At 40.8% G+C, this 144,179-nt stretch overlaps 1 protein-coding gene across 2 annotated transcripts; it reads right to left on the bottom strand.

Moving 5' to 3' along the window:
• Positions 1-44,528: 44,528 nt before the first annotated feature.
• EPM2A (EPM2A glucan phosphatase, laforin) lies at positions 44,529-118,886 on the bottom strand. Of its 2 annotated transcripts, XM_053663457.1 has the most exons (4): positions 118,403-118,872; positions 90,125-90,299; positions 54,170-54,411; positions 44,529-47,015 (listed from the first exon to the last, which is right to left on the bottom strand). In XM_053663457.1, exons 1-4 carry the CDS (start codon positions 118,701-118,703, stop codon positions 46,738-46,740), a joined length of 996 nt encoding a protein of 331 aa, XP_053519432.1. In that variant the 5' UTR covers positions 118,704-118,872; the 3' UTR covers positions 44,529-46,737. The 2 variants fall into 2 exon arrangements, with proteins under 2 accessions (XP_053519432.1, XP_053519433.1); XM_053663458.1 differs by lacking the exon at positions 54,170-54,411 and having other exon boundaries at positions 46,724-47,015; positions 118,403-118,886.
• Positions 118,887-144,179: the final 25,293 nt, after the last annotated feature.

Below are 144,179 nucleotides of genomic sequence, written 5' to 3' on the forward strand. Positions count from 1 at the left end.
GGATTGCCAAACATTTATTTTCTCATATTTTTCATGAAAATCATGGTGCATGCAGTTCACTAACATTGGACAGGAAATAAGTCATTGCTTCCTTGAAAAAAACAAAAGCAAAATAAGCAGCCATTAGAATTACACAGAACTCGGGGAAACTGTGTAAGAAAAAACAAGCTACAAAGCTGTGGGTCCAAGTTCAGGCACAAGGTGCACCTTACTTAAGCAGGAAGTCTAGCGGGCATCCTACATGAACATATAATAAATTGGAGTTTTCTGCTGCCTCATAAAAGCGATGGATTTAGTGCTTCTTAACAGCAGAAGCAGACATACCTGTGACAACCGCAGAGCCCTAACAGGACATTAGGTATCAATCAGGTCAAGAGGAAGGACCTTTCACTGGGCCGGCCCACTGGGAACAGGCCCTTGGACCCAGACTGTGTTGCTTCCTAGGGAAGAACAATAAATGCCTAGCAGCCTGGTTCCTCCCCATGGACTCCCAGCAAGGGCTTCACTATTTAATTTTTGCACCAAAACAATGGTCTCTGCAGTCACAAGTAAACTGACATACATCACTTGAAAGTGCTGGGCATATTCAATTGCCTTTATGATTATAAAGTTGAAAAATAGTGCACGAATCTTTGATTGAAATATCATCTTTGGCATTTTCCATTACTTCTGCATTCAATCATTCATCCATATTACCAATTCTAAAGCCTAACTATCTCTGGAATCCATTAGATTTTTTCTATCATCTCTTCACTGTCATTATGTTAGTATAATCCACCATTATATCTTAAGACCACTAATTTGTCTCCTTGCTTTCATTATTATACCCTCTTGTATGAGTTAGCAAAGGCTGCACCGAACTTTCAATGCCTTATAGCACAAATCATTTGTTTTTTTTCTCACTTGAGATGCCTGAGCTGGCTTACTGCTTTAAGCCTAAGGCTGTGGTGCAGGACCAGTGGTTAAATGAGCGGGTTCTGCTGATGACTGATGCAGAGGCAAGAAGCCAAGACAACCAGGCCAACACTCCTGGAGCCTCTGCTCTCATCACATCCACTAACATTCCATCGTCCAAAGCACGTCCCAGGGTCAGGCCTCACATCTAGCCAGTGAACAAATACACTCCCCCAATCAAGTGGGAGGGGTGTAAAGTCATTTGGTAAAAAGCGAGGCCCTATGATTCTGTTACAGAGGGAATAAAGGGAATGTGGATTGCGAAACAATATGCCATTTACCACATCATCATTATCTATTGTTATCATCTGTTCTCCAAGTCAGCGAGGTCTTCTAAGTAAACAAACTTAAGTAAGCTTCCTAGATTCTTCATTGGCTCCTTTACCATTACAATGAACATGCCCACGGAGCCCTGCAGAACTGAACCCTGGCTGGCTCCCGCCCCAACACAGGCAGCCCCTTTCCTCCTCCATGTCTGCGCTCCAGCCAAACTGACCCCCTGTGACGCCGGCCTCTCTCCTGTCTCAGAGATGCGCTCAAAGCCTTCGCTCTGCCTGAAACCACTCTCTCTCCCTTTTCCTTCATTTCAACTTATGTCTGGAGGTTGGAACTTTTTCAGGGAAATTTTTCCTGGCCAATTAAGACTGGATCAGTTCTTCTTATGTTTTAGTATATTTTACTTATTGTGTTATCAGTTCTCCTTATTAAATACTAATTCCTTCTAACTATCCCTCCTCACATTTATCCCAATAATAGTTCATTGATATTTAAGTAGTCCAATGAATGTTTTGCTACTAAAATGTAAGCTCCATGATTGTAGAAACATTGTTTAGTGTAGGGAGTGGGTTACATTCTTAGTGTCAGTATTTTCTGATAATAAACACTCAAAACACCCACACAGCACAAAAGAGACCACATAGTGAACCTCATTGGTTTGGGGGGGCCTGCGTGGCAGCCTTACAAACTCAGAGACCTAAGTAAGCACACAGGGTGGCCTGAATTTAAAACTTCCTAGCTATAAGTGGGTCATGACAAGTAGTGATGTCTTAGGCCTGTACCTTCCTTGACAAAGGTCACTTTTTATCTTAACTGAGCCTGTCTATTGTCTTTTTTGAATCTGCAATAACATGATGACACACCTGTGAAATGTTAGAGGAATCCTCTTTTTCCAAACCCTTCGGGGTGGAAAATCCCCTACCACAGCACCAGGCCACAGCAGCCCTCACTGTTACCTCGCTCCCCCGACACCACCTCCATGTGCTGTGAATGTCCCTTGTTAGCTCTCCGAGACCCACCGATGCGAAAGCAGCACTTGTTCCTTCATTTTACTCGTTAACCGGTTGAAAAGATCTTCCTGCTTCACTTTCTCTCTCATCTTAATGAATATCCTGTAATCTTCCTTACACTTCCTCCTTGATTGTAACATAAAATAAACTGCGAAACTGCCAGTTTCTGGAGCATTTTCTCAATTCTTTGAGATTTTGATTCCTGGAAATCGTTATGCGTTTGGCTCACATAAACTGGTAAAAAATTTTCTACAGGTTTGTCCTTACCTTACATTGACAATTCTATCACCAAAAAAGGATTTATTTGACAAAAAGAAGGGACTGCAAGTTGGTTGGTGCAGCCACAGCAAACCACATGCATGGAGCTAAGCAAGAGGCAGCAAGCCCTCTTTGAAGAGGGAGAAGGGAGTTGAGGGGAGGGGCTTCTGCTGCCCACACTGGGCGGGGAGCTGGTCCCACACGCCCTCCAGCTTCCTGTCTAGGTGAAGGTCTTTGTCATAATTTTTGACATACATTTTTTCCCTTTAACAATGTCCCTAGTCATCCTACCTGTTCAATACTATTATACTAAGATTGAACTGAGTTCATTAGGAACTCAGTTTGTTTACCCTTTAAGCATTCGAGAGAAAATAGCCTCAAGCATCTGCTCTCTAACTTCTATAAAAGTCCAAATAAGAAAGGTGCTACTGGTCCCTGTCATCATGGTGCTATCCATTAGGAACCAGGGTGTGCCCGGCTCCCTTGAACAGCCCTTGTATTTAACTCCTAACAGCCTTGAAGCTGTACATTGCTAGGTCTAATTCCAGAATACATTGATAGCAAGTGGACATTTTACCAAATATGTTGTGGAAGGGTGTGAAAGGAGATTCACATGGCAGCAACATCTACCCAAATCACAGCGTGATTGCCATTAATTTCTAGACTTTCTCCCCTAAAAGCTTGTCCCCTAAAGATACCTCATCTCTCTCTCACCCCTTGCCCTCTGCTGCCTTTGAAAGCCATCTTCGTTTTCCTGAGAGCTCAGTTCATCTCACACTCACACTCACTTGCTCTCCTCAGTAAGTCAAAAACCTGGTACATCGGCCTGCACTCCCCTGCTCTCGGGTCCCCACCCCCCACCCCGAAATGAGAATCAGACTATCACACAAAACAAGGCTTTTCCTGGAGGAAAATTTCACTGCTAAGAAAATATGGTTTCTCCACACTAGTATTTATTCTTCAAAGATCAATTTCAATGCCTCAGCCCTTAGGAAGCCTTCCTTGATTTATCTAAATGGACAGACTTACTTCTTCCTGTGCAGTGAGTTGAATAATGTACCCTGTAAAATTATATTAAGAATTTTTACTGTATAAACTACTCTAAGAACTAGAGACACCTATAGCTGATTTGGCACCTCCCTAAATATTACTTTCACTTCTCTCTTACTATTGTCATGAAAATTCTTCAAAAATAATGTAAAACCTTCTGAGAAAATTTATACAAAAGAAGGTCACGGCCCTTAGAAATGATGAAAGTGTGTGTGTTATGAGCCACAGACACTAAGTCTTTCCCCCACTCACTCAGTGCTTTAAGTGTTATCTATTAGAGTTTTTAACACCAATTTTATTTTAAATGCTATCTTTATTTTTAGTTTGAAATCTGCAAGCTTCCTTGTCACTGCAAAATAGTACAAAGCAAAATGACACTACTCTGAAGAACTAGAGTCCTAAAATTGCTTTTATGGTTAAAAGAAGGTATTTTACCTGCAGTGATATAACTCCATGTCAGAATCCCACTTACGTGCAGTTGCTCCAGACTCAAGTAATTGGAACAGTAGATTCATGAGCAGAACTTAGCTAAGAGCTTAAAGCAAGAGAATATTTTATTTTTCAAATTCACTGACTATAAATTGCCACACTTCCTAGTTTCTTGCCAAAAAATAAAATCCTAACATTATAAACACTGATATTATAAAATATTCCCAAGGAACAGATGATAGAAATCTATCTGTTATGGTAATAGAGCCAAGCATGGGAAAATTGCTATGGGAAATTGCACCTGGATTCCTTGTTCCAGATGGTGTCTTATGTGAGCAGCTGGCCCTTCCTGGCACAGACGTAGGGCAGACAGGGTCCTGCGGTCCCCAGAGAGAGTGTGCAGCTTGACAGTGTTGGGAAGTTTTTCTGGGTCACATGACCCTGTTCTCTGCTGCTACCTCATGTACCATACACATTAATATTCCCCCTCACTTGCCCTGACATGATCAACAACATACGGGTATAAGTTTATAGACTTCAAAATGAATCAGGGAGGCTTCTACCTACAATATATGTGAGTTCCCCTTTATTTGAACATTACAGAGCCCAATACAACAGAAATCTCTTAAAGTGGTGTATGCATTCATAGATTTCAATCCCCAAATCATAGAGCTCCCTCGATACTCAGTCAGCTCTACCGATTGCAATCCCATGTAAGTGAGGAGATTTCATGTGATTCTGCATGAGACAAAACAGTAACCCTGACAGGTAAATAAATATCACGACTGGTGTTTGCCCCAAGGATTTCTGCTGAACTATAGAGAACTCGATCTACTGATTTGTCAGTGGCTTAGTGCATGGGAGACAACAGAAAAATCCCAGGACCCGTTAAAGATGGGGACCCTGACAGGTAGCCATGCACAAAGTGGGGACCCTGACCACACTAAAGGGGAAAGTCAGGAAGTTTGCCTACATCAGTTTTGAAACTGATGAAGAGAAGAACACATAAATACACTAAGAACTTGAGACCTCAACCTGGTCTTCAACTGGGTTCTGGCCCAAAGTTTTGCTTTGTGGCTGAAAAACTTTAAGAATTGAATTTAAAGTAATTTTGAGTTGGATGTGTCACACAGAAAAGAATGAGATAAATAAATATAAATGCTTTTTGGTAGTGTCAACTTGAATTCTAACTGAAGATCTGACATAGACATAGACCCCAAAAATAAGCAGTTCACAGTACAAAATCCAAGTATGCACCAGAATGAGGCCCAATCAACCATAAACCACACAGACTAAAAATAATGTCACACACTGCAATTATCAAATAAAGAATGCAAATTTTTTATGTTTAACATGCTTAAATAAATTATAAAATAAGATACTCAGAAGCACAAGCAAAGAACAAAACATAATAGAGAATGACCAGATTTAATGGACTAAATAATATGATATTTAGATAATATATCTGAAATAAACCAATAAAATTACATCTGGATCAAAACAAAAATGAAAATTTAATAATCAAATTAAAATTTTAAGAGAGAATAAACAGAAAATTAAATGCATGTCCATAAAGAATAAGAAAACTGGAATGCAGCTATAGAGAAATTAGATGTAAAATATAAAAAATAGATTAAAACACTTGGAGGATAGAATAAAAAAAGGCTGTAAGAATACCTAACCAAGGATCAAAAAAAGATAAAGACTTATCAATAGACGACATTCAAAAATAAAACATCTGAGAATGTTGAGAAGTACTGAAATATCTTCAGATACAGGAGACTAACACAGCAGTAACAGAATGAATAAAAACACATTCAATCATAGACACATACTGGAGAGGCTGCATAATGACAAACAAAAACAAAATACATTTTGATAAAATCCACGAAGAAAAAGCCAATACCTGCAAATGGGATGACAATTGTAATGATCACTAACTTCACGTCATAAAGAAAGAAAACCAGAAAACTTCAGAAAAAGAGATGGAAAATCACCATCAATCCAGATTTCTATACCAAACAAACACTTCTTTCAGGAAAGAAATAGGAAACAATGGCACTTTAAGACAAAAGAAAAACTTAAATGACTTTGCCGCAAAAGACCTCTACTAAAGTAAATTCTAAGTAACGTATGTATCTCACACAGAAAAAGAGCGATCCCAGATGGAAGGTTTGTGACATGCAAAAGGAATAGTGTGAAAAAACACTGATACATTGCGAGTGAAAGTAAGTAACCACTGACTGCTAAAACTATGGAGCTTAATGTCTAGTTTACAGTGAAATATAGGCAAAACTAAAATATCCTCGAATAACTGTGTAAATTTCTACCTTGGCAACGGCTTTGGACATGGGCCCTGATAACTAATTCTTCTGGTCCAGTAAACATGCTCTCCAAAACACTGGTTAATTTAAATGTGCCTGATTTGGGGTGATTACTAAACAACAATTGAGGGAATATTAAAGACAGTAGTGAGATTAATTTTCACTTGAACACTTAGAATGCTTTACCTGTAATTCCAGAAATGGATTCTAGCTCCCTTTCAGATTGAACCTTCATTTCTGTCCTTCCCAACATCAAGGCTAGTGAATTCACAAAAGCACTGAAGACTCACCTGACATTGCTTAACACAGGGCAGGGAACAAAATGCCACTCATGGCTTCCACCCTCAGCTTTTCGCCCAGGGTGGAATCCTGGCGCTGTTCGTTGAAGGGCCCAACTGCGATCTCACAACCTCCTTAAGAGCTCTAACAGCCACCCCCAATCATCAAAGCTACCGCTGGGCCTGAGGCCTAACTGCCTTTCACAGCTTAAGGGCTGCCGACTTTATCCTATTTGGGAAATGATCTGTGATTGCTACTCCTTATTTCAGCTGCTACAGAAAGAAATACAATTTTTTTCTTTCTTCCTTTCTTTTTTTTTTTGTTTTGGTCCTGGAAATATTCCTTCACCTGTGGTTGCTGGCAAGGATAGAAATTCTACTGCGTAATAAAAATCCTGGCCTACAGGTTCACGCTGGCTTAGGCACACACAATCTATCTTTCCAGTACACACCATTTGTATTTTTTATAAATAATTTACAAGAATTACATTTTTGCATGTACAGTAAGGTCTCTCACACCGGTATATTGCTTCACAGTTATCAGAGCACAGGATGGCACTTTTTATCATGAAAACTAAGGGGATGGTATGACTTGGCAATTAGAGGGATGAACTTTGGAGCCAGAAATAGCTGAGTTCCTGTCCTTGTTCCATAACTGATTAGCTCCCTGACTGACTAAGGCCCTCTATTAGGTAAGATTCTCAAGAGAAAGAGAATACTGTGTGTGTGTGTGTGTGTGTGTGTGTGTGTGTGTATTTTTGCATCACATGGAACCACAAGCCTGTACCCAAGTCTGTACCTCTACCAGGCTGTCCAATCCTTTGGCATCTCTGGACCACACTAGGAGAAGAGTTGTCTTGGGCCACACATTAAATACATTGCAACATGTCATCACAACAAAAAGCTCATAATGTTTTAAGTAACTTCAGAATTTTGTGTTGGGCCATGTTCACAGCCATCCTGGACTACATGCGGCCCTCAGGCCACAGGGTGAGCACCCCTGCCACTAAACCTTGACTTAACTCTTTCATCTTTTTTTCTTTCCTCTCACCTTTTGAATGTATTCTTTTGTCTTCCAATAAGCAGCACCTTGACCTTTCTGATGTAAACAACTCAAACTTGTTATGCTTACCTAAAATAAAGGCACAGTGTAGCAAAGACAAGGGCTCTGTAATGGAAAAAATTAATGAAGTTACACAGTCACCTTTAGGTTTTTGCAGTCAAAGCATTTCTGTTTCAAAGCATTTTTGCATTTTAAAGCCTACATAATCTGTTTCCGGATTTTAGTCCTTTTTCATCTGCTGACACTTTGTGTACTACAATTAAAGCCACTCTATTAAAGTAACAAAATATTTTAACCTAGTTTTTACAATTTGGGTTTTTGTCCCAAGGCTGCGTTTTTAACAAACAATGCCTGTTGTCCATAGAATATATCAAAGCCCACCAAGGTTCCTTAGGACTCCAAAAGTGCACTTACTTGTCGAGGTCTCTTCGTGACAAATTGAAGAACACTCTTCCAGTTCCTCTGGTCGGGTGTGGGAGGAGGGTGACTATAACGATGGATTTTCATTTTTTCCTCGTTTGCTGTGCAAAGCCGGACGGTTCAAATTTGTTTCTGATGAGCAAAGATCTTGTAAAATGTACTTGACCCTGATGTGACAGATTTTCCTGAGCTCAGCAAATGAACAGGCTTCCAACTCCTCCTGCAGGCCTCCCATGGCTTTGAGGTTAATCAGGGAGCATGTAGAAAGCAGAAAGTATTTAGAGCGCTGGGACACACAGCACCAAGAAGCGGAGGAGAAGCACTTAAAAATATAAGATGAGACCAGTCAGGAAAAGAGAGGCAGCCCCTGCGGTTACTGGTGAGCAACCTCTGGCGTAGGAACCTCGGAAGGCTTCCTGGGAAACTGGGCGTAGCCTGCGGCCGACTCCCAGCGCTGGGTTCGCTCCTCCAGCCACATTCTCCCGGAAACAGCTGTCACCTGTGTGCGGAGCAAGCTGACTCTCCTCCCCGTAAAAATTCGAGGATACGCTGGGCGGAGTAAGTCAGATGGAATCGGTTGAGAACCATATAACTTCACTCACGTGTGGGATATGAATCTGAAAGCAACGAATGAACAAAGGAGAAAAAAATACAAAAACTCATATACTAACAGACAACAGTATAGCGATGAAGGGGTGGAGGGTTATAAATGGCAAAGGGGGTCAAATATACGGTGACAGAAGAAGGTTTAACTGGGTGGTGGGCACACGATGTAGTAATATACAGATGCTGTATCATAGAACTATACGCTTGAAACCTATAGAATTTCATTCACCAACGTAACCCCAATAAATTTACAAGAAAAAAAATAGGCATCCATATCACATAACTGCTTATGTCTCTGATTTTCAGTCCCTCTGAATATATTTGAAGTATTTACAATGATTTTAATTGAATTTGTTGTTCATGGTAATCATTCATGAAATTCTGGAGGTATATATATTTGCAAATGTTGCACACAGACACGTAAAAAAGCAAGACGAGCCCTGGCTGGTGTAGCTCAGTGGATTGAGCGCAGGCCTGTGAACCAGAGGATCATGGTTCAATTCCCAGTCAGGGCACATGCCTGGGTTGCAGGCCAGTTCCCTGCAGGGTATTTCCCAGCAGGGGAAGCACTAGACGCAACCATACATTGATGTTTCTCTCCCTCTCTCCTTCCCCTCTAAAGATAAATAAATAAAACCTTTAAAAAAAAAAAGCAAGACAAAAGACCATTCACTGACAGGGAATCATTTATGCCGAGGTTCTGTTCTCTCTAGTATTACAATGTGTTCACACAAAAATGGAAAATAATAGTAAAGCAAGTTGAACAGATCATCTGTGCATATTTCACTACGCAATAAAAGATGCAAACATCTTTTCATTACATCTTTTCATATTTTCTAAATATGCCAGCATCACGCCATTAGAACAGTGTGTTACTGAATCTTTAAAACCAGACGCGATGTGTTCTGGAAGTGAACACTCAGCCCATTCTCTGGCAGGAGGAGTTCCACAGAGCCCTGATTCAGCATCTCCCATGATAAGACCGTCTTCCCTCCTCCTGACACAGGAGTGTGCCTTTCCTGTGTGAGATTTACCTCCTCTTTTCAGGGAAGAGAGGCGATGTGGGTGGAGGTCAGAGTGACCTTCCTGCTTCTCTTATTTTCTCAACCTCCTTCAGTTTTAAGACACTCAATATACCAAGGTGCCATATTGGGGGTAACACTCCTGAACCCCATTGGAGCCATTGGCTGAACTGTAAGCACAACTGCATGGCTGCAGAAGGAAAAAATGATGGCAAAAAGGCACAAATCTCAAGATGCAAGGGTCACTGTAGATTCTGCTTTGCCAAAATTGCGATCCTAAATGTCATTGAAGAAAAAATAGCCTGTTAGGCTACATTATGGAATTTAGATTTGAAGGAGATGAAACTTAATAAGGTCCCCAACTGGTGATACTATAGGCATGGTAACGGTCTAGTGGACTGTTTCCTATCCGGATGAGCCTTGTGCGGCAGTGAAGTCCTGCAGCCACAGGTCCCAGGTCTCCCTGACCACGCCCCTCACCCCCACCCTCCAGTACACGTTTGCAGGGCTGATGAGCCTGTGCCTAAAATTCCATCACTGCAACTCTGCTCCTCTAAAAATAGATATGCCACGGAGGAGAGATAATGTGTGTTCGTTGTTGTCTAGTATACCTGTCTGTGCGCCAGGAGCTACCTGGAGCCGTGGGTGTTGTCCTCACTGTTGGAATGCAGAGGCAGGTGAAATGTGTGCAAATAGAGGTCATCAATGACTCATAGAATGTGTAAGTGAATCGACCCCTGTCGATCCTGGTGTAGATGAATTACCTCATTTCCGATCATCAGCAATCTACCGGGAATTCGTTGTGATGGGAAATAGAGAGGGGAGGTGGGCAGACAACACCTAGAGCCCAGGGGACTATCGAAAAGACCGACAACGGGCAGACCGTCGTGGGAAACCAACTGGCACCAGAGGCAGAGGACTTGGAAAATTAAATAAAGCCGGGGTTCACCCCAATTTCCGTTTCTTGACTGTGTGATTTGGGGCAAGTCCCTTAACATTCTGAGGACTCGGTTTCTATTACCAAAATAATAGAATTGAGAGAATGGAAGACAGCATAAGCCTATATGCAGCTAGTAAGTAACAGAGACTGAATCATAAGAATTTCAAATGGTATATAATGATTATTACCATTGTCTTCCATATCATCGGTGTTGCTATAGAAAAAAAATTACCTCCAAGAAAGAGAAACTTTTTTAAATAATGAGAGAAGGGGGAAAAGGAGAAATTTACTCCTTCATAATGTTGTCTGTGGATGACGCTCCTTTCTGACAATGCTTTCCCCCTGTTAAAAAAATGCTCTTTGAACAAGTAAACACCAAGTTGATAAAATATATTAATTAATCTCGACTTCATAAGAAGCAAATCCTTTCACCACAATTAATCTGAGACCGATTTACACAATAATTACACTAAGGTGACATTTGCCACTCTAGTCTCTGGCCACATAACTCAAATGCTTCAGACGTACAATTCATAAAGCAAGGATTAGCTCTGTGACCTGAGCAGTTGAGCCAAAAAAAAGGGAGAAGGCACAGGAAGAAGTACAATAGCAGTAGGAGGAGGCTTGACCCACTTTTGTCTGTGAGAGGCTGAGTCTCCAATCCCTGAGCAGCAGAAGCTCCTGAAGTTGGAAAGGCAATAGGAAGGTGGCCTTCTGCGGCATTCAAGTTTATTCACAGGCCCTTATCATGTCAAGTACTTAGACAAACAGGTGCGAGGATAGACCTTGGCCTTGGAAATCAGCCCAGAAGGCAACAGTGAGGTCAGCACTGAAATTCATCTACAGAGGATAATTTGCCTCAATTGTAACTCTGCTCAGAATATCATTTCTGTTCAGGATATATTCTACCAATTTAGAATCTTGTGATGTAATTCGCACTTTTCTAGGAACTGAAATCATCGGGGTTGTCTCAAAACACGTGAGTCATATAGCACTCATCATATAATAAACTGCATGTTATTTTTCCAGTTATTCAGGGGACATTCAAATCTCTGTTCTAAATCAGAGGTGGGCAAACTGTTTCTGCAAAGGACCAGGCAGCGAATATTTTAGACTGTGCGAGTCGTTTGACTCAACTCTGCCTTTGTGGCAGCCACGGACAACACATACATCAAAAGAGAGGGCTGTTTGCTTATAGAAATGGGGGGAGGGTAGAATTTGGGCCACATACTAGCTCTGCAAAACCCACATCAACATCCAAACCATGCCATACAGTTAAATGGCAATTTATTATCATTCTCTCTGGTTGGAAATGTTATCAAACAACTAACTGTGTGATTTTTCATCAATTTTGAGTAAGTCTAATAAGTCAGAGCTAAAAATGAATGCTCATTGTAGATGATCGATAACCGTTCGCAGAGTGAATAAAGGAATGTATCAAAAAGTAGCACATCAGCCCTGGTGCTACTATCACCAGGGCTGAGCCATACCAACCCTGGCTGGTGTAGCTCAGTGGATTGAGCGCCAGCCTGTGAACCAAAGGATCACCAGTTCAATTCCCAGTTAGGGCACATGCCTGGGTTGTGGGCCAGGTCCCCAGTAGGGGGCGTGCAAGAGGCAACCACACATTGACGTTTCTCTCCCTCTCTTTCTCTCTCCCCACCCCACTTTCTAAAAATAAGTAAATAAATCTTTTTTCTAAAAAAGTAGTGCTTCGATCATGCTATAGTTCCAGATACTACAAAGTTTTAGCACATCTGCCCCTATGTTACGCTGAGATTTTCTTTATTATTAGTGTGTTGATGTTTTCTTGGTTTGGGTTGTCACCATGAAACCGATTTAGGAAAGTGTACAAGGTACACAATTGCTTATCCAAAGCCTTAAGGACAGATGTTTTTGGAAATTTGGAGCTTTTTTTCTATTACAAGGTTTATATAACAGATATCTGGTATTACATGTCCCCACATCCCTCCAAGTCTGGGGCAGTGCCAAGTACTCAAACATAGTATTTCTCCAGGAAAACATACGGATATTCGCATTAACCAGGAGAAATAGAGATTGTACTAATTCACTGCGACCCAAGTATAATTTAGAGGACTCTGAGGATCTCCAAAACCTTTTCAGGGTCTTGATGAAGTCAAAATTATTTTCATAATTAAATAAAATACTAAGACATTTACCTTTTCCCTTTCATTCTCTTGTGAGTGTGTTGTGAAGTTTTCAAGGGGCCACATGACAGGAAATGCCCCAGGAGATTGACAGAAAAGCGGATATTAGAATCTGGCTGTCTTCTGTTAAGCTAGGCTATCAAGAGGTTTGCAAGAATATAAAACAATGACACTTTTCTTATTAACATTTTGGTTTGGGAAAACACAGTTGTTTTCATAAATACCATTTACGTTAACATGCAATGGATTCATTATTTTTAAAGAAACAAATGCTTTTTAACTTTCCATTTTAATCTAATGTGGTAACTATGGGTAGACACAACTCACATAAGCAAAAGACCACTGGAGTCCACATAATTTTTGAGAGCAAACAAATCTTGAGACTAAAATATTTGATAACTCCTATACAAGATTAGCATGTGTTGAGGTCAAATTTAGTGGCCAAATGAGTCTTGCAAAACTTTTGGGTTTTAGAACATTTGAATGTCACAATCAGAGCTGAAGGAGTTGATTTTGTAGGTGATTTGATGTTTATTCTAAAGCAAAGTCCCAGACCTTGGTGTCTTAGGCTTTGAGATCTTTCACTGGTTGTAAATTAAACTGTCCACAGCGTCCGGGCTGATAAATGAATTGCATGCAATGAGGCAGATGGGACCTGTGATTCTGGCCCAGGGCCATGCAGGAAAGTGAAATTCAAAAGAAACTAGAATTCTAGTGTTTTTTTAACATAAAGTTTCCTTGTTGCACTTCCTATTTTAAGCATTTTTAAAAAAAGGATACTTGGCAAATGAACATGGATACATCTGCTTGTTCTTGTCTGTGGGACACCCAGGCAGTTATGTGGACACAGGCAGCCACAGAAGGCCACTGCCCGCCCTTGAGAGATGCTGGCGACGTGCAAGTGCCCTCGAGGGCCTGGGTGGGGGCGTTGGCCAGGCAGCTCCGCCACCGACTCTCCTGGAACCCTCACTCCGCTCTAAAACCACGGGTTGAAAATTGGCTTTGTCAAAAATGCGTAGAAAGTTTTCATTTTTCTATTTTATTATATTTTATAAACGATCCCTTTGGACTTTATTTTCATCTATTAGTTACACAGATGCAGGCCAACTGCTGTCCCTTATGAACACCGATGTTATTTATGTTGCTGAAATTTATAAGAGGGGCACAATCCAGAAAACATTCCACTAAAAATATTCTGAAGGACGCAGGTCACGGGATGATGGCACTGCACGCGCATGCTCGGTGTAGCGGTCCTTCCTCCGTGTCGGGGGTGTGGGTAGGTGCTGGGTTAAGTCTGTTACAAGTGAAGTATTGGTCACAACAATGCAGCGTGCATCTCCATCCACTGCCTTATTTCAAAATTGAGCCATTTAGTACTTTTCTGATTACTAAAAACTTCATGGGCATTGTGGAAATTTTAGACAATATATAGAAAACCATAAACAATGTAATATGTCCTCAGGAATCTCACCACCTAGGGATAGGCAGGATTAGTGTTTATAGCTATAGATACTGGTATAGGTATAGATAGATATATGTAATAGATGTATATAGATCTAGATATAGGTATATAGGTATAGATACAGATATATTTACATGCATATCCATAAAAATATTTGCGAGTGTGTGTTCTCTAAACATACGTATGTAGATATACAAACAACAAAAGCAGAGTAATACACTATGTTCAATTTTGTCTCCTGCCTTATTTCATTAATGAGCACTTTTGTAGATTTGAATCTGATGTGGAACTTCTCATTTTACTAGCCTACGGCACTGGGATGAAGCAGGGGGAGAGGGCCACTGAGCCCCGCTCTGTGAGGGCGCACAAACAGTGGCTTTGACTGTGAATGGCAGCCGTGAAGCCGCAAGCCCTGGCAACTGTCGTATCTACTTCTCCCTCCCGCTCCCTGACTCTCATATCTTCTCTCATTTCTGTAATAACTGCTGGGTTACTGAATGCATGTGAACTACTTCCCAGCACTCGGACTGTTTGTGAGGACAATAATTGCCGAGAGACTAATTAAAGTTTCTATTCCAAACAGTGGCCCTAGATTTTCTGTGCACAGACCTGGCTGTTATTTACACACAGCAAATTCTAATGGAGTCTGAAATTACATGCTTCTCCAGGAACTTTTCCTATAGCTGGGGAGACATAATACAAATACAAAAGAAGGAATATCAGTGATGAATGTCATGCAAATTTAAAGACTTAAATAAATCATTAGAGCAGCAAACTCAGGTGAGCAAGAAACAGCCATATCCTTCTTTTCTAGATCAATGTAATTTGGCCCCAGACTGAAAGGATATTCGACTTAAGTCAGTGCCAGGGGCTGCCCTCCTTGCACTGATGCGGTGTCCAGGTCTGAGAAGGCCACCAGTCAGCCCCCCATCCACATTAGTTATCTGGAGACATGATTTTCCAGTTTGCATAATCCCTTCAGGACCAGGTGCTCTGCCGCTCTGAAGGCCCACTCAGGGCTCGGCAGTTTGGGAACAGGCTCGGTTCAGGCACCTAGGGCGCCACCTTCTCCGGCACTCCCCTCAGCTGTCCCCTGTGAGTGTGCCTCCAGCCCGGGGTTGTTGCCTTGGAACCTCTGCTTGGTCCCCATTCTCTGGCGGGTCTCATAGCTCTCTCTTACTTGGCCCTTTGCCGAGGACACTCCTCACTCTGCAGGCTCCTGTCAGAGACCTTCCCCTCTCTCCCCCACTGCTCCAGGCTACAAAATTAATCAACTCAATAGACTGGGTTTTTGCAAAAAGTAGGGGAGGCTGTTGATTTTAGGATTCTCTTACTTCCTTCCTTGGCAAAATTCCTGAGGGTCTGGGTACTCAAAATGAGAAAAAGAAAAGAGAAGGCAAGAATGGAAGAAACCATGCCAGCAAACATACCTGTAGGAGTTTAGAACTGGGAGTAATTGCTGAACTTTGAAGCTGTTTAGCAGGGTTCGTGAAAGAAAGAGCCCTAAATCTGAGGCCTGAAGGATGGATCGGTCTTGAACAAGTAGAGAAGAGGCGGGGCTTTCCAAGAAAGTGGAATTCAATGAGTAAGAAGGTAGAGAGGGGACAGTCACGCCCTAGTTAGGAAGTGTAAACACTAGTGAGTTGGGAGCTCACAGAACAGGGAGACACGTATTTGGAGACGCCATGGTCACATTGTAGATGGCACTGAATGCCAAATTACCGCTACTTTTAATTATTTGGAAGATAACAGAAAGCATTAAAGACTTTTTCAAGGACTGTGACATGAAAAATGTGGTCAGATAGAGAAATATGGACAAAGCCATCTTCAGGTGATTATTAGAGAAAACCTTCTCCAAGGAGCTATGTCTTGGGATTGCACCATAGAAGATAAGACCAAACCCACACATAAAACTGGTTTCACGGGGCGACTGACGAAGTTACACTGCACTAAGAGTACATGAAGTGTATGAAAGTTTTACTACTCACATAATGGAGCTTTCTGGGGAGAGCAAGGCAGATAGATACGCAAGCCAGTTCAAATGGCTGGAGCAAAGAGAGGTGCATGTAGCGTTGTTTATTCTTGTGGTTACAGGATGGAGGTGTGGTGACATCTCCATGCATGGGTTGGAGCGTGTGTGGTTTGAACTTCCCACCTGTCCCTGTGCCAAAGAAGTGGATCAGCTTTCTTACTGGCTTGCCCAGAGGAGCAGAGCTTGAAGCTGTGTATTTAAGAATCATGAATGGAACCAGACACTATTACAAGGTAATATTTCAGCTGAGACCAAGGGATGGGAGAGCCACAGGAAGAAATGGAGGAAGAGAACTCCAGATCCAGAGAATGAAGGAAAAAGCCCAAAGTTGGGAAAGGCCTTCAGTATTTGAAAGAAAGAAGCCACTGAGCTTAAACCATGGCAAATAAAGGAAGACATGGTTAGAGAGGCCAAAAGAAGCCAGATCTTACTAAACCATGGCCATGAGTCTGGATTCGGTAGAAAAGGCAATGAGAAATCATTTGAGGATACTGGCCATAGAGAAATGAGATCAGCATTTTACTGCAAGCTTGACAAAACACATCTGGATATGGTGAAAGAGGAAAACATAGACAAATCAGTGGAACAACACTAGCATTATTTTATTCATTTAGATATTGTGTACCCACATAAACCTAACCATCTTGCACCAAGAGGTTGAGTCTAAAGTTTGGGACGAGCTTTGAATTCCTGGAAAAATTTCCCCTCCCCACCCCACCCCACCCCACCCCAGCCTTCATCATGGTGAGCACAATACTCTATAGGTGCTGAATAAATCATTAAGCATGAGTATAGACAATAATTTTATTAAAATAAGTGATACATATAAGTAACAAAACACTTAACCACCATTTCTGTTATGTTCATGACAGAAGGCAGGGCTGCGATCCTCCTCACCCCCCACACCCCCCATGGCTACATTCCCCAGCTCCACTCTACCAAGGGTCGCCTGGGGAAGGAAGACTGGAAGTCGAAAGGAAGGTTCTGAAACTGGAAGACCATTAGCAATGCCCCTGCTGGAGGACATCATGTGCTGTTGCTTCTTTAACAGGAAACCCTGCGACAAAACTCACATCTCATTTTAGCTGATACAGTTAGCCTCTTAGTGATAGATTTGAGAAAATCGCCCATTTGTTTGCAAGAGCAATTGTTGTTCAGAACCACTACTGCTTTAAAAAGAATATAATGTAATATTTTCCTGTTCATTTAATTTTCCATTTGTATAAAACATTTGTGACCAGAACGATTTCTTCTAGGATGTTCAAAATGATTGCATTACATATTCCCTATTATCACAACATTGCTGCTGCACTTGCGACCTAGGCAGGTGACAGGAAGCCACTGAACACCAGTATTACATTCACCCATATCTATCTGGAAGTGGGCAGGCCAACCTCGGTCACAGGATGTGGCCACCCTGATGTGCGTCCCCTGGGGATATTGCAAATTGTGCCTTTGAAGGCAATTACTCTATTCAGAAAACATACTTGTGTGTCTGACTTAAAAACCTTTTTATGATTATGTCTCATGCTATATATCGAATTCAAACTTAACACCATACTATTTCAGAGTTTGTATTCTATAAAAATAAAACTAGTTCAGTGTCACATTAGTATCCGTGTATGTTCAACTCCTTTCTATCGTTATTACCAAGAATCTTCTTTTAGCTATGTTTCAAAATTGTCAGTCATTAAGAAGTTTCATGAGAAATTGACATGTCTTATGTGATATTTTATAACTCGACTTAGCAAATGAATCGAAGACCTAAGGTGTCCCAAGGTTGATACTTAGAATAAGCAGATAACTATGGAATGTGATTTTGGAGGGGCCGAGAAGTCTCTCTCTTCTTGCTGGTCACAGTGGTCTGCGTGGCCACCGTCTTGGGTGTGGTGAGAGGGGTTCCCGAGGCACGAAGTCTAAGGAGTCGCTCACTCTCAGAGCTGTGCAAGCTTCTCCTTAAATCGCACAGCCTGGGGACCTCAGGTACCTCACCCTCAACTCAGCCCTGACAGTCCATTGGGATGAAGCTCAGAAGGACCTAGTTACCATGCAAACACATTCTCGAACAGTGTATCACAGTCATTCATTAGTAACCACCAGATGAAACCAGTTTATTACATTAGAATCAACCCCACCGGAAGGGTACTTAGGAAATGGAACACTGAACAGGTGGACAACCAGCTCATATCTTTGTCTGCTGGTTTTCACACTCCTGAAAATTGGGGAATTGGCACTAGAAGAACTCTAAGCTTCTTCTGTCACTAACATTTCATTTGATTCCCCCTTGAAGAACTGTTTTGATCTAAAATAAAATCTCTAACCACCCCCCTGGACAGTTCCTGGACTGTTGGTGGCTGGTTGTCTTACTCAGGCGTGTGTCTGTACACGACTGGTCACCTTGAGTTTCCTCTACCTCCTCGTGCAGTTCTGAGCCCATCTCTCACCCACAGGGTGCCTTCAGCACTTTGTTCTGGGGAGAACAGGCATCTCGGCTGTCTGCTGAGTGCTGGCCACCTTGACCACCAGGCCAAACCCGTTCCTAAGCATTAAGCACTGAAGGTTATTGAAGATGAGCTGCTTTTATGTGTCCTGAGGGAAAGACAGCAAAATCCCATTACCAATACCCTAAACAACAAAGAACATTCCAAAGGTCCTGCAGGTCACCTTTCAAAATGCTATTTAATCTTTTATTTTTCACGAAGGTCAAAAGAAACTACTAAAATTTTACTCTTTCAAAAGCTGAGCTTCTCCAAGGTGTTTTAGACCAACATTTAGGCTGTTGCCTGGCAACCACCCTAAAGGCCAGAGTAGCCTCAGGCCCGAAGAAACCTTATATTAGGAATGTGCCTGGTGCCCCTGTTAGAGTGGTTCTGGTTCCATAGTCCTATCAAAGGGCACAGTCTTTGCTGCTTCGGAAACACAAAAGAGTGAGTTGACTTCGCCGAGGTTGAAACATGACTGGTACACGTTCCACCCACCCGTCATTTATGGGTTAACGCTGCCGCGGCACACGTGTAGCCTCTCACCGGCACCATCTTGTGGGTCCCCGAATCCGCAGGGCCTTGGGTGCGGCAGGAAAGGCTCAGCAGCTGCATAACAGCAGCCCCATCCCCACCCCCATGAGCTCTTCTTAAACACTGCGCTGACTCCCCACAGAGCTCACGATTTCACCGGATGGGTCTATACTTTTTCTCCACCAATCTATTTCTGAAACATTCTCTTAGAATCAATCCTCTTCCTTAAGAACTGAAATTGTTTCTAGATCACTTTCAAATACTAGTCCTCACTCTCCCATATCTTTTACTGTTTTAAATGTGTGTCAATTAACAGGAGCGACCGCAACAGACAAGCCCCCAACTGTGAATGACTTAAAACAGCAGAGGTTTACTTGTTGGTCAGGTCAAGGCCTGTGCAGGCTGGGGAGCCAGCTCTATCTTGCAGCTATACTATTGAAACATGTTGCCGAGACAGGATAAAGGAAAACGGTGGGAGCAGACGGCTCTAGCTACCTTAGTCTGCAAGTGGCACCGACAGATCTCTGCTCCTAGCTCATTTGCTCAGCACTAGCCACAAGGCCCTGATCTAAGTGCACATTAAATTTAGGGGGCACTGTGCCTGTCTCATCCTGTTTCTTCGGAACCAAGCACACTGACCAAAGGATGAGGCATGTTCCATCACACTGGCGTTGAGTCCAGAAGCCAGACCGTGCCCAGGAACAGCTGGGGCTTCTCTCTCTGCAGAGAGCCAAACGGTCACCTCCGTGGAGTCTGGCGGCTGGCCCTCCTCTGTCTTTATGCTGCTTCTGGAGTGTGCACCCTCCCCCAGCACAGCCTGGGCATTTACAAGACACGGTGGCATGCTGTTCGGCCATTCATCCTTGTTGTTGACCAGAAACATTTTATATCCGTATCTCCAGACTCGGAGCTCCAGAATTTGACAGCGTGAAGGAGGGATGTCATTTTGTGCTCATTAAGATCATGTTCATTAAACTTGTTACTATAGTTCCACATTTCGGATATTCCCCAGGGGCTGAAAGTGAGAGGGCAGCAAGGGAGCAGACTTCAGACTTCAACAGGCTGAAACTCGAGCTGTGATGTTTGACTCTCTGACGAGAAGCTGAGACTCTCAGAGACCTAGTGACTTATCTGTGTTGACACGACCTGTGAATGGCAAAGCCACAAGAAGAGCCCCAGGATTTGTGCCTTTGAATCCAGTACAAAGTGCTCTGTTAAGGGCAAGCCAAGAACTAGACTGCAATCTCTTCCACGCTTTCTCTTTTCAAATGTCAGAATACCAGCCTGCCATTGCAGGGTAGAAAACAGGAGAGGCCAGGCCACTCTGATAACGGCTCCTGTGGTGTTAGCACCAGGCAAATAATAGGCAGCAGCAAATGCATATTTAAATCATGCCAAAATTAGTGGTATGATAAGGACCATAGAGGCCTCTGATGGAATAATTGCTTCCCTGTGGGGTGTTTGAGCTCACACACAGACCCTAAATGAGTTCGCACTGGAGGTGTCTCCACAGCCGGTACAATGGAATTGCAGGGAAGGAGGCAGCCACTGGCATGGAGTTTTCAAAACCAAATGAGATCTGAATTGCTGAAGTGCTGTTCAGGAAAATGTACGCCCCTCAAAAAGCTTTAAAGCCTTATCTTTTAAGAAAGAAATGGCCAAATAACCGCCCCCCCCAGCATAGATTCTGTCCTGACTCCTGCAAGTTTGGTGTAGGCAACATTTACTTCTGTAACAACCTAGACAGGTATTTCAGAAATGCCCCTGCAAGCAGCTGTGCATTTTGCAAACATGTTCTGCTTTACGCTGGCACTAGAATGATTCCGTGATGGCATCTGGGTCGTCCATGACGCTGTGGGATGCACTCACAGAGGGGATAACAACTCAGGATGACAAAACCCCTGTGTGCTGCAGCAGAATTAGGTATCAGATTACAGAAAGCTCCCGATGAAACCAGAAAATTTGCATGAATGAAACCAGAATATTTGCATGATCGCCATGGAGATGGCAAATGCATTCCAGGAAACAGGTGGACTGGCTTTCATCTACAGCCTCAACACACTGCTCCTGCAGTCTGCTACAGCTTCTTGACCATTGTGGAAAGCAAGGCAGTCTCCTTCACCCCAATTTGCATGTGTATATTCGGGTGCATCATTTAAAAGCCCCATTTGATTTATGTAGTCCCTGGCCTACATGCAGTGGAAAAATTATTTACCCTGAATGTAGTTTTGCACGTACACAGCCGGATTTTAATAGTCTGATTTGAGATTAGATGGTGCTTGTAAAGTGGATTGGACAGAGAGTGTAATCCCCATATTTTAAAATGAGGAAACATGAGGTTCTGAGAAATGAGGTACCTTGTCCAGTATCCCACAGCTAGCGGGAAACAAAACTAATGTTCTCGGCAAAGGCTGACCTCTTGCTCCCTCTCCAAAGGCCACAAGGCCGGTCTTAGTCTCTGCCCCAGTGTTTACCAGTGGACTCCTTGTGTAAAATACTCCCAGGAGCGCACGTTGCGTTCAGAGCTCCCGATACCCTGACCCAGCCCAAGGGCATTGGAAAAAGGGGTGATGGGGGCTTCGGGCTCTGAGTCTGGAGTCCACGGGCACTTGGGAGCTGCTCCCACTTTCATAAAACATTTAATGTGGATTAACTTTCCTTGGGAAAGGGCCTGTGACTTTCAAAACTTCAAAGAGTGACAAACCACTAACCCGAAAGTAATAGGAAAATCCTGAAATAGTATTTCTCAATCTTTATAAGCCTTCTTCTCTTTCATGAACATAAAAATCCAATGCCCTTCTTTAAAGTTATTTAAAAGTCAAACTAAATTAAAAATCACACGCACAAAAATGGAATCATAAATGGAGCAAAGACTTGCTTTGTGTTTTAACTACACATGTCATCCCACCCTCCAAAGAGTCTGATGTACTGCTTTCCATCCTCCACCTCCCCCACCCCACACACAACTCCTGCCCTGGAACAGGGTCTCCCCGGGAGGACGGAAGCCACTGTCCGAGGCCCCCAAAGCAATGCTAGACCGGAAGTGGAAAGCTTAATCCCTGATAATTACAGATTTCTCGGGAACATTGCCTCGTTCTGTTCTCCTTCACCCTGCTGCCCAATTAATGAGTAACCAATTAATTAATGTATTGATTAGTGGGGAAAGGACTAGGGGTCTGATTTGAGGGACAAGAAATATCAGAAGCCACAGCAGTTTACCTTAATATATAGCACATCTAAAAGCACAGATTTGGCTGTTTAAAAACCAATAAAGAGAAATAAATAGTATTTTTAAAAAATAACTTTACTGAGCTATAATTGACATATAATAAACTGCACATATTTAAATTGTACAATTGAACTAGTTTTGATACATGTAAAGTCTAAGAAACCATCACCACAAGCAAGACAGTGATTGTATCCATCAACCTTCCTCAATCCCCTTTGCAATCTCCCCCTCACATTCCCTATCTGTTTTCTATTTGCATTTATTAGACATTTATGTAAATAAGTCAATTGTACATTATGTGCTTTTTGTGGCTGGCCTCATTTGCTAAATACCGTTTTTGTAAATTTTTTTATCTATTGATTTGAGAGTGGAAGCGAGAGAAACATCAATTTGTTGTTCCACTTATTTACACACCCACTGGTTGATTCCTGTATGTGCCCTGACCAGGTATTGAACTTACAACCTTAGTGTATAAGGATGATGCTCTAACTAACTGAGCTATCTGGCCAGGGCAGCATTATTATTTTGAATTGTTACATTGTGCATATCAATAGTTCATTCTTCCTATTGTTGAGCAGTATTCCATTGTACAGCTATCCCACAGTTTGTTTGTTCATTTACCTGTTGATGGATATTTGTATAATTTCTGCTTCTGAGCTATATTACAAAGCTGCTATGAATGTTTGTATAAAAATCTTTGACGGCCCTGGTTGGTATGGCTCAGTGGATTGAGCACAGGCCTGCAAACCAAACAGTTACCAGTTCAAGTCCCAGTCAGGGCACATGCCTGGGTTGAGGGCCAGGTGTTCAATAGGGGGCGTGTGAGAGGCAATCAATGTTTCTCTCCCTCCCCTCCCTCTGGGTGGGGGGTGGGTATAAATAAATATCCACCCCCCCAAAAAAAAACAAAGAATCTTTGCACATCTTTCCTTTCTCTTAGGTTGGGTAAATACCTAGGCTTGGACTGGCCGGATCATATGATGGGTGTATTTTAACATTTAACCTAGTAGTCTCTTCCTATTCAAAGTACTTTTCTTATAGACAGCATATAATTGGGTCTGACAATTATTGCCTTTTAATGGGACATTTAGACCATTTACAATTATAGTGATGATTTATGTGGTTAAGTTTAAGTCCAGCACCTTGCTATTTGCTTTTTTGTTTTGTTTTTACTTGCCACATTTGTTTCCCTTGTGGCTCTTTTTTTTCTGTCTTTTGTATTAACTGAATTGTATTTTCAGTAAACCTTTGTTAGTTTATTATCTATAACTCCCTGAGTTGTTATTTTAGTAGCTGTTTTAGGTTCATAATAAATATATTTAATATAACATTATTTAAGTTATATTGTACTACTTTGTATGTAATAGAATAACCTTATGATACTATACTCGGATTTCTCTCCTCTTGGTCTTTAAGCTTTGTATGTTTACATAATTATAAACCCCGGAAACCACTGTTATTATTTTTGTTTAAAAAGTCAATTGTGTTTTTAAATTTTTTAAATAAAAAGAAAAAGTTCTCATAAATGACCCATGCAGTTATTTTCAATACTCTTTATTCCTCTGGTTCGAGCCCTATTTCCATCTGGTATCACTGTCCTTCTGCTAAAAGACTCCCTTTCATACTTCACTAGTGTAAGTCAGCTACGTGGCTCTAATATATGTATTTTTGAGTTTTGTTCTGGCATACAAATAAGTTACTTGGAAACAGTTTTATCTTTTTGGATCTTGAATTTAACATATATTAAGCAGGACCGGTGTGGTGTTTGTGGGTGCAGGGGGGAAGGGGTATAAAGGGTATAATCAAAAAAACAACGAAATTTTAAAAATAAAAAATAAAAGTTTTATTGAATCATAAAAAATAAAATAAAATATATCAAGCAGGATCAGAGCAGCCTCTGGTCTAAGGCTAATTTTGCCTCACAACTGATGCAAAGTCCTTCTATGCACTTACCCAGTTTTCTATGAATTCTTAGGTTTTCCGATCCCGTTGGTAGGAACAGGCACAATTCCCACTCAGTGTGAATGCTGGGAACTTTCACGTCTATTATTTTTCTCTCTCTCCAGTTCTCACCGATGCAGTACTCTTTCCTACAAACTCTACCTGCTTTGGTCAGCGCAAGTCCTAGCTCTATCCCCTCACTCAGGGAGTGTGCTGGGTTTTGCCCACACTCCCCGAACTGGGCAGTCTGGGAACTCTTCTAAGGCAGCCATTGGGCTCGTGCCCCTTATTTCTCATCATTTAAGGTCATTGTCCTTCATTGTCTGATATACAGCATCTTAAAAACCATTTTCTCATATATTTTGCCTAGTGTTTTGCTTGTGTAATGTGGAATGGTGAACTTTTTTCCTGTTACACCATCTTCACAATCTTTTTCTTTAATGTTATAGTCTCTTTTTTACCAGAGAAATCTTATTCTTCCCGCTAGTTCTCTGAGCTACACTTGGGCTTGCCCTCAAGGAAGCAGCATGGGGGTGTGAGAGCAGGTGCCTGCCAAACACCGAAGCGTCTCTTCAGAACTGCGGGCGCTTTGGAATTGTATCATTAACTCTCTCTGTCACTGAGTCTAAGGCCCAGGCATCTGTTTTTTTGAACAGCATTAATGTGAAAGGAGAGAACAGTGAATGCTACTATATTTGCAGGTAAAATGATTTGGTAAATTAGATATGACACACAGTCGAAGAGCCGTGCCTATATTTAGATTTTCGGATAATGCGGAGACAATCAGGTGCCCCCTAAAATGATCTTACCTATTTATTCAACAGTCATTTCTAACCATCCTCACAACCCTAACCCAACCTCCAAACAGAAAATTTTAGAAATTAAGATAATACAAATAGTTCCAGATAGATCCACACCCTGGAGATGCTTACTGCTTAGTTTACCTAAATAAAACCTTCACGTGAACTCTAATGGTTCCTACTGCCAATATTCTAGAAAGAGTAATCAATAATCTATCCTTATCCCCTGTACCATAGCTCCCACCCTGGCTGCAACATGACCAAAACCTCTAGTTGCCAAATCCACTGAGTTTTGTTTTTTCCCCTATTTTATTTTACTTTTTAAATTGTTGTTCAAGTACAGTTTCCTGTCTTTTACTTTTGTAAATGACCTCATTCAAGTATTTGACACCCTTGAAAACTCTTATCTTCTTGACACATTCTTATTCCAATCACTTTTCTTCTGGTTCACTCTCATAATGTCTCACCTGGCCTATGACAATAGCCGTGTAATTGTGGAAGGCATGCAGTAATTTGTAATAAGTTAGCAGAATACAGAAACAGCCCAATCAGGGGTGCCCCATTCGAAAGAAACATTCCCATCTTAACGTGTTGTTCTCATGATTAAGGAGAAAAGTAAAGCAAGTCCGTGTTTCTTTTGTACTCGTTTTACTCCATAGAGAACTGCATGGCACACAGTTCAGAATATATGAATTACTGATATGCTTCAAAGTGTTACTCCTCATGCGGGGGAGAGAAGAGTGATTGCCTGTTGTTTACTCTCACACACCAACTTTATAATCCACAACAGAGGACCAGATATTGAGAAACGAGTTACACAAAAGTGAAAAGTATCCTCTGCCCAGGCTGCTGTGTTTACCCCCCTGCTGGGACCCATTAGTAAACAGCTGTTCCCTGACATCTGTGAGATGAGAATTCTTTCCGTGAAGCAGGCTGGGAAAAGAAGGGACTCAACTTTTTCAAACAGGTAAAGCCAGGACCAAAACATAATTTGTAAATCCTTGCAATGTCCCACATATTGAGTTCCCAATTCATACATTCTAAATGTCACTACCTAGCATCATTCTCACTTAATTCACCCTGGTATCATTCCCAATGGGAGGAAAAAACACGAGAATTTGAAGTGAAGGAAATTTTAATGAGGTATGAAACAGCAAAATATCTAAATCCTTAAAACAGATGCCATTTTTCTAAAACAAATTCATCCTATTCTCTATAATTCAATTTTTCAAGAGATTTAAAAATAAAAATTTAGCCCTGGCTGGTGTAGCTCAGTGGATTGAGTGTGGGCCTGTAAACCAGAGGATCAGGGTTCGATTCCCAGTCAGGGCACATGCCTGGGTTTCAGGCCAGTTCCCAGCAGGGAACACATGAGAGGCAACCATACACTGATATTTCTCTCCCTCTCTCCTTGCCTTCTCCTCTAAAGATAAATAAAAAAAATAAAAATAAAAATTTAATGTTGATGAAATCTCATACATAAAACTTCTGAATTTAAAAAAAGGTTTTACGTGCACAAATCAAAGAGCATTCTGTTTGAAAAACCACTTACAGATTTAGCTGTCATTTATTCTGTTGCAAAATGCATTAGAAGAATACTCTTCAACTGCTGACACTGAACACCCCAAATCGCAGGGTAAGTTTCTCTGCTGCACTGTAGTGAGTTACACAGACAACTGGATGCCTTAATCGTGCACCTCCATTGCCAAATACGGGATCCTAGAGCTAGACCTCAATGAGTTTACTGCTGACATGTTTATCTTCTGGGGAAAAAGTAATATCACGGTTAAGTATTCTTTAATATTGGAAAGAACCCAATAAAAACCATGATGAGTGCTATAGAAAAATAAATTAGTTTTACTTTACAGGCCTATTTATGCTTTATTTAACAAGAATGGACAAACCATGCATTTCATGAATTAATTCCTTAGAGAACAGAATTAAAATTCCTCGAGTGGAACATACTTAAACTTGAAGAATTGAGCTATTTTTGAGAAATGTTCCTCAGGAAACTTTCCGTGTTTGTTACTAATCCCAAAGTTATTTCAAAAGTGATTCAAATTTGGGAAAAGTGTTAAGAAAAAGTATTTAAGAAAATTTTTAAGTATCCAAGTTTGGGAAATACCATATTAATTGGCATTTATTTTGTTCCAGTTTTTCCTTTTGTATCATCAAAGTATAGAAACATTTCCATTTTGATGATTGAAAAAATCACCAACACTCTTCATTCACCAAACTCTTTTGGAGTTCTCATTGGCCTGCCAGGAATAGTGCAAGATGTTAAAGACTAAAAGATGACTAAACTATAGTTGGATTTATGTTTTATAGTCTATAAACTGAAACTCACAGTATCAAAAAAAAAACCAGACAGGTAAAAGACTCAAGACTCCACTGTGACAGATGAGTAAATTCTATCTTGATACAGAAACCAAGCTGTTACTTGAACAGGGAAACTTACTACAAGGAACTATTCAAAGTTAACTACTAAGAGGGATGAAAAGGTCTAGAGGTAACAGAAACAAAAGCTACTATCCCCAGGCCATGGAATAGTGCAAAATAAGGGAACTAATGTCTGGGAGAGAACCTTCTCCCCAGCCAAGACCATAATTGAGACTTCTTCAAAACGGGATGCTGTAACAGGAGCACAAAATCTGCTGGCGACAAAGACACTTGCCAGAAAGAATGGGACACTGCTGCTCTGCAGAAAGAGCCCAGGTTTGTGGAGCTGGTTCACAGAAGCAGCCCAGCATTGTGAGAGTGGATGGATTAGAGCTACTCGGAAGTGGCTGTTGTTGAGGAAAGCGCAGTCTAGGGTGCAACTGCACAAAGCATTTCATCATTTCACTTCTCATTTATGAATGTGCTAACCTCTGCAAAATAATGCAGGTGCTTTATGCATAGAACCCAGATTTTATAGGAGAAATGGAAGCTGAGTAATCCTGCTGCAGAGGAGACGTGGGGTGTCCAGGAGACGGGGCAGGAGGAAGTCTAAAGGGGCAACAGGACAGACTGCCTTCCTACAAGGTGTGTTGAAGGAGGCTCTGTCTAGGGCATGGCGCACAGTGTGTGACTGCCACCATTTCCAATGCCTCTGTAAATCTAACGTAGGGACTGCAAAACATAAGAAAAAGGAGGGAAGGATGATGGATGGCAGGTGCGGAGTTCAACTGAATTTCATGTGAAACTCGGGAAGGGTCTGAGTTGCACATACTGACTGATATCAGGCCAGAAGAGAATCAACTTGAACAAAGCGAAGACGACTTAATATCTGGGCTATTTAAGCAGTACAGGTACAATTTAAATCTTAAAAAGATAGAAGCGAGACAAGCAAACTAAAACTTAAGAAAAAAATAATCCCAATTTCCACTTTCAGTTCTGATATGTAAAGATCTTGGAAATTGCCACTGCCTTCTTAAAATAAGAAAAAAAAAGCTAAACAAACTAAAAATCAATGATCTGTATCAAAGAATTGAAGTCATGGGGCAGACTGGAATGCTGAAATGGGGAGATGGGAAAATACAGAAAATCCCAGTCAAGATGTGTTTGCCCAGAGCAGGTGCTGCCGGAGCCATGCACTGCAGAAGCACGTGGTACTTCTGACAGATGGCTGGAGTCTGAATGTGGCCCAGAATGAGGGTGCGAAACTCCTGCAGGCCACAGTCTTAGGGAAACCCTCACATATCTGTGGGTTTATTTCCAGAAATATCCCACGCTTCTCCTGGTGAAGAGCCAAGAAAGATCCCCTCGTGGTTCTGCCAGAAGGCAGGGAGAGTAATCATTGAAATATGCCCAGAATGTTCTCCATGACAAGATAAGAGACCTTACCAGATCCTCACACACCACCAGCCTTCCTGTTTCACCTACGGAGAGGAAAAACCTACAACCATCTGTGAAGTTCACAGCGCAAGAACACACACTCACTAAAAGATGCATATTTAATCATGGGATTACAGAACACTTCTCAGCCTCACCGAAATACCACATCAACAGGGCTTCACTATAAGGATAATGAGTTACAGTCATGGGACACATAACGATGTTTCCATCAATAATAGACAATATATACAATGGTGGTCTCCTAAACTTACAATGGAGCTGAAAAATTCCTAAGCCTACTGACATTACGGCCTGCCTAGAATTGTAGCTCAGTGTATCATGCACACGTTTGCGGTGATGCTGGTATAAACAAACCTATTGGGCAAGAAACGACTAAACTCAACTATGATGTTGAATGTACTGCCATCCTGGGTGGTTTAAACAACTCAAGATTTGTTATTCATTTTATAATATGAGCGTGAATGGTGAGTCTGTGAGTGCTGATGTAAGAGCAATTGAATTTTTGCAAACTCTAAATAAGGGGATGGTGCAGGGAATTTACTTGCCAGAGCAAATATTCAATATGGATGTAAACCTCCCTCTTCTGGAAATGGATGCCTGAAAAGACTTTCATCCTTAATTAAGGAGGCAAAGTCAATGCCAGTTTTCAAGGCTTTTAAGGACTGGATAACAGTCTTGCTTGGGGACAGACAATGTTCTACACTACAAATGAAACCATTTGTGATCTGGCACAGTGAAAACCCCAGGCTCCCCAAGAACAACAGTGAGCACACACTGCCAGTGTCCTACAGGCGCAAACAAATGTGAGCCAAATGAATATGTTAGGAGGGTCACACCCAGGGCTGTGGAAGTGACTGTGCCACTGAGGGGGTCCCGAGCCTCACTGGCTTCATGACAGATCTGTCTCTGCTCCCGAGTCCTCACTGTGGAAGGCAGCAGAATAAAGAAGGTGGCTCTGCCTAGAACGCGGTTCAGTTGAGTGACAGGAGACGGAGTGAGAGAGGCCTTCCTGCTGGCATCCACACCTCGTGTTGGCAGGGCCCCCTGAGGCGTCTGTCCTTGGCCATGGAGACCATGGAGACCATGGCACCTCTGGAACTCAGGCATCGCTTCTGGCCGTGAGCCCCCCAACCCTGTGATACTGCCAAATCCCCCTTCATAGACTCCTTTTCCTACACAAAAGAAACTATCTAGAAGAGAATCTGCTATTTCTACATTTAAAAGATTGTGTAACTTGACTGTGAAGGCCAGGAAGGCTGACCCTTTCCACTTGTGGGCGGTGCCAGTGACTGGACCCCCCCCCCCCCCACCTAGGACCGTCAGGCTCTTTTCTTATGTGCTTTTGAGACCTGCAGTCAAAGCACTTATTTTAATTTTTAGTATAATTTTACATGATTAATTCATGAACATCTGTCCCCCCAAAGACTAAAAATCCTGATACCAGGGACTGTGTCTGTTTTAGTTCACCAGTACTTATCGCCTGATATTCGGTAGGTGCCAAATAAATGTTACTTGATAAAAAATAAAAGCGCTTATTAAATGAATCAATTCTTCCTCTACATTTTTATTCTGTACTTACCTTTATTGCCATATTCAACACATTATATTTACATGTTCTATTTATATATCTACACCCCATTAGATTATAAGCTCCTAGGTCAATGTTATTTCTCAATTAATTAAAAATCACCACCAAGTATTCAACAGATGTCTGTTGAACTGATCTGGGCCCTGAACTGGGAGTTAGTATTTCTGCCATGTATCTCAGTTGGCTTCTTTGAAATCCAAATTTTTTAAATCTGCTGAGTGAAGCAGTCATTCTAGAAATGATCTCTTAGGATCCCTTCCAGTTAAAAGCTAAAAGTTTTATGATTCTAAATAAAATGACAAAGTTATATGATTCTAACTATGACAAAGACATTGTCATATTTCAAACCAACAATGTATATTAAGCAATTTAAATGAATAAAAAAGGCCTACAAGGTAAATTTGAGCTTTTGAAGAGAAATTCCATTAAAATATGTAGAATGAAAATTTGTTAACCATTTGATTTTCACCCAACAGAACTATAAAAAAATGGAATGTTTACTCACAGGAGCTAAATTAGATCATCATAAAGACTTTATGCTCTTTTGGGGGCCATGCACACAAATGCCTACAATGTGTGTGATTTTTAAAAAACTTGTTTTAAGAAATAATGCAGTTTATACTTGGAAATTTGGGAAATGTTGTTATGCCTGCTGGATAATATTACTGTGTACAAAGATTTGAACGTTTGCTTTAGGAATTTATTATCAGACTCAAAAGACATATACTTGACAGACCCAATATACTTGGGTATATTGGACCAGGCAAGACAATCCCCTTTAATAAACTTGGTTCTTGGTAAAGAATAAAACATATGTATATTTGACTGATTCGGCTTTAGCTTTCACCCTGCTCTTACAAATGTAAATTTTTAATTGAATCTACAAAATGCAATTACTGGAAAATCTAATCCAGACACAGAAAAATATCTTGAAATAATTTATTCAACATGAAATAATGTTTTACCCATGTGGAAAACTTTCCCCATTTAGTTTTATTAAAAATCTTCAAAATAAATCATTAATGACCTTTGATTTTATGAGAAATTACAGTATTTAGTGTCATTTGCTCCAGAGCCTGAGAATAATTTTTATAAGCCAGATAGTTCATCAAAGTTAAAGGAGTTCATCATCACCAAGCCCTGATTATATGAAATGTTAAAGGGACTTATCTAAGAAAAAGATCAAAACTATGCACAGTAAAATGACAACAAACTCACAACTATCAACAACTGAACCTAAAAAACAAAAACAAACTAAACAAACAACTAAAACAAGAACAGAATCACAGTAATGGAGATCACATGGAGGGTTATCAGTGAGAAGGAGGAAAGAAGAGTATGAGGGAAAATGAACAGGGAATGAGAAGCATAATTGTAGATACAAAATAGACAAGGGAAGGTTAAGAATAATAGTATAAGAAGCCAAAGGAATAGTGGGGAAGCCAAAGAAGTTATGTGGATGACCCACAGACATGAACTAAGGAGGGGGGTGGGGATGCTGGAGGGAAGGGGATGCAGGGTGGAGGGGATAAAGGAGATTAAAAATGGGACAACTATAATAGCATCATCAGTAAAATATACTTTAAAAAATTTTTAAAGATGTTCCAAAGAAACAAGAGAAAAAGAAGGTAATTTGAGAAAAATGAATAAAAGAGAATAGTTGTTTTGCTTCTCATATTCTCATGCAAAATATGTCCTTAATGAACAACATTATTCTGTTTGGAAAAATAGAATAAAGCGTATTACCTCCAATGCCTTTCAACCTCTCCCTCCAAGTGATCATTGAAGATTACGTATATATACACATATGTAGATGGCTTGTTAAATGGTCTCACTTTGAAAAACACTGATGAGGACCACTGGCCTCTAAAGATCACCTAGACCATCATAAAACCAGACATCTCTCTGCTTGAGGTTCTCATTTTCTGGAGATCTTTTTGGGGGGTAGGCAGGTCCTTTTTTGGTGTCTTCCCCCCTCTTGTTCGGAGGGAAGCACTAAGTACACCAAACTTTCATTATTCCATCATGTTGCCTCTGGAACTTAGCAGTCTTTGCCCACCCAGGAGGTAAGGCACAAGCAGGAGGGGAAATCAGATTGGGGAGAGGAGGAAAGATGGCTTGCACCTGAGTAGGGCAGTCCTGGGGACCAGAGTGAGGCTTCCTCAACATTCGTACTCTGGCTTATTGCATCACTGGGGTGAGAAGAAGGAATGGAGAATGGTAATCAATACCTAAAGGAACAGGATGGCAGAAATCAGTTATGCCAGAGACCGATTACATACTTTACAGATTGAAGTTGATCAAGATACAAAATAAACAGTACCGGGGACAGGCTGTAACTCCGGGTGGAGCAGGGAAGGGAGGGGGACATATATGAGGGGAAAACGTGAGATACATGAGGTTGAATTTAGCAGTAAAGCAGGTGGACAGACTGAAGACCATGGAGGAGGTGAAAATAACACTGGTCTGTGGCTGGTGCTGGAGGGAAGGTGACTACACAGCCGCTCTGACTGAGAGGGGGGCAGCACAGGGGCTACAGAGGGAGATACATCATCGTTCTTGCATCTTCAGCTGATATGGGACCTCCCATCGGGTCCTATGCTCAAGGTAATATAAATTAAGAGGGTGAGCAGATAAAAGAAAAAGTACATCAAAAATTACATTGGTATTTTAACGCACTTAGTATCATGTGGGGTCAGCACTTATTATCGTAACCCTTTGCAACTCCTCTCCTGTCCTTCACCTTTGTCGCTACCAGTTGCCTGGTGTCTGGGCACTCAGCCCACTGTTTCTGAGTGTGTGGGGAAGCCAAGACACAGGATTCAAAAATAGCTTTATATACATATTTACTGAAGCATGCATGCACAGGTATACACTGTCCGAAGCTAGTAATATCAGAAATACACTTAAGAAACGATTTCATTAATACCCTTTTCAAGTAGTTTTCTTTTGTAAAATGACTTTTGCTTTCTGAGTGCCCTCATATGAAAATCTCCCTCTTACCTCTTACATTTGTTTCGCACATATCACCTCGTACGCAGCTGAAGGTCTTGGTAAATGAAAGCAAATATTCATATTACCTATTTATTGGTCATGTCTCTTCTCCAATGGTACTAAAGAAGAAGAAAAACATAATCAACCCACTTTTTTAAACAGCAGACTACAAAAGTACTTCTTTGAGGGACCATTTAAGTTTCATGCATTTGAAAAGAGCCATACACAGTGAGAAGAAATAGATACAAGTGTGTCACGGAAAAGACAGTGAAAACAAGAACGGCTCTCAGAACGAGCATGTGATGCCGGCTCCCACCACGAGCTAAGTACCTCCACTGCAGGGTAGATGCCAAATATCTAATTAATGCAAATACACAACTGCTAACTGAATGGCAGCAAATTATGTCAAAGGGAAGAAATTAAACAGCAGTGATAAGAGGAAGAAAACTACTCAGGAGATTATTTGAGAAATGTGATCATATTCATAAGCATCTTTCGCTTGATTATACTTGGTTAAGAAATCCTCACAGAAAAGAGCTCTTGTCCCGTGAAACAGTGAAAGGAAATCCTTCCAATGGGCGGAAAAGGATGGTATACATCCAGAAGACCAGCTAATTAAGAAGATCCCAGCATGTCCATCATACTTGTCTTAAGTAGTGCTCTGACCCAATTAATCTGATCTGACTCTACGCTTGGATCAAAGTTAAAATAGAAAATAAATAAGTAACTGAGCAGGATTTGACCAATCTTCCTAATCTGGTATGCTCATAGAATTGTCAGCCAATACACTAGAACTAGGTCCAAGAATGATCAAATTTAAATTTCTTTTACTGACACCAGATTAAATTTTTGTCAGAGATGTTTTAAAGTGAAATCTTCATTTCACTTTAATCATTCTGAATAAAAATCCTTTATGGAAAGCACACGGGAAAAATAATGCCGAAATTAGGACAGTCACATGAACAGGAAATGATTTCAGGGGCCGACTCCTGTGGCAGAGATGGCTCTTCTCTCCTGCAGTCTGTGGCCCTCTTTCTCCATTAAAATTCTTCTACTGGGAAGCTATCCACAGCTCATGCCATTTGGCCCCAAATAAGTTATTCCAGAATTCCCTACATGCAGTACGAAACCCCCTAAATATCTACAGAAGGTTTACACTTAATTATTTAGGTTGTGCCTTGTCTTTATCTTTTCCAACACCACTTGGAAGTGGCCAGAGCCAATCAAGCATCCCATTTTCTCTGTGAGCACTGAAATAACACTTTTGTGCTCCCCCCAGTGCCCTTTGGCTGCCTTCGTAAATGCTAATTTGTAGCTGTTAATGTTCAAAGGAAGAGGGGAAATGGAAAGCTAACAGAAATCAATAATTAGAAGCATAGGTTATTAATTAGGAAAACTTTGAAAGGGACCTCAGAAGTCATAAGATCAAATCTCACATCCAGTAATTAATCCTCTTTAAAACATTTTTGGAGTTTTTTCAACTTCTGTTTTAAAACCATTTAGTGGCAGAAAGATCACTATCTCCAAAAGCAATCTGCTTTGCCATTTTCCAACTCTATTTAGAAAGTTCTTTCTTAAAGGAAGATGAATGCTACCACCCTATAACTCCTACCTGTGTGCAAGGTAATCGTCTTATTTATAAGTCAACCCTTCAAATAGTTAAAGAGTGCTATTCCTTTCCATAATCTTCTTCAAGCAAATCTTCCTCAGTTCTTCTTTATATATTTCAATACTTAATCTAATCCACAAGGCCACTGAGAGCACTAGAGGAGTGAAAGTCCAACCCCACACCTGGACGACAGTAAGTACCTGTGCAACTGTTCAAACAATAAAAGCACTAGTATGCAAATCTCTCCAGGTCTCCTTTTCTCATCTATACTTCATGAAAAATTAGAAATTCTCTTTGGAAAACAGTCTGACTTATAAAAGTCAATATCCTACTTCAAACTTGTTGACAGAAATCAATACAGTCTTTCAGTAGACTAGTGGTCAGATCCAAAGTTTTGCCCTGTACTTCGTGGGGTCAAGGCCTGAGCGGTCCAGTTTGTTTGTATATTTTCATGTGAGATAAATCACCCCATCATTTTGTTTGCCTTTTTAGCCGCAACAGCAAGTGGCTGGCTCATTTAAATGCCCTACATTATTTTCACTTGAATTATTGTTAAGCAGGCATTTTTTATAATTAAAAAAAAATCTTATTGATAATACTTCAGTTCTGAGTATTGGAAACATTTATTCCTGATTAAAATGTAGATTTCCTTTACCTTCTATTTCTGTCATTAAAATAATAAAATATTATGTATCATAGCTCAAAGAGTTCTCCTTTTTTATTTGGGAAAAAATAAACCACTGAGAAATAAAATACATTCTGTGCTAACAGGAAATGCTTTTGTGAAAATGATTCCTAGAGAAATAATATTGGCTAATGTTTCCATTTAAACTAGGAATTTGCTTAGAAACACTTTTAAATCACATTACAAAAGAGAAGTGTTTCATATCAATTGTTATTTATTATGCATATCAAAAATTATTTAAATACCAAAAATAAAAACAAATTTTCTCTAAAAAACTTCAGTTGCTGCTTGCCAGTGCCATATAGACAAGGCTCTTTCATCTAATTCGTTTCCATGTGTAATGATCTTCCAAAGAGTGTCACCAGCTTAATTTATTAGTCATCAGCTAATTTGCTAGTCATCAGCTTAATTTATTAAAATAATCAACTTAATATATTCAAATATTCACAATTTTTCTGTGTCCAGAATATGATTCTTTTAAAGCATGGAGTTAATTTTTTTATTACATTTGGAAAAAACAGTATACTATAAATAGGAAAAAGTTAAAACTTGCTGTTAACTTCAAGAGGAAATACTGCCCGTGTAATAATACTGACTATGGAGTCCACAGTTTGCTGTGGAACAGAGAATTCCACTCTTCAGAGACCCGAAATGCAACTAACAGGCCAGCAGGTTCGCCTGATCTTTTCGTTGTGAGTTTTATTTATGACTTTCTGAGGGCTGGGGCTGTTTATATGCCAAACAGAATATATGGAAGAACAGATGGTCATATCTGACTATTAACTGCACAGTTTATAAGTTATCAGAGGCTAAGCAAATTGTTGGATTAATAAATAAAAAAAGAAAACAAAAACACATTCCTCTACCTGTAAAGGTGTAGATGTACAGGAAACTTACGCTTATGACTTGAACTCTAGTTCATCCTTGTTTAACCATGACGATGCATATATCAATAGAATCAACACACAGCCGTGAAGACATTCTTCTGTGGGTTTGACCGAATCCTCTGATATTTGTGTCTCTGAGGTGAAGGATGGTATTAACGTTAGTATCCAAAAGATAGACTTTACCTTGAAATATATATGACATTTCATGACATTTCACCTTTTTGTGACCTTTACACAATAGTTTTCATAATGTCAGCTTCTAGATTGTGCAAAAGCCTCACCAAAGCAACATTTTGTATTTATTTATACCTCTGTTTATCCAAAAAGAATTAAATGTGACATGCTATGATGAATAAAGCAGTATAGCAATGTTAAAATAAAATTAAAAACAACTACAGAAGATGAGGCCATAGGGTAAAATAAAAGGGAGACCAAGGAGTAAAGTTAGTTTAAGAAATTAGTACTACATAATCTTAACTGTTACTGAGAAGAGTAAAACAATTATTTATAAGCATCACAGTTGCGTAAATTGTTTTTATTGCTCAGAATAATACCAGCTGTGCTTAACTCCTTAGCCGGAAAGTGGTTTCTGCAGGAGGCCACTCACTGAGAGAACACTGAGCAGTGTGATAGGAGCACCCACATTCTCGGTGCACACAGCAATGCAGTTCACAAGGCTGCTCTTGTCCAAAGGCCTCAGGATCAGCCTGCAATGGCAAACCAAAGGGAGACTTAACAAATGCAATTCTCAGGAAGAGATGGGGTTGAAAATGCAATATAGCATTTTATAAGATCCTGGCTTTCTGATGTTGATGTATGATATTTGTTACAATTAGATAGTACATGTATAAAGTTGTTAAAATGCCTAAAACAAACAAACAAAAAAAACAAACACAAAGAAAGCCTTTGGTAGTACTTTCATTAAATAAATTAATCATTAATTTACATGAAAAAAGTTCTCATGAAGTGTTTTCTTCACATTCTGTTAGATTAAAATATATATTAGATCTGAGCACAGGATCCAAAGAAATATTTGGCTTAAGTAATATCCGAGAACGTCAAGAACCTATGTTGCTAAGCACCATTTACCACCCTACTGACAGACGCTATAGTGCTGAGTGCAACGTTCAAGTTCTTTCATTTGGGGGGTGGTCTTCTTTTATTGTTGCTCAATTACAGTTGTCCCCATTTCCCCCCATTACTCTCCCCTGCCTCACCCACACCCATGTCTCACGTTCAACCCTCCCCCCATTGTCTTTGCCCATGGGTCCTTCCAGTTCTTTCCCCCTCTTCCCCCTTCTCCCACCCCTCTGGTTACTGTCACCTTGTTATTTATTTCCATGTCTCTAGTTATATTTTGCTCACTTGTTTTGTTGATTAGTTCTTTTATTTTTAAAGAGAAGTAATAATTAAAGTAAAAAATAAAGTCAAAAAAATAAAAAAGAAACATCAGAAGTTTTTTTAATAAAAAACTAAACAAATAGAACAAAGTCCAAATATATAAATAATCACAGTAAACAGAAATGGCTTAAGCCCCAGAAGCATGTGAGGTGCTGGGTAGATCTATGCATATTTGAACACCATTCTGTAAAATATCGGGGATGCTTAACTTGTTTGACCCCAATGGGTACGAAGTCTTCATTAAAATTTTCCAGAGCATGAATCCATTTATGGCTTTGTGTTTTTTAATTTTAACAAGGCAAAAATAAAGATTTTTGAAGAAAAAACATATTCTACTTTCTTCATCACATCTAGGCAAACTAAATTAGAAAAAGCTTTTGCAAAGCAAAGGAAAACATCAACAAAACAAAAAGACAACCTACTAACTGGAAGAAGATAGTTGCCAATAATACATCTGATAAGGGTTAATATCCAAAATGTATAAAGAACTCACACAACTCAACACCCAAAAACAAACAATCTAATTAATAAATGAGCAAAGGACCTGAACAGACACTTCTTCAAAGAAGACATACAGCTGGTCAAAAGACATATGAAAAGATGCTCAATGTCACTAATCATCTGCGAAAAGCAAATTAAAATCACAATGAGATGTAACCTCACACCTGTCAGAATGGCTATCATCAAAAATCATCTGAGAAATGCAAATTAAAATCACAATAACTTCACACCTGTAGGAATGGTTATCACCAATAAATCAACAAACAAGCAAGGATATGAAGAAAGGGGAACCTTCATTCGCCAGTTGCTGGGAATGCAGATTGGTGCAGCCATTATGGAAACAGTATGGAAGTTCCTCAAAAAATTAAAAATGGAACTGGTTTATGACCCAATGGTTCCACTTCTGGGTGTAGAGGCAAAGACATCCAAAACGCTAGTTCAAAAGAATATCTGTGCCCCTGTGTTCGATGCAGTGTTATTTACCACAGCCAAGACATGGAAGCAACCCGGGTATCCATCAATAAACCAGCAGATAAAAAAGGGGTGGTGCTGTTCGGCCATAACAAAGAATGAAATCTTACTATTTGTGACAGCATTGACAGGGGTAGAGGGTATTATTATAAGTGAAATAAGTCAATCAGAGAAAGACAAATAGCATATGATTTCACTTACACGTAGAATCTAATGAACAATGTAAGTGAACAAACAAAACTGAAACTGTCAAAGGAACAGAGAACAGACTGACAGCTGCCAGAGGAGAAGGGAGTTGGGGGACTGGGTGAAAAAGGTGAAGGGACTGAGAAGTACAAATTGATTCTTACAGAACAGTCACAGGGATATAAAGTACAGAATAGGGAATATAGTCAATAGTATTGTAATAACTATGTATGCAGCCAGGTGGGTACTGAAAATATCAGGGGAGGAATACCCTGTAAATTATATAATTGTTTAGCCACTATGCTATAGACCTGAAACTAATACAAAGTAATATTGATAGTAAACTATAATGGAAAATAAAATTTAAAAAACTAAATTGCATTCTGTGAGTTCTGAGTTGTCTCTCCCTAGGAATCGATGAAAGTCTTGCAGGTATGACAATGACAATTGTCTGTTTTGCACTGCTCTGGGTCCAGCTCTTTGTTCTTCACTGTCCAGCTTCTTCTGAGTTTCTGCTTTGCAGTCCGTACTGTTCCAGTGCTATGCCAGATCATTAATAGTGGTTGTTCATAGTTCAGGTTTTAAATGACGGTGATCTTATTCACTGAACACTAAGCAGAATTTCCTTTAGCTATATTGGTATAATAATGTCTGATACAATTACAGTACAGGAATTCCTCCTGTCTTTTATTTGAATGGCCCTACATTTTCTCTGAGTCTCAGACTATTTTCAGCTGTCTCTGGAGTTTGCTCTTGGGTTTCTATCTGTCTTTTGGGCCCAATGGTAACTTTCAGAATGTATCTGAGCCTACAGTGTTTCTCACATTGGGCAGATTCTTGGATACCCTGCCATATCCTCTAGCTACAGGAGCCCAGAGCTTACCTACCCGATACCTTCTATAACATGTGCTACCTACATGTTTTATGTCAGCACCAAATTAATACCAAGGAGTCAAAGACAAACAAAAACGATCAAAGGGACATCTTTAGAAGGTGATAAAAAGATGCTTAGTAGAAGACAAATAATATATACATTTGTACCAAATTCTAAATTATCTCGCATGAGAGAAAATAGCTCATTTTAAACCAAAGCATGTTTTTAAGTGTTTTGTGTTAGAGTTTTAAATAAAAGTTTCATTAGATTAAAAACTTGGTCCAAGTCTGTAAGTATACAGCTAGAAACAATGAACATTGTCATATGAATCAGCTCTTAAAGCCTCTCCTTCAAATTTCCACTTGAGAATTCTACTTTTAAAATGTAAAATCCCAGTTCACATATTTGGGGCCAAGGATTCTGTTTGTGAGAAGTTCATTATTTTTACCGCTTCTTCTACTTCATGTACCCTTTTTATGTTTCTTTTCTTTAAAAATTTTTAATAATACTCAGTACAATTTCTGTCTAAAGGTAGGAAAAGGGGATCATAAACTTCAAATCAGCCCAATCCATTCATTTTCACTAGCCACTTGGCTACATATTAACATCACCTGGCTCCCATAAGGCGTGGAGATTACCTAGATGTGCAATTCTTTGAAGTGTACATGTTCATTGCCAAGAAAAATGGACAGTTTGTAGTATCCCCACTTTGGGTTGGCTTTCAGTTAACTAGGTAAGAATCACTGCTCTAAGGCCAGCAATGGGAAATCACAAATACAACTGTTCTGAAGTCTAATAGATCCACCACAGGCTGCCTTCTCTGTGACGGAATTTTGATTTGTAGATCATCATTCTAGAGCTTCCGTCTTCCTGTTAAGAACTGTCCTCTGAGGCTCAGCAGTAGAGAAACTACTATTGGCACTGTTCCAGCAGAAGCAAATATAAAAACGTAAGTTCCTTAAATGACATAAGAATGTACTTTAGTACCACAAATTATGACAAAATAAATACTATTTGTATTACTAAAACTAGTACTTATATAATTGGTAGTGTGCCAACTGCTTTGCCTTCAACTGTGAGCAATAGAAAAAGCAACTGTAATTGGCTCGAACACAAATACGTCATCACACCCAACTGGAGGTCAAGAACTTGAGCAGACTTCAGGGCTAACTTATCTAGTAGCCACAACTTCAGTTCTCTTTTCTCTGTCACTTCATGTGGGCTTTATTCTCAGGCTGCTAGGAAGACGGTCCCACGAGTCTGGATGACATAGCCACACAAAACAGGAACCCAAGGAAGAAGGAGCATCACTTCCTGTTGTTCTTTAATTAATAAGAGTGAATGGGGACAGACCCACAGGTGGAGGGCAGGATGACAGCGAGTTGCAGGAGAGGAGCTACAGGGTGGAAGATGGAGCAAAAAGGGAAAAGGACTCATGAACATGGACAGCAGTTGGTGATTGCTGGGGGGGGGGTATCGGGGCACTAAATGGTAATGGAAAAATAATACAATAAAGATTTTTTTAATTAAAAAAATAAAATCAGGATTTCCCGGAGCGGGGGCAGTGACAACATTACTCAGAAGCCCCCAGAAACTTTTCGTGTATCTCAGGGGCCCATGTGATATCACATATTGTTTCCTGAACTAATCTCTATCACAAGGGAAATGTTTGATTTTGTTGCACTCTGGGTTCCTGACCCAAGGATGAATGTTTTCTGTAGTGTTTCACCTGTCTCAGCAACACCATGACTGTGGCCTGACATCAGGCTAAATCTGTAAAAATAGCAAACTCAGCCCAGTCTAGTCCCTTTTTCCAAATTTCCACTCTCATATCTGCCTGCTTTTTTCACCTCCATAGTCTTCAGGTAGTTGTTTCCAGTAGTGGTATGATTCAAATTGTGTCCCCCAAAATTCATGTATTGAAATCCTAACCTCCATTACCTTCAAGTGTGAGCTTATTTAGAAATAGGTCTTTGCATATGTAATTAGTTAAGATGAGGTCCTTCTGAAAGAGGGTGACCTGCTAATCCAATGTGACTGGCATCCTTATAAAAAGGGGAAATGTAGACGTCCCCCACACAAACACACACACTCGTGGGGAGAATGCCCAGTGAAGGTGAGTGCAGAGGGCAGTGGTGCTTCCACAGACCAAGGAAGCCGAACGTTGCCGGGAACCCACCAGAAACCAGGGGAGAGGCCTAAGCAGCTTCCCTTTCTACCCCGCGGAAGGAATCAGCCCTGCTGATAGCCTGATCTTGCTTCCAGAACTGTGAAACAATAAATGTCTACTGTGTAAGCCAGCCAGTTCGTGGTACATTTCTATGGCTAGCAAACTAATAATACACTTGGTGAGCCCGGAGTTTATTCAGGGTGGCTCATAGGAGCTTACGCCACCAAACCAGGAGTGAAACTCTTCCTCGCCTTAAAATAAGTTCACGTTTCTTCTATGCCTTTAGTTTTCTTACCTGTAAAATCGGGATAATAATAATATCTACTTCTTAGTCTTGTGGGGAAAATTAAATGATCTGATATATGCAAAGCCCTTAGAGAACAGCCCACGGACCATGTGTGCTGTCAACAGTTATTAGCTATTCTTGACCTTCACTCACTGAACTACATGCCAGACTCCATGGCCCTCTGGGTATATCACCAAACAAAACAGATACAAATTTTTACCTGTATGTAGTTTACATCGTAGAGAGAGAATGCAGACAATAAAACAAATAAGACAATTATGTAATATATTGGCCAGTAATAAGACCCATGAAAGAAAATAAAGCAAAAAATGAGCAAAGGCAGGGCTGAGTTTGGGCGTGGTGAATCTCGGTGGGTGGTCCAGGAGGGCATCCCAGCAGCAGGCCCAGAGGGAGCCATGTACAGCCCTGGAAGAGAGTCCTCCGAGCACACAGCGCAGCGGGTGCTGGTGTCCTGACATAGGAGCCCACCTGGAATCCTCAAGGTGCAAGAAGACCCTTGTGGCTGGGGCAGAGGAAGGCAGAGGGCAGTAGGAGATGAGATCAGACATCAAGAGGGCCAGGTTGTGTAGGTCCTTGAAGGCTTTGGCCTTCACCCTGAGAGACATGGCACATCACGGGAGGCTCTGAGCACAGGAGTACCGTGATCCATGCATTTCCACAGGACCCCCCGGCCAGAGTGTGAAAGCTGACAGGAGAGTGGTGAGGACAGGGGTGTGGGGGGAGGGGCTTGGGGCAGACAGAAATGGGGGGACCAGATAGGAGGCTATTTCTGAAGTTCACTCTAGAGATCCCTAACCAGGATCTCACCAGGCTTGTTCTGTGGGGGAGATAAAACATGGACTGCAGACATTTTGACAGAAGAGGTGACTGATTTTCCAGATAGATTAAACATGATGTCTGAAAGGAAGAAAGGAGTTACTATAAGAATGACACTGAGGTTTGGAACCTGAGCAACCAGAAGTATGTGTCCCTTACCTGAACTAGGAAAGGCATTGGGAGAAACGGATTAAGGAAGGAAAGAGCAAAGTCATTGTCACGGTTGTTCCTCCTCTTCCCCTTGTTATTCTGCCTTTATTACCATCTTAATGAGAGGTAGCTTTGTCAGTCCTTATTGCTAGTTCCATCTCCTATCAGATTTTCTTTTCTTTCCTAGCAGGCACTAGGCTATTGCACAGCACACCCTCCTGTTTGGTCAGCACATCACGCGTAGCTGTCCTTTTCCTACTGCTGTGAGTATTTAGCACGACCTCCTGTCCTGGGAACATGACCTTGACTCTCTGCCTCTGCCACTGCAGTCACACCTTCCTTCCCAGCCCTTCCAACAGCATCTTCGTAAAAGGAAACACCTTCGTAAAAGGAAAGGAAATTTCTTCTTTTGGAAATTGCATTTTTCTTTGCTTTTCCTCATTTTAGCCGTTTTTCTTCCACTTCCTCCAATTTCCAGTGACTCCTTCCACCAACTCTTTCCCGTAATGACACCGTCTCCTCTCATTCCCGTGAGCTCTCCGGAGACTCCCCGACACCGAAACACATCTGCCGGTCCTCCATCCTCCCGGCGCATCCCTCTCCTCCGACCCTCAACGGAAACTCTTTGCTGCACAAAGAGTCATTTGCTGAGTCTGGGCCTGAGTTTGTTCCTTTGAAAAATAAAGGAATAAACTAGACGACAAATGGGAAAAGGCAGTTTGCTCTTTTGAATGCAAACAAAATTCATACCTTTAAAAAAATTCTATATACAAAGGTCATTTCAATTCTTTTATTGAGGAGAAATTACAGGTGATTTTGAAATACACCAGACAATCCAACCACTGAAGAAAAGGGAAGTTATTCCAAAACATTCTTTATTAGCCCTAAAATAATTTTGCCTATCAGAACAACAAAAAAATTTCATTCAAAAAGGATTTTCCTTTAGTGAAAATTACATAATTGGATTTCATAGACATTAAGGAAATTCACACACAAATATACAATTAGTTAGAAATACTTTGTTTTTAAGATTAAATTTTACACAATGCATTATGACCATAAAGGGGTGACTTTTTTTTACAATAGTTACCTCTAGTCTTTCTAGCAAGGGAGCTGGACTTCATATTATTCCATCTTGGCTTACAAATCTAACTTTGTAAAACTATAGGAGAAATGTGCCTTGTCCGACCTTCCCTGCCAAACCAGACGCCCTCTCCCCTGAGGCCCACGGTTACAAAGCTCCCTTCCCTCCTCTGAACGCCACTGGGTCTCACCTGGCATCCCTCTCATTCCCACCCTTCCCAAACCAGACTGCCTCATAGCTATCAATTAACATTTACGAAAGAAAACTAAATGAGAATTACAGTTTAGTAGGAACAGTATAGGCTTTGACTCAGACAAACCTAGATGTGTATCTCATTTCCTCTGTTTATTTCCCATGTTGTCCTACCCAGTTGCTTTAACCTCTCTGGGCCTTACTTACCTCGTCTGTATAGTGGAGAGGACAAGGCCTCCCTCATGGGCACTGCGAAGATTAAAAGGGATAAGGTGGCAAAGCTCCTAGCACATAAGACGCACCCAATACCTGGTATGGCATCCACGGTTCAATCCTATGTGGTACCAAATGGAACACGGGCTGTTCCTAGGCTACGAGCTTTCACGGGCAAAGTCTCGTTCTCATTTGTCTTTGAGTTGCCAGCAGGATCTAGGGAGAGGCCGTGGGCTGCACTTCCTGGAGGCACAGTGACGGTGCACTGTGTATTGTCATGGGGCTACCCTGAGTGCGGACCAGGACGGCTCCCCAGCTGTGCAGCCACGAGCTATGCGTCTGGGCTCTGGGAGATCTGTCGGTAATACAGCATGAGGCCCAGTAGGTTTACAGTTGTTCATATGGAAACTAACACAATAATTAATAAATAACGAAACAGGAATAAACTTGTTTCACGTACTTGCACCATAAACCTACTTTCGCCCCACCCATGCAGCTCCTCTTGTGAACTATGGCTCAGTGCACTTGGCCTTGAGACAGCCCACCAGGTCTTAAAGCAGGTCATACAAAATATAAGAACTCTCCTGAATTCTTTGGCAACTGATCAGATTGCTGTTCCATTTCTCATGGTAAGAACTGCTGCAGAAACAGCAACCTGACTCTGTAACAGAGAAAGTGAGTTCGCTAGCGTTTGCTGGCAGAACAAGCTGTGTTGAAGAAGCACTGAGTCAAAAAATCTCCAGCTCATTCTTAAATAGCATTGAACCCTTAAGCAACCTGTCTGTGTTCACTGAACCTCAATTAAAACAAAGGGAGAGACACTAACTCTACTTTGGATGTTACATGGGGTCATGGCTGGATCAGGAAGGTGATGCTGTGGAACAGACTTTGAAGCAGGATGCAAAATCAAGGACTAGAAAGCCACCGATTTTGGTCACACTGAGGTCTTCATTTGTCATAGTCCAGGCTTCTACCCTTGTGTCCTTATTTGGCAATTGACCAGCTCTCATTTTACCATTTCAGTAGAAAATGTTTGTGTGTGTGTGTTTGTGTGCGGGGGTGGGTGGGTGCGGGTGTGTGTGCACGCACACATACAAGTGATGACATCTACTTAACGCCCTATCTTTTTTTCTGCGTGCCACTTTCCGCAGCAAGAAATGGCAGCAGTGAATTCACAACACAACAAACAGCGTCAGCACGGCCGGGGGCGGGAACTGCACACATTCCCTCTGTCTGATGCTACAACTGCAGTGCACGGCCCAGATGCCTGTGGCCTTTTCTCCTGTGTCAGTCACAGCTTCCTTTGTGAAATGTTTCAAAGATGATACAGCTCAACCAAAGCATAAGAGAAAGTCAGCCCCAGACTAAAAGAGGTGGGTTGGGGGAGAAGCCAGCGGCCTGTCTCTTCGAGTGGAATCTTTGTTTCTAGGCTCTTGAACTGCCACCGCTCCGTGCTTCCACGGGGGACTGGGAGAGAGGGCGGGCAGACCGGCCACCTACACACTGCAAATGGAAGAATGCACCTTCCCAAATTTCCGAAAAAAGTCTTCTTGGGCCCGGGCCAAGGCGTCCTCATCGATGTACACGGCCGGCCTTTTGGCCACGACGAAGTACTGCACCTTCCTCAGCTTCCAGCCCGCCACGTAGTGGAGCCAGCCGCACACGGCCGCGGTGGACCGGCCGACCCCCGCGTTGCAGTGGACGTACACGGTGTGTCCGTTCTCGAGCAGCGCGTGCAGGAGGCAGACCGCCTGGGGCAGCATCTGAACCCGGCCTGGGACGGAGAAAGCACAGACGCGTGAGTAGCACGCACAATATCGCCGCTAATAACAACCACTGCAGCACCCTGGGAAGTCACAGTGCCCTGCCGGGCGAGGCGGGGTGATACTTTCTCGAAGGGGAAGGTGAGACAATGCCAACTCCTGCTGATGACAGAGAGGGAAGGGCCCCCAGAGGGAACGGGTCCGCTCGGAACTGCCGCTGATTTGGCTGCCCCTCTGCGGGACTCCAGAGTCATTTCCCTTCGAAGAAAAGTTCGCTTTGGCCTGTCGTCAGATGAGCGGTTTTCACCCCTGTCTGTGCATACAGATCGGGCAGGGGTTTGGAGGGTTTCACAGAGCCCGACAGGTCCTGTCACCTCAGTTTCCTTTAATCCAAAAGGGTCTTCCAGGCAAAGGTACAACCGAAGTACTGGGTCTTGATGAAAGAAGTCAATCTCATCCATTCAACACATGCTGCCAGTTCTCATCTGTCCAATTGAATGACGAGCTTATTAACTGATACACTGTTCATTTATTCCCTCATGACGCAGTGGGTATTACAACTGATGCAGTTTCTCCTTTACTGGGCAGTTATTGCAGTTTTGTGATTCCTTTTTCAGTTATGAGATAATTAAGGTATCTCCTCGTCATACTGAGAGAGGATACACAGGCTCTGCCGAGGCCTGTGGTAAGAGATCCCCCCGAAAACCATCAAACTCCTGGACGCCTGCAGTTTCTGCTGCCTCCAGGTTCTCCGTTGAAGACATTTATTGGAATTGGGGGAGCGCTGGAGAACAGTCTGTTACTTCGAAAAGGGATGAAACAGGGAAACTACACAGAGGCCTGGACTAAAACTCTGTGCCTAGGACTCGACAATCCCAAGCCACTCTCTGTCCTCAACCACACAGAGATGTGACGTGGGGCACCCATCTGAGGCCACGGCCCCCGCGCTGCCAGCCCCTGGAGGAACGAAGAGGCCCTCCCCCCAGTGATTTCACTGGGCCCAGAATCCTCCCAGGAGCACCACTCAGGCAAGTTTGGACTTCCCTCCTTAGCTATCCTCTTTTAGAGTGCAAGGGCCCCTCAGGGGCCGACACAACACACTGTGGCCAGGAGTGGGCACCCGAGGACAGGTGTTACCAAGGACCTCCTCGTGGCCTGAGCGCCCTCTCAGTCCCCATTCCATCCCGCAGCAGAAAGTCTACATGAAACCAGGACGATGCTCTAATTTTGCTGCCAGTGCTCTGCTGATCGCTGTTGCTACAGGATCTCAAGAGCAGTTTAGAGACGTCTGTAACTGGGACCCCCTCAGGCAGGGCCCACTTCACTGCCCCCAGGGCCCCAGCTCTCTTAGCGTGACCTGCCTGGTCCCCAAGAGCATCTGAATTGGAGACACGCCAGCTCTAACTTGTTGGGTAATTTCTGCGAGTCCACACTGAGCCATAACTCTGACCGGCTGACACCTCTGTGCTGGGTTGGGAGGTGCTCCCAGGTTAGATCTGGGGGGGGGCCCACCATACAGTCAGTCATTTTTGGCACTCTACCCGAGGCAGGAAAATGTCACTGGAGATGTAATGAGGTGAGAACATTGTAGGTACCACAGAGATGTCTCACTGTGTGTCTCAGGAGAGAGAGTATTGTGTAGTTGATCCACTATTTGAACTGGGTGACAAGGGGAAGCAAAACCTCCAAGACATGTCTGTGCAGCCTGCTGATAAGGTGAGGCTGGCTCAAGTTCAGGGTTTTGGTTGCAGTGAACGGGTGTTAGAGGTTTACCCCGAGCAATGGTGCGGGGAAAGGAACTCCCTGTGATGGGTCCAGGAAGCTTGGGTTCTTCCTGCTCCTCCCTAATGCACCACTTGACAAGTTCCCCGTTTATGACCACCTCTCCAGCTACCATGCACACTGCCAGGAAATAGCCATATGTTTATGTGGGTTTTTATTAAAGGCCAAATATAGAAAGAGAGCATAGAGGCCGTTGGCAGGAGGAGCTGCTGAAGTCGGATTCCTAGCTCGGCTCCTGCGCCATCAGGGTGGCTGGCCTGCCGGAGCCAGGGACTGCACGGACCCATCAGGGTCCCTGCCGACAGTCTCTCTGGCCAGAGGTCCCCCAAGGAAGGGTCTGCGCCAAATGGCCAAACGATGCGATATCAGCCCTTTTCCTTTGCATCTGTGAAAGATTCTCCCAGCTGCACGCAAAGAGCCTAGAAGGTGAAACTGTTGAAAATGGATATGTGTTTAGAAGTTGAAAACGGATACATGTTACTCTGAGGTTCTATGACCTGAGACACGTGATCCTGCATGTGACCCCACAAGGTTCCCAGTTTTAACACAGGTTTCACACACCAGTGGGCTTCTTCCCAAACCACTCAGCCCCCCCCCCCTACTTAAGAACTGTCGAGCAAATACTCAGATGACATAAAGAAGAACAAACAGTAGAAAGGAGCACCACACAAGTAGTGGGTCCAAGATGCCCACCCATCTTGGCCTGGCCTCCCCTGGAGACCTCGTTCAGTGTGATCTCCAGGGACGGCATGTCACCTGCTTGGATGACAGCTCCTGCTGCCTTTTGACAAGCCATGTGCTGTTCTAAGCACTGAGCATGGGGGAGCTCCTTGACAGCCACCTCCTGGCAACAAGGAGCTTGGTACTATAATTATCCTCCAGGATGTCTGAGGAAACTGAGGCTCAGAGGTCTTCTCAAGGTCATTCCCTCATGGCCACTCACACCCAGCCAGATGCCACAGCCTCTGGTCTGAACCTCTGCGCTGCTGTCCTTCCCTCACCTGCCTGATCGGTGGTGCTGGCTGGCCCCCGGTGCCGTAAACCTGATCTTCCCATCAGCCCCTGCTCCCCGCCTGCCTGGTCACATGCTTTCAGCCCTGTGGGAGGGCCACGTCCGGCCTGGGGCTACACACCTCTGCCCCTAGCCTGGAGGTGCCATGTGTGCCCAACTCGCCTGCGTCCCTCTGCTGCAGACTGTTCCAGAGAGCCTCAGCTAATGATAGGTAACCCACCGGGGGATAGAAAGGGGTCCCCAGGATCAGGGCTCGCACAGAGAAGCCAGTGTCAACCAGGGCCCCTGATATTTGTTTTGTATATTTTGGATCCATATAGAATTTAATTTGGTAAAAAGTCTTTATTCTTAAAAACAATTACCCCTAAAGGCAAGTCAGAAATGCACATTTTTAATGTAAAATAGTCTAAATTTTAAATGTTGGCAACCGAGTTGAGAATCTGAAACCCTGCGCCGGCCAACAAAACACTCCACCACCTGTGATTCTCCCTTTGGAACTCACAGCAGGCCCTGGCTCTCACTAGATGCCCAAAGGCACGATTTAAAACAACATAAAACGAAGCCCAATAATCCCGACTTGACCCGAGACACTGCCAGACGCCCTTGGATCTGACTTCCGGCCGCACCTCCTCTCGGCCAATCCAACTCCGCGATGACTGAGAGCCTCCTGGAACCACACAAAGGCGGGGAGAAGGGGCACAAGGGTGAGCTGGGCGGCCTGAGATCTGAGGGCCCCAAACAAGTGGGGGGCCCTGAAGGCACCCAGGGTTTAGCTGGGGCTGGCCCTGAATTAAATCATTCCTGGCACGATTTTCAGGCTTTCCAACACACATACATATGCACACACATATCTTTCCCTTCTTAATCCAAGGACAGATTTATGCCAAATATATTACTGTTCTATCTCAGTATATCTTCTTTCTCACCTTTGCATTGTAATGCAGATAAGGTTCGTATCATCTATAATATCCTTTGGTAGGATGTTATAGGAATTGGGACTAATAATTCAGTCCCGACGTTGTCATTTTCAAAGCACATTCATATCCGTCATCTTTTCCTACTGTTGTAATCCTGTAAGGCAGAAATCATTACCCCACTTTCCAAGTGCAATATCACACAGCCACGCAGCAGTGGCAAGGCTTGCGCCTCGGTGCCGTGGCTCCGAGGTCAGTGTGCTCGCCTCACAGCAGAGCTGGACCCAGGGCGTTGGGTCAGAGCAAAGAACTCAAGGGCCAGCTGGGGAGACACAAGGGGACACAAGGGGCAGCTGGGGACCGGGCGGCCCACTAGCCCCTTCCTCATCCCGGGGCTGCCCTGACGGGGCCAGAGCCCCACCGGGGTCCTTCCTAACTGGATCTTGGTGAGCACATTGGTTTTCCACAGGCGAATGCCAGATTTGGGAACCTGTTGTTTCTTAGGTGAAAGACACAAACCAAAATACTTTAAAAAAGAAAAAAGGAAGACCTGACTGAGCCCCTCGCCTATGACAAAATGTACAGACTGAGGGTCGATGGCACGAAGATCGAAACAGGTGCGTGACAGCCCGTGGGGCCAGCCCCCCTCACCAGCTGTCTTCCTTCTCAGACAAAACTCTTCCAGATGGACTCTTCTCCAGCATTCTAAAAATATCCCGCAGAGTTAATCTATATGTTTACTGTGCTGATATTGTGAGCCGAAGAGATGGATCTATCGGTCAAAAATTCCTCGGGGACTCCAAAATGGCCATTAACCCTTTGCCTACCCCCCGCCCAGCCCCGTGTAGGCTGAACTCGAGAAACCCTTCATGCAGTTGGGGTTTGGTCTTTGTCAGTGGGAGCTTTCATTCTGCTGTCATTTCACGCAGTCGCGGGGGCAGGTGCTCCACTGTTGTGACCAGGACCCCGTCCTCGTGGAACGATCTTATCTGTCTCCGCTTCCCCGGCAGCACCCATGTCAGATCATAATTCTCCCTTCGCAGAGACAGGACCCCCTACCCCCCCCCCGGAAAAGGCTTTACCATGACTCCCGTGGGTGTGGGGAATGAGCATGCAGATTCCAGGGTCCTCAGCATGGGCCGGAGTGGGATGCGTGCCAAGTGCATCTCAGCGTTGCTGAGCCCCGTCTCGCACCCTATTCCGAAGGGATGGCAGTGGTAATAAGCCAGAGCCAAGGAAGCCGAGAGACGCAGGCAATGCTGCTCCCTAACCAGTTCCTCTGCTTTGAAACCAGAGGAACTAGCTGGACAGGACAAGTATGACCCTGATTCGACTGGTACTGCTCTGTGCCAATGAAGTTTTCTTTTTTTCCCCCTCCCTTGGAAAACAGACAAAGCCCATGTGGCTAAACCAAGCTCCTCTGGATCAGCGGTTACCAAGGGAAGCACCCAAACTGTCCTCAAGGAGCAAAAGGGATACGTCATCCCCAGGGAGAGTGCGGCTCCCACACGGACCCACCGAGGGGGCCAGCCCGGCCAGGAGGGCCATCTGAGGTTCATGAAGGGCCCATGCAGCCCAGGCCCAGGCGACCTGTGCTTTCCAAGGTCTTCTGTCCTGACCAATGCCCTGATTATATTGACTCAGGGGGGACTAAGCTACCTGCCTGGCAACTCATAACTTTGCCTAATTCTAGCAAAAGATGAAAACGACAGGTTGGAAGTGCCATGGCCTGCAGAATGTGCGTGAGGAGTTCGTGTGAGCAGGTACTGCGTCTTGGAGCAATGCTGAGTCAGCCCGTCTGCTGTGAAATCCAGGCTGGGTCTCTCTAGTCTACACTGACCAGGTTACTCAGGTTTTCTGTACCTCAGCCTCCTCCTCTGCAAAACGGAGATGACAACATCGGTCCAGACTCTTGTTGTGAGGATTAAATTAGTTAATGCATGCAACTGCTTAGAACAGTGTCTGATAAATACATAATGTATTTTAGGGGGAAGAGGGTTGTTGACAGAAACGTTTCCTCCCCAAACATCACAGCCTTTCTTCTTTTCCCCAAAACAGTGTTGACCAAACTCCCTTAGCCTCTACCATTTTCATAGCTCTCTGCTGCCCCCTGCTGACAACAAGTTGATATTACCAGCGTAACTTGGTTTTCTTGACTCTAAACAGCTCCATTCCTTTCCTACAAGAACCTTATTCTACAATACAACCAGGCTGAAGTATAGATCATTCCTCTAACATCCCATGCCTCTGTGCCTTGGCCTATGCTTTTTTCCACTTGGCAATGACCTGTCATGCCCACCTCAAATGCAAATGCAAATGCCTCTTGCCTGTTCTCCATACAAAGGGGCCCTCGGGTGCAACTCCCCCAGAGCACAGGAGGCACCCCTCCCCTCACGTTCTTTTCTGTGCTGTAGGCAGTTCAGAGCCTGCTTGTTTCCCTTGACCATTAGATCAAAACTATGGCCCACTTGGCTGTTTCCCGGGCAGCGCCCCCATCACACCCTGACTTTCTCCTCCTCACTAAGGCAGGCTCAGCTGACACCTGAGCAATAAATGCAGCTGCACGATCACCGCCCTTCCCTGCACTGCAGTCTCTCCCTCATGACCTCTCACTCGAATGTGGCACTAACCTCCCGACTGCGTCCTCGGACCCACTCCAGGCCCACCCCCGTCCATCCTCTATCTAGGGGAGAAGAAAAGGGTTATTTTGGCATCTCTCAGCCCCCAGCTCTTTCTGCCGCTTCTCATCACTTTAGGGTAAAGTCTGAAGTCCTTATTGTGCCCGAGTCCCCGCAGGACTCACTTCCCGACCCTCTGATCCGAGGCCACGAGGCCCGTTTTCGGTGCCTACTCTGCTCTCCTGCCACAGGGAACCCTCCAAAGCAGCTCCTCTGCCTGCAAGCCTCGCCCCCAACCCCACCTGGCTCTTCAGACCCTAGTCCAACACTGCCCCCCGGAACACGTTCCCTGACCCCTTCCTAGATCTGTGGTCTGCGCATGCCCTCCTACCAACATCTCTGCATCTTTCTAACAAGGCCGCAAAAACCCAGCCCAGCGGGTAACTTTTATTTGTGGTCGTTTAATGCTTGTCATGCCTATGGGACGATAAGCTCTGTGAGGACAGGAGTTGGCCTGCCTCTCTTCTCCACCGTGTTCCTGGCCACCAGCATAATGCCACCAGCATAATGCCACATATGTGGTAGCTACACAATAAATACATATTTAATGAGTCAGTGAATCAAAGGACCCATGCTAAACAGAAACTTAGCTAAGTGTCAAAAGACATGTATTAAACCTAAGTCCTTTTTTAAAATTCCATTTCTATCATTCATATTTAGGTTAATCAGTTATAGACAGAAAGGTAGGCCCGCAGACAGGCAGACAGACAGACAGGCAGACAGGTGAGGGCTTCTCTGAAACACATCTCACAGGGAGCCAGAGGGAGCTGGATGCTCACCTGTGGTGCTCATATCCGGCGTCGGCATCCAGATGTAGGCCAAGCCTTCCTCCTTGTACAGCTTCATCATAGTGTCTGGAGACATGGGTTCGGGGTAGCGGTTACAGCCTGAGGAATTCTGCACAATATCCCACTCGGTCTGGAAGTTCATCACAGCCGTGACACCCAATTCGTGCTTCAGTTTGATGGTCACGTGTTCCACTTGACGAGGGCAGCTACCCAGCCAGAGATTCGGTAGAATTCTAATGAGAACATATGGATTCAACTGTTACTAATGTTGTTAAGATATGAGATTGGAGGAGCTGCATAGAATGTAGTATTAAACTGCAAATAACCTTTAAATCTGGCAAAGGAACGGATATAAGACTATGAGAACCAATACTGTTATTGAAAGAAATAAATACTGGTAATGTAGTTTTGGGGGAAACAAATAATCCAATTAGCTGGAATGCCAGAAAACAGCATTAGCAAACCAAATCTAGTAATATACAGGGTCCAGCAGAAGGAAGGCCTGTTGGAGCGTGGCTGGTAGGGTAATTGTATGAATGCAATGATTTGTAGTTTTAATTTGAACACTGCACCCATGATGTCACATACTGTAAGTGTGACATTGTTATATTATAGAATTACATGTGTACAATTTTGTAATAAAAGATTTTGTTATGAAAAAGGGAAGTTATTTGTGCTGGACCCTCTATAAAACTAAGTCTACCAAGTTTACTTACTCCATGAATGTATATATGGTTCAACATCAGGAAACCCATCAATGTGTTTCAAATACATACAAATGAAAGGCCAACTCCCATAATTAGACCAATAAAATCTGGAAACCACTGGCTAAAATTCAACAATCATTCTTATTTAAAACTCTATATAAAAATTTCAAGTCATATGAGACCATTTAAACATGCTGAATACCAGAAATAAACAACAATCTTATTTTAAATAAAATCAAAGTAAAGATTACTTCCATTAGTACCCGATGTTGTTCTATATGTTCCATCTAATGCTACAGGGTAAGTAGAAGGAATTAGAACTACCCTTAAAAAAGAGAAAACATTATCATTAGTTTTTGAAGTATGATTATTTAAATATCCTAATTCAGGGAGCAAATCTGAAAAACGGGCTCCCAAGAGATTCAAATACAAAAACCATGCAAAGTATTAAAATATTAACATTAAGATATCTGGATGAAGGGAAATATAGAAAAATCAAGCAGCTTTGCTCTCTACTAGCAATAGTCAGACAGAAATGAAGCAGGGGGTGGAGGGAATCTCACTCAAAAATAATAAAAAGTTAAAATATATACAGGAATACACCTAACCAGAAAGCACTACAAAATTCTATTGGAGGACATTAAATACACGACAACCAATAAATAGAAGGACACATGTGATATTATGATTTATAATATGAAGTACATATTTGGTCTTCTTCCCCTAAACACACAACACCTAAAACCCTAGAAATTTCCCTTTCCCAAGTGCTGAGTTACAAAGGCATCTCTTGTTATATTAATGAGGTGACTTTCAGAGAACACCTAAGGATGGGGGTTGATTGCCAGGAGACCCAACCACATTGATTAGAGGGTTGGAACTTCCAGTGGAGGGGACAAGGAATGAACATTGAATTAGTTACCAGAGGCTAATGATTTAACCACTCCTGCCTGGGTAACAAAGCCTCCACAAAAGCCCAAAAGGGGGGCCTTCTGAGAGCCTGTGGGGTGGTGAACAGACTGGGAAGAGTGGTTGCTCTGTGCCCTTTCCCCACACCTTGCCCCACTCATCTCTTCCACCTCGTGGCTCCTGAATTATAATATACCCTTTCATAATGAACTCATGACCTGCTAAGGAAATTGTTTCTCTGAGTTCTGTGAGCCACTCCAGAAAATGAATAGAACTCAAGGAAGGAGGGGGTCTTGGGAATCTCCCATATGTAGCCAGTCGACCAGAAGCACCAGTGACAGCCTGGACCTGCGACTGGCACCTGAAGCTGGGCAGGAGGGAGGGGCCGTCTTGTGGGACCAAACCCCTAACCCTTGGGACCTGCTTCTGTCTCCGGGTAGGCAGTGACGGACTTCAGTTGGACTGTGGGACATGAAGCGGGTATCTGGAGAACTGCTTGGATGTGTGAGGGAGTCCTTACCCCCCACCCATTGGAACTGGGTCCCAGAACCCAAAAGATACACCAGCTCTTTATCTGGAAGACTTAAAATTATAAAATGAACATATAAAAATGTAAACATTTTCCAAATTATTACAAAAATTTAATGTGCATTATTATAACCCATTGTATATATTGTCTTGTTCACTGAGTACTTTACACATAGACATTCTCTCCAGACCTAAAGTGTAAATTCTCTATTCCAAACTACTTGAACCATGTCACCTAGAACTTTACCAGGTTCATTTAGGACACTCAGACTACAGCTATCAGATGATGATGGATGACAGCATTAATGCTCAGCAGTGTTCCCAGTATCTCCCTTCAAGCATGGAGGACTAAACTTCCTCCCCACCATGATGTGAGACATGGCCATGTGACTTGCTTTTGCCAATAAAAGGTGAGCTGAAGTGACATGTGTCACTTCTATAGGGACATATTTAAGGCCTTAGGCATACTTCTCCACTGTCTGTCTTTCCCTGAGGCAATGACCATGAAAGCACATATGGATGCTGAGCTGCTAGCCGTTTAAAGAAGCCCAAATGTTAAGCTCCCTCAAGCCGGACAGCTGCCCCGGAGAGCTCATGCTTGATCTGCTGAGCCGACTTTGGCATTGTTTGTTACCATTGCATAACCTGACTTGTTCTGACTAATACAAACTCTAAATTAGTAATTGTTTTTAGTCTATAAAATATTCAGGAAAGAAACTGAGCAAAGAGAGTACACTTTTATTTAACTACTTTCATTTTAAGTTTAGAGTAATCATTCTCAACTGGGAACAATTTTGCTTCCCAGAGGATATTTGGCAGCGATTATGGAGTTGTTTTTTATTGTTACAGTGGGTGGAGCTACTGGCCCCTATTAGGTTGAGACCAGGGATGCTGGTGAGCATTCTGCAATGTACAGGACAGGTTCCCACAACAGAGAATTATACAGTCCAAAATGTTAATAACTCCAAGGTTAGGAAGCTGTGATTTAGGAGAATAAAAGTGAAATCAAACTTCTTCCTATTTATAGCAAGAAAAGGAATGTGGAGCAGGAATAAGCCCAACATATCTGACACATTTGTGGCTCATCAGTCATGTGATTTGATTATAATATACTATCTCATGTCATTTTAAAATACAAATGTATGTATATAAAATGAGGAATCTAGAGAGTAAACAAAGTCCTGATATCAGAGACTCCACAAGCACAAGAACATTTTTAGTGTGGCAAAATAGAAGGGGCACTAACCACAAGCCAGAAAAACGGAGTTAAAATTGAAATTCTAGCAGTGTTTTTAGCAGCATTTGGTGATAACTGTCTGACATTGAGCCAACTTATAGTCTCTGAGCTTTTGGTTTGCTCATCTTTAAAATAGGTCTAAAATAAAATAAACTAGTTGACAGTACTGTTGTAAGGGTAAAAGAAAGTAAGTTATCTGAATAGGACACCAGTGAGTGTACAGTAAACATAAGTGGACTTTATGTCTAGTCATTGCAATGGACTTACTGTAGTAATTTATTTTGTATAGTAATGGTCATTCTGATAATTTTGCATTGCTTGGTGTATCCTTTATTTAAATGTTGCAAAGAATAGAATATTCACCCTATATTTTATATGAAATCCAGCTTGTTGTTAATTTAACAAGCCAACTGACTGAACCTCAAATGTGGGTATTGCATTCCATCCTCAATGAATATCTTACTAGGTCAAGTATTGTCTTTCTAACACTTGCATCCTATTTACCCTCCAGGAGAAAATAGACCAATTTTTCATTGTTGCTTGGATTCTCAATCTAATGGGTTATTAGAAAATTTCTTGTGGATTATTATGGGAAAATAAAGGAAAGAGAATCTAAAATAGGGAGAAAAGTGTGAAATCTAGGGAAGACTTAATGGTACTGTGAAGAGGGATGAAGGATCCAAAGGCTCTTTCACTTTAAATCCTGACCCTAAAAAATTCTCAGATAGCCCATTGGGCCCAGTGGATTGAGAGAAAGACCATTACCAGGGCCACTTTTTGGGTGTCCCAGCTTTACTTGACTAGGACATTGCTATCTTTTGGAAACTTCATTACCCCTGGGTCATTGCTCCTTCCCTCTGGCTGTTAAGTGAGAATCAAAACCTACCTCTCTATGTTCCAACCTCCCTTAAAGAGTCCTCCTCCAAACACCTGCTGGAGCCTAGTAGTTAAGAGTGCTGGGCTGCCATACTTATGCTTCAGGGTTTAACTTAGCATATTAAAGCACCCTTAGCTGGAAAAGAGGGATGTGGACCCCTGACATATGCAACCAAGAACTGTAGCTTTTGGGACAACAATGGATTGTTGTTGGCAAAATCTTGAAGTGGACAGGTAAAATATTAAAACAAATACTCATGACAGGCAAGCTGAATTCCAAACGTTATCCAGAGTTCACTTGAATATTGTATCCTTTGAGTGAGTAGCACTGAGTATTTATCTAGTAAATACATGCCAAAATAAAATGGCTAGCATGCAATATTTGCATAAAGACCAAAGAATAATTCATAGAGATATGCAAAGGGAAAAGTGGGGCATTTGAGCCTATGAGATAAGAAATCAGAATCTCAAACCAGAGTCAATGTATAATCACATTGTGTTGCTTAAAAAAAAAGGTATTATTCTATCATCTCATTCATCTGTGGTCTTCAAATACATTTAAACTAACTGGGAACCTCAGGAAATTAAGAAAAAGCCAAAGATGAACAGAACCAAACTTGGTACCTTAACATACATATTTCCCACATCTATTTTCTAATGGAAATAAACCCTTGAAATACACACACACACACACACACACACACACACACAAACCCTTGAAATACACACTCGCACACACACACAAACACTAGTTTCTGTATCAGATTATCTCCAGCGTTTGGTAACATAATTATTTATCTAGAAATGCCAGAAGTCAGAGTCCATATTTAAGAAATGAGTATAAAACAATTCCTGATTTTTAAAGGAAGATGTTCTGAACTTAGGAGATACATAACTAAAGATAAATTCTGAAAATGAGCACTGTATTGAAAGATAGTTAAAGTTATAAAATAAATTTACCGAACCACTATATGGAACATAGAGACAAAATACTGGGCTTGTTAAAAACACACAAATCAATGGATTCTGCTTAATCAGACAGTTAAAGTAGCCTTTACACTTATGTATTTCAGTTTGTTGTCTCTCACAGTAGGTGATGTATTTCTAGTTATATAATACACCAGAAGTAATGAGATGCATAATTTACTTTCCAAATAGTAATTAAACTCACCCATTCAAAAGAGTATAACTTGACATCATCAAAAATCAATTTTTACTCATTCCATCTTAGTTTTAATCTTCTTTTGGAGTTAATGATACTTTAAACAATTTTAAAAATCAGATTTTTTTAAGGTGAAAAAAACTTGTTAAAATGTGGGATTTAGGGAATAAAAGTCTTCTGTAAAGATTTAATGTAAGTCACCCTGGCTGGTGTAGCTCAGTGGATTGTCGAGGGCCTGCAAACCAGAGGGCCGTGAGTTCAATTCCTGGTCAGGGCACATGCATGGGTTGCAGGCCAGGTTCCCAGTAGGGGGCATGCAAGAGGCAACAACACATTGATATTTCTCTCCCTTTATTTTTCCCTCCCTTCCTCTCTGTCTATAAATAAATATATTTTTTAATTTTTTTTAAAAAAGATTTAATGCAAGACATACCAAACTTCTAAGATATCATAATGGAATAAAATATATAGCTTATATAATCAATTACACTGTAGATATTCCAGAGGGTTATTTTATAAATAACTCACTATCAATGTTGAGTTATATCAGAACTTTCTGGCAACTTCACTACAGATTATCTGGAAAGTCAAAGAGAAACCACTGTACCAAATGGGTACTGACATTTGGCCAACCCAGAAGAGAAGCTCCCAAACCTGGCTTTGCATTTCAAGTCGCATCCAGTGCTTTCATAAAAACTTCCACTACCAGGATCTATGCCCCAGATACTCATAAAATGGCTCTGGAGTGAGGTGTGAGGTTCTGTGAATTGTTTTCTGGTTAATTTCTAAAATTAACCAGAGTATGTACACTACCAGCTTGGCAGAACCCAATAAGCATGTAGGAGAAACTAGTATGTAGATCTTAATACCTCTTAGTAGAAGTAAAAAATATAGCAACAGGAGGACCTGGACTTGCTCAACTCCACACAAGTACATCTAAAAGGCAGTCTTTGCCTTTTTCCCAAAATGCTTTCAAGAGTGCGAATGATTCCTAGACAGCGTGAGGAATGGGGACCACCTGCTACGAAAGAGCAGCTATGAGAACATGTGTCCACGCGTGTCCTGTGTAGTTTCTTCTCAAAAAGTCAAAATTAAACTTACTTCCGAGTTATGGCAAATATTTAATATAGTCATAACCACTAATAATGTACTTTTATAGAAAAAATTTAACCTGGGTTTTGACTACTGCCACTCTGATTCAACGAGATTGGATTTAGATAAAAGCTGTCTTCACGATACTACAACATAACCAACAACCAGGAAAAAGCAATGCATGGCTGACACTTCTGGAACCGCACCGTCTTGGACTGCAAATCAAAATCGACTTCATTCATTGGAGCGACTCTGGATTTGTGGTTCCAGGTAATCACACCACACTACTGCACCATCTGCTCCATCTGCCAGGCCGGGCCAGTGGTACGATGGCCCCTGAGGCATACGAATCAGAGCCAGCTGGCTGCATCTCAGCTATCGGGCAAAGGGGCCTCACTGGCAATCACGAGTACATCAGGCAGAATATGCACCCACACACTACAGGGGGGAAACAAACACACAGGGTGCTGGCAGGAGGAGGAGCATGAAAAACACAAGAGATGTTGGGAAGTGCAACCCAGATCACAAACTCTACCAGTAATAGCCAGAAAAATGGCAGAATAACCTTTTCCTGAAAATGAAAATTAGCATATTTTTTGACCATAGGAAAACCACAGGAATGACAAACATACTTTTTTGTTTATTTCTATGTTCACGGTGCATGAACATAGGTTTTTTGTTTATTTCATACCAAACCAAGAGACCATGATGACTGAAGTGCAGTGCCCTCTTCCTGCCCGCACCAACCCAGCCCCACTTCGAAGATGGAGAGAGGGGCTTCGCACAGGCTCCTCATGAAACCCAGCTAAGGATTTAGGGGCCAAAAAAATAGCACATTTCTTAGGTGAATAATTGTGCTACATTTACCTTATTTAATATTCTATGGGCAATTTGATGTGAAATTAAAACGTGATCTGGCTTTTAAATAATGGGCAGAGAAAAAGGTCTATCAGTCTTATAATTTAGATCTCATTAGTGAAAAAGCAGGAGAAACATTCAAAGCAACCCCCAGAAACCTCCAAGCTTCATTAGCACATGTAACTCTTTCTGCAGAGAATTTGTCCTCTGGTGTTAAGTTTTAAGTAATTAATGCCAAATTTCTAACCCCAAAGGGTGCTTGTTATATACTCTAGCCAAGGCTGGATAACTGCTCAAAGACAAATGCCAATTTAGAGAGTGATACTAATTACCTTCTTTATTAAAAACATCGTTTTATTAGAGTTTGCTTATGGACCATAGACCATTCCATACATAGAGCACATGCTAATTTCTATAAATACAGTCACTTTCTTAGTGACTTTTACAGATGTGCTATGTAGATTATAACCATGTGAAGCTACTATTTTTGACGTGTTCTTTTATTTTCTATATTACAAAATACCCTATAATTAAAATAATTATAAAGGTCTGTTATGGATTGACTTGTGTTTTCTCAAAGTCTCTATGCTGAAGTCCTAAACCCTAGCACCTAAGAAGGTGAACTTCTTTCGAGATAGGGTCTCTACAGAGGTCATCAGGTTAAGATAAGGCCACCAGGGTGGCCTCCAATCCAATATGACTTCATCCTTATCAGAAGGGGGAATCTGGGTGCAGACTTGTATAGAGGAAAGATGATGTGAAGATAAAGGAAAAAACCAACCATCTACGAAGCAAGAGAGAGGCCGGGAGCAGATCCTTCCCTTGCAGCCCTCAGAATGAATCAGCCTTGCAGATAAATGAACCTCAAACTTGAGCCTCTGGAACTGTGACATTAGTTTCTGCTGTTCAGGCTATCCAGTCTGTGACCCTTTGTTATGGCGATCCCAGGAGATGATGCAAGGTCGAAACATTCAGACTTAAAATATATGGGTCCAATCATCCAGATTCTTCAAATATCCATACAGCAGGTGTACTTAAAGGAAAGCATTTTAAAAGATTTTCAACTTTCATGCTGATGTTTGGAATCCTACAAACATGACTAACATTTGACTGTGGTACCTAAATTGTTCTCTCACACACAGTACTACCCACTCTCCTTCCTTCTCGAATGTCATTCAGCCGCTCACCTGAGCACCTCCACCACTGTGGAAGAGATCACTGGGGCCCAGCTGGACTACCTGGCTTCGTTCAGCCTGATGACTCAGTTCTGCAGTGTTCTGAGATGTCTAGTTTTGATACATACAGTAGGATGTCGGGTCCCTTTGCTTGGTGTTCACAGAATGGACCGCAATGGAGGATTACCTGGAATGTATAAGAGCACTGTTTCTTAGGCTCATAACCTTTTAAGATTCTTAGCTCCAGAGGATGTGGCTGTGTCGATTTGTGCGCTGGTGGCCCTGAAATGCAGCTGTTGGGCCACACTGACAGATTAGTGATAAATAAGCGACCAGCACATCTCCCTTCCTTACAGTCAGTCACAAGGCAGCACAGGGACCGAGACAAACAACTGGGACAGCAGCTCCAAGGCTTCCTTGATGCGAACTTCACCAAGAAGTTCCAATAAAACCTCCTCTTGACGTGGCAGTTTTGTTTACAATGCTGAGCACTCTTTGAAGGAATGAAATGTTCATGTCTAATATTTTCCTAATAATAAACTTAAAAGGGTTTGTTTAAAATTAAGCACTTGCATAATGAGTTGGGAACTGTGAAGATCAAGGAAGAGATAAAAACTTAAACATGTGAAATTCTTGTATATATTTTAAAGTCATTCTCTCTATTCGACGAACACGCAGCGACGCCTGCTTCGTGCCAGGAGCTCCCCAATCGGCACCGAGGGAGGCAGCCACGCTGTGGCTCCGCTTCCACCTGCAGCCTGCGAGGAAGCCGGGCAATAAGCAAATACGAAAGGTGTGAAGTGCATAAGATTTAACTGCGATGTGCTCTCAAGGACATAAACAGGGAGTTAAAATAGATAACCACCGGGGAGCTAGACTGCAGATAAAACAATCAGGAAGGTCATTTCCAAAAAGGTGACATTAAAGCTGAAACCCGATTTAGGAAAATGAGTGCGACACACCACGTTTTTTGGTGAGAAGAGTGAGTTAGACTTTAGAGACTGAGAGAAACCCAGAGACGTGGGGCGAGGTGCGCGAGGAAGGGCCGTGGCGTGAGACAGACTGAGAGGGCCGTGCTAGGCCTTACGGAGGGGCTGGGAAATCTGCGTGATCAGATAAAAGCGATCAGGAAGTGGCACAGACTTATTTTAGAATTTTTTAAAGGTGACTGGCTGCCATGTTTAAATAGGTAAATCACAAATAACACTAATCATCAAGAGATTGCATTCAGCTATGTGGTGTACATCATATGCCCTTAGAATCATGGGAAAGAGAGAAGACTTTTGGATACTGATGGCTTGGGATACAGTTACTGATGCAGAGAGCAGTGGGCCAATTCAAATGTACCGTATTTTTCGGACTGTAAGACACACTCTCCCCACCCAAATTTGGGAGGAGTAATGGTTGTTAATGCTGCTGTTGAGTTCTGTTTACATTTACATTGGTGAAATATTGTGTTATTTATGTTATTAAATATTTTACATTTTCTGCTTCAAATTTTTTTCTACTTTCCTCCTCTAAAACCTAAGTGGGTCTTATGGTCCGAAAAATACAGCACTTGAGGGGTGTAGCCAACAGAACCTGCACATTAATTAAATGAAAGGGTTGAGGGAAAGACTGAAAAATGACTACAAATTTATTAATGTGATATAGTCTACAATTTCTTAACCAGGTCTGCCCTCAATGAAGCTTGTATCTCTAGGTTTCTTTGCTATATATTTTTACACTTCAGGTTAACTAACATTTTACGGTATTTGCTAGCAGTCATGCTAATGGCACCCATATGCTGAAAGTCTTGATGATATCAAACTATTCAAACTTTCTTTCAGTTTCCACTCAAATTTCTATTTATATTATGCAAATATTAATAAGTCAGAGTTTTTTAATTAATTTAAGCATTTTGTACACAAGATATGTTGCCCATCATTCAGATATAAATCCTATCAGGGAAATGTCTATTATAGATAAAGTAACACACAATGGAACTAGTTTATTTATTTAGTATATTCGCTAAAGAGATTTTTAAAAATTTATTCTTTCAACTCGTGGGCCTATTTCAGCTCCAAAACAAAATAAATTTAGGAAAAAAGACAGTTGGAAAGTGAAAAAATCATGACTTTTCCTCTATTTTATGTTAATTTTTTCATCATTTCATTTACTAAAATACAAGCAATTTCTGGTATGAAAGAGGATTCTATTAAATGCCTTGAGCCACCATAGCTGTTTTCATTGTAACTTTATTGACAAAAAATCATTTTAGATAGTCCTGTGGTTGTCACACATCTAACCCAGTCCTTCTCAGACATCACCCGCAGACAAATCATCTTCAGGTAGTGTTAGGATGCACACGGTCATTCAGGAGACCTGGACTGGGTCCTGAGATTCTGCGTTTTCACAAGCTCCCCTGTAATACCAATGCTGCCAGCCCTCGGAACACACTCTGAGTAGCAAGAAATACTCTAGTAATGATATGTAATCTAAATATGATTATTATTTTATTATACATTATAATAGTTCAATACACTTCATAATGCTCTGGTGCACTGAGAAGTAAACAAGATAAGATCTCCTGTGGGAGCAAACAGAAAGACAAGTGTTTGATCTCAATTTTTGATGTTAATATGAGAGGCTCAATGTTAACCATGCAGGGAGGCTAGCTATTTTTTAAAAGATTTTATTTATTTATCTTTAGAGGGGAAGGGAAGGAGAGAGGGAGAGAAATATCAATGTATGGTTGCCTCTCTTGTGTCCCATGCTGGGAACTGGCCTGCAACCCAGGCATGTGACCTGACTGGGAATCAAACCTCAATCCTTTGGTTTGCAGGCCCACACTCAATCCACTGAGCTACACCAGCCAGGGTGGGAGGCTAGCTATTTTTTAAAAAATTCTACAAATTACAAAAATCTTTAAAACCTCTTTTGCCCTCTTTCTTGATTTCCCATCTATAGAAAGCCAAATGGCTGTGTTTACAAAATGACCTTCCTTGGTTCTAAAACATTCCTCTTTTCCACTTGTTTACAGTACTCATTGGCCTCTTAATAGAAACTTGAATTTCCCTTTAGTGTTATATTTTAAAATATGCATCTGAGACTTTACATTGGGATGCTGAAAACTGGGAAAACACACACAAGACTTGAAATATATGAGACACCAAGAAATGTAAACAGTTGAGAACTCTGATGCAATTGACAGTGCTGTATTCAGGGGAGTCAAAAATTAAATAATGTTCCAGAAAGACAGAAAATAAACACCTTCTCTCCCCTCTGAGATGTGAGTAGTTAGTGTTATAGTGACAAAAAGAGATGCATAGCTGAAAATATTACAATATTGGGACCTACAAAATCCCTGCGAAGTTCTGCTTCTTTCATTTAACCTGGAGTTAGGGCACATGGAGTGTATTTTATGTTGTCCAGTGAGAAGTCATGATTGCCAATAAACCATCCTAAGGATGTGCAAATCAGAAATACCTCTGTTTTCTTTGGTTTACCACAGATCCTGAGGAGCCGCAGACACGGAAGAGCAGGACAGGTTCAGTGCAACCTGATCCACTTATGTTCTTTCTAACTAGGAGAGGTCTTAAATAAGTAGTCGGACATGTATTCCAATACAATCCACAAAGAAAATTAAGTCCAATCATGTCATGTTTAAATACGCAAACCTCAAATAGCCCGATCATCGTGAGAGTGCATTCAGTTACGCAGTGCTCTTACAGGCAGTTAATTCATTCCGGCATGACCTTCGCAGCAGTTTTATTTAAGACCACCTATCCCACCGAGCATACTTAGCGTCTGTTCATTGCAGTGTTCAACTGCTACAAACCGGTCTTAAACTTTTAAAGCTATTACTGGTCCTTCATGTTTCACAGCCTAGGACATTGTCATCTCCATCTTGCATAGCGCAAGACGAAAGCACAGCAAGCACTTGGATAGTTTCAAGGTTTTTCAGGGAAGTTATTCTGCATTCATAACTGGTCTGAAGTATGTAAAGAAATGTTCAGAAGTCAAACTTTCAAAAAACTTGTCAGATATCTAAACCATCTGTCCCTTAAATAATATCCATAGTCTCCTCTTAAGAAAATACAGTCAGGCTTTTTATGTGTTTCCCAAACTATATAACTAGGTGGTAGTGTTATCTGATTGCTCGCATCGGTCACTTCCATCACCCTAATACTCCTAGTTTACTCTTCCTATGCTTCTGTGTCCTTCATAAGCTCTGTGTCGTCTATAAGACTTTTTAGTGTGAGTGCTTCTCAAAGTTCCAAACTGTGGTCTCCCTTCAATTTATACACTCTTAAGTTTCTCACTAATTAATATACATGGTCATCTATGACTGTCATCTACACGCTGGTAAGTTACAAGTCTATTGCCTCCAGCACAGGCCTCAATGTTCTACTGGAATTTTCCACTCAAAGCCCTGCAAGTATCACCTGAACCCCTCTTCACCACCTTCCTCTTGGCTCCCGACCCACAAACCCAATTCCCCTCTATGGTTCTTGATCTCTGTGAATTGCGCTACAAGCCATCCAGCCACCTAAGCCAAGAGACTTTTTAGTTCTTTCTTCCTCTCCTTCCCTATAGCCATTAGTCTAGTCACATAAATCAATCTAAACACCTGTAGGATCTGTCCTCTCTCTCCTGTTTTCATTGCTTTCCCTCAGATTCTCAACACTTAAAAACTGAATTACACCAATAGCCTCAGTGACCGCACAGTCTGAAACCCTTCCTCCATGTAGCTAGGGTGACCTTTCTAAAACACAGATTGATCACGGGGCTCCACCACCCAAAACACGGAAGTGACTACCCATCACTTTCATATGCAGCCCCAAATTTTTTGCCTGGCCCTTCAGAATCTGACCCCTACACACATCTCTAACCCAACATCTCCATATGGACCCCACCCTCCAAATTAGGGGAGATATTTGTAAATCTCCTGAAGCGCCGTGCACCCCAGCTTCCCTGTCTCTTATCCTGCAGTTCTTCCCCTTGAAAAGCATTTTCACTGCTCATCTACCTGATCAAGCCCACTCAGTCTTCCCTGATGCCCCATGGCTCACTTAGCTTCTAAGTGCGCATGTTCCTACAGCATGTACAGGTGACCACACACCTTTATCTTGCTCTGGCCTCTCTCACTCTGAATGTTGGTTTTCCCGAGCATCCCCTCCTCTCTACTCTGAGCTCCTTGATGAGAAGAATGATGGCTTATTGACCATCATATTCCCAGAACCTAACATCATATCCAGCATCTAGTTAGCACTTAAAAGCAAATAGGTGATGAAATGAGTAAATTAATGAGTGTATGAACAACTACACACTATGACTTTTGCAAAATTGTGGTAAAGATTTTTCAACTGTTATCCCGAGTATGTGTGTGTTAAATTACTGGTTGAAATGAATTCAAAATACCAATTTTCTCTGCAGACAAATATGAAAGCTGTTTCCAGCCATAATATAAATTATGTAATTCAACATGTTTCCTTTTTTGTCTTAACTGCCAGAAAGCTTAAAGACAAATTTGGTGTTCAATAGTAATTAGACCATCTCAAGTCCCTGGTAACTTCTATCACATTTGCTCTCATAGGTGGTCTATTGCTATCCTAAATTCTTCTATGATACATGATTTTTTCTAAATAATCCTATTATAATTGATTATAATATTTGTAAGTAGATGGAGGATGTTGCCAAAACCTAATCCTCCAAAATACTTGTTCCTTCCCCACTAGGTCCCAGGCATTACCCGGACACACAAAAGGCAGAGTATGGACTCTGTGTGAGCCATGCAGACTTGCAGCAAACTATCAGAACCCCTGAGTGTTTTGGTCAGTCTGGCTCTGCGGCTACACATGTCAATTTGATGGCCCCACTTGCATAAAACTGATTGAATATTATAGCCACTAGTACAATTCATCTGCAATAATAAAGTTCCACTCATGCTTGGAATATGGTCACATTTTTATTAATTACAAACCATGGACCACAGCCATAAGTTTCATTTCCTGACACATAGTATTTTCAATGTTAGCTGTTAGGGCAAGTGGACATATTTAGCAGACAATAACAAATGTGATTCAAGAGCAGTGTTCCACAGTCTTGGCTACATGCTGGAATCTCTTGGCAGTATCTTTAGAAATACTTATACCAGATCCTCAATCAAAACCGAATTCCGAGGCAGTGGAGTGGGGCCCAGCATCATCTTTTCAAGCATCCCCAGTGACATAATGTGCATTGGGGCCTGGAGATCATGATGAGGGCCCTGAGATAGAGGGGTCAGAGTTAGAAATGAAGATTTGTCATCTTTCCCTGGACAGGGAATTGCCTGATAATACTACCTTATAATAAAGTGAAAGTAATTCTCCCTTTTAAAAATCAAACTGTTTATTTACCCCCATTAAATGAAACTGGTTATAAAACCTGAATCAAAAGGGGGAAATTAGAAGTGATTAGTCATTTTTAAAAGGATTTTCTTTCTTTACAAAGGTTTAATTTAAGCATTTCTTCAAGTACCAGGTAGTGATTTAATTGATTTGTAAACTTATCTCAGTTACTAATTACTCTTGTGACCTTTGCAAAGTCACTGGAATCTCTCTAGACTTCACTTCTAATGTGCAAATGGAGGGAATTGGATTAAAGAAGCACTTTCTCAACTGACACTGTTTCACAGAGGTGTCCCGATGCTGTGACCTCCAGGTGGGTGGGTGTCTGAGGGCACAGATCCTGCAGCTGGGCTGCCTGAGTTTGGAGCCTGGATCCACAAGTCATCTTACGTTGGGCAGGTTAAATTACCTGACTGTACATGGCATTAACAATACTGTATACCACACAGCATTATGAGAATAAGCAAAATTATATAAAAGTAGTTAGAATATTTCCAAGCACATCATAAAAACTATATATTAGCATCAGCTATTATTCCTATTCCTAATACTACACTCATGAAAAAAGGCAGGGCCTTGAGTGTGCTAATATGTCGGTGAGCCTCTCAGAAGGGGCCACACCAGGTGGCATTTCAAAAATATACTGACCCAGTTAACCAGTGGCTGCAGGACAGCACGCACTGGGGACAACCAAACGCCATGACTGCTATGTCCCTTTAAGCTCTAGTAGGGTGCAAGTCATCTCAATGTCTCAGAGACTCAGGGAACTATGTTCTAGCTTCGCACCTGCTTTTGTAAATAAAGTCTTCACGAAAGCCTGCCATGCTCATCTGGTTACATGCTGTCTGTATCCACTCTCACATCACAACAAAAGGGCGACAGGCTACAACGGAAAGCATACGGCCCACAAAGCCTAAAATATACACTTTCCAACCCTTCACAGAACGAGTCTGCCCATCCCTGCTTTAGATGTGTGATGTACTAGGAAGCCCAGAGCTCTTCCCCAGAGTAACTTGACCATCAAAGACAAATTTTATGAGTGGGCATTTCTAGTCCAACAACCCAGATGGCTGGAGGGAGAAAGGAAACCTTCCTCAGTGTGGGCTGCAAAGAGAGAGTGGCTGTGGTCATGGAAGGTTTTCAATAACATGGGCTGAAAAGGGTAAACAGTGAGGGTCGCAGGGGGGGAGCTGTTGGTGGGGAAAAACAGAAAGCAAATGGGAAAACAAAGTGACTTGAAAGCCTTGATCCTCTGCTGATGTGGAATGGGCACTTTCTCCAATCACCTCCTGAAAAGTCTACTCACCCTCCCAAAATATGAGGTTTCTTTTACGATTGCTACTATTAATCAAATATAACACTTGAAATTTTGTTTTGTTACGATATTTGATTCTCACAGGATAGGTATTATTGTCCTAATTTCATAGATGAATTAACCAAGGCATGCAGAGCTTAAGCAACGTCCCCATAAATAACCAATGGTTGGTTGAGCTTGCAAACAAGCCTATTTTATCCATCTCAGATTTTCCATTATGCCTTTACTAAAGTTTTGCAGCTCTAGAACTTCTCTCAAATCCAGAGAAATGCTACATAAAATTCTGAGCAGGATTTCTTATGCACTGTGCAAGATAACTCTTTATCATTGGGCAAAGCTTTACTATTTCTACCCATACTAATAACCTAACGCTCTCTACAAGTTTAGCTCTTGGGTGACGGAGGGGGATAGACAGGCGAGGTAATGTGAGAAATCTGCCTATGTCCTGCATAGATAGCAACACTGATGGAATTTATCTCACCAAGAAAGATAAAGAAGGAAATTCATTCAATATGAATAGAAACACAGGAAGCTATTGAAGAACAGACAAAAATGCACTATTTGAAATGGCAGCTGCAAACCTTATCTCTTATATTCCATTGCTACAAAGACTAGTCTAATCAGCTTTTCTTAGCCAAATGTGAATTAGAAGAAATATAATTTAGTGTTTAGAAAATATGCCTAATTTACCACCAAAGCTACACAATTTGTCTTGAAGTAAGGAGTCCTACGTCAGCTTTTTAAAATGACGGTGATTAAGTAGACTACAATATACATCCAATGTTCTTTTCTTTTCATTATTTGTGGCACCCTGATGAAAAGTAATTATGCTTTGGCGAATTTTCCCATCAGATGTGATTTGGAGCACTTATCTGAGATTCTCAGAAGGGAGCTGACTTGACAACTCGAAGAGAACACCTGTTTCTATCAATGTGAGGGAAACTTTCCTTGGCCTCTGCTGAGCAATGCATAGCGTTTCCTCAACCAGAACTATTGATGGATGTGTTCACGGACTGCCTTCTCCACTCAGCCATCAGAATCAGGCATTACATGGTGCGCCTCTATATTCAAATCACGAACATAAAAAAACCAAAAGAGAAGGAGGGCGGCAGTAGCGCTGAGCTACACTGACAGCCACTCTCGCCAACACACCTGCAATAAGGATGCCCCCTGGCTGCTCAGGTGCTTTAAAAAACATCTAGTAATTTTGGGATTCTGTTATCTTTTTTGAATAGGTCAAAAGGAATCTGCAGAAAATAGTGGGTATGTTCAACTGTTCCCCATACACACTGTGTGTGTGAAAATTCTCTCCATCTGCTTCTCACTGGTATTAAAAGTAGGCGGCTGGCACACTTGGGAGTCACAAAAGGACGGTCCTGTGGCTTTACTGAAACACTAACTAATTTTATTTTCTGCCTTTGGGATCCAGGAAGCTTCAAATATGCTTGCAAGGGGCTTTATTTATTCCTTTTATACTGCTATTACTTTGGCTTTCCACCATGTTTTAATAAACATCAAAAAGCACTTTCACAAATACAGCCATTTGGGCTCATTGCATTCTCGAGATGAACATCGAAAAGGAAAATCAGTACAGTGCCAGAGATCTAAAATGCAATTTTGGTGGAGGTATTGAAAATCAGTTGGTGGACTTCAAAGAAATTTGTCTTTGTCTGTACTTTACCATCCCTCTTTGTTTGGTTTTACTAATATCTGGTGGGCTCTGTTAAAGGGAAATGCTGTAACGAGTTACTTTGGTCATTCATCTTTGTCACACATTATCATTTTTGTGCCCTATCCACTTTTAAAAGTATCTGCAAGGCATGAACTTTTAAACCTTTCTACTAAAACATATATATTAAAAATACACACAAATGTACTCATCCATGAACATTTTACAAACTGAACATACCCATATAGCCAACAGCCAAATAGCCAGAAACAGAGCTTCTCCCCCTACTCCTTTCTTGTCATTCCAGGACAACCACTATCTGAACTGATGACACACAGGTGCATTTTGCCTGTTTTGGAGGTCCACGAACTTCTGTGAGCCCGCTTAATCTACAAGCGGAAACAGAGGCGTGCAGACATGGCACGATTTGTATTACACCACGTAAGTCTTGAAGAACAAAGTCTAGACATTTCAAGTAATATGATTCCCACCGCATTGCCTATCATCTCTGAAAGTCTTCCTAATAACCAGTGAAAAGAGAAATCCATAAGATAAGCCTGCGTTTTTGCATATTAAAGTAATCTCTGACAGCTTTAATCCTAAGAATTAAAGGATGCTCCCCCTGAAAGCCTCTGTTCAAACTAGGCCTTTGGTACTGTTTCCACTGATCTCTCAGAGCTCCTCCTCTAGGAAGGAGATTAAATTCAGGAAAAGGCAGTAAGAGATTCAGGACAATCTTCCAGCTGATTTCTCACCACTCAAGCCGTAGCACTCAACTGTAACTGATACTGAATTAGTCAGCAGTCATAAAACAGAACTAATAGGATGTGTATATAGATTTTTTTTAAGACTTATTTTATGGTGACTCATGGAATTATAGAGGTTGGCAAATCCAAACTCCGCAGGGTAAGCCGGCAGGCTACAGCTCCAAGGAGGAGCCAGTATGCATTTCAAGTCCAAAGGCCAGCTACTGGCACAATTTCATCTTCGTCCAGGGAGTTCAGTCTTTCTATTGAGGCCTTCAACTGATTGGACGTGGCCCACCCATGTTATGGAGGTAATATCCTTTACCAAAGACTGCCTATTTAAATATGAATCTCACTCTGGCTGGTGTAGCTCAGTGGATTGAGCTTTCTTTCTGAACGAATTTCTTTCTGAACAGTGGACATGAAACACTCAACCACCCTGATCTAAGATGACCCTATGATATCCTACAATTCTATATTTCTAACTTTTTATAATTTAGATTTATTCACCTTTCTCTACAGCCACTTGCCCACTGAAAAGTATACTCACCACAATCGGTTACTTTTGAAGAACATTCCTCTGATTGCCCACCTTACATGGTCAGACTCGGGCACTCTAGACAAGCAAAGAGCGGAGAGGCGTTGTGTCTGAGGGTGGCCAAGCTAGGTCTTCGTAGTGATCCAGTTGTAGTCTCCTCCTCCCCACCCCTCGCCAACATGCAAGACCAGCCGTGAGTTGCAAGAAGTTTGAATAAGTTCCTAAACAACAAATAACAACTAGCCATTATAGGTTATGAAATTCATCATTTAATGTACATCAGATATGTGCAGGCATTTTGTTAAAGCCCATGAATGAATATGAGCTCAATTCAGACATATAGCCTGCACTGAAGTTTATAGCCTTCTTATAGAAAAATTAAAATGTCTCACTAAATAATTTTCATATACAGTAGGAAATGATCAATTACATAAGCAAAGTGTAGGCACCAAGCTGTGGATACAACAGTGAATGAAGCAGACAAGGTCTCTACCTTCATCACCAGAGAAAAGTAGAATCCATGGGAGAAGGAGCTTGGTCAATATCCAGCGATGCCACCATCACAGAGAACAGGTGATACTGTCACAGCGCTGCAGCTGTAGGAACTGCATGAAGCTGGATGGGGTAATTTCCTGATCCATTGCGACTAGGCTGTCATTCACAGAGTGCCATGCATAGTATCTGAAGCCTAAAAAAAAATCCCTGCTTTACAAAGCTCTTGAACATTCATTCCTTTAAAGCTCCGCAGCAGTGTACCCAATCTTTTAGATAAACATGGACCCTGGCCAGGTAGCTCAGTTTATTAGAGTGTTGTTCCAATATGCCAAGGTTTCAGGTTCAATCCTCCATTAGGACACATACGAGAATCAACCAATGAATACATAAATAATTGGAACAACAAACTGACGTCTCTCTCTCCCTATCTATCTATACCTGTCTCCCCCTTCCTCTCTTTCCCTTTCAAATCAATAAATTTTCAAAAATGGACCCAATTCAATGTTGTTCTTCAAAAGGTATTTTTTAGGAAATGCTAGAAAATTTTTTTCGGTATCCACTCATAAAAAAAGGAAGATTCATTTTAGAGAAATTCTATAATAGGTTTACAATCAACAATAAATTTGAAGAATGAGAAATTTCAATAAGCAAAAAAATGCTCCATCATTTTCTACTTGAGAAATTTGATCTTTCTGATTCTTTTTCCCAGACGCGCACTATAATTTTTCACAGAAGCTGTGCTTCCTGACAGGGTTTATTCCCATCATTAGATTGCATTTAGCTTTTCCTTCTGACCTGCTTTTTCTCATTTACGCCCTTCCTTATTCCCTTTCTTCTCTTGCTCCTTCCCCTACTATGCAAGTTTCTCTTTAGCACTCCATCCGTGATCAGGGAACCCACTTCCCTGACCCAAGTGGCGGTTCAGTCAGTTAGGGTCTGAGGCTGCTACATGACAGGTTTTTACTATAACTTTAGGAACACGGAGCAGCCTATTGTTAAGATTTTCAAGTTCATTTTAAAGACCAATTTCTTGCTCTAATCAAAATGGTCATTTCACTCCTGAAACAGAAGATTCACACTCTCTGCTGCCAGAGTTCGGGGAGCTCCGAAGCAGCACAGGCCCTCGGGTGATGTGTCTCGTTGGGCTGCCCTCTGACTCTGTCCTAACCTGATGGCCAAGTCCCCTCAGCTTAGGAGACCACGAGACCGTCTTTGCTCTTCAGCTCTCTGGAATAAAATGTATTTCCTTATTTGTTCTCAGTACACCAGCTACCTTTATGAGCATTCTATATTTACTATTTTGATTTCCCAGAAAAGCTTTTTGCATTAGCGACAGAGCGGCCCAAGACAAACAACTTTAAATAACGTGAAGAAATTAGTTGAGTAAACATGACGAGATACTTTACACAAAAGGTGGACGTTAAGTACTGCCTGTGTCTACTCAAATATGCAGTCCCATCTCACACTCTATTATTCTGCATTTTATTTACATACCTGTTCCAGGAAATGACTGATCTGTTCTGTACTCTGTAGCATTTTTTAAATTTACAGGCCTATTTTTAATGAAGATCCACAGTTTGGATTTATCATTTACAACAAAGTAGATGCCTTTTATTTTAAACTCATTATTTCTCCTTATTACAATTGCTAGAATTCTGAGATCATTTCAGAGAATTAGTTGTCTCACTGTTAGTCCTACAAGCAGTCACCCTGGCAGGTGCCTTTTCTTTTCTTTTCATTTAAAGTAGCACTACAGGGTCTTATTTCAGTCTTATTTGTAATGGCACAGGTCCACTGAATTCCAGATGAAAGTTATCCAAAGAACTTATATGCATAACTCTCAGAGAGAGACAACTGGATGGTGATAGCCAAGGGAATGGGGGTGGGGGATGAGTGGAGGCAGGCAAAGTAGGGGAAAAATGGGGACATCTGTATCAGTGTCAGTAATAAAAATAAAAGGAAAAACTTTTAATTCATAATTAAGCAATAAAAAAATCTACTCTAGGATAACACATACGTTGTAAAACAATCTTAGAAACCTAATATGTAGGAAAATCTCTTTTGCCTTGTATAAGGCAAATACAATTAAAGGAATAAGAAGCCACAGCAGTTTTCTTAATTCAAAATCCAAAACAGCTTCGATTTTTAATGAAATAAATGCCAACTCGATCTCACCAATGAATCTGAAGCCCTCACATAATTTTTTAATCTCTATTTTCCTATTGTGTTTAAAACTATTTGTTTCCAGGCGTAGATACATGTCCCTCTACAAGTTCCAAAATGCTGGGTTCAGGGGTTCAGTATTTTCCTACTACCCTTTTATGTCCTCCAGCTGGGGTTCTGTACATTAGCCAGACAAAACAGGAATTAACAAGTGAAAAAGCCTATGAATTTATTTATATTAAAATATATTTCTTTAACGTGAGTTTTACATGGCATGGAAGGCTTCACAAGGACATGGACAGCCGCCACAGCTGAACCGAGGATTTTTTTGTTTGTTTTACAACCCCCCCCCCTCTCCCCTCCCTTCACTCCCCCTTTTTTTTTTTTTATTTTTTTTTTTTTTTTTTTTTTTTTTTCTTCTTTTTTTTTTTTTTTTTTTTTTCCTACAGCAGGTTTGACGGAGAGTGGGAGAGCAGTGAAAATACGAGATAGAGCACAGGCACTAGGAAGCGCAAACTGGGAGAAACGTCCCAAGGCCTGTGCATCTGTGTTCCTCCCAGTCCTTGGAGGAAAGGAGGCCGCCGTCCTCTGGGTATAGTGAGGGCGCCTCTCAAATGAAGGGCTATTACCTGCTTTAGGGGAAGGTCAGAAAGTCCTGCTCTGGATGTTGTTTCTCACGTTCCTTCAACTTACACTATTCAACATCCCAAGGTGACACGTTTTGGGGTAGGAAGTTCTGCAACCCGCCACTGTAAAGTTGGATATGCTTGAAGATTAAAAACCATGACGGGCCTTGACTTAAGTCCCAAAAGAAACGTACTGAAGTATCAGTCACTTGACTTACGCACTAAAAAGGTTAATCAAGGTAATTTCCTAGACTTATTATGTCTTGGATCAAAAATCTACTACAAAATTTTTAAGTATATGCCAATCCAAAAGACTATAATCCTACTGACTAGATCTCCATAAGGAGGGTAAAATTACTAGCCAACTAGGCTCCCCACATACAGCAGGGTAGGCTTTACTCCACAAAAAGGAGCAGGGGTGCAGGAGAGGGGAGTCACGTAAACACTCTGTGAATCGTGTGCTCTGAACTATGCAAGGCAGTGATCTCGTACCCAACCCTCTATGAAATTTTATTTTTAATAACTCTAAATACCTAAAGCACATTTTAAAGACAGTATTGTACTTTACCCAGAGGCTTTTTCTATACTTCAAAACTATAATTATTTCATTAGGATAAGAATACAAGAATGTTAGGTAAATAAAATTTTTATAAATTTCTTCACTTCATAAAATTTTTAAGTACCATGGTTTCTCTCTTTATTACAAAAAAGTTGCTAAAAATTAAATAACAAAAATTTGGTAAGCAAAGTCACATTTTAAATGTAGAGAAAGTTCAACAGGAACTCAAGACTTTATTTGCTCAAGACCACTGAAGAAAAATAACTTGAAAAATCACAGAGAAGTAAAACATAATTTGATCGGATCAAGATTATCATAGTAACACATACTTGATTTGTCCCTATGGTGGTACCATTAGCTTCTGAAGTGAAGACTCTAGGTCATGTTTATCTATTTTCTGGCAAAAAGTAGGCACTCAAAAAAATTAAATAAAGGAATGAATCAAAGAATGGAATGAACACAAACCAAACTCACCTGATTATCTTAAATATTTGTTTAGATGTGGACTTCAATCTCGCATTGTGGTCAGTTAATAAACATCGAGCAGTAAAGAAAGGGGGTGGCCATTAAGACAGGGAAAAGAGGAGAGGAAAAGCCAAAGGAAGAGTAAGGGGCCCACAGGGAACAGAGGCACCATGAAAAAGACGGTGTAAAACAAAGGGGGTGGGGGTCACAGGGAGAAGCAGTCTGGAAATATAGAAAAAGGTAGAGAAACAGAAAAAAATGGCAGAGAATGAGGGCAAAAGCTGGTAGATAAAGGTACATTTGTAGATCAAGTTCTATGTGTACCACTGTGCAATCTATACTTCATGAATTTCAGGGTTTCAACTTCTCATTCATTACTCATCTTTGAAATGAGAATTAGCTGGTTAACTACTGCTCGCATTTTGGGGTTTTCCCCCTATTCTTGACTTGTCCTTGTTGTAGTGACAGTGGCCAACACAGAAACACGCCCCTTGCGTTATTGGTAGGGGAGACATCTTGCCCCTCAGCTCTTCCCTGAGAACGCCTACACGTCTAAATTCTTTCACAAAGTGAAAAGGATTTACATCATTTTTATGATATAAACAAATAGCATATAATTTCATTGTTACTTAAGTTGAGAAATTTTAACAGGACCTAGCACAGTACCAGGCAGATGGTGTATAATCAAAATGGTACATACGTCTGAATTGTTTTTTAGTGTTTTTTTCTTCTTTTTAATTTTTGTTGTTTTATTACAGTTGTCCCAATTTTCTCCCATTTCTCTCCCCTGTCCCACACACCCCTGCTCCCACAGTCAATCCCCACTTAAGTAGAGAAGAATATTAATCAATCTTATACAAAGGGTATTTTGAAATTTAGTGTACTGATGTTCAAATTTATTTCCATATTCAATTAACTACACCCACTTCCTGCTTCTGTGATACTGTTTTTATCATCTGTTTTGCTCTGCCTTGACAAATTTAAACCTCCTGAATTAAAGGATAGCTCTTGAAACAACATCAACTGTAAACGGCTATTATTCTGACTGAGGACAGTTGATTAACACATTGCTGATCTCTCTCTGAATGGTTCTTTCACTGCATCCCTGGTCTTTGTTTTCTTTGAAAAGATATGAAATAACAAAAATTCATCATCTGTAAGCAATAATATACACAAGAAGCTTTATTTCTACATATCTGGTAACATACAAAACAAGAGGTTGTTCAGAGTGAAATTTCAAGGGACAGACCAAGCTTCAGAAAGAAATAGGATAAAAAAAATAATCCACGTGACTATCTGCTATCACAGAATGGCGGAACAAAAACTGGCCAAGTCCAGAAAATAAGTCTATGTTCTCTCACCTTCCCTCTTTCCTCCTCTTTTCTTCCTTTCTAACTTTTCTAGGTTATGGCTAAGAACCAACTGTAATCATACAAGTAACTTTACAGATATGGATATATTTCATTGTGAACAGCAAAATGGTTCCTCATAATTTATATAAACCTATTATTTTTATAACAAATCAATCATGCTGCTCATCAGTTTATCATTTTAAAAAACTTAATTTTCAATCTCGATTGATTAGCTTTAGGTTTCTCTTCTCTCCTAAAATTAGACCAAAAAAAAAAAAGTCTGAAATAAACAATTGAATCCTTGAGGAGGTCACCATTTAAACAAATTCTTTGGGGACTTCCAACTAAGTATAAATACATCCCTTTGAGCTTTAGGACTTTATATAGTGTTTCCACAAAATTCAACATGAGGAGCCACATCTGGTACAATTAAGCTGCAGCAGCAGGAGGAAAACAATGCGACATGGTTTACTCTGAAAGATTCTCTCATAAAATGCCTTTCTCTAACACCAACACACCTATTCGTGATGATAAATACAGTAAACAAGTCTAAGGCAAGCGCACATCAATCGAAAAGCCAGCAACTAAATTAAGAAGATTAATAGTAATTGTCTCAGAAAAGCAAAACAGCCGAACAGGGGAGTCTTATTGGAGAAAGGGGTGTTTGGACAAGATCTGTAATCCAGGGAAAGGAGAAGTGAGACAAGCAATCAATACAGTTCAAGATTACGAGGTGGGAAGAATAACCTGGCAAGATAAACTACAAGGTAAAAGCCTGAATAAATGTCACTTCAAAAAATGGCACAAAAGTGCTAGGAGAGAGAAAAAGCTTTCTGGTCTTTCTCATAATTAATTAATTCAGCTTCTTGAGACTTCTGTAGACTAATGAACTTGAAAATCCAATTGGTGGAAATAAGTAGGATTCTTTTTGTCATTTATTTATGTCCGCATGTGTGTGTTGATCAGAAGTCGATCACAGAACACTCTGGTAGAAGACAATGGAGCCCTGTCTCACCAGGAAAAAACAGAGGCAGTAGAGACCTGGAAATGGCGGCTCTCGTCCTTGTCAGCTGTTAAGACCTCAGGGCAGTGTCTTGGCAGCTTTGCTTCCCACTTTGCTCCTCCCTAACCTGAGGATGTTCTGTGCAAGATTCCTTTTCTCTCACAGTCAGAATTAGCTGAGAGCTATAAAGCAATATTATGGTTTAACTTGCCCAATATAATCATTATAATGCACTCCCTGCTTTCATCAGCCTGGATCTGAGAGTCCCCAGCCAGCACTCTGTCAAACACATCATGTGGCCTGTGGGTGGAAAACAATTTTTTATTGCAAAATGGAGCAGCTGTATGAGTAGATGTTATCGATGGGTATGTATGAATGCATGTGTTTCTGTATGTTTCTGTGTGTGTGTTGATATACCCAGTACTTTTTCAGAGTAATGTTTATACATGCTAATTAATTCAGTTAATATTTTCATCTCTGCTGACTTATCATGAACAAAAGTCTATATAACATTCAAGGAGAAAAATTAAGAAACATGTATTTTGACTACTGTTTCCTAATCGATCCTCCCCCTTGGGTGTCATAACCATTCCAGTTTGTTCAGCCAAAGCTGAGACTACCATCTAACAAATTAGTTCTTGAAAGTCAACTTAAATGGCCACAGTGATGGACAGATATAAATATACCAACTTCTGAAAACCAGACAGAAGCATTTCCCAATTCACTCACCGACTCTAATATACTAAACAGACCCCTTGGTCTTCCCAAAGTGTGCCTTCCACCACAGTGACTAAAAAAACATAGTGACTAGAAAGATGTCCTCTATGATTCCTAACCTACCAAGACTCCGTTTTAATGTGTTACTTAGACTTCTTCATGATCCGACTGAAGTGAGACAGAAAACTGAAGAAAAAACAACCATAGTTTTTTCCAGTCATTTACTGATGGGCACTTAGGTTGCTTCTAGCACTTCGCTATTGTAAATTGTGCTGCTATGAATATTAGGGTGCATAGGTCATTCTAAATTGGTGTTTCAGGATTCTTAGGGTATAATCCCAGCAGTGGAATTGCTGGGTCAAAAGCCAGTTCCATTTTTAATTTTTTGAGGAAATTCCATACTGTTTTCCACAGTGACTGCACCAGTCTGCATTCCCACCAACAGTGCACTAGGGTTCCCTTTTCTCCACATCCTCACCAGCACTTGCTGTTTGTTGATTTGTTTATGATGGTCATTCTGACCAGTGTGAAGTGGTATCTCATTGTGGTTTTAATTTGCATCTCTCTGATGGCGAAAAACTATGGTCCATTTACACAATGGAATACTATGCAGCAGAAAGGAGACAGCAGAAAGAAAGAAGGAGCTCCTGTCCTTCGTGACAGCATGGATGGAACTGGACAGCATTATGCTAAGTGAAATGAACCAGGTGGTAAAGGACAAATACCATGTGACCTCACCTTTAACTGGAACCTAATCAACAAAACAAACAAGCGTGCAAAATATATCCAGAGACACTGAAATAAAGAACAAACTGACAGTAACTGGATGGGGAGGGGGAGGGGAAAGAAGGGGAAGGACCATCAAGAAACATGCATGAAGGACTCAGGGACAAAGTTAACTGGGGGGTAGGACTGAGGGTGGGTGGGACGGGGAAGTGGTGGCGGGAAAGTGAAAGAAAATGGAGATGACTGTACTTGAGCAACAATAAAAAAATAAAAATAAAATTTTTTTTCATTTTTTAAAAACTGAAGAAAGAAGCTATCTCAGCTAGTCGAAAAGTCCTATCTTCTTTATTTATTTAATAGGAGAGAATAATTCTTCTTTGGTTGCCATGGCCATTGTAATATTGGAATTGAAAGTCTTATAAACATTAAAATTTGTGAGTCAGCATATTTATGCTCCATTAGTTACCAATCTACATGTCTCATTCAGACCTTAATGTCCTTTCTCTTCATCTAATGGCTTTGCTTCCTATTTCACTGAGGCATAAATCAAAAATGGAACTTCCACGTGCTCTCACTGCTACACGGACCTACCTGTGTCCACGCCCAAAACCCTGCCCTCTGCCCAGGATGAAGGATGACCTGCTTTCTCTTGGATTCAGTTCACTCTTGCTTACACGAAGATTTTGCTCCTACACCTCTCACCTTTCTCTTGCTCAGCATTAATTTGTCTCAACTGCATAGAATATAATTTTCAGTAATATCAAAACATTCTATAATAGCAGCTGTCTTATAAATTACCTTCTACCTCCTCCTATTTCCTCATTTGCTGCTCTCTTTTGTAGTTAAAAAATCCATATTTTTATAGTAAATTGCCATATTTTACCCACTTAATGACTTAGAGATCTAATCTGCTTCATTTATGATATTAAATGTATTTCCTTTCCTACTTCCAGTCTGGTGGACACAACCTGAGACCTGGCAATCGAGCCCTCTCCTCTGTCAAGCTTCTCTCTTGTTCAGCAGTGGCCAGGATACTTTATTCACAATTTAAATAACACTGCTACTGATAATATACAAGGCAGCATAGCACCCAGCTACTTTATATCTGCACTGATTCCACAACAGCACTATCAGCAGAAATTGTTTTCTCTGTGAACTTTAGCAGCTATGTTTTAAATGACTCTTAAGAAATAAGAATTAAAGGCTATGTTTGCATTAGCCCATATTACTGTTAGAATGCTAGTATCTATCACTAATATTTTTGATATGATATTGAAAATAAATCATCTCCATATAACCACATATAAAATGTCATTTATTTTATTTAATATAGTTCAATGTTTCATATAATATATGTATTTTAATCATAAGAAAAGAGGCCCTGCCCAGTGTGGCTCAGTTGGTCGGAGCATCATCTCATGGACTAAAAGGTCGCCAGTTCAATTCCCCATCAGGGCACCTACTCAGGTTACGGGTTCCATCCCCAGTCAGGGCATGTTGGAGAAGACAACAAATGGATGTTTCTCACATCAACGATTTTCTCTCTCTCACTTTCTCTTGCTCTCCCCTTCCCCCCTTCCTCCCTCTGGAAGAAATGAAAAAAATGTCCTCCAGTGAGGATTAAAAAAAAAAGAAAAAAGAGGATGTCCATCAATTAAGTTGATCTTATAAAATATGGACAGCCGTATTTATATAGGGAAAGAAACCCTTCAAGGAATCTCACACACTCCGTTAATACTCAGTAAAAATCACTCCCATCAGAACTGAAAGGGAGGCTCTGTCTTCCTTTCCTACACAAGCACGAACAACTATAATCCTGGTTGCAAAGTTGAGACAAACCTCAAATCATTAGTCAGATGTAATCACCAACTGAAAGCAGATTCTTCTCCAGGCCAAGGGCGCCAGGACTGGGACCTAGAGAGGCGGACACTTGAAGGAGGTGCTGCTGCACTCGGGACTTCATGGCTGTTCTCCAGTTAATCCAGAAGAGCTTTCCAGTCAGAATTTCATTATAAATACGCACAATATAGAAATACCACTATATGAGAGGTACATACTTATTAAAGACTCTCTGCACCCTGGCTATAAAATATGTATTTCCAAACACAGCTTTTTTGAAGTTGAACTGAATGTATGTCCTGGGCTACAAAAAAATTGAGGGGGAGCGCCATCTAGAGACAGCTGTAGCTGGCAGGTATTTGGTGCCCGGATCAGAAACCAGAGAAGCTGATAGAAGTACAACTGCTCATAGGCCAATATACAACATATTGGCAAAATACTTCATAAGCTTTAGGCTTTTAAATTAGCTTTAATCTTTGATTATTTCCAGAATGGCCTTGAGCAGTTCAGCCAGCTCACTTGGCAAATCAGGAAACTGAAATCTAGAACTGTTCCAGGGCTGTCCCAAGGTTACCCAGCAGTAACTGGGAATGCGGGGCTGGCACCCGAGTTCCTCATTCACTCTCCAAAATGATTGATTTCATTCATTTTGGAAAATGTGATGGACAAAACAGTGTTTTTAAATGAGGGAAATTATTGCTTTAGTGTTTAAAATATTTTTTAGTGTTAAAAACTACTGTTTACCTTTTCTTTTTAAGCCAAAGGGACTGCAAAGTATAAGCAATGCTTTTATAATACATTTTCTAAACTGTCATAATTTTAAACAGCATAAAATGTGATGTGTATAAAGCCTAATTTGTTTCTTGAAATGAATTTAATTGGCAATAAGTCTTTTCAAGATACAGAAATTACAGTCCCTTTCCACTAAAATCTCATTAAATTAGTTATCTGTGTCTTTAAGGCAAACCTCCATCCTTTTGCATAAAGAAAAATCTATTGAAGAGGGTGATGTAGTTTGGTACCAAGTACAAACTTTCCCTCCTCAGCCTGAATATGGAAGTGAACTTTTTTTTTTCATTTTTTTTATTGATTTTTTTCAAAAAATTTTTATGGTTATTCTATTAGAGTTGTCCCAATTTTTTCAACTTTAATTTTTTCAGTCTCATGCTAGCCTGGTGGAATCTTACAAGCTAAATGAGAGAAATGAAGAACAGACTTATATTTACTGAACTACTATGACCAGGTGTTATGTTAGGCACTTTGATATTTTATTTCACTTTTATCGCAGGCGAATTGATTTCACACATCCAGTTTGGCTGCACTAAACCCCTTTAAAGTAAAAAACGAAGCAATTTTTAAAAAAAGTATACAAAAAATCACAAGAAAGAACAGGAAGAAAGATTGCTGAATAATTCAGCAGACAGTAAAAAACTGAATTGTAAAGCCAGTAGTGAAAAAAGCTGAGAACAGACTGGAATTGCACTGCAGAATCCGCACCGGGGTCCCACGCTGGTCTCACTGCGTACTTCTGGGAGTGGGTGAACGGAATGGGAGAACTGGCTGGAAGTCTGAGTAAGAAGCAGCCAGGCCCCCCGAGTCACTTTCCCACTCTCCTCCCTGGGAAACTCCCTCTCAAGTCCTGAAAAGACTAGAGATTTATGTTCTGGGGGAGGTGAAACAGGCCTCTGGACTGGGGAACACGCAGAATTAAATGAGCTCCTAGAATATAAAGAACAATATTAGAAATAACACAACTAAATAGCACAGCTGAGTGATAAAGTAAATTGAGAAACTCCGTCAGAAAAAAGAGAAAAACAAAATAGACAAAGACAGGCAAAATACAAAACACACAGGCTAGAGTTCTAATATCTGAAAAACAGGGGTTCCATAAAGAAAGGGAGGAAATCATCAAAGAAATAATTCAAGAAATTTACTTTCTATGTCTCCTTTAATCTAAAAAATAGTAATAAAAAAAGAAATTGACTTTCAAACAAATACCTGACTTTGCAGAGTTAAAAAGTATACTCACTAAGACCTTAGAAAAATGGATAAAAATAGAACCACATCTAGACACGCCATCATGAAATTTCCTCATACTGGACAGAAAAGATTCCACAGGCTTGGGGACTTGGGGGACAATTCGAACATAAAGGATCAGGAGCTACAACGGCTTCCGCGTCTCAATGGCATCCCTGACAACAGTACAGTCTTCAAAGGCGAGGACGTCTGTGGCCAGTTTAGGGGTGTTAAATAGCATTTACGTGGGTGTACAAACAAACAAGTGAAACACTGATCTTCTCAAAATTGTGGGGTAACTAAATTGGGTGAATTGAACAATAGAAAAAATGTAACTGAGAATTTTTTGGGGGGAGGGGAAAAAAGAGGTAAATCTTCACATTTCCTCGTGTGAAATGAATAGATAATACCTAAAACTAAAACCAAGAAGTACTGATATAGTCATATTATACCTGTTGTAGAAGCTAATTGTTAAAAAATACCTCATTTTAATCTCAAAATGTTACCCTTTGCAACAGCATGGTTGGACCTGGAGAAAATTATACTAAGTGAAATAAACTAGTCAGAGAAAGACAAATCCCATATGATTTCACTTATATGTGGAATCTAATGAACAAACTGAACTAACAAGCAAAATAAGAGATGGACTGACAGACAGCAGGCAGACAGCTTTGGGGTGAGGAGAAGCTGGAGAGATCGATCAAAAATGGAGAAAAATACTCGTGGAGAGGATAATGAAGAATGCAGGGGAATGGGAGTTGGAAGGCAAATGGTAATGGAAAAACTACAATGAAAAATAAACTATTAAAAATACCTTATTTTTACTCTCAAAATTATCCTCATTGGGCAAAATTATTTGGTCACCTTAATAGTGCTCTCTCCTAGCTCCATGCACTTGCCCTTGTTAGTCTCCTTGCCTTGACTTTCCTCTCCCAAATGTCCTTCTGGAGCAAAAAAGTCCTTCACATTTCTGTACAAGTTCTACTCACAAAAATCTCCTTGAACTGAAGAGTTCTTCTCCTGTGCCTCAAACACTTCGCATACAACTTCACTGTAACCATTACCTCACTCTATTGCAGCTGTCTAGTCGCTTGTCTTCCCGGAGAACATGAGTTCCTGAGAGTGGGGACCACTGTCTCCCTGCTCTGGTCATCCAGCACTGAAAACAGGGCCACACAATGTAACCCACACAATAAACCCACACAAACCCACAGGCACAGTTCCATGCCCATGTTCCGACTAACGGGTGTGAGGATGGGGCTGCAGACGCTGAGTTTGAGTATCTCTGTCATCACGGACACTCGAACGCAGAACCCATTCTCTCCTGAGCTAAGGTAGGTTCAGAAGTTGTTTTAGCTTTACACGTGATCAGATGAAAATGGCAAGCAGATAAGGATTACATTTTTCAGTTCAATAATAACACACATGAATGTCTTTTCAGCTCTTTTGAACTGAATCTGCAGTGTTATCTTGCCCAGTTTCAAGTGAGAATGAATTGTGCCTGGGGTTCCTAAGTGGAGTTAGATGGAAATAACTGGAAGTACTCGAAAACTTCCCCTTTTATTCTAAATTACTGTATTTATTAATTAATGTACTAATCACAGAAGTTCTCAAACATTTATGCCCATTAGAACTACATGAACAGGTGGAAAAATAAAGATTCCCGGATTACTTAGTGAGGCCCACAAATCTGAATTTAAAAAAAACCTCCATCACTCAATTCATTTTTATTTTAAAAATAAATTATATTTCCCCAATAAATTATATTGATTTTCAGTTGGGGACTCTGAACTGTGAGAAACACTGAAGGTTGATGGGGCTCCTTCAAAGCAAAGATACGGCACCAGGTTATACACAGTTGTTATTTACTACAAAGCCCCCAGTTATCTCTGCTGTAGAGACAAATACACAGAGGAATGAAAAGTACTGTTAACTCGCAAACTGTGATGAGTCTGAGATTCTGTCCCACATCTGTGTGTGTGTTATATACTGCATACACATCTACGACATAGATTATATTACACATATCTATTATTTAGTATACATTAAATACTATATCCTACATTATATATTATATATGATGATTATGTGTATTGACACTTGGTGTGTAATATATATGTAATATATAATATACTTAGACACATACTAACATATTTATTGTATATTAAATATATAATTACATCCTCAAGGAAAATAATAATAGATTGAATTACCTAATGAATCAGTGGGCTAGAGACTCAATATAAAACTAAGCTGCTTTAAAGAAAATAAAGAAATGTAACCTTTTATTGCATAGTTGAGAACACGACCTGTGATCCATACCTCACATATAGCTATGATACTGACTGTGAAGCTGAAGAAATACCTTCCTTCAAAACATCTATGTAAAGAACAAAGGCTGTCAAAGTGACAGGCATACCCCAGGCGGGTCCTCCTCTTTCCGTTCAGGGAGGCGTGGCACGGGTGCCCAGGCTGACTGACCATTTCCTGTCTACACAGGGAGACGCAACCTGTCCACAGTCAGCCCACTTACACCAACACTCGCACAGGTAAAGAGGCTACTAATGGCAATGCCAGCCACGTTTAACACTCCACCCACCCTTTTATACAATGAACATGAACAAGTCAGTATAACCAGCTATTTGAACAACTAACAACACAAAAGAAAAAGATCAAATGAAGAGAAAACTACTGACAAGACAGATCCAATAAGAGATGAGAATTTTAAAATCATTTTCAATGCTATTCTAAGACAGATTAAAGAATATATTCATTCATAAGATAAAGCAAACTAATATGCAAGAAGAGACTAACAGAATAAGTCAGAGTCCATATAAATTAAGAATTCAATTATAAAAAATTTTTTTAAATTGTTGAGTTGGGAAAAAATGTAAAGCAATAAAACCAGAAGGTGAAATTATTTTAGAAGTCCAGAATAGTATATAAATCCATAAAGTCTACCATTCATCTCAGGAGTGTCTTTATTGACAGAATAAAGACAATAAAAAGGAGAAATAATCTAATAGAAGAAAATCCCTAGACTCTAAGACATGACTTTTCAGATAAAAGGCATCAGCAAATGTACTTCAGGATAAATAAAAAATAACTCATAAACACATCCTCACTAGTCCACACGTCTCAAAGGGTGCTCCTTCTCAAGCTTTTCTCTGCATCCTCTCCTCCTTGATCTCTAAATTATGTGGCCCCAAGAGCCTCTATTTTCACTTCTTTTCTATTTTACACTCAGCTGCTAAATGATATTATCTTCTCTCATCACTTTCAATGTCATCTATTTATCTCTCCATTTCCAACCTCTGCCCAAAGTTTCACACATCAAAGTGATTTCCCTTCTGCAATCTTACATTTCAAAAGGTAACATCTGAAATAGAATTTTTATCTCAACCCCTATTTTAAATTACTCATCTCCTAGTCTTCTCCATCTCAGTAAACAGCAACCCCATTAAACCAGCTGCTCAGACCACAAAACTATGAGTCATGCTTAAGTACTTGATTACTCATTATCTGCATCCTATTCATCTCCAAGACCAAGATCTAGCATGAATTTATAAAAAAAGTGCACCCAAGAAGACTATTGATTCCCTAACACTATGATGAAGTTGCATTCTCTCTCTCTCTCCCATCCCTCACCACCCTGTTAGTATTAATTCTCTCTCTCATCCAAAGCAATATAATGTCCAAGAACACGAGAATGCATCTCTTTGTCTATGGTACAAACACTATATGTTCTACACTAAATAATATATACATAGCATTTTATATGTTGGATATTGGTTTGAAAATTGAAATAATCAAAATATGAAATACTTATTCATATTTACTAAATTAAATGTAAATTCTATAAACCTGGAAATATAAAAGTAATTAAAACAGGAGCTAATTGGTGAAAATAGATGTGGAGAAATATAGAAGAGCAATACTTTTCTGATCTTACACAGTAGAAAACCAAGAGGCGCTGTAAAAAAATTAATGGGTCAAGAAACAGAACTTTTATAAATTAACAAAAGAATTTTTTTAAATGAGTCTGATAGGGCCTGGGAATGGGACAAAAGAACAAGTATCTGAGACCTAAATTTTCCTCAGATCATAGAGAGAATCAATAGCTATTTTTAAATTGATACACTAACAAATACAGTACATGCACATTATTTAAGACTTGAATTTAACCTCCAGAAAAACTAATGGTAAATGGGTAAATATAACTATTTCCGATGAGTGGAAATAAAGAAAAATGTAGTAAGCCTTACTTTTCATTTAGCATTCCCTTGTGTTTGAATTTTTAATAAGGCATATATTTCTGCTATAATAATTAAATAAACAAATATATAAAAGTGAATATATTAATAAAAATGGAGCAAATGATTACACCTAATCTAGTTTTATGTCTAAATTTTCACCCATGTTTATCTGAATAAGATTTTATAAGGAGACACCCATTTTTGTTTGGTCAGAAGCATAAAAGATACAAATATTGATCTAGGATATTTTCACCCAGTTTTTATTTTTAATTCACTAAGTACGAAGATTGTTTAACTACTCTTTGCTCAAAATATGTGGATACCAGGGTATGAACTTAATGAAAAAACTCATTAAAAGGAACTTTCATGTCTATAACTACAAAAGGTCACACACTGATTCACTGTAATTTGTCCCCTCAAAGAACTGCAGGACTGTGAACCCCTCTTAAGGGAGACACGGCAATTTTAAATGCGGTAAATATCCCCACTGTCCTAATGCTACCTCTTGTCCTATTTCTATGTTTATAAACACGGCACTATTTTTACCTTGAGTAATGCATGGCTTGGTGACCTGCAATATTAAAATAGAAGTCTGTTGTGTGCTTCATCTCATTGGTGTGCCCAGTGGCCTCGATCCAGTGTCCTATCGGGAGACAATAAACGCCATCCACCACGTTGTTTTCATTGTAAGTACAGCAGCGGTCATGGTGAGGCCCATTGCCTGGAGCAGGAAGAAATGAGAAACAGAGCAATTGAGAGTTTTCCTTGAACAGTCACAAAGTCGCTGACACACAATTAACAGAAAGATGAAAATAAATATAAAACTGCATAATCTACATGTTTCAATATTAAAAAATAGAGGAGAGTGAGGGGGAAAACAATAGAAATTTCTAAAATGTTCGTTATGAATGTCAGAGAGTTCTGTGTTCTTTTGAGCACATGGACATTTCCAAAAGCACATTAACTCTTTCCAAATTTCATGGTGCTTCTCAGTGCCTTAAGAGCCTCTTGTGGATTATTTTACAGCCTGATAAACTGCTGAAAACATTTCTTAAAGCAATCAATGTTCCTGTATTACATATTTTTAATTCTGGTATACAAATTCACCATTAAAATCACCAATAGATCTTCCAGTCAAGATGACAGTGTAGGTAAACATGTCTCACCTCCTCATGCAAACATCAAAATGACAACTATAGAACATCTATCATTCAGAACCACTGAAAATTGAGCTGAAGGAAAGTCCTACAACTACAGAATTAAAGAAGAAACCACATGGAGACTGGTAGGAGGGTTGGAGACTCAGAAGAGCCTGGTTATACACCCACATGTGGTGGCTAAAAGTCAGGAGGGACATCTCGGAAGCAAGGGGTCCCAGCCCCACACCAGCCCCTGCAGCCTTGGGATCCCATGCCAGAAAGATAAGTTTCTATAACTTCTGGCTGTAGAAACCAGCAGGGATTGAGTCTGTAGAAGACAGAAACTGCTAGAATCTGAAGCAGTTCCTCTTGAAGGGCCCATGCACAGACTTACTCAGACTCACTCCCTCTGAGACCAATGCCAGTACACCAGATTGAAAGGCATTAGAAATATATGGAGAGGAAAGGAATTGCCTGGCATCAGGGCAAGAGCTGGGGGAGGGCAGCTTTCTCCCAGACAGAAATGCTGCAGAGGCTCCTGTTCCTCTTCTGAGTTCTCCCTGCACAGACCCAGCAGGTGGGGACCATATATGAGACTCCATCGACCTGGCTAAACTATTTGCTCCACTCTAGTGATTCCTTGTGGCCCTGCCCTACCCAACTATCAGGCACACACAAGCTGTTTCCAGTGGTTTTTCCATCTGAATGACTTGCCTTGGCCCATGCTTCCAATTTTCCCAAATTCTCTCAAACAAGCTGGATCTGGCTTCAGCAAGCTCCAAAACTCTTCCTCAGTTGCCCCAGGCCCAGCACTACAGAAGCCATCCTTGGTGCACAGCTTCACCTCTCCTGGTGCCTCCAAGCCCAGCACAAAGTAGCAGCCGTCTACAGATTGCTTTGTAGCTAATGTTCTGTGACTCCAAACAGAACACAGGCAGTGGCTGACCTTAGACATGCCAAACACAATTGAAGCTCAAGTACAAGAGGAGCATGCACACAGTCCATAAAGTGGGCATACCTTAAGTGTCCAGCTTGGGTGATAGGGGAGGCTGTGGCACTGGGCCTTCAGGATACCTGTTATATTAAGCCCCTCTACCAAGCCTGGAGATGTAGTAGCTCTACCTAATACATAAAAACACAGGGAGGCTGCCAAAATGAGGAGATAAAGAAACATGGCCCAAATGAAAAAACAAATCAAAACTCTAGAAAAAGAACTAAACAAAATGAAGAAAAGTAATCTGTCAAATGCAGAATTCAAAATACTGGTTATAAGGATGCCCAAGGAACTTAGTGAGTGTGGCAGACTCCAGCCAGCAGAGTCTGCCTGTTGTGGCTGATAATGAGAATGAATGCACAGGTGACAACAATCCTGTGTGGAAAAAGGGAACAGCACGACTACTCTCTCAAGGGGAGAGTGCCTATGGATACCTTGGCCACTCCCTCAAGAGGGGAGCGCCCCGACCCTTGCCTAGACAGGCTTTTATTGTTTTCCTGGGGTCTTACATCAGAGAAGGATTTATTATCTATTACATAGAATATTACTGTCTACATTTTAGGTACAATCAAGGAAATTAAAATAACATGCAGAGGGGAATGGCAATGAGCTGATTAGCTCTGTCCTTGGGCAAATTTACACAGGCTTTGGAAATTACCTTGAAGACAGACAATACACATTTGTTGTTTTAGACCAGGGTGATGGAGTTTTAGTAAGAGCAAGCCATAATAGTCTGTATGTGTTTTCTAGGCCTGATTCCCATGGGAAAACTCAGTTTGAAGGTCTGGCTCCTGCCCACCACTTCACTTCTGTAGGTTTTCCATACAGAGCTGAGTCACATTTGCCAGACTAAAATAAACCAGTCCCCTACAAGTGAGGACTTCAACAGTCAGAAAAAATACCCAGTCAGAAATGAAGAGTACATTAATTGAAAAATAACAATTTACAAGGTATCAACAGTAGAGTAGATGAAGCTGAGAATCAAATCAGCAATTTGGAACATAAGGAAGCAAAAAAAAAAGTGATCAATCAGAACAGCAAGAAAAAAAAGAATTTTAAACAATGAGGATAGTATAATGAGCCTCTGGGACAACTTCAAGCATACCAACATTCACATCACAGGGAGCCAGAAGGATAAGAGGAAAAGCAAGAAACTGGAAACCTATCTGAAAAAATAATGAAAGAAAACTTCCTTAATTTGGTGAAAGAAATAGACATACAAGTCCAGGAAGCACAGAGAGTACCAAACAAAATGGACCCAAAGAGGCCCACTCCAAGACATATCATAATTAAATGCCAAAGGTTAAATACAAAGAGAGAATCTTAAAAACATAGACAGCTGATTTCTCAAAAGAAACTTTATAGGCTAAAAGGGATTGACAAGAAATATTCAAAGTGATGAAAAACAAGGACCTACAACCAAGAACACTCTTCCCAGTAAAATATCATTAGAATCTAAGGACAGATAAAGGGCTACCCAGACAAGAAAAAGCTAACAGAGTTCATCATCACTAAGCCAGTAGTAAATAAAATGTTAAAGGATCTTCTTTAAGCAAAAGAAAAAAAGATAAAAAATATGAACAGAAAATGGCAGTAAATACATATCTATCAACAACTGAAACTAAAAAAAAAATAAATAAACAAGCAGAACAGAAACTGAATCACAGATACAGAGAACACTTTAATGGTAGCCATATGGCTGGGGTTCAGGAAAGAGGTGAAGGGACTAAGACGTAGAAATTGATAGTTAAAGAATAATCATGGGGACATAAAGCACAGCACAGGGAAGAGGGGAGACAAAGAACATGTATGCAGGACCCATGGACGTGGACAAGGAGGTGAGGACTGCCTGAGGGAGTGGAAGAGCTGGATGGAGGGGGAGAAAGGGGGGAATTCTGTAGCAACTATAAGAGCATAAACAATAAAATTGTTTTAAAGTAAAAAATAAAAAATAAAAAAAGTAAAATCAGCTATAAAGTATTTCTGTTTCAGGTCAAAAATAAACACACTTTTAAAATAATATATTATTAAATAATTAAAAAGTGATCATATCCAATGTAGTTGGCTATGTAAATCAGTAGTATCATTTTCAGATGGGGACACTAAGAATCACAGAGATTAACTAGTCTGTCCAAGGTCACAGAACTAGTAAGTACAGAGCTGGTGGTAACCTAATGCCCCTAGTCCTCACCTTTCCAAAATCTGATACCTTCACACTGTTTTTGCCTTTCTCACAAACATCTCACCAACCATCCTCTTTCCAGTGAGTGGAGCAAAAATGGCAGAAATGGAAGAATGTGTCCCTGAAAACATTATCTGCCCAGTATCAACTACACTTTACTTCTATGAAATGTACATCATACATTACTTTCATTAGCAATTCTCATGTCACCACCTCATTTCAAACTATTTTTCCTTTAGATTACTTAATTTCCATAATTGTCATTAATAAAAAATAAGCAAACTAAAAATAGGAATAAGTCACATCTGTTATGGATGTAAAATTTTGACTCATTTTTCCCTTGCTCTGTCTTGTAAAACATAGAATCTAAAGTTATTTGGCATAAAATCTCAAAAAAATCCTTAAGTCATTGGGCAATTCTTTAAGGCTAAAATCCCCCTCCATCAGACAGAAGGTATAGGATGGCTGCCTTTATAAATCGTCACTTATCTTCCTGGACCAGACTCCTCTTTTGCTCTTCATAGCTACACGACACTTTACCAGCTGCTCTATCAACCCTGATATCTCATCCATGAAAACTAAACTATACTAGCAACGCCACTTCCAGAAATATATCTAAAGGAAATATTAACAAGAGTAAAGGAGGACACATACAGAGACATATGTGTGTGTGGCAATACTATTTTAATCACAAATACTGCAACCTATATGTTTATCTATACATTCTTCCACAAATCTGTGAGTGACAACTATATGACAAGCACCGCGATCATTCATGTTAAGGATTTAGGTATTCACCATAAAAGCAATTAAACAACTGAAATACTTTAAGCAGGCAAGTGACAGGACCAAATCTGTGCTTTGTAAAGACCTCTCTGGTTACAGAGAAAAACATTAATTCAAGAGCAATGAGATTGGAAGCAGAAAATCCATGGGAGGAGATCACGAAAGCCTCGAGGTAGAAATGGAAAGGAGTGAGTGGGAAGGCTCGCGAGGAAAAAGCCTTACAGCTTGGTGATTCATTAGATGTAGGAGGTGAAGAAGAAGGGAATCAATAGGCTTCTAGCGAGTATAACTCAATATCTAGTGGTTTCATTCACTGAGACGTGAAATCTGGAAATAGTTGGAAGGGAGGCTCATTAGTCTGGCTTGGCATGCTGGGCTCAGAGTGTTCTTTGGATAGCCAAAAGGGGATGTCAAATCGACAGTCTGAGATGCTGATTTGACACTCAGACTAGCGATCTGGACTAGGAAAATAAATTTATGACTCACCTGAATGGAAATGGCAATTGAAACACGGATACAGATGAATCACAAAGAAACACAATGTTGACTGAGAAGAAAAGCATTTTCTTCTAGAACCCACACCTCCCTCCCACCCCCTCCAAACCCCTCCAAACCCCCCCTCCTTTTCTTCTACCCTCCCCCTTGGTTTTGTTCTTGTGTCCTTTATAGTAGTTCCTGAAAATCCTTCTTCCCTCTGTCCCCTCCCTACTTCCCTCTGGCTATTATTAGATTATTCTTATTTTCAATGACTCTTGTTATATTTCATTTGCTCTTTTCTTTTGTTGATTATGTTCCAGTTAAAGGTGAGATCGTATGGTGTTTGTTCCTCATCCCCTGGCTTATTTCACTTAGCATAATGCTCTTCAGCAAATGAGTGGATCAAAAAAAACTATGGTACATATACACAATGGAATTCTATGCAGCAGAGAGAAAGAAGGAGCTTATACCCTTTACAACAGCATGGATGGAACTAGATTTATAACAATTTAAATGATACAACTTAAGTATAATTATTCAGGACCTCAAATATATACAAATTATAATGTTCAAGAAAAATCATTAATGGAACATCAACTTCCTAAGAACTCTTCATCCCTAGAATTGACTTCTTTAGTCACTTATTTTATACACACACTTTAGGTAACTTTTAAAGGAATCTTTCATATATTATAACCTGAGTCATGCAAGTTGATTCTATAGTGTTTTGACAAGGTTAGTCATTGTCTTTTGAATTTAGCTTTTAAAAATAGCAAAAGTGAACAATAAAATAAATCTTGTTTTTGAGGACTTTTGTATCAGTGAGTGTGGAGAGTAAGACCAATAAAATGGCACTGGTCTGGTCAAGACACCATACTATATGCCAGGGGATGTCAAACTCATTTTCAAACGGGGCCACCATCAGCTTCAAGGTTGCCTTCAAAGGGCCGAATGTAATTTCAACTCCTTAACAGTTAAGGAGTAGTTATATTTATACAGTCCTAAAATTACATTGGGCCCTTTGAAGGCAATCACGAGGCTGATGTGGCCCCCTGTGAAAATGAGTTTGACGCCCCTGGCATAAAGGATATAAAACAAAGTGGAGTCGCCCATGTCAACCAAGATGGCTGCCAGTCAGCCTTGACACTTTCGTTCAAGAGGCAAACTGCCTAATTCAGAGCAGACACACCTGGCAAGGAGACACACCTAATATCTGCACACGTGATCAGAACAGCCTTGCTTGCAAAGCAGGACCACCTACAGACAGACTCCTGGGCAAATTCCCCACCTGGCATCAGGGGTGCCAAGACCTTTATCAAGAGACCCAGAGGGTGCACTGCACCACTTTCAAGGTATAACTGAGGCAGCCCCCACACCACTGCAGATACAGCCAAGCTCCACACACCAAAGTGCTGCTCCACGCCACCCTGATCTCCCTTGGCATTGGCCGCTGGAGGCTCTGCCCTGCTGGACTGAGGACTTCGTCTGCCCTGTTGCCCATCTGGCTCCGAAGGGCCACCCACGCAAGGCACTGACGACTCCTGTACCCACCGTGCTGTCTCCTAAACAGACTGAGACTCTGAGACTTGGGCTCATTATTCCCCACTGATTACTGTGTTTGTATTATGTTTCTCTTAGACTGTTAGAGTGCAGGTAGGATATTAATGTATGTTGATGTTCTACTTTGCATGAACCCGCATTCAATAAAAGCTGGGTAAATAGCATAGTTATTGTGTGTGACTCTTGTCTATGACTTGGTACTGGGCTGCTCAGCAGGCAGCCAGCCGAACAGGTACCCAGCTGACTTATAGGAGAGGCTGTGTCATGGACATGCGCTGGCGACAGTGACTATGGAGTAAATGCACTTTTCCCTACCCTTCCCGCTAACTACAACTAAAATCACTGGGCATCACACAGGGTGGGGCAAAACAGAGTTTATTCTTGTATTATTTATTATTATATTATTTTCCGTATGAACAACTATAAACCTAATTTTGCCCCACCCTGTATATAAACACAAACAAAGGAGACTCTGAGAAGCAAGGAGAAGGTAGACCACCCAGGGATATTGGAAACAAGGAACTGCACAGCAGAGTTCCCTGAGCTGTTTGTTTGTTTGTTTGTTCATGTGCTTTGCCTTATATATCCCAGACTCAGATCTGAAGAAGCCAGCCACCGAGTCACACCAATGAGATCAGACAGAAGAAAACCCAGCAGCCAAAGCAAAAGGAAAGACAGAAAGCTTTCAGACAATAACTGCTTAAAAAATGTGACCCCACACACAAGCAAAGGCCAAGTGGGGAACCTAGACTTGCACCCTCACCGGGCTGTAATAAACACCTACGCACTAGGGGGATGCCAAAAAAGATGAGACTTTTAGCACCCCCTTGCGGTACCATGGAGGCACCGGCAGACGGAATTCTACCGCCTCAAGGAAACAAGATGCTCTCCCCTTCCCATGCACGGGGGTCACGGGAGGCCCACTAGAGAGTCAGGACTTTCATTTCCCCCGCCATCTGTGGAAGCCATGTGGGGAGAAGTAAAGTGGCCCCTGGGTCTCTCTCAGCCTGGGAGGCATCAGCGGAGGCCTAGCAGAGCTGGAACTCCCACCCAGCGGTTGTCAGGAGGCCAATCCCGCCAGCTGGCAGTGGAGACTGGGAGGGGAGCCTGGGTGAGGAGGTGGCACCCCACTTTCCTGCAGGTGTGAGGTCAGAGGAATCCACGGAAAGCACAAGGTGTAAATAAGGCCCAGAGTCTCATTATACGAGACTCAAAATGTCCCCGTGTCCACAAAGTCACTCATTACATCAAGAATCACAAAGATTCCAAACTGAATGGGGAAAAAGAAAAGCAAGTTAGGTAAGTTGAAATCAAGTAACTAAATGTGGTAAAAAGCTTGTTTTCTGGAACTCCAATTAAAGCCAGAAAAGTAAGAAACCTCAGAATACAAAACAATCAGAATTAATGCATTATTTTAAGTAGTTCTGTAAGTTTCAAAGTTAAGGTTAAACTGATTTTTTATAAAGTCAGAAGTTTTGAAATTACATTGGACAAGTAATAGCTATTGAATAGTCTATTTTACTTAAAATGAAAATTCTAATTACTGTTCAAATGTTATTTTAATCAGTCCTCTCTAGAGTTTAATTACTGTACAGTTTTTATTTCTACCGCATGAACATAAAGTCTGAACCTTAACACCTTAATCTCTAATTTTAGCTAATAATTCATTCAAATTGGATCTCTCACAGCCCCATCTGTTATTACCTCAGAAGTTATTGGTGCATAAAGTTGTACGAATATACTATAATTATTACAAACTCTTTGGCATTTTGATATTCTGTCCTAATGGCCAAAACAAAAATTATTTTTGTTCAACCCACTGCCTCTTTGGGAGGAGTGGACTGTGCTCAGTTTGATAAACTGCAACCTGCAAGCCAAGGAAACAGGTACGTTTGGGGACAGGGATGGAGACTTAATGAGGACCTCATTTATTCTCATTCACAATCAGACCTAAAGCCATTCACAAATGCTTCAACTTCTATGAAATAATCAACAAAAGCCCTTCAGACGGATGCTTAGCAGCCAGGTGCAGTGGGCGGGTCTTCCCCAAGGTGAGCACCAGGTGTGCAGTGGGCCGGTCCTCCCCAAAGAGAGAACAGCGGGAATAACTCGTGGGGTTTAGCCTTGGAGCCCCTCTCTGCCCGGCCTCCAGAGGGGATCTTTTAGGTAAAATGCCCGGAAGGGCCTTGGTCAGGTAAGGCCAACAATTTTAAGGAGACTTCATTAACACCTGCCAAACCGAACAGAGCAGAAAATATCAGAAGGGAAAGCTTTTATCATTAGAGAAAGATATGGGTGAGATGGGGGCTGAGCACAAGCCATGCTGAAGAGATATATTAGGAAAAACGTGTGGGAAAAGCAAAATTCAGTAGCTCTTTTCTTAAAAGACTTACTAATAATTTAGTAAACAGTTTAGTTCATAAACACTAACTTAGCAAAACAATTTAGTTTATAAACACTAATAATCTCCGTGTTTATAAATTAAATTGTTTTCCCCCAAATTCACATGTTGAAGTTCTAACTGCCAAAGTAACTGTACTTGGAGACAGGGCCACCGGGTAATGAGGTAACTAAGGTTAAAGGCAACCATAAGAGTGGGAACGGTAGGGACTGGTGTCCTTAAAAGGATGGGAAGACACACCAGAGATCTCGGTCCCCGTGCAGGGACACAGGAAAGGCTGTGTGAAGAAGACACAGGGAGGGAACAGCCACCAGCGAAGCCAGGAAGAGTCCTCACCAGAAACCAAATCTTCTGGCCCCCTGATCTGGGACCCCCAGTGCAGAACTGTGAGAAAATGAATTCCTGTCATTTAAGCTACCCAGTCCATGGTATTCTGGTATAGCAGCTCAAGCAGACTAATACACTCATATATGTGACATATTCTAGAGTTTAACCTGGTTAATAACCAACTATCATTGAGACACGTTCCGTGTCCAGTCCTGTGGTAAACTGAGATACTCAGATGAGATTTAAAACCTGATTCCAACGATGAATGGACCACTGTTGTTTAGACAAAGGTTACACAAATCAACTAGTGAATTAAACAAAACTAAAGTAAATGATGACTATAACTTTAAAACTATATGGCAAAACACCAATACATTAACAGATTATTCAAAGATTGCAAATAGGCTTCACCTTCAATGCCATTTTTAATGTGCAATGCTATATGGAGATGTATTTTTAGAAGCAATCAGCTCCCTTGGAAAGCAAACTGACAGATTTGCAGTGTGCACACAGTCGTAGACAACTGAACGCGGAGACGGCTGTATCTGTGTAAGTCGGAGTTACTGAGGCAGGGCTTGTGCCAGACGGGAGGGGCCTCAAGCTGTGACTGACAACACGGTATGTTTTAGATACATTAACAAAGAGCACAACAATGTACGAACGTGACTCAAAGCAGGAAATAGATAACAACAACAAATACGTTTATTTCTGTGGGTAGAGTGACAACATAGTATGAACTCATAGGTAATCTACATAACTTACAAATTCTAAAGCAAGCCCCATAAAACAACTAGATTCACAGATTGGGAAAGGAGAGAACAGACTTACCACTTCTCTAACCATAATTTAAGCAGTCAGATTTTTTTTTAAATAAAGAAGATTTACATTAACTAGTGACTCATGGGAAGCATCTCAAAAACTGAAGATTCTCTTTAAAACCACCCCAAACAATGGTGTTACCAGGCGACTATGCTTCCATTTAAAATTGAACACACTAAAAGAGCTGTCCTTCTTCTATGATTTGTAGAGAAAATCTGAAACTTAGATTGTTCTTAATAGTCTTGACTCAAAGCACTAAGACTGAATAATTCAATGTGATCATGTAGAGTGAGGCCAAAGATTTGTCCACCTGATTTGAAATGATCACATCCTCAGCAGCTAATTAAGCCAGGACCGAAGGGATTAAACAGGAAGGTCGGCGTACCTGAATGCTCCATCTCTGCGTAACTAGACGTATTTCCTGGACACCACATCTCCTTTCTGTGTCCCATGCTAAGATGGTTATTCATGTGTTCTGTAAATCTTATTTAATAGCCCTAATAATTTTAATGATGATATTGTCACTTAATTTTTATAGCAGTGTCTAGACTTGTTATTCTTAAAATGAGAAATCATTTTTTCTCCGCACAGCACTCTCAGAACTGACTAGAAATTTCATTGTGTTTCATCATCCGAACACAAATCCAAGTCCCACTATAAAACCAGATGAAGTATCTATGTGAGAGTTAGACTCACTGTACAAACAAATTTCTCTAATCAGATTTCACTACTACATTTGATATACCTTGACTCTCAGGGCGAAAGCTCGCATGTCACCTGTCCCTGTGGACTTCCAGTCAAATGACACTGAGGCAGAAGGCCACACCTTCCCTGGGAACCACACCTCAAGAACGTCCAACATTTACCACATTTTGCTGCGTTTAATGCGTTCCCACGTGTAACGCACACCCACTTTTTGGGCCCAAACTTTCAGGGGAAAAAATCTTCCATTTCACCTTTTTAATTCAATTTCTCATTTATTTTTATTTAGAAACAAAACGGATCATCATGTTCCAGGGTATTATTTTGCATACAGATATTGTTATTGCTTTCTAGAGTTATATTTTTAACATATAAGCATAAATAAAAGAATTAAACACATTTATACAGATACAGAATTAGTATTACCCATGTATAAGGCGCATCCTCATTTTTCCCTAAGAAATTTGGGCAAAAAAGTGCACATTATACACAGCAAAATACAGTAGATCCAAAGAACACAGAAAAATCATATTCATCCCAGGAAACTCTGAAGAACATTGAGGATTATTTTACACTTAACTCCATCCTACCCCTGACTACCCCAGCAGACATGCAGTTTAGCAGTTTCACAGTAAGGCCCTCAGTTGGCTACAGCCTTGGTCCCATAAGCCAAGGTTGCAGTTGGATCCCTGGTCAGGGCACATACAAGAATCAACTGATGAATGTATGATTAAGTGGAAAAACAAACTGATCTTTCTCTCTTTACCTCTCTCTCCCTCTCTCAAATCAGTAAATAATTTTTTAAAGTGAGTAAATGCTTTGGTGTGAAATCTCTCTTCTATTAAGATCTGTGGAAATGTGGGCTAGATTTTTTAACATAATATTCCTTTGAGCCAGTCTACTTGTGATGTCGAGTCCGTCTCGGATGGCTCAGCGCCTCAGGGTCTTCCATGACAAAAGTATTTTATCGCCATCACAGGGACCCAGCTCTTGTGAGCGCCATGTAGGCGCTGCTCCAGTCACTGGGAAGAAACTAGAAACGTCCGGCTGATGGAGAGAACAGAGTGGCCAAGTAATTTCTAAAGATGAATTTTTTAAGGAATTGATAAGATAGATTGTTTTAAACACTTTTAATGAGACATCATAGGCTGTAATAATAATGAGGGTCAAGTAAGGAGAGTATCTTAAAATGTACCACAGCCCTAAGCTACACATGAGTAAAACCTGAAGAATTTTGCCTCTCTGAGGATGATGCCTGGTTGCAAGCAACAGAAAAGCTCACAGTGATTTGACAATTACAGGTCTATCTCTCGCACACCCAAAGGTGCAAAGCCAGGAAGCACAGAGCTGGGGACAGACCAAGCCCTTTGCCATCCTTCACACCTCGCCTTTGTTGTCACGCAGGGTCACCTCACATTCAGAGGGTCACCTCCAGGCATCACGTCTGGAGCCCTGGCTGTGAGGAAGGGTGGAGAGCGGAGCCTCTGTTCCTGTTGAGGAGGAAAGTGAGACTTTCTGGGAGCCTCCTCCCCCAACAGATTTCTCACATTTCATTAGCCAGAACTAAGTGGCACAGACGTCCTTGGACCAGCCGCCAGCCCAGGAGTAAGATCACCGTACTAGTTAGAACAGTAGGGATTCACCCACCTCTATGAAAGCAAACCAGGATTCCGCCAGCCAGGCAAGTGGGGAGAACCCAGTGCTAATCGGGCCGCTGGTGGCAACTGGGCTAGGTCTGAGCACGTGGTCTTTCTCCAGCAAACCACTTCGGAAGCTAGACCACATTCCTTCCAATAAAAGTGCCCAATGTACTAAATTGTTCATTGTAAATTATTTTTAAGAAAAGCAACCGTGAAACAAAAGGCATTTTAATTTTAATGGACTTTCAAAAGGTTAAAAATTAGCCAGAGAGAGAGACAGAAGTCGTTAGTCTAGCACTTGCTTTCAGCTTCTACAGCCTCTTCGCTATAATGCAGCATCTCGTCTCTTCTGGGCAGTAAACCTCCGCACACCCCCTCTGCACACCCCTCCGCACCCCCTCTGCACACCCACCCCCTGCACATCCCTCCATGTCCAGTCTTCCCGCAGTCCGTGCCCTGACGTCATGTCTCATAACCTCACCTTCCCCCTAAATGGCCCTGTTCTCCCTGAACAACCTCACTTCCCTATTCATTCTTCAGTGCACTACAATTTGGCATCTGCCCTCAACACTCCACTGGAAAAAAAAACACAAAACCTTGAAATGAACTCATCTCCTACCTGTCAGGTTCGTTTTTCTTGTTTCCTGACCTGCCTGCAGCACTTAATGATAGTGACCACTCTCTGTTGAATCTGCTGGTTCCATAATTCCCTTCTCCTGAAAGGCGGTCTATCACAGCGGTGAAGTGCACCAGCTCGACACACAGACTCGGACTCCAGACCAACTTATACTATTTACTGCTTGTCAGTGGTAGTGAGAAAGTCATGCAAGCAACACGTTCCTCTGTTTTCTCATTTGTGAGAAAAAGATCATAGTCCTGCTATCTGCCTTATAGAACTGAGTGAATTCACTTTGTTAGTCCATTTAAAAGATTAAACCCAGGACCTGTGGGTAGTGTTCAATAACAACTTACTGACAACTCTTAACTATTGTTCTTCTCTTGTTCTTCCAGTCCTTTTAGTCCACTTGCAAATCTGTACCCTGACTTGCAAAACAAGGAAGCCACTAAAAAAGGTCAAATTGTTTTTAACAACAGCTTTGTTCAGACGTGTCTGTTCCAAGACAAGAACACAGTAACAACTACTTCACCTGGGCTCCTGTGTCCCAAAGAAGTAATCGCTGATTTTCCCAGTAACTCACCTACTTTACAAATTCTGACCAATCTCTGTCCCAAATCTGTTAACTTCTCCCTAAAATCAAAACTAATTGGAACTCGAAAATCTTCTTCCTCTGAATTGTTCTCAAGGCAATTTCTCTAGTTCTCTATATTTATAAAACAACTTATTCATGCAAATACAAGACTTAATTCTTACTCATTTCTTCTTGCCAATTTATTCCAATCTTTGGGACTAAGTATTTTGAATACTGCTTCTCTCAAACAAAATAACAACTCTCCCAGTTTTCTCTCATCAGCGAACTTGGTAAGTAAGCTTCCCAAATCACCAATAAAAAGATTTAGCAGGAAACCTGCCACTTGAGTTCACCCTCATGTTCTTCCTGGCTTATAAACAGCACTTCAGGTTCAGTTGTTCAACTTACAGTGAACCTGCCTACCTAGCCTATTAGCCAGCCAGTTGCTTTTTAATTTGTATACAAAGTAATCGGGAGATCTTTCTAAAATCCTTTACTGAAAGCAAGATATACTATTTCTCCATTTTTTTCCCTTGTACAAGTGAGGGTTGATATTTGGCTAGTGAGGTTGAACTTCTAAGGCAATTTTTAAACCTAATTCAAAAATACGTAATGATGATAAACTATCAGGGCTTTTTCTTTATGTGGGTCAAAAGGCCCTTTAAGAATTGATGAAAAGCTATAAATCCCATCTTTAGCCCCACCAAAATTTTAATGCTCACATACATAGTACATACATCTTATTATTCTGCATATTAGAGATGTGGTTCATAAGTATGATGATAAGAGAAAGATATAAAATTTTCATTAACATACCAATTGAAGTTTAGACTTTTTTTTTTTTTACTTTTTCTCTCTTTTGTTCCTTGAAAACAGTAAAGATTTATTTGGCGCAAGACAATTAAAATCTTCTATCAAGTACTGGCCACTTAAAAATAAAGACTTCTCTATTTACATCAGGTTTTATAAACACCTTTCCACCGGCCTAATTTTCCAAAGCAGCTATTACTCTTGCGTAGAATGCAGGGGGCTGTGGCAGTTTAAGAATAGCATCGGTAGTCTCCTTCCAAGTGAAAACAAATAATGTTGCTAAGGATGTTTGGTTTTTTTCCCACACTACAGGACAGTGCTATTCTAATAGGCGAAGCCATCCCTTATACTGAAACTTCAGTATGAACAGAATTTAGCAAGGAATCACTCATCAAGCTTTAAAAGTGTACTCTCCTTATTTCTCAATTTATGAAACTTATTCGCTAAGACATTCTGACACAAAGTAAACTGATATGGAACAGAGATAAAATACTTCCCAAACATATCCATAGTCATCAAAGGATTCAGCATAACAGCTTCAAAATCTTTAAGATATAAGAGGTATCACTGGTGTTATCTGTCAAAAATGTCCACACCCATCTATGACAAAAAATAATTGTTAAAGCATTCACGAAAAAAAGTCAATGGCAAGATTTTTGTAGATGATTTTAGCTGATTTTAATTACCTACCATCAAGGTAGTTTGCTCACATCTGAGTAAAATCAAGCTATTTAACACTTCTTCCCAAATGAAGCAGAAATTCTGGCTAAACTGCTAAGACTTAGGGTGACTGTCCCCAAGAGTCATTTAAAAAGAGTCCTAATTCTGTTTTAAATTAATGATAACACTTTCTCAGAATTGTTTTGGGACATAGGGAGAGCAGGGGATAGCAAAGGGGAAAGGTGAGACTGAAAGGGAATGAGATGTTGATTCAATTCTTTTCTTTGAGACTCTACATAAATTGTACAATTATAGTAGAGCACAATGAAATACTGCCACCCGGTGGAACTACAATGTAAATAAAATCTTCAAATTGGAAATGATCGAAAGAACTCATGTAACTTTTCTTTTGGGATAACAAGCTTAATAATTTTCAAAATGCTTTCAAAACTAGTACTCCCTGAAAACCAGTCCAGTGGGACAGACAGCACGGGTGTGAGCACACCTTGTCCTGAATCTGAGACTCTAGGAGATTAACTGGCTGGACGGGGTTGTGTGTTTACTGAGCTGCAACGCAATAGTGGAGCCTGAGGCTGCTGGCTCCCGCTCCACTGCCGCTCACGCGGGGAGCCCCCCTAAAGAGCTCTGAGGGCTGCACTCTAATCCGATCCACTGTATTTCACAGAGCAAGAACCAGACTCAGAGATTCGAGGCTTATCGAACACTTCCAGGGGTCTTGGGAATGCGGCTTGAAGCACTAGCACCCTATTGCTATAGACATTTTTAAGACTTGTATTTTTCTTTTTAAAAATTGTGTAATATTTGTGTTCTATTCCATATCATATGTGTGTCTATTTTAATTATAAAATGTGTTTTTCCCCTCAAATGTCTTGTAGGAAATTGTTGCTCTAAGACAATGATGCACCTCTATCCTGTGCTACAAAGTCACTTGCCCAGTACCCCACTGAAGATGGGGAGGAGAAGAGTTTGAGACACCTGGAAAGTGCATTGCTCAAGTTCATTCACTTATAAACTATGTGATGAACACCTGCTAAGTGCCACGCACTGTTTTTGAGTGCCGGGGCATACTGTGATCACAAACAACCTGAAATTATCAGTGGCATAGAAGAACAAAGGCTTACTTCCCTCCCGTGCTAAAGTTTACTGCACATGGCTCAGGGCTCCTTTCACAGTGTCATCATCTTCCTTTTGGGACCATCAGACAAAGCCATCCTTGTCTGGAACAGCAGAGAAGAGCGAGGCAAAGCAACAGGAAGCAGCACACATCGCTGCCCATCATGTTTTACTGACCAAAGCTGGCCGCATGACAAACGGATGCTTCTTCAGCAGAGAACAGTCTGCCCACGGGGAGAGGGTGTGGGTACTGGGTAACAGGAATAGTCTGCCAGGCCCCGGCCTTTCCATGTCTACCTGGGAAAGGTGGTTCTGAGTAACACAGAGGAAAGAGGTCAGATCTGTCAGCAGGTGGGGTGGGAACTCAAGCCAGTTTACTTAAATTTCAAAAGAAAGGCTTATCATAAAAGGGTAAAGGACTTGTAATATTTAGGCTTCAGAAATGTGAGATAAAAATGAGTACATACCGGACAAGTAAACACAGATAGGCATTTAGAATATTTGTATGTATGAATCATGACTCCAAGTGCCATTCTGGACACAGCGCTGTATCAGCACGTACTCATGGGAGCTGTCTCTGTCCAGTGAAGGATGCCCTGGCTTATCAGAAGCAACTGGCAGGACTGCTTCCTGAGCATGCACACTAAAGTGTAGCCAGGTGGGTGGAGGCATCAGAGCCAGGTGTACACCAATTATACCTAGGATCAGCACATCGGGAGCCTAATTTATGTATGTAAAACCCACAACCACTTGAAGGGGTGCCACAGAGCCAGCACATGCACCAATCACATATGTGCCCAAAGTGTGTGAGTTCACTAGACTGTGTCCCATTTTTCATAGCTCAGCAACCCCTGCTCCAGCTGGAGGAATGCATGGTGTCCCTGCCCTCCGTTACAGCGAAAGGGACCAGAAGCTCTAACAAAACACTCTGTACTGAATCCAATCAGTGTTGACAGCATAGGCAGCTACCAAAGAAGAAAGCAAGTTTACCTACACTGCCACTCATGGTCCAGGGCAGATACATCACAGAGATTAAGACACTAATCCCGTTCTCTAATCTGAAGATACCCAGGTATGCACGGGCGAGTCCTGTGGATTCAGATTTGAGGTGGCCACCTCTGATTGGGTTTCACAATATCACACGAAAGCCAATGGAATAATGTCACGTTTCATCACAGATCTACGACTGCCACAGTGTTGACAGAAATCCAAGAAAAGGGTGCAGCATTTACAAAAAAATTGCATTATGTGTTGGGGGAAAAACAAGAGTTTAGATGGCTAGAATTTAGATCGCTTTTAGGAAGTGGCAGGAGAAATGCAGGCAAAAGTTAACTGTCAGACTGTGAGGCACTTTTCATACTAAGAATTGCAGACTTATTCTGTAGGAACTAGGAAATCATCTAATAATTTAATCGCGTGACATACACGATCTGTGTTTTAGGCAGGTAACTCTGGTAGCAGTGTGGAGGAAGGACGGAGTACGAGTTAGATCATGTGTTAGTCCACTGAGTGTCAAGGAACCAACCTACAGAAGCAGCAACAGAATGAAAATAAAAAGGGGTGATTGGGGGCAGAAGGGAGGTGGGAAGAATAGAAGTGTTTCCACAGCAGAATTTCTTACAGTGGTCTCTCAAATCAAAAACATCAGCAGAAATTGCAAAAGTCTCATTCCTTGGCCATTCCTGGAACTTTTAAATCAAAATCTTTACGGATGTGGCCCAGGAAATGCTAGTCACACGGCCCAGAGGCTCATGACGCAGGCAGCCCAGCCTCAGATGTTCTTATGTTCCCATGGATCTGAGCGATTGAGCTGTGGCTGTTCACGAGTTGAGGTTCAGTTGTACTGAGTTTAAAGTACTTACAGGAAACCAGTCTTACAGACAACGGGATATATAAGTCTGGAGCCCAGAAAAAAATTACAGCTAAAGGTATCTCATAGGATTCAAGGAGATCTTCCAAAGAAGCAATGTAGCTTGATATAAGAGGTAACCTGAAGAAAGAAGCTCAAAGAGCACTCACACTTAATGGTGGTGCACAGAAAGATGAACTTGGTAATATTAGGGTTGGCCAAGGAAGGATATATCTAGCAACAGCTAATTCCATTAAATCAACATTGACCCTTATTGTCTTACTTGTCTACAACAAAACGAAGCTCTATACTAAACTAATTCATGCATTTCAAAGTAAAAGCTTCAACATCCAGTCCAATTAGCTGTCAGCTGCCTACCCTATATTTTCCTGTACAGGGAAATGCCTATACAGGGATTATCTGTATCAATATCACCTGCCCATAGTTTTTAGAAAGCATGGACTCTTACAACTCAACAACTAAGAAGCAAATAACCCGATTAAAAATGGGCACAGGATGCGAATGAGCATTTCAAGAAGATGCAAACACAGGTGTTGCATTCTAACACATGGCCAATAAGCAAATGACAAAAATAGCCCACATCATCGTTCATTGGGAAACTCCAACCAAAATGAGACACCATTTTACACCCCCTAGGATGGCTAAAATAAAAAATACGGACAATAACAAGCGTTGTGAAGGACGTGGAAAACTGCAGCTTGCATACACTGTTGCTGGGACTGTAAAATGGTGCAGTCGCTTTGTAAAAAGTTTGGCAGTTCCTCAAAAGGTAAACAAACCATGTAGTTATCCTGTGATTCAGCAATTCCACTTCTAGGGTATATATAAAAAGAAGCAAAAACATATGTCCACACAAAACTTGTGCACAAATGTGCATAGCAGCATCAACAAAAAATGAAAACAACCTACATGTATATCAACTGATGAATGAACAAAAGGCAGTAGAACTCTATAATGAAATACTACTCCACAGCAGAAGTGCATGAAGTCCTGACATATGCTACAATCACACACTAACCTTGGAAATTTATGCTAATTTAAAAAATCAGTTACAGAGTGCCACACATTGTATGGTTCCATTTATAAAAAATATCCAGAATAGGCAAATACAGAGACACAAAGTACATTAGTATTTGCCAGGGAATGGGGGAGGGAGGTGTGGAAATTGATTAGTAATGAGTATAGGGTTTCTTTCCGGAGTAGTGAAAATGTTGCAGAATTAGTGTTGGTGACTACACAATTTGTGAATAGAATAAAATCCACTAAATTGTATGTTTTAAAGGGGTGAATGTTATGGTATGTGAATTACATCTCAATAAAACTATTTAAAAACCACATGAATTTCCAGGCTCTATCCTTAGGATTTTGTTGGTCTGGAACTGACCCAAGAATCCATACATTTAAAAGAAACTCTTGTTCTGATTTATTTCACTTAGTGTAATACCCTCTAGATCCATGTTGTCACAAATAGTATTTTTATGGGATACCCCTTCATTGCAAATAAAATCTGAGATATTACCAAAAAAACAATAAACATAAAAAATCCAGTAACAAAATTTTCATTTGATATTATTAATACAAATATTTATTATTCCCATTTACAAAGAATGTCCATATACAAGGTCTTTCAAAAAAAGTCCAGCCATTGTTAATATAACAAGAATGGTTTTCATGCAGTATTGACATAACCTGGCAGCCAAAGAGAGTGCACATGTGTGAACTGCAATGCACATGTGTGAACATTGACTTCCCTGTACTAATCAGTATGGGCAGTAGACACCATTGAGTGATCACGTGTACTGTGTGGCCATCACATTCAAAATGACTGAGCAAGTAGAGCAATGAATCTGCATCAGTTTTTTTGTTAAGCTTGAACATTCTTCCATGGAAACTATTTGGATGATACAGAAGGCTGCAACTATAAGCAACTTGTGATTGGCAGCTTCATCACAACAATGCATCCACTCACGCATCATGTCTCGTGAATAGCTTTGCAGCAAAACATCAAATCACCCAGATGACTCAGCCCCACTACAGCCCAGATACAGCACCGTAGAACTTCCAGCTTTTCCCCAAAGTATAATCACCTTTGAAAAGGAAGAGATTTCAGACCATCAATGAGATTCAGGAAAATATGACAGGGCAGCTAACAATAACTGGGAGAACTGTGTGAGGTCCCAAGGTGTCCACTCTGAAGGGGACTGAGGCATCATTGTCCTATGTACAATGTTTCTTGCATCTCATATCTTCTTCAGTAAATGTCTCTATTTTTCATATTCCATGGCTCGATTCCTTCAGGACAGACCTCATATATCAACTCATTTCTTCATCACACTTATTCGGAACTAGTAAATGTTAAAAGTTACACTTTTAACCAGTGTCTTTTTATAAAACACTCAGAATGTACACAACCTCAGAGTCCGGTTGATGATATTTAGAACAGTTCTGACTCTAACAGCATAGAAATTATACTGTAACCCCAAACAGTTTTCTGTGTAAGGGAGTCCAAATTACTCCAGTTCTGGACCTGGTCTGTATGGCTACTGCCACACTCATCAAATGGGTAGATTTTTAGTGACTTCAATCACTGAAGAAGGTAATAAGTACGTTGGTAATCTATAGTAAAACACATGAATGCCAATGTTATTTTAACTGTTCCCAAAGGTACAAACGGTTCATAAAAGCCACAAATATAACATCCAGAAATGATGGCAAAAGAGATCAAATGATGATAAAAATTCTCTTTGTTCATGGGAACAGTTTAGGTCCTTCTGCAACTAAACTGAAAAGGAAAATGATTTTAGAGTAGCCCTTCCTCTGACCCCCTGTGATTTAACTAGGTGAAAATCAGAATAAGGCTCTCTGTTAACATGACATTAGGACTTAACATTCAGAAACATGAAGGCCACAGAGCTGATGACGGTAAGCATCTCACCCCAGTGTGCACTGGCTCTTCCACAGACCTCAGCTGGCTGGTCACGGCCCAGTATGCCACCATCAGGGCAGAAAACTGAGAACATGTTCCAGGTAACAAAGTTCAAACTTTTGATGGTGCTGGAACTACAGAACACTTTAAGGTGCTTAGTGTAACAGAAGCCCTGGCACCTGTGCCAGCGCCAAGACCAAGAGCCACCTCTCACATCTAGGGGAGGCCCAGCTGGTCTGCCCTGCCCTGCCTGCTGAACCCATCTCTGCCAGAAGGCCAACATTGCTGCAGACTTCTCTCACCTCATTCAGCAATCCATTCTCTGGCTTTCTACAAATCCAGCGGATAAATCTTCCTCTCATTCATTCTCAAGTCCCAAACGTCGGCAAGCATTACCCTCACACACAGAAACATATTTAATGAGGTATAAAATCTCTACCATATGGGTTTGTATTTCCCTAAACATCACAGACTGTGTTACCCTGGTTCATATGAATGCCTCATCCAGCTTATTATTTTGTCTCCAATGAAGCACCAAGGCACACTTGTCAGGTGGCACACTTGTAAAGTGGCACACTTGTAAGGTGGCACACTTGTCAGGTGGCACACTTGTCAGGTGGCACTTGCTCTACCACCTTTTCGGAGGGAAAAAAGAGTTTCATAACTTTCCTCCCTTCCCACCATGTGAGTAAAATAATGCTTTAATTTTCCCTAAAGTTGGAACCTCGTTCTGCTTTTAGGAGACATGAACAAGTCATCTAAAAGCAGCAAAATTTTCATTTCAGCTCCCAGTAACTTTCTGGCAGAGGGCTGGGATCAGGTACTGGGGGAGAAGGAATGAGAAACGGCCACAGCACCTACTCCTGGATTATTTTAGTCCAGCACAACTTGTTTGCATAGATGGTAGGTTGTGGCTGGACCCAAGAGAGGGAAAATAATGCTTTTCATTTTTATCTGCATGCCCTTCTTGATGTTCTCAAAACTTCATCATTTTGACAGAAACAACACATTAAATGAATGTTATGATGAAAAAAAGTAGGAAGGGGGATTAAGAAAATGTCCAGAGAGAAGACCAGCTGGAATTGAGTCTCAACTCACCTCTTCAATGATTCCTTGGATGGTTCATTGGAGTGTAGTATGCACAGTTATGCTCTTGAAACACTCTCACTTCATTAACAGAGTAAACAAAGGACCAAGGTCGTGTACAGAAGACCTTTCTTCTATTCAGTTTATCTAATTAAAACTGATGCACTGCACTCACAGACCTTGGCTGGAATGTGGATGGGACCCCTTAGGCAGCACGTGTCCATCTACCCTCTGCTCTGACACAGTCTTCACCAAGGCATAGAAATGGGTAACACAAGCAGTTTTGCAGCGGCTGCGGCGCAACCTGAATACAGGCATAATATTGCTGCAATTTAGGCTCAGTGTATGGAGCAGTCCAATTACATAAAGCTGCTGCCTCTGTGAACACACAGTTTTTAAGATAAATAAAGTCCATCTTAGTAAAAATGGAAAAGCAGAGAAACCTTTCTACTACCCAAAACTGTTGTGTATCTTAAAGTTATAACTACTACTTTGTTCTAGATACTTTATAAATTAGTCCACACAGCAACCCTAGTGTGGTTGTTTACCACCCCTTTCTAGAAAGAAAGTAACAAACTCACTGGGTTAAGTAATTTACGTAAGGTTTCACAAGTCTGTTGCAGAATTTGGTCTAATCTGGCTTTATCCTACTCCAGACATTTGTCCTCTCCACAGTACTGTGGTGTCCCTTCATACTGTCTACAGAGAATATGCCTTTCATCTAGAATAGTGAAGTAGTTACAAGGCAAGCTTTACACCCAAAGACAACTGATAGCCTCTTCTAATACTGTTAGAATGTTAAGAACAATTTAATAAATGTTTTAATTTTTTTCAAGATTTATTCTCTATTGCAGGTTATATTGCGTACCCCCCCCCCCAAATTTATATTTTAACCACCTAAGCCCAAGCTCTTCAGCACATCATTTTATCTGGAGAGAGGGTCTTCACAGCAGTGATCAAGTCACAGCTAAGTCACTGGCTGAGCCCTACTCCAATATGACTGGTGTTCTTATCCAAAGAAAAAAAAATCAGACAGAGAGACACATAGAGGGAAGATGATAGAAAGACCTATGGAAAAGACAGCTATCTATACGTCAGGGAGAGAAGACGAGAACAGATCCTTCCCTCGTAGACCTCAGAAGTGACAGCTTAGATTCTGGGCTTCGAAGGCGCCAGAACTACGAGACAATAAGTTTCTGTTGTTGAAGCCGTCCATTCTTAGTATTCTGTTAGGATAGGCCAGGCAAACTACACATTATCTTAAAGATGTAAAGTCAGATGTTGATTTGTTTAACCTTCTTAAATGCTAATAATAGATTATTTAGGAATGCAAAATTTCCATGTGTCAGTTTTACTCTCATGTAATTATTGATGCACAGAGGTGACATGAAATTAAAACAAATTCCAGTTTGTGCAGAAGGAATAAAAGAGTGGACTAAAAACAGTGACGATTTGATCACTGAAGTTCTGGCCATTAAAATCTAAGACCATAAAGCCTGAGCCTGTCGGCACAGGCATTTAGTGGCAGATCACAACTAAAGAGTCGAGAATCTTCAGAATGGAACACTCTCAACAAAAATAACTTCATTTTAACAAGAAGATATACATTAGACTCTATGTGTGTCTCCATTACATACCTATATAAACATGTATGCATATGCATGTGTACATAAAAATATGAGAAATAAATGAAATAGCAAAATCACGCATTGTTATTTTGCAAAAATTTTAAGAATATGCTGGAAAAAATCTACCTATAAACTTTTAAAAATCAGAGATTGCTTCTACTGTCTATAAAAGCAAAAACTGGAAAAGTAGAGAAATATATGAAACAACTGTTTATACACATTGAGCTAAAGCATGTGGGACTGTAACCCCTGAGAAAAGAAAAATAAACAAAATGAACAATGTGAATGCTTTTGATTTCTGCCTGTAGGGAATTTCTGAACCGCAACAGAGGAAAGTGATCCCAAACAGAGCCCAGAAGTCTTGTGATTAAGGAAACAGAAATCCAAATTTAGGAAGAACAAAGTGACTAGAATTTGGAGAGCCAGATTCCAGAGATGACAAAGCCATGAAGAGAAAAAGGTCCATAAACCTGCATAAAGGTCTCCTGGACTCTGGCTGCATCCAATTTATGAATGCAGATGATGGAATTTGAAAGAGCTATGCAAAAAAAAATGTCAAGAAAAACACCAGTGCTCACGTAGCACTGGGACCCATCTGAATGTCCACCAGAGTGAGGAGATCTTGTGTAACACACGGTGTATTCAGCAGAGAACCTAGAAAGAGCATGGCTTGGTAGGTCTAGTTCAGGGCTACAGTAGACCTATAGTAAAAGATACTATAGGCCTGCCCTTATAAACCTTCAAGATCAACCTCAAGATGAACAAGCAAATCCACAAATAACTGCTGAGGAAAAAAATCCAAACTCTCTGATACAATGTAAAACTAAAATGTCCAGCATCTAAACAAAAATCAATAGACACAAAAGTCAATTTCTCTCCTATGTATGATCAATGAACAATAGAAATTTAAAACTGAAATTAAAAAACATATACTACTTAAATAGGATTTTAAAACCCTTACATATAAATTTAACAAAATATGAACTGAATCTGTATGTATAAAAACTACAAAATTCTAATGAAAAAATAATAATAAAAAGCCTAATTAAACAAAAATATATTCCATGTTCATGGGTTAAAAGAGTCAATATTTATAAGGTATAAATTAATCTGAATTTAATCTATAGTCAATGAAATTCCAATCAAAATCATAGCAAGCAGTTTTGTAGATGTCAACAAACTGATTCTAAAACGTATTTGAAAAGGCGAAGAACCAGAAGAGCCAATATAATACTGAAGAACAAACTGGAGAACTAATCACATTCCATTATTTCAAAATTAGTATAAAACTATAGTAATCAACACAGTGTGATATTGGTGAACAAAGTAGAGACATAAATCAGTGGCACTAAATAGAGAACCCGGAAACAGACCCATGCACTGCAAGCACAATTGACTCATTTTTGATAAAAGCAATTCAACAAAGAAAGAATCGTATTTTTGATCCATGGTATTGGAACAATTGGATATCTGTACACAAAAAAATTAAAAAATAAACTAGACATAGACCTTATACCACATATTTAAAAATTAACACAAAATTGATTATAGACCTAAATATAAAATATAAAACTATAAAACTTCTAGAGTGGTGAACACAATACAATATACAGATGATGTATTATAGAACTTTACATCTGAAACCTATATAATTTTATTAACCAATGTCATCCCAATAAATTCAATACAAAAGAAAAATTTCTAGAAAATTGCATAAGAGAAGATGTAAGTGGCCTTGAAGTTGGGGATGATTTTTTTATTCAAATCCAAAAGCACAATCTCTGAAAGGAAAATTAATAAGCTGAACTTTATTAAAAGATTTCTATCTGGAAAGACACTGTTAAAAGAATGAAAGGACAAGTCACAGACTGGGAGAGCATATTTGCAAATCAGGTATCTGTCAAGAGTTTGTATCCAAAATATACAAAGAACCTTTAAGAGTTGGCAATAAGAAAACAAGCCACCCCATTTAAAAATAGAGAAAAGATCTGAGTAGGTGCTCAGATACAATATCAGTGTGTTAAGGAGGATACAGGAAGGGCAAGTAAGCACATGAAAATATGGTCAGCATTATCGATCATTAGGGAACTGCAAATTAAAACAATGAGGTACTACTTTACATCCTATTAAAATAGTAAATATCCAAAAATTAAGCAACACCAATTACTGATGAGACTACACAGCAACAGGAACTCTCATTCATAGCTGGTAGTAATGGATTAAAAGTGCTATGGCACCCTGAAAGATGTGTGTCTACACAAACACTTATACATCAATGGTCACAGCAGCTTCATTCATAGTCACCAAAACCTGGAAGCAACCAAGATGTTCTTCAATAGGTAGATGAATAAACAAACTGTGGTGCATCCATAAATAGAATATTACTCAGCAATAAAAATAAATGAGCTAACAAGCCACATACACGCACAAAACCTTCAGATACATCCTCGTGAAATAAGGTAAGGCAGAGTTTAAGTTTCAAAAGAAGGAAAAAAACATTGCCTACAAAGAAATGGGCTTATTTTGACATCAGAATTATCAACTACAATGGGTGCTAGAAAGTTACAAAGGCAAAGCCATCCAGGGGAGACTAATTTTACCAAATGATGAATCGAGGATGAGGGCAAAACAAGGACATTCTCAGGCATTTAAGAACTCAGAGATTTTATCTTTCATTTCCTGTTTCTTGAAAATTATTTGAGGATACCATCCAACAAAATGATTCAGATATTCAAGAAAGAGGGAGATGTGGAATCCAAAACAGTGCAACTAACATAGAAGTTCAATAAAAAAAAGTCCCAGATAGCTGCACTCAGAAAGCTATAGATTAGTGAAAATTAGAAGAGAAATTCTCCATTCTTTAAGAAAAAAAATGTTTACCAAAAGTAAGAAATTTGTTTTCATCAAATAGTGCAATCAAGCTGGGAAATTTTGAGGACTGGTGCACTTCTGTTTAAATAGGTATTGTCTAATTTTTATATGGTCACTCAGAAAAACCTAAACTCAGAAAAGTTAAAGTTGCTACATTAAAAAATAGCAATCTAAGCAAATTATTCAAAGTTTAGAAGGAACACCAGAAAAGCTAAAACAGGAAATGAGGACTGGGAGGGCCTTTGTTCTTAGCCATTTTAATGTTTATTAATAGTATTAGGTTATTTTATTATAAAAAGTATTAGTAATAGTAGTACACAGTAAAGAAGGGCAGAAAACCTAAGAGGGTGACTTTCAGTTCCGGCACAGAACCACAATAGGACGTTAAGTGCTACCAGACCACATACCCTAGTGGGGTACAAAAAGAGGCACAGGGAAAATGCATAGCACACAAAGAATGCTCATCTTCTGTACTAATTCTTTGTTTCTTTATCATTCTGGACTAAATGGCCTATCTTTATCATATAAACTTCCACAGAGATCTTCATTTCGTCCGCTTTCAACAACTACTGAGTGTCACGCACTCCAATTCTTCACCACACACATTTAAAGAAAGTGCTGTCTACAGTCATATCACTGTATGACTGTAGGAGGCAGGAGTCTACATTGGTATAACCTTTTCAGGGCAAAAATTTGGCAGTCCTGCTGGAAATGTAAACTAGGGCTACACTTTGACCTAACGATTTCATTTCCCAGAACCTACCCCATCCAAATGCTCAAAGGTAACTCTATATACAAATTTTCCACGAGGCTGTTACTGTTTGTAACAGAGGAAAAAAGCCGACCTAAGTCAAATGCACATTGGTGTATGCAGAATATTTTGGTGCCATTTTAAAAAAGAGATACAGCTACATCGAGTGACACTAACAGGTGATGTATATCCACACAAACACATATATTGGGCAATGAGTGGGCCCAAGATGTTTGGAGGAAACAGTTTTTCACCTTGTGCATTTGATTTTATTTTTATAAGAAGCATTATTGTTTTTACATTTAAAAAAATCAGAGCATGGTTTAACTGTCATATATTTGAAAAAGAGAAAAACTCAAGCGTCTTTTTATCGGTTCACTCTCAAATCTAATGGGGGAGCAGGAATCATAACGCAACTGGCACGTTGCAGCCTAGGATTTGCGAAAAGGCAGAATTCACTGGCGGGGTCATTTTTTAGTGGAATAAGGCAAGAAAATGAGGGCAGAGCTGGGAGGTGAACCCATGAGCGGTGGGGCTGGCCGAGCAGTCCAGGGACCCGGCTCAGGAAAGGACACCGCAGGTGAAGCCGACCCTCGGAGTCCGCGGCAGCCCGCGACGCTAGCGTGACCTGGGTAACGAACTGGAAATGGACTGAGCACTGGGTGTGGGGGAAGGAGGCTGGAGGCTCCAACACCTAAGGGGAGGAGGGCGGGGGACAGAGCAACAGGCTAGGGACTGGGTCGGCGGCGTGAGAGTTTGGCCGGCGGAGAGCGGGACGGCTTCCGAAAGTGCACGGACAGGCCGGGCGCCCGCCCGGGCAGGGTGCGCGCCGGGTTCCCGCTCCGCTCTCGGGCGGCCACCGCTGCCGTACCTTCCCAGGAGAGCTCTCCTCCGGGCTCCCGCTTCAGGAACTTGTACCAGAAAGTGTCCACGCGGCCCGGCTCCGCCCCGTCCTGCGCCGCCTCCTCCGGCGCCAGCTCCACCTCCCCGAGCCACAGGCCGGGCTCCTGCAGCGCCAGCGCCCCGGCTCCGGCCGCCGTGCCCGCCGGCCTCAGGCGCACCGCCCCGGGCGGCTCCCAGCGCCCCAGTTCCGGCCGCGACCCCACGACCAGAAGCTCGGGCCGGGCCCCGGCCACAGCGGGCGGCACCACTACCCCGAACCGGAACCGCATGGCGGCGGGCGGCAGGGCTCCCCTTGCCTCGCGTCTCCCGGCGGCAGACGGGGCCGGAGCGCGAGGCGGCCGCGGCGATTGGACCGCAGCGTTTGAGGCCCGGACGCGAGAGGCCTGGGCGCCGGCAGGGACACGTGCGAGGCTGCCCCTTTTTTGGGCTGCATCACGCGGCTCAGGAGCCCAGGCCTCGCCCGGGCCAGGACCTGAGGCAGAGGAAAAGGGTCAGTGGGAGGCACCACCCGCCTGGCCCATAGAATCGGGCTGGCCCCTGTCCAACCTGCCTGCTTCTACCCCAGCTCCGCAGGGCTGGCGACTTGCAGAAAGAAAAGGGAAATAAAATGGGGTTCAGAAAGGGAGGAAAACCTCCCGAGCCCTGCGGTTTTGCAATCATCTTTCCAAATGACGGGAGATTACTGTATGAGGTTCCCAAACAAAAAAGGGAATGGCATGTAGAAAGCAACCTCTGTAACAGTGAAGTTGGAGAAGGATCCCGGACCTGGTATCTGGAGAGCCCGGAGCCTTAAAAACGTCACGGACTCTTTGCCTGGGCCTCAGGCTCTTCATCTGTAAAACGTGGGCATAAAATAATTAAAAGACCCTGCCAATCCCAAAGCTTCTCTGATTGGTGGAAGAGGCATCTCTGAGGACCCAGAGCTGTTGCAAAAACACATTTTTTTCCCTTAGCTACTCCAAATCGATGCCTGAAATAAAACATGATCACTTTCCTTTAAAAAAAAATTGTACTGTTTTAGTATGTGTAAAATGGATTGCTTTACCTTCCCAAGTACAACAAAAATTCATCCTGTGATTATAAATGCATGACACTCATAACCTTTAAATAGCATAAAATAGAACTTTTTGTTGAAGAGTGTCTTCCAGTAACAGCACTATTTTTTCAACTTAAAACAATTTGATGTCAAGAAACTCAGGTTTATAGCTATTCCATCAAAAGAAAACTATTCACAGGGGAGGCAGGGCCTTATTTTTGGCACTGCTATAAAATAACCAAGTGTCCCATTTACTTATTTGTTCCTTTTTGATTCTTTAATAAAACCGTTCTCCTGTTCTTACATTTGTATATTCACAAACGCTGAACAATCTCTTATTTGAAAACTTGGTCATCGTGAAAGCCAAAATGTCATGCATTCAGAATATCCTAAGTAAAACAGAAAGCACAAAAATGTAAACCATACAAACTCAGTACTCTCTGTAGAACAATTAGTAAATGAATTAGTACACTTTGCTCTTAAATATTGATATTCCACTCAGTGTTTGCTTGGTTGCTAAGCTGAAGGATAAACACAAAGAAAAATGTGAAGACAGCAAGGCGGGCCAAACAAGGCTGATTCATTAGCAAAGCCGACGTGAAATCACAGTGGCATGTGAGTCCATGTATTCAGATTGACCCTACAGAATATTCTTAGTCTCATTTTAGGAAATTAAGAGTCAGCTGGCCATGCAAGAACACTAGGAGCTGACAGTTTAGGACTTTCTTGTTGAAAATCTGCTGCCTCTATTGTGTGCTTTCCAGATGGCATTATTCCCATCCTCTCTTTCAAAAAAAAATACTGTCCATTGTCAACCTAAATAAAGAAGTAAACTGAGGAAAGCTCAAAATTGTCAAAAATAGGATTTTTTCCCATGAAGAGCAGAGGAATTGCAATACAGGAAATGCAAACTATAGCAAGCTATACATCAATCTATCGAGGACTTGGAATAGACTGTATTTGTGGGCAAGGAATGTAAAGAGGGGAGAGTTCAGTTACATAGAGTCTATTAAAATCAAAAACAAAAACCAGCTTTGAAAATTTCCTGAGCAGACAAATAGAGCCCAGTCATACAAACAAAACTCAATTCAGCTTATTTTGGAAGGTCAACCAATCTGGGTCATTTCTTGTTTATGTCTCAAGAAACCATAAGCAAAATTTCCCAAGATTAATATGAGGTAACCACTGACCAACTCCCTTTCGTTTAAGAAAAGTCCAATATTATCAGTTTACTGTAAAATATGAATTTACAGGAAATCCGTCTCTCAGTCCTTATGTTTGGTGTCCCTACGATTTTCTATTTTATATCCTCCAGTTCCATTTTAGGTTAAAATTCTTTCACACCATTCCATAGATAAAACATCAACAACAAAAGAAAGAAACCAATGTATTTGTTTAACAGACATTATTCCACTTCTTGCATTATAAAGAAGTTGAGTAATTTTAACAGTTGGAAGTACCTCTAAACAAAATTGGTAACATGGATTTATATGTAGTGCAAATGTGATAGCTACATTGTGCAGCCAGTAAAACACAACTAGAAAGTAGAGCAAGACCAAAATACGGATTAAAGAACATATAGCGAAGCTTCGATCATACTGTGACTGTAAATCATTTGAATTTGTTAACCACGAAAATTATAACAGCCAATGAGCCCTAATTATGTGCCAAGCATGTAGTTTTCATACTCATATGATCTTACATATAATTCTCTCACCAATTCTTTGTGGTAACTACGACTGTTGTCCCCATTTTATGTGAAGAAACAGTCACAGGAGGGTCCGGTAAATAGGCCACAACAAGGAAGGGACAGAGCCAGTGCTAAAAGTCATTCATTCAGCTTATAGTTCAAATTTATACAACACATAAAATTGCATTATATGCAATGTGCATGACTTGGTTTCTGATAAGGAAAATCATTACAGAATGCACTTAAATCCCAGCATATTTAAATGAGTTATTCGTCATTAGGTCATAATAAATAATGAACTTCCTGTAATTATTTCCTGTAACTAACTTGATCCTTAGAAATGATGGCACAGAATCATAAGCAGCAATCTGAATTGGTCAATGAGTCTATAAAGACCTGAATGTCTGGTATTGAGAGTGGATTTGAGGTCAGGTTCTAGAAAATGGTCATTTGATGCCTTTCTATGGCTTTCCTGTTGGTAATGGAAATGTAGATTTAAGAGACCAAGGTGATGAATTTTTTCTAGTTATTAGGCTGTGTTATGCCAGGCTCTTTTTCCTGCTTATGTTCCCCATGTGACTTTTTTTTTTTTACATTTCAACGAATCATGGTATTTAGTAAAAAGGACTATTTATGAAATCGATTTGAGGCCAGATCCTTGATAATATGAAGACAAGCTTACTTTAAAGCAAGAATCAACTCAATAGAATAACATAATTCTGGCAATATTTTTTAAACACCAAACCCATTTCTTTCACTGAATTTCTTTTGTATGGCGCTATCGTATAATAACTACAACATTTCTTGAAGAATGGGTGATAAATTCAAATGTAGAGTTTCAGGATCCAATTCAAATGTTAATTCTTTCAAAGGTCCCTGGGGGAAAGGTTTTACTTAGCTCTCTGTGGCTGATGTTTTCTGGAGCAATCTTTGACTTGTCAATGGGTTGTCATAAATTTGTCCTTACAACATCGTGTATGTGTACACGTACTCACTGATGTCAGCCCCATTTCCTCCATGTGCTTAGGGACTCTTGTAACTCTTCATTTATTACTTATCAGAACATATCTAGGAGCTTAATGTATCACATATACTATTTCAAATTTTGAACCTTAAAAAGTAAAAACAAAAGCAAACAAACAAAACCTTCCAAGGAGAATTTGACTACAGCTTAGCAACTTTTGTACATTGTGGCTGACTTTTCTAGGTTAGAAAATTGTGGGCTAGGCTATTTGAAATCCCTTCGAGAATCTGGAGCAGTAGAAGGAACTGAGCTGCACCAAAGCTTTATCCAAAAATCTCACATTTCTCAACTGTGTAAACAATTCATGTCCTCTTTGATACATATACAAATCTCCCACCTCCAGGGGATTCCAGTGAGTCCACTTCCCACCCCATCCTGACAGAGAGAAGTACTGAATCTTCCATGTCTCGCCAACAGCCAGTTTTGTCATGCATCTTTTCTGTGATTTCTACGATATTAAAATGTTAATGAGTAACCACAAGAAGGATCACAAATAACCTCAAAACAACACCCAGAACTGCCAGAAAGTTGAACTGTATGAAAGTCCAACAGCCAAGGATTTAAAGAAGCTATATTCATCCAGATGGGTTGGAGGGGTGGAGATAGGGAACTAGGACAAAGACAATACAATGTGACCATGGCAAGGTGGTGGCAGCAAGGCGGTGGCAGTGGTGGCTGGCAGGATGGGTGGTCCCCCGTTCAAGTGCGGTGGATGAAAGTCAGGAGGGACACCTTGGTAGCAAGCGATCCCAGCCCTAGACCAGACTGCACAGCCCAGGGTTCCAGCACCAGGAAAATAAAGCCTTATAACTCATAAAAGCCACTGGGATTTGGGGCAGCAGAACAAACTTTCCATCTCCTAGAAGAGTTCATTTAAATGTCCCACATAGTTCTAGAATGTATGCAAACCCACTCGCTCTGGGGACCGCCACCAGGGCCACAGCTAGAAGGACACCAGGCACATGGAGGACCCGGGAGAAATCACTGGAAATGGGGCAAGCACTGAGCAAGCCCCAGCAGCCAGGCAGGGGCACCGTAGCCTCTCTGACTCCTCCCCCACACACAGAGCCATAAAGTGGTGAAGCAGGTTGCCCTGCTCTGGCAAATACCTAAGGCTCCACCCCATACAGCCTAACAGGTGCATTAGGACAGAGGGCCAAAGCAGCTCTGCCCAATACACAGAAACAAGCACAGGGAGGCAGCCAAACTGAGAAGGCAAAGAAATGTGGCCTAAATGAAAGAACAGAACAATACCCCAGAAAGAGAACTAAATGAAACGAAGATAGCCAACCCATCAGAGGCTGAGTTCAATACTCAGAGAACTCAATGAGTATGGGAAAAACATAAGGACAGAAATGAAGGCTACACTAAGTAAAGTAAATAAAAATTGGCAGGGAACCAACAGTGAAGGGAAGGAAAGCAGAATTCAAATCAATGATTTGGAACATAAGAAAAAATAAACATTCCACCAGAACGGAATGAGGAAACAAGTATTCAAAAAAAATTAGGAGAGTATAAGAAGATTCTGGGACATCTCCAAAAGAGCCAATGTCTAAATGATAGAGATGCCAGAAGGAGAAGAGAAAGAGCAAGAAATTGGAAACTTATTTGAAAAAATAATGAAAGAAAACTTCTCTAATTTGTGAAGGAAATAGACCTGCAAGTCCAGGAAACATAGAGAGTCTCAAACAAGTTGACCCCAAAAAGGACCACACCAAGACACATCACAATTAAAATGCCAAAACTTAAAGATAAAGAGAGAATCTTAAAAGCAGCAAGAGAAAGGCAGAGAGTTACCTACAAAGGAGTTCCCATAAGACTGTCAGCTGATTTCTCAAAAGAAATTTTGCAGGCGAGAAAAGACTGGCAAGAAGTATTCAAAATAATGAAAAGCAAGGACCTACAACCTAGATCAGTCTATCCAGCAAAGCTGTAATTTAGAGTGGAAGGGCAGATAAAATGTTTCCCAGATAAGGTAAAGCTAAAGAAGTTTTTCATCATCAATCCAATATTACATGAAATGTTAAAGGGACTTATTTAAGAAAAAGAAGATCAAAATGACTCTAAACTCAAAACTGTCAACAACTGAATCTGAAAAACCAAAAACAAACTGAGCAAACAACCAGAACAGGAACACAATCATATGTATGGACATCATTAGAAGGGTTATCAGCTGGGAAGGGGCAGGAGGAAATGGGGGAAAAGGTACAAGTAATAAGAAACATAATTGGTAGGTACAAAATAGACAAGAGAGATGCTAAGAATAGTATAGGAAATGGAGAAGCCAAAGAACTTATACACATAACCCATGGACATGAACTAAGGTGGGAGGGGAATACTGGACAGAGAGGGGTACAGGGCATAGGGGGATAAAGAGGAAAAACAAATGGGACAACTGTAATGGCATAATCAATAGAATATACTTAAAAAAGAGTAGTAGAGGAAGTAGAGAAGACAAAGCACTTATATGCATGGCCCTTGGACATGAAGGAGGGAAGGGAATGCTGGAGGGAAGGGGGTTACCGGGTGGAGTGGGGCAAAGGGCAAAATTGTGATAACTGTAAGAGCATAATCAGTAAGTTCTACTTTTTCAAAAATGTTCTAAGTATAAAATAACCCTGAGGCATATGCCTTTTCAGAAGCATCGAACTGTGCCCTCCCTCACCCATTCCAAAGCAGTGTTAGCCTTTTAACACTCACACAGACCACCTCCCTTGGTTCAGTTGAGAACTTGTACTCAACGGGTCCATCAAGCCTGGGTTCTGTTAGTCGCTGACCTCAGCTGACTTATTCTAGGGAAAGGAGAGGGCCAAGCCGGGTGTCAGGACCGCGAGGTTGGAGACGCCAGTTCAGAGCTTCCTTCAGATGTAAAAAGATCCTCCTAAGTCTGTGGTAACAAGTGAATGGCAGGCTAGTTAACATCTTTCTCAGAACAGGTAGAGGGCTTGATAACTCAACCCCTAGGAAAAAAGGAGTGGTGCCTGGAAGAGATGACTTGAGACTCCCAGGGGAACTTTCAGAGAGTTTGATAAAAGGAAAAGAGGTTAACTGAAAGCAGAGCTGGCCCGTTTATACTTGAAGGGAGAATGAAGACTGAGGTGGGGCAGCAGCCAGGAGGCAGGAGAGGAGGTGGCAACCCTGACAGGTGCTTTTAAAGAATCTGAACCCTCTGTACTTGGCCTTTTGCTCATTTTCCCTAACCATTGAATGTGGTTAGATTGAAAGTGTTTTCAACATAGACTGTTTAGGGTACTTGGTTCTGAGATGGGGAGAGGAAGGCAGGCCGAAGGTTGGTTGGAAAACATTCTTTTACTTCATCATCTGTACAAAGAAGAGGCTCCCAGGAAGGAAGGTGCAGGGTGGTGGTGACCGGAAGCAGAACCTGCAGTGAAGCCCCGTTGACCTTCAACAGGAGAGAAAGGGCAAATCAGAGCTGGGCAAAGACCATAGGCCCGCCCCGAACTGTGAGTTCTCACTCGGAGCTCAGGGATTCTCTGGAAATGCAGGAATACTGCAGGAGGAAGAGGTGTACCTGTAGTTTAATTACTGGAACCAGCCACTTATTATTCAAAAATATGTACTTGTTCAGGCATGCAGTACGAGCGTTGTCAAGGTATAATTTTCCAAAACAACTCTCATGTAAACGAACGAAACAACCAGCAGGATGGTGAAGATGGGTCAAAAAGAATTCAAGATATAATATGTAGAGAGACTGAAAGGGTAGCAGATTACAAGGTTAGATGCAAGACTGATGAATTTCCTTCTGGGCCATAAAATTGTAACCTGTGGGTTTACCTCTTCAGCCAGACACAAATCACTCACATGTGTAACTGATGAACACCTACAAACTTTAATATGTAGCTTTGAGAATAAGGCCCTAATCAATAGTAAAATGGTTAAATAAGGCAAGGCATAAGTAATCTTTTTTTTGGTTCTATGGTGGTTTATTAAACAATAATAATTAAATGATACAGTCACCATGGCTACAGAATTGGATGGGCCAAGGAGAGTGGTTACCAGGGAAAATGTAGTTTCTCAGTGTTGCCACACCAGTTGTTCAATCAAGCCTCACCTGAAGCCCATCCCACCTCTAGACGTGGCGTTTAGGAGAGCCTGCCCCTCCCCTGGGACCACCGTTCCTTTGCAGGGAGAGTAATCTCACAGATGCTGAGACAGTTCTCGAATGGGCCTGGCGCTCACTGCTCCAGCCCGCAGGACGTGCAGGCACTCCTACACTGCAGTTCTACGCTTTGCATACTTTTTCTTAGCAATGTATAAAAACAACAAAAACTTACCATTTGTTCAACGCCTGTCTACCCTGACCTGGGCATTGTACCGGTTTCCTTATCTTCTTTAATTCTCTCCCTATTTTTGTTACATAGTTATGATCTCCTTTATACAGAAGGAGCTGAGTTTTTGAAACATTAATTGATTTGCCTAAGGCCGTACAGCTAATAAATGCAGAGCCAGGGTGTGCACCCAGGAGTGTCTGACCCAACAGCCTCTCCAGCCGGGACTCAGCATGCGGTGGTGCACCTCAGCACTGCACCGGAGCACTGGGCTGACGGGGGCCCACGCTCCGCTTGCAAAGCCTTTTATCCTGAGTGCCTTTCTCTCCCCGTAAAATGCGTGCTTCTCGGTAAGCCTAGTGAAACAGGGAAAAATCTATATACAGCCATGCAGGTGGAGAATGCCCAGAGGTGACATATTTCACTACTCCAGGTCCCACAAAGGCATTATATAAGCAAAAGCCTGACTCCAAATGTATTTTTTAAAAAATTAATAACTGTCAGACACAGTTTGGCAAATCTCACTATTTTTACTCATTGGGACAGGTCTGTAACAAAATAACTGCTGTTAGCAGATCATATATATGTGTGTATACATGCATATATACATATGTGTATGTAGATATACATGTGTATATACCTATAGATATGAACATACCAATACATATCTATACACGCAAAAACAAATGCATCTATTAATAGACTTAGAGCAGTAGTCTAGACTTTGCAACATTCTCTATGACGGTAGTGACTGCCTTTGGGGTCGGCAGTGGGCAGCATCCTGCGCTCTCTGCTAAGACCTAGTTCTGCAGGAACTTGAGCAGAAACGCCATGGCCCTCGTGCAGCTCAGGACCCTGAATGACGAGTGAAACGGGAAATTATAATGCTTCCTGCCTTGAAGGGAGGCCAGAGAAGGCTGTAATGAGCGAAATGGGTTTCTGAACCTGACAACACGTTTCACTTCAACTTCAGCTAGAAATGAGACCAAACGGAGCGCACTGCTATTCTCTCTGTGCCGCACCACACACTCGCCCGCTCAGGCTTGCACATTTACAAAGTCTCCCTGTGGGGAGGGGAGGGATAAGGCGAGGGAGCAGTTGCATCGGTGGAGGTATTGTAGCAATAGGAACTGTTGTTCCCTCTGAGGGAAGTAGCAACCGGGACACAACACCATTAGTCTGCGATCTTAGAAACCTCCGGTCTTCTCGGTGTCAGAGGGCACAGAGTGGCAGACCACACCTGGCAGGCATATGTGTACTTTTATTTAAATAGTGGCTGAAAAATAAGAATTGGATAATTTCATACAAATATACACATGTTGTCCTCTCTTAAAAAACAGATTTGGCAAGAAGGGCCACAACCTTCAAAGTCACAGCAGGCTGAAGTGGGAGGCTACCTCCACTTTGGATGGACTTGAACTCCTGACACTCCAGGTCTCCACCACCAAATTGTCTCCCTGAAACTGAGGCCAAGTGGCTGTTTATCCTGACACCCCAAGAGTTTTTGTTTGTTTGTTAGTTTTTCATAATTGCATTAAAAGAAAATAGCAAGGATGTGGAGGTCCTGGGATCCTCACGTATTGTTGCTGAGAATGGAATAGTGCAGCCACTTTGGAAAACGATTTGACAGTTGCTCAAAAGGGTTAAACATAGAGTTACTATATGACCCAGCAACTCCAGTCCTCCATGAAAATTTAAAACACGCATCCTTATAAAAACTTATACTTGAACATTCAAAGCAGCATTATTTATAATAGCAAAAACTGGAAACAACCCAAGTGTCTGTCCACCAAATGACGGGATCAATAAAATGGGGTATGTACATGCAATGGAACTGTATTCTGCCTGAAAAAGGAACGAGGGACCGATCCCTGCTGCAACATGGCTGAACCTTGCAAACGTGCTAAGTGAAAGAAGCCAGTCATAAAAGAACTCGTACTCTTTGATTCCATTTGTATAAAACGTCCAGAACAGGCAAATGTATGAAGACAAAAAGTGGACTAGTGTTTGCCTCAGATGGGAGGGGAGAGGAAAAATGGGGGGCAATGGGGTGTGACTGGTGAAAGGCTTGGGGTTGGAAATGACCTAAAAGTGGTTGTACTGGTTGTGTAAATCTGTCACTATGCCAATAGCCATTGTCACATGCACTTTGAGTGGAAAACGGGTGTATAGTACATAAATCACATAGCAAGAAGTGGCTTCAAAACAAAACAGGTGAGCTGTTACACCAGCTTGTGTCACCCCTGTAAGTCATTTGAGTTTGAAACCCCTGCTTTTCAAAGGAAAAATGCAAACAAAACCTGATTCCTAAGAATCTAGAAGAAAATTTGCTCCTTTTTACACTAGGGTACTGATTTGCACTTGGCCATTTTAATTTTTAATTGACCTTTTTAATTTTTTTCCACTCTTTCCAAAACAGGCCATTAATTCCCATCTGACAACAAATAGACACATTCTTCTGAAACGTGCAGCACTGGGTTAGGAAACTTGGAACTCACCGGTTATGAGATCCTTGCCCACAGGAGTCTACAGAGTAGTTGCTAGAGATAAATACACACGAAAAGTTAGGTTACAGCACAGGAAAGGATTTTTTTTAATTTAACAATATTAAATCCCTTGTCACAGAGCAATGGCTGACAACTAGAGAAAAGTGCCATAAAGGTCAGAAGATGACTGAGCACCCAACCTGGACAGACTGGGCCCGATATCAGGTCATAAAAGACTTACAAACGCAACTTGGAACAGATAAAAACAAAGAGACCGAGGTGAGGGGACACTGGCATCCAAGTCAGGGCACTGCACGGACAAAGTGGGTGCAGGACATCTCTGAGCACATTTAAGATAGAGTAATTTTAGAGTGACAAAGGATAAGGATCCCAGAAATCGGTTTTCTAACGTAATTGTACCACAGCCATGTTTTGCTTTACTTAATTACATTTTAGACTGTGCATTTAGCTTCATTTCACATATCACAGTTTGAAGTAAATCTAGGAAGAAGAAAAATGTCTTGGGTCTTTAATCAACTTATTAAAATCAAACTTAAAAGCAAGAGGTGAACTATTTCCTACACCTTAGTTCAATATGAGGACGTGAGTTCAATCACGCTATTTCACAACAGCAGAAATCAGTACATTGTAAATTGTTATAATCAGTTCAGCAGTGAGTAGCTGAGTGCACCGCATAAACTTACCAAAAAACCCCAGTATTAATCATGACAAAGCTAATGTGCATTTAATAATCACACTCAATTATCTAAACTTCTTGAAGTAAAAGTTAACATGAAATTGCTTTTTCAAGCAAATGTTTTTGAGATGAAAAACATTCTTTTTAGAAAATGTAACTTATTATCATTTTGAGGAAAAGGTTATTTTTTTCCAGAATCTTTAATTGTTGATAAATGTCCGACTCTAACATAGTCACTACAGGACTACTAAGTTCACCTGAAGAAAATTATGTAGTTTAATTAAATTTGAATGTCTCAGGTGAAGGAGCAATTGGTTCTATTATTAAATTTAGAAATTCCTGCACAGAATAAATGCAAACATAATTTATTTTACCAGATTAATACCTTTAATATTCAGTCAGTTCAATGTAGTGAGTTTTCCATTTTGCCCTAAGTTAGAAAAAAATTTTTTAAAACTATTATATTTGGAACTGCAGGATTTTAAGAGCCAGAAGGATTTCTGTGTTGTAGCCTCTTGGTTTGTTACACAAGGAAACTGCTGCTTTTATAAGACCATTTTTTAAGATTCTCATCTATTTTTTATCTATAAATCTAGATTCCTATAACATGAAGAATTATCAGACAGATTTTTCCTGTTTCCATGGTTTTCATCCTCAATAATTTTCCTGAAGGATTAACTGTGTGGCAACCTCAAATGTCAATATATCCACTGGAACAGATATGATTCATGACTGAAAGGAGAGATTTGCCTCAAGAAAATAAATGTCAGTGATATTTTGGCTTTATGAACAATATACTGGAGAGTTTTTCAGGCTATTTTCTGCTACTCTTTGAAGGTAATGGCTCCACATATTATCCGCATTTTAAACCTCACTCTCCCCACCTTGGAATTTTCCAAGGAGTTGCATGGTCTGGAATGTGTTCAAGAGCAATCTTAACCTCAGTATACGTTGTTTTACCTTTCAGGTAGACAGTCACTCCCCCCCATATACACACACCTCAACAAGGACCTATTGATCTTGATGCTATTCTTTACCTCTCAAACCAGGGGGCAGCTAAACACATATACCCCTTGACTTGGGAGGAATCTGTCCTCCCAACTTCCAGGCTATAAAACAAACCCCACTGTGTTTTCTTTTCTAGAATCCCTTCAAGTAAGTAGCCTTTTGGGAAAGGCTAAAACAGTAGGTGTATCAGTTAGGATTTGGTTACACCTTGGGAGCAAACATCCACCAAATGTCCGTGACTTATAACCCCCACAGTTTATAGCTCACTCATATCACACGTCCATATTGGGTTGGCTGTATCTCTGCTCCAGTCATGTTCACTGAATGACCGAGATGAGTAGAAGTCTTTATCTGAAATTTTGTGGGATAAAAAATCAGACAATGTGGCCCTAATTTTCCTGTGAAGTGATGTATCTTTACACATTCACACAAACAAGATTTAGAGATTATAAATGAATTCACCAAATTTTCAGGATGTGAGATCAACCTACAAAATCAGTTTTATTTCTGTACATTAATTTAACCAAAGCAATGAAAGACTTACACACTGAAAAGTATAAAATATTATTGAAAGAAATTAAACTATATAAATGGAAAGACATCCTATGTTCAAGGACTAGAAGATCTAGTATTGTTAAGATGGCAACAGTCCCCAAAGTGATTGACAAATTTAGTCCAATTTCTATCAAATCTAATTGCCTAAGAAATGGAAGTACTTCAAAAATTAAGTTCCTTGAAATGAATGTCAAGGACTAAGATCAAGATGGCAACAGTCCCCAAAGTGATTGACAAATTTAGTCCAATTTCTATCAAATCTAATTGCCTATTTTGCAGAAATGGGCAAGCTGATTCTAAAATTCATATGAAATTTAAGGTGTCCAAAATAACCAAAATAATCTTGAAAAATAAAAAATATGAGGATACACACCTTCCCATTTCAAAACTTAATACAAAGCTACTAAAAGACAGTGTAGTACAGGCATAGGAACAGACATCTAGACTAAGGAATGAAATAGAACCGAGAGTCCAGAAATCATCTCACGTACCTACTGTCAATTGATTTTCATGCCTTACTGGGCATGTGATAAGCAAGCCCTTTCCATGTATCTTAGAGACAAAACAACTCTGCTTCATCCACCTGGCAATCTTGGTCAGTCCCATAAAGCCCTTGGATATAGCTTTGCAAGAAACTTGTTATTGACCAATGTTACCTCAGTTTTTTGTTTTTTTTTTAAAATATTTTATTTATTTATCTTTAGAGGGGAAGGGAAGGAGAGAGGGAGAGAAACATCAATGTATGGTTGCTTTTCGTGCGTTCCCTGCTGGGAACTGGCCTGCAGGTAACTGGTCTGCAACCCAGGCATGTGCCCTGACTGGGAATCGAACCGCGATTGTCTGGTTCGCAGGCCCGCGCTCAATCCACTGAGCTACACCAGCCAGGGCTTACCTCAGTTTTTTTAAAAAGGAAAAAATATGAAATTATAGTCTTTCCCCCCAAGATAAACATTTGCTTCAACAGTATAAAATTTATACTCTGTTGATTCGTTGTTTTTCTTGTATGCAAGAAGTTTTCAAACTTGAGAGTGGATCATACTGTGATCTTATTGAAGATGTTTTGGATGGTAAACTCAACACACAGAGCAATAACCAAGTTCATGTTTCTAATGAAGCAGCAACAGTATGAAGTTCCCACTGGATCTCCATTTAATTCACCAGTCCAGCCCCTCTGAAAACCAGTGGATCGTGACAGACTGATGGCAGACTACATCACAGTCTTCCCAAAATTATGACGTTTCTGCTCTTGAGCACAATTTAGCCCACAGGAACTTCAGTCATCTGGATATTTCTCAGAACATCACACCAAGCCACTATGTTTGAGAGCATAGGCACTTTGAGAAGTAGGCACTTTGGAGCCTCGCATATAGTTCTCCCAATCCCCATCAGCTGCCCCATTGTATTTTCCCGAATTTCATCAACAGTCTGAAATCTCTTCCCTTTCAAAGGCGATTTTAGTTTGGGGAAAAGCCAGAAGTCACAGGGTGCCAAATCTGAGCTGTACGAGGGCTGAGTCACCTGGGTGATTTGATGTTTCACCAAAATACTTTGCATGAGACATGGTGAGTGAAAGGGCGTGTTGTCATGATGAAGCTGCCCATCACCAGTTGCCCATAGCTTTGCCTTCTGAATCACTCAAATAATTTCTGTGGAGGAATGTTGAAGCTGAACACAAAATTTGATGTAGATGTGTTGTTCTACGGTCAGTCATTTTGTATGCAACAGCCACACAGTACACACACTCACTCAACCACATTTACTGCCCCCACTGACTAGTACAGTGAAGTCGTCATTGTTCACACATGTGCATTCCAGTCCACTCCCTTTGGTTGCCAGGCGACATCGATGTCCTGCAAACCATTCTCACTATATTAACAATGGCTCGACTTTTTCCAGACAGACCTCGTATACCCAGAAGTAGAATTGCCGAACACAGAATATGTTCATATTTTATTTGTTTTTTAAAGAAATTTGAAATAGGAAGCAATACCTTTCCCAGGAAACAACTAGTATGTACGTCTTCTTACTCTCTACTTCCTACACAGCACAATTCCACTGTGAGCATTTTAATCTGTGAAGTGCTGGGTAGGAAAGAAGTCAGAGGCACTTTTTTCCTTTTAGAGTATCTCCTATATTTAAGAATCTCTCTAAGCATTCTCTTTTCTGCAACAAACAAACCAATTCCTTTAGTCATTTCTTCACAGAGACTGTTTCCTATGCCTCTAGTTTTCTTGAATCTCCTCAAACTGCCCCCCGAATTTTTAATTCTGGAGTGACCATGTGATTTATTGTTCAAAGCAGGTCAATTTTGAGGATGAAAAGAGGTGTTCAAATCCTTAGGCGCTCATTGGTTTACAAGAAACGTGAACTAGATCCCTGCCAGCCAACCAGAATGTGCCATTACGGCGTTTGTGGCGCACTCTGCGTGCGTTCTGAACGCATTAAGGAACGCCGCAGGGAACAGGCTGGACGTGCACACTATAGAGGGTGGCTGGTTACAAGACACATTCCCGCTTACAGTCCCGGTCTCGGAGACTTCATTATGAATTTGCTATGCATATACTAACAGCACACAATGATATTCCTAAACAGGAAGGGGAAAACATCGGTCTCTTAGTGGCAATGAGGTAATATTAACAGATTTGCCCTGCGCCTTTAGGGTAACTGTGGCTGCTGTTTGATCTTCGATTTAGCAATAGACACAAATCTCGATGGTAATTTCCTATTTAAAGGAGATTTAGCTGGTTGCTAAGTAATCATGGGGAAAAGGCGAAATAGGCAAACTTTTACTAACTTCCCTTGTATTTACTGACTTCGGAAAACAATTCTCTTTTCCATAGCACGTGTTAGACAAGTTATGCTTGGAAAACTGAAAGTGTGAAATTTTTCTACAAGCAGAAATATGCAGAACAAAATTATTTTAAACATAAAGAAATGTCACAGTGTTAGTATTTGTTTATGTGGAACGGTCTATAATACATCTCATTGTTTAAATAAGCAAAATACCTGAATAAAAAAAGAAAAGATGTTTGGGGAAAAGCCTAACTGCCTCAGAAATACTTGGATTTTCGCAAATAATTGGTAATAATAATAGAAGAGACCATTTAATAGTGGTGTCGCTGAGCTTCAAACTTTGCTTATATTATCTAATAAAACCCCTTAAATTTGATAACTCAAATTCAAATTATAGTTTGAAATTATAATTTCATTTACTGGTTAACCCACTGAAATTCAAGTGGTTAAGTAAGTTCTATGTTCCAAGTTCATAAGCAGTTGAACTGATATTTGAACTCAAGATTATTTGATTCAAAAGCCCTTATACTTTTGTATAAAATACTCAGAGAAAAAAAACCTCGTGGCCACCGACAACAGTATAGTGATTACTGGGAGGAGAGAGGTGTGGGGGAGGTGCAGGGGGTGCAGGGGGAATAAATAGTGATGGGCGGAGACTTGACTTGGGTGGTGAACACACAGTACAGTGTACAGGTGATGTGCTGTGGAAGTGTGCACCTGAACCCTGTGCGATTTTGTTAGCCCGTGTCACCCAATCAAGTCAATACAAAGGAAGAAAGAAAAGACTTCATTTTTATTTGCTACCTCATAAAAAATACTGCCATTTGAATGATATTAAATTAATCAGTACAGCAAATACAGCACTGAGATTTGGGGGTATTCGTTATCAAAACAACTCAAAAGGATGTAAGTAGAGATTTGGGGGCCCAGTTTAAAAAACAGAAACTATATTTTCCTTGAAAGCATATGACTAAACTAAAAAATTTAATTATTAATATTTATGTACCCAAGAAGTCGACTTAATCTAAGAAGTAGAAAAAAATAAATACTATTTAAAAATAAATATTGCATTTCACATTCTTGGAAAGTCAATTTAAACAATATTAATTTAGAAAAATATGTATCAATTGGTATGATAATGTAGATGACCAAGTAGGAAGAATTCAACTCCCAAATCCACAGAAATAAGCTTTTTTTTTCTGGTTGCCTCTCCAATCCAATAATTGCTGTAAACCAAAGTTTATTTTGATGGATGAATATTTAGCTCGTCTTGTATGAGTCTGATATTGTTCTGAGGCAGAAAACTTGAAATCATTGAAATAACGCTCCTCTAAACCTAACCTTTTCCAAATACATTGAAAGTAGATGTTTTAAAAACTCTCTGTCGTGGTTCTTCTCCCTGCCCATCATATAGAGGAATTTTTTTCCATTTTTTCATTTCTGTTTAGTTTCCATAAGCAAATCACCATTTTCTCTGATCTTCATATCCTCTATCCCACCTTTTAAAAAAATCTTTCTGAGTTTTTAACTCCTCCAAATTCTTGTGAGGTGGTTGAACCATGTTAGCTATTTCTCTCCCTTCACCATGTTTTAAAAATGATTCTTTAATGGGAAAAAAGGTAATGCTATAAAGATTCACATTTGTTGAAATATGGCCTTGCTAAAAATAAATACAAAATTAATTACTGTGGTATAAAGAAAATTTTTTCCATAGTGATTTTATATATAAGTTCCCAAATGTAATATAAGCCACATCTTTAGGAGACAATATTACAAACATCAAGAAAAATTTTCTAGTGACTCTTGATATAATTCTTTTATTGCTGGCAAAGTTAAAGATAAATATGAGGGAAACTGGACAATATGACTTGGTATCAAAATCAAGAATGACAGATTTCTGAGAAATTTATATTACTTTTAAAAAGAGATGCCAGGCAACATTTTTTTATTTCTGAAAACAGCAAAGTGATAAAGTAAACTTAATTGTATACTTCTGCAAAAGGAAAATTATTTCAATGCCTGGCCAGTGAAGATTTGATTTTGAATGACTGTTTAATTTGGTTAAATTACAATATCATAAGGTCTGGGGTTGACATATCCTGAGTAGAATTAGTAAGGATTTTTTCTTTTTGTCAGTAAAATGGCAAAAAAAAAAAAAGCTCCGCTTAGTATGTGTGCGTGGTGACCAATAACAATAGAAGAAAAATAAACCAAAGAGAACAAACAATGATCTTCCATGCACTCTGGCTGTGTGTGTGAGTGTGAGTGTGAGTGTGTGTGTGTGTGTGTGTGTGTGTGTGTGTGTGTAAGAGCACAAATAGGCCTGGGATAGAGCGGAGAGGTCACTCCGGTCACAGGAGAAAGCAGAGATGAGCGGCCCCAGGTCAGAAGGATGTGGTTAGGTACCGACCGGGGTACTAGATCGCCCCAGAGGAAAAGATGATGGGAGGATATTTCATGTTTGAACTAAAAAGTTGGGTTAAGTCTAAGTTTAGAAGTATTCACTAAGCACCCGCCAGGTACAGATCACCAATCAATATTCATCAGGAATGCAGAGGTTTTAATCAGTTACCACCTATAATTAGTCCAATCCTGCTTTTGTTTCTCAGGTGTTCACAGAAAAAGGAAAGGACCCCTCTAGATCGGGGCTCAGCAAACTGATCCGCCTGCCTGTTTCTGTACATGGTCTGTTGGAATGCGGCCGCTCCCCTCGTTTGTGTAGCATCTGTGGCTGCTCTCAACTGCAATAGCAGAGTCGAGTAGGTGCGACAGAAACCCAATGCCCTCTGAGCCTGAAACGCTGACGTCTTAACCTTTAGGACAAAATCTGCTTATCACTGTTCTAGACCAGGGCTTCTCAACCTCAGCACCTTTGACATTTTGGGCCACTTCATTCTTTATTTTGCAGGGTTGTCCTGTGCATCGTAGCATATTTAGCAGGACCAGAGGCCTCTGCCCACTAGATACCAGCTATACTCCAGTAGTTGTGCAGACCAATACGTTTCCAGTTGTCACCAAAAGTCCCCAAGGGGTAATGACACAAATTGCTCTTTCGTGGCAACCTACATAGCAGCATATGAAGAAGCGAACTTGAATAAATGTTTATTGAATATATAAAGATAATCATAAAGAAACTTCTATGAGCTCTCACCTCTACCTTTACCCAACAAAATACACATGGACTGGTGCACTCTGCCTGCCCTCCCTCACACGAGGCGTCAGCCTTCTCTGCAGGCTAGCTCCCCCGCTCTGCAGACCTCACCTCCTCTTGTCTACCCATGGTCATCACTGCAACCAGTCTCCTCCCTCCCCACGGCATCACCAATTTTCTTTCTTTACTGGGTCTCTTGTGCTACCATTTCTTATATCTCACAATAAATTAAGCCTCTTTCTTCCTTACATCTCCTCTTCATCATTCACATCCCTTTGATGCCATTTACAGAGTATCTTCTGGAGAGATTTGCAGATTCAAGAATTAGGATGAATCCCAAACGAGTAAGTTGAGAAATCTATACCGAGATCCGGAACCATGAAAACAAAGAGCACCAATGACAAGAGTTTATCTGAGAAGCAGACAGAGAACAAAGAAGGTGATCCATAAAGGAGAGGCAACTAGACTGACAGCTGACTTCTTGCAGAAAATGGAAAGCCAGAAGATGGCTGAGTATCACCAAAGTACTGTGGACAGGACGTCTGACCATGAGACCTCCTACTGCAGAAGTCTCGCCTCTCATGCTCTTGATGCAGTTGCAACATCTTTAAAACAAGGACGCTGACAATGGTACTTGTCCTGCTTACATCACTGGACAATGAATAGACAGTAATTTCCCTTCTCAATGTCATAAGGCTGATTTTGTTCTTGGTTCATCTTGAATTCCTAACCACATAATCAGTTTCTGCATCGTGATGAGTGTATATAACATTACATAAACATGGTCATATAGTTGTTCATCTTTTCTTTGTTAACACTTTGATCATTTAGTATCAAACCCAAAAAGCTACTGAATAAACCAAAATGTCGTAACTAGTAAATATATTCTAGAAGCAAAGATATGTATGGACTATTCTTTGTACAAATCTGTAAATTGCAAACACTTTCATTTTTTACTTAAACATATCTTTGGATATATTACTACTAAACTGGTGGTTATTTGTAATCAATACCTGTGGCAATTCTAGATAAGCAGACAGGCTGATAAACACACAGCTGAATAAGTTTTAGGAAATAAAATGATTTAGCAAATGTCCATTGTCAGGAGCTAGCAATGTGGTTGTAGTGTAAACTGCTTGATAAGTCTAAACATTTTTGATGCTCATCAGCTATCTGTACCTCTAGGTAAATATTTAAATAAGTACTTACTTTTACATTATATATGCAGCAAGATCAATTTTTTCCGTTCTCCTCAAACTTTTTCATTTAATGGTACTCACACACACACACACACACTCACATACACATACACTCATTCCACGCTGGACTAGAATATTCCAAGAAGAGTCTTAGATGTCAGCAAAGCAGAGCGAGGAGTCAGATCATGCTACAAAAATCAGTCTACTAGTAAGAAAAAGGTTCATCTGTCTCATGAATGTCTCTTTTTAAGAACTAAAGGGACTAAAGCACCCCCCGAACTAGATTCCATTGAAGGGTCAACTCAGTGGGAAAAGGGCTGGGGCAGCTGCAGTGTCTGTGTTGCTAATAGCTGATCAAGGACAACGTTATTGTAGACAGAAGGCAGTGCTTTTGAAAAAGATGAGGAAAGCCTTGTCCATGTTGAACTGTGGAGACCATCCAGGAGATGGTGACTGGAAGACAATTAGGCCAATCACTGTAGAGTTTAAAAGAAGTTTAGATTTAAAAAAATTATATTTTACTGATTATGCTATTATAGTTGTCCCAGTTTTTTACCTTTGCCCCCTCCACCCAGCATCTCCCCTCCCTCAGGCAATCCCCCCACCATTGTTCAGGTGTCCATGGGTCATATGTATAAGTTCTGTGGCTTTTCCATCTCCCATACTGTACTTTACATCCCCATGGCTATTCTGTAACTACCTGTTTGTACTTCTCAATCCCCTCACCTCTTCCCCCATTTCCCCACAGCCCCCTCCCATCTGTGACCATCAAAACATTCTCTGTATCCACGATTTTGTCTCTGTTCTTCTTGTTTGCTGAGTTGTTCTTTTTTATATTCAATTGTTGGATATGTATTTACCACCATTTTGTTGTTCATAGTTTTGATCTTCTTTTTCTTAAATAAGCCCCTTTAACATTTGGTATAATAATGGCTTGGTGATGATGAATCCCTTTAGGTTTTGTTTGTTGCTGTTGTTGTTTTTGTCTGGGAAGCTCTTTATCTACCCTTTGATTCTAGATGGTACTGTTGTCAGGTAGAGCAATCTTGGATGTAGGTCCCAGTTTTTCATGACTTTGAATAATTCTTTCCAGCCCCTTCTTGCCTGCAAAGTATCTTTTGAGAACTTAGCTGACAGCCTTATGGGCACTCCTTTGTAGGTAACTCTCTCCTTTCTTCTTGCTGCTTTTAAGAGTCCTTATCTTTAACCTTTGGCATTTTAATTGTGATATGTCTTGGAGTGGGGGGCCTCTCTGCATCCATCTTGTCTGGGACTCTCTGTGCTTCCTGGATCTACATGTCTATTGTACTTTTACCACCATAAGACACACCTAGGTTTTAGATGAGAAAAATAGGGAAAATTTTTTGAAGCAAAAAGTGTGGTCAAATTTTAATAACCTGTGACCCCGCTTCACCACCCCCACCACATCAAGCCAGGTGAGCTACATTTGGACTATAAGACACATCCCCCTTTTTCTCCCAAATTTTTGGGGAAAACGTTGCATCTTATAGTCCCAAAATACAGTATTTCCTTCACCAAATTAAGGGCATTTTCTTTCATTATTTTTTTCAAGTGATTTCCAATTTCTTGCTCTTTCTCTTCTTCTGAGAGTGGTTGCTTTGCCATTGCTGCAGGGCACATCAAATTGCTCAAAATGGCTGGTGAATGAGTGGGAGTAAGCCGCTTTTTCAAGAGGCTTGACATGAAGATCCAAGAGGCATGATGGGGTACAGGCAAGTGAGGACAGCCGTGAACAGAGGGCCATGATGCACACCGGGAGGTTTCTGTTAGCTTAAGACATAGGAAATAATTATTTTTCATTTTACACGCTGAGAGAAAGCTAGTATGGAGGTCAAATTGAAATGTGCAAAGTAATAAATACTGATTGATGGAGCATATTTCCTCTAAGGGATAGGAGAGAAAGATGGACCCCAGAGGACTGGTGCAAGCAATTAACTTTGTAAACAAGTAGGAATAAATATTTTAAAAAAGAAAAAAGGACTAAAGATGAGGACACATGCAGAAAAGTCAGAATAACTGTGAGGAGAAAACTGCTGGGCTGCCTTGCTGAGGCCTCTGCTGTCTGTGACATCAGAAGCAAGTCTCCCTGTTGAGAAGCTGGGAACACAGAGTGGCTGAGCAGTTCTGCACCCCCTCTCGTGTTTTGTCTGGAAAACACTTTTAGGGCCTTTGGTCTGATCAGCACCTTGACGGCACCTAATGAGAGCAATGAACTAAAAGTCCCCGCACAACCTCTGGTACCAGCATTCCTAGGGGCACACGTGATACCTACCTCCCTAAGGTGGCACCTGCAACTCCAAGAAAGACCTGATTAATGGTGAAAGCAGAACCGAATTGCGGTAGAATGTGGCAAGGTAAAAACAATAAAAAGATACTACTTTCAAGAGGTGATTTTAGGAGGCATTTCAGTAACCTAAGACTTGCATTGCTTTCAAGCTCTCAGCTCCTGTGTCTCTTATAAGTAATTTTCTATTAGTATCAAAGATCCCAAGTTTGACAAAAAATGCACCATTTAAAGTTCATCCTTATGCAAATATCATTTCCACTCCCAGGCTTTCCATACATGTTTGACTAAGTGGGAAAGAAGGGAGGACATGTGAGGGTTAATAGGAAGAGAATGGTGAACAAGCCAAGTCTATTTCTCTGCCCCACCCATTACCGGGTGGCTCTCGTTGCTGAACCGTTTACTGCTGTGCTGCATGGTTATGAGTTATTGAAAGTGCTTACAAGTCGTGATGTTGTAATCAGTTTTGTCTATTTTTAATTTTACACATGGGTACACTTTTAATGCAGAGGAAAGCAAAGATGAATGAGGAAAATGAGGAAATTAGCGGCAGGCCCATTGCAGAACATAAAGGAGATTAATACTCAGAATATTTCTGTCCATAACAAGATAACATGGATGGTCAAATTAATAGAAGACAAAAACAAAGCACAAGTAAAAATTTCCAAACCCTGCTTAGGTTACTAATGCTGAACTCTGTGAATTTTATATAATAAACACTTTAAAACTGAGACACAGCTTATGCCATAAAATTCACCCCTTTTAAGTATAAAATTCACTACTTTTTAGTACATTCACAAAATAGTTTCACCACCCCCAAAAATAAACTCCATACCCATAATTCGTTATTCCTCATACTCCTTTTCCCTCAGCCCCTGGGAACCACTAATCAACTTTTCCTTCTCTGTGGATTCGCCTATTCTAGACAGTTCACATAAACAGAATAATGCAAAATGTGGCCTTTTGCATCTGCCTTCCTTCACAGAGGAAGCCTTCACACATGTGAAGCCAAACTTTTGTTCCCAAAGTTTCAGTGTCACACAAGGTGTGGGCACTTATTCTTTTTATTGGCAAATAACACTTCATGGTATGGATCTACCAAATTCTGTTCATCCATTGATTAGCAAAGGTGGTGTCAGAGTAGATGGGGGTGGGCCCTAAAATCAGTCACTAGTATCTTTATATGAAGAGGGGAGGACCCGCTGACCCGGGCACTGGGAAAAAGACCACGTGACACAGAGGCCGGGATTGGAGTAACACAGCTATAAAGCCAAGAATTGTCCGGAGTCGCCAGAAGCTACGAAGAAGCAAGAAAGCATTCTCCCCTAGAGACGTCAGAGGGATCGTGGCCTCTCTAACACCTGGATTTCAAACGTCTACACCACAGAACTTTGAGAGAATAAATTCCTACTTTTTTAAGCCACTCACCTTGTAGCAATTTGATAGGAAAGCTCTTGGGGAAAATACAACATCTTAATTTATAACAATCTGGTTAAGATTCATACCAACTTAATACCAAGCATATATAAGAACTGTGCTCCTATATATCTCCTTTCCTTTCACCTTCCATTGTGTTGTTATTTTATATAAATTATATCTTTATACGTTGGGTGCCAATGAACACATATTTCTAATGATTGTTTTATGCAGTTATCTTTTAGGAGGAAAAAGAAGTTACAAGCAAGAATTACACTTATACTGTCGTTTATATTTACCTTGTAGTTACTCTTACTAGAACTCTTTATTCCTTCTTGTGGATTTGATTTACTGTCTACATTCTTTCTGAAAGAGTCATTCTTCCTCAAATGTTCCTGTGTGTGTGTGTGTTGAGCATGACTTCATTGCAGCCTTCCTGCATAAAGCCTCAAGGTCAGGGCTTACGGCCTTCTCAGGTCTGTCCTAGCACACAGACAACCCTGCCTTTGCACATACATACACTTCCAGATTCCAATAATATGTCAGAGCTTTACCAAGTTCCCCTATGGACACAGCATTCCTCAGCTCTTCCTTTAAAATTTTTTATTTGACTATTTTTTTGCCCTGGCTACTGTTGCTGCCTCACATGGCTGCAAAGTTAAACAATTACTACTGATTATTTTCAATAAATGTCCCTGGGTGAAGGCAGCTGACATCAGGTGAAGTCTAAATCAGGTCAAACAAAGACGTGCATGACAAGCAGAGTTTGCCAGAAAGCTGCCAGGTAGTTTAAATAATTACATTTTTCGGAGAACGGGACTTGGAATTGCCTCCAAACCCATCCCGACCCTCCAGTCACTGCACAGCTGCTGGATTTCAACATGGTCACAAGCTGTTGGTTTTTAGATTTCCATGGAGCTTAGGAAGGGAGATAGGATCAGGGGAAATTGAAAATGTCCTAAAGCGAACATTGGACAGGTATGTGCAGAAATATGAAAGTAGACCACCTTCTTACACCATTGCCCAAGAATAAATTGAAAATCTCTCAAAGACTTAGATGTTGGACCCGAAACCATAAAAGTCCTAGAAGAAAACATGGGCAGCACCCTCTCAGACATTGCTCATAGCAGTATCTTATCAGACATATCTCTCTGACCAAGAAAGCAAGAGAAAAAATAAATTGAACTATATCAAACTAAAAAGGTTTTGCACAGCAAAGGAAAACATCAATGAAATAAAAAGACAACCCACAGAATGGGAGAACATATTCACTGATAAACTTGATAAGGGGTTAATATCCAAAATTTATAAAGTACTTATAAAACTCGACAACAAAAAAGCTCAAACAACCCAACTGCAAAATGGGCAAAGGACCTGAGTAGACACTTCCCTGAAGAGAACATGAACATACAGGTGGCCAATAGACATATGAAAAGATGTTCAACTTCACAAGTCATCAGAGAAATGCAAATTAAGACCACAGTGAGACACCATCTCACATCTGTCAGAATGGCTATAATCAGCAAATCAGCAAACCACAAGTGTTAGTGAGGAAGTGGAGAAAGGGGAACCCTAGTGCACTGTTGGTAGGAATGCAGACTGGTGCAGCCACTGTGGGAAACAGTATGGAGATACCTGAAAAATTTAAAAGTGGATCTACATTTTGACCCAGCAATCCCACTTCTGGGAATATATCTGAAGGAATTTGAAACACTAATTTGAAAGAACATAAACATCCCTATGTGCAATTCAGTGTTATTTACAACTGCCAAGATATGGAAGCAGCCCAAGTGTCCCTCAATAGAAGAGTGGATAAAACAACTAGGGGACATTTACACAATGGAATACTACTCGGCCATGAAGAAGAAGAAAATTTTACCCTTTGCAACAGCATGGATGGACCTGGAGAACATTATGTTAAGTGAAATAAACAACAGAGAAAGAGAAATACAATATAATTTCACTCATATGTGGAATCTAATGAACGCACTGAACTAAAAAGTGAAATAGAGTCACAGAGAGCGGGATGACAGCTAAGGGCGGGGAGGTTGGAGGGGTGGAGGGATTGAGCAAAATGTTGAAAAGGATTCATGGAA

The sequence above is a fragment of the Artibeus jamaicensis genome, unplaced genomic scaffold (genome assembly GCF_021234435.1).
Source record: "Artibeus jamaicensis isolate MK-2021 breed Jamaican fruit bat unplaced genomic scaffold, CSHL_Jam_final contig_3176, whole genome shotgun sequence".
Taxonomy (NCBI): domain Eukaryota; kingdom Metazoa; phylum Chordata; class Mammalia; order Chiroptera; family Phyllostomidae; genus Artibeus; species Artibeus jamaicensis.

What these genes read in the sequence shown, in the direction of transcription:
- EPM2A (XM_053663457.1), bottom strand. Translation starts at nt 118,703, where the DNA reads ATGCGGTTCCGGTTCGGGGTAGTGGTGCCGCCCGCTGTGGCCGGGGCC. An exon ending in AGGAGAGCTCTCCTGGGAAG is followed by an intron (nt 90,300 to 118,402) that starts GTACGGCAGCGG and finishes TTCCTGCTCCAG; the next exon opens with GCAATGGGCCTCACCATGAC. An exon ending in CAAGCCATGCATTACTCAAG is followed by an intron (nt 54,412 to 90,124) that starts GTAAAAATAGTG and finishes TGTTCTCATTAG; the next exon opens with AATTCTACCGAATCTCTGGC.